Source organism: Eucyclogobius newberryi, unplaced genomic scaffold (assembly GCF_026437365.1).
Source record: "Eucyclogobius newberryi isolate DKJ021-1_F unplaced genomic scaffold, fEucNew1.0.hap1 SCAF_21, whole genome shotgun sequence".
NCBI classification, from domain to species: Eukaryota; Metazoa; Chordata; class Actinopteri; order Gobiiformes; family Gobiidae; genus Eucyclogobius; species Eucyclogobius newberryi.
The window spans coordinates 16778836-16914091 of NW_027315846.1; the positions used below are offsets into that span (position 1 = coordinate 16778836).

The following is a 135256-nucleotide window of genomic DNA, read 5'->3' on the forward strand; positions in this document are numbered from 1 at the left end:
GGCTCTGGAGAACCTTCAATTTGTCACAACTTCAATCTTTCTTAGTTTTCTCTATTCCTGTTACCAAAGTTATTTTATGGTTTTGGTTTGACTGTTTTTCAATGATTATTTTAGGATTGAATTGAGCATTTATGCCTTTTGAAAGAAATATCCAAATTAGAAATCCAGAATCTTTGAAACTTATCATTATTTGTTTGAGATTGGGTCCACAAACTTGTCATATTATTATTTGTCCTTAAAGTCAACTGACAACAGCCATGCCTTGTTCAATAGTTTGATAATAGCACCACTTTCTGAAACTAATGTGAATAAATGATTTCATTTTGCATATTTGTGCTGACAGAGCAGAAATCAAACGTTGTGCCAGTTTTTGTATCATACGTATCGGTAATTACAAGAGATATGAACTACAAACCAGGTCAACAGATCTACAACCTGACAGTTAAACAGTACAAACCCATTTTAGAGTGTTGGGATATCATGTGAACTCATTCTATTTGGTGTAACAGGAGTTACCGAATTATTTAAAGATATCATTTTAACATCTTGAATTATACTTTTTGATTTAAAAAACAATAATCCAATCAGGCTCCAATACTACAGTAAACTATTCAAATAAACAACAGAAAACCCGATTTAACATGTTTTAACACTTGTTTTAACATGTTCTAAGTCCATTACCACTTTAGGACTACGACAAAGTCTGAAGAATAAAGTCTGGCGGTAATGCAACACTCGGATGCCAACCGCCATAAAACAACAACAACAACAACAACTACAACAACAACTTTAAATTTAATTCTGCAGTGGGGGTCAGTTGCATGGTCATTTTGGGGGCCTGACCTGAAAAGTTTGTGAACCCCTGTCCTAAAATAATTATTGCTTAGAATTAAAATAATTTCCAATTGTTCTGTTCTGTGAAGGAAAGTTTCTTGAAATTATTACAGTTATCATCAAAAAGAACATTAATTAAAACATTTTTTTTCCTGTTCTTTGAAGCACTTTGAATTGCCTTCGAATTGCCTACGAATTGTGCTCTACAAATAAACTTGCCTAAATAAAATATACAGTACGAGTCACAAATTGCAAGAATTAAGTCATTCTCCTCAAATAGATTCTTATTATAAGAAGCACAAATCAAAATCTATACCAAGGTCAGAGATAGTGGCAGTCCCATTTAAAAGGCGGCAGTGACCCCTAAACATTCACCTGCAGAGATACGTCAAATATATTGCGTCTTTATTACTACCCCCCCACCCTCTGTCAGGTCCAGTCCACCCCATGCACTCCCATCATTCTCCCCTCATGAATATTTACCAGTCCACTGCTGATGATGTCATGCTTCTGCAACAGTGGACTAGTTTGGCTGAGTGCTTTGTTGGAGCGCTGGAACCGGCCTGCTGCTGTAGATCAAGAGCGAGGAGTGGCAGAAGCAGAGAGCTGCCCACAGAAGATCTCTCTCGATCAATGTGTTTCATCTCACAACAGTCGATACGCAGGCAGCAGGACTCCGGGCTGCGCTCATAAACACTTTGGAAAATGTGTGATTTCAGTGGGAAGAGTAGCTCAGGTCATCAGCACACAGTAGAGTGGGTGTGTGGTAGTAAGAGAGAGAAGAAGAGATGTAGAAGTTCAGAACTGTTGTGTTGTAGACATAAATGTACATTATTTAAAGCCATACAATCAATATTTTTCTCTCAACAGTAACAGAAATGCACAAAATAAGTTATATTTGGTATCTGTTATGTCATGTAGATCCCTATAACTGTCATGGCATTCTGTCTGTGTCCTTGGGCAAGATACTTCACCCACCTTGCATGTAAATGTGATGGAATAATTAAGCAGTGATTGGAAACCACACATGCAATAGAGCGGCTGTGGCGACTGATAAGTTAAACAGGACATTTTATGCTAAATCAATTTTAATGAGCTTTTAACCTTGTCAGAATCAGAATCAGAAAAGGTTTATTGTCATGGCAATGAACAAAATTCACAAACATAGGAACTTGCTTTGGTGATTCAGTGCAACATAAAACAATGAACAATAAGAAAACAACATATATAAAATCAAAAAGTGCATGTAAAGAAAAAACAATTTGAATTTACTATAAGATAAAAAAAATAAAAAATAGGCTTAAGTTACATCAGTGTTTCCTCATCATTAGTTTACTCAAAGTTGTATTTTGTATTTGATTCATGAATATTTGAGTAATCCTGTATTGTCCTGCAACTGAGGCTCGAGTGCTCTGAAAATTCATGTTTCACCTAATCCACATTCTTGAACTTTTATTTGAGCAATTTCTAAAAATAATTTGTAAAATGTCACATAGCCACTTGACTACTTCTATTGTTCAGTACTAAGTGAAAAAACATAAAATCTCTCCTTTAACACTGACATTGTAATTGATGAAAGTGAATAAACAATCAACTAAATGTCTATGATTATGTTAAAAATGGAAATGTATTGAAGAATTATTATTGTGTTGGAATCAGTAGGCAAGGCAAGGCAAGGCAAGTTTATTTGTAGAGCACATTTCATACACAAGGCAATTCAAAGTGCTTCACAGCAGGAAAAATGCTTTCAAATCACAAAGAAATTACAGAAATACAATAAAATTAACTAAATTAAAAATTATCAATCCAACTGATTTTCTAAACTAATAAAATCACAAACAAAAGAGAAGAGTGCAAAGAAAAAATCCTTTTAGTTAAATGCGCAGCTAAACAAAACAGTTTTTAGCTTAGATTTGAACATTGTCAGAGTAGAAGCCTGTCTCACATCTTCAGGAAGACTGTTCCAGATTTTAGCTGCATAAAACTGAAACGCAGATTCCCCATGTTTTGTCCTGACTCTGGCACCAGCAGGAGGCCGGTCCCTGAGGTCCTCAGAGTCCGAGATGGTTCATATGGCACTAACATATCCAAGATGTACTTTGGTGCTAGGCCATGGAGAGACTTGTACACAAGCAGAGCTGCTTTAAAGTCTATTCTCTGAGCCACAGGGAGCCAGTGCAGAGACCTGAGAACAGGACTAATGTGATCATACTTCCTGGTTCTAGTCAGGACCCGAGCAGCAGCGTTCTGGATGTACTGCAGCTGTTTTACAGCTCGTTTGGAGAGACCAGTGAGCAGGCCGTTACAGTAGTCTAATCTACTGGAGACAAACGCGTGGATAAGTCTCTCTAAATCTGGTTTTGACACTATATTTTTGATTTTGGCAATGTTTTTTAGATGGTAAAAAGCTGCTGATGTTATTGATTTGACGTGGCTATTAAAGTTCAAGTCTGAGTCCATTATTACCCCCAGATTTCTAATTTGGTTTGTAGGTTTTAGAGCGAGACTCTGGAGGTGACCGCTAACACTTTCTCTTTGTTTCTGTGGGCCAAAAACGATTATTTCAGTCTTGTCTGAGTTCAGCTGGAGAAAGTTGTTTTGCATCCACAAACTGATCTGTTGGATGCAGTGACAGAGTGAATCTACTGGTCCATATTCACCTGCCGATAGTGAAACATAGATCTGAGTGTCGTCTGCATAATTGTGATAGGACACATTTTCACTGCGTATCAACTGACCCAACGGCAGCATGTAGAGGTTGAACAGAAGGGGACCCAGGACTGACCCTTGGGGCACTCCACAGGTCAGGGTCATGTGGTCTGAGACACAGCTACCAATTTCAACAAAGTACTTCCTGTCTTCCAGATAGGACCTTAACCAGTTTAGGGCAGTGCCAGTGATGCCCACCCAGTCCTCTAGTCTCTGTAAGAGGATCCCATGATCGACAGTGTCAAAAGCAGCACTCAGATCTAACAGAATTAAGACTGAGGCTTTGCCCGTGTCAGTGTTCAGGCGGATGTCATTTGTCACCTTGACAAGAGCAGTCTCAGTGCTGTGATGAGGTCTAAAACCTGACTGAAAAACATCAAATGAGTTGTTTATTAAGAGGAAATCTGTGAGCTGTTGGTAAACAACCTTTTCAAGGACTTTGCCCCAAAATGGCAGATTAGAGATGGGCCGGTAATGACTCAGTACTGCGGCATCAAGACTGCTCTTCTTTAGGAGAGGCTTTATGACCGCAGTTTTCAAAGACATTGGGAATGTTCCAGATTGAAGCGACATGTTAACTATGTGAGTGAGTGGTGCTAACAAACTGTTCAGCACAGACTTTAGAAATTTGGTGGGTAACACATCAAGGCAGCATGTAGATGAACTCAGACTGGTGATGATCTCCTGGACAGTTTTGTCAGTTACTGGTGCAAAGTGAGTCAGCTCTAAGTGTCTTGGTGGTTTTAGGGTAATTTTTTGCATTGTGGGATTTATAGCATTTTTAATGCCCTGAACTTTGTCATTAAAGAATAATGCAAACTCATTACACTTGGATGTGGAAATGAGTTCTAACGGCAGCTGAGCTGGAGGGTTTGTTAATCTGTTTACTGTGGCAAACAGGACACGCGAGTTGTTACTGCAGCTTCCAATTATTTCAGAAAAATATCTTTCCCTAGTTCTACATAAGATTAGGTTGTACATATTCAGCTTTTCTTTGTAAATCTCTTTTTGAACCTGGAGCTTTGACTTGCGCCATTTCCGTTCGGCCCTGCGGCACTCCCTTTTCTGTGCCCTGACCGAATCATCATTTCTCCACGGCGCCTTCTGCTTATTTTTAACCATTTTAGCCTTTATAGGGGCGATGGTGTCCAGAACATTCAAAACACTAGATGTAACAGAGTTCAACAAATCATTTACATTAGAACATGAGACATTTTCGAAGTTTATCATTTCCATAAACAGTGCACCTGTGCCATCACTTATGTGTCTCCTCTGAACAACTGCAGGACCAACCAGAGGTTTGGGAGAAACAGACAGGTCAAAGAAGACACAGAAATGATCAGACAGAGCAACATCGATCACATTAACATTTGAAATATTTACCCCCTTTGTAATTATGAGATCTAGAGTGTGTCCTTTGCTGTGGGTGGGGCCTCTCACATGCTGAGTAAGACTGAAGGTTTCAAGGACAGTCATTCTCTGATTTTGCCTCTATAATCTGTCATAAATAGAGTCACTTTGTGGCTCTGACTGATAACAGTACAATGGCAAGCTTCAGCAGCAGCAGGCAGAGCATTTGCATTGTTTTTAAGTTCAAGAATTAATGTGGCATTTTAGTTCATCTAAAATTCCAAACCTGGATTATTGTTTGGTGTCAGCAGACAAGAGGCTGCAGCAGATGAAATAAAGGTGCACTATGCAACTTTTCACCATCACCAAGATTTTCTCTTCCATTTTTGTCTTAATCTACATATATTTGCACTTTCCCACTTCCTTTTAAAACCTGCACAGATGTGAACAGTCAAAAAATAAAATAAAAGATTATTCACAACATATGTATGTTGTATGTTGATGTAACTGTTTACATGACATTTCAATAATCTGATCAGAGTTTGCTATGTCTGTAAATATCCAGTGACAGGTCAAGTGCTGATGCAACATCACTTTAGAGCTATGGACCAAGCGTAACGTCAATAACTTTACACTATTGTTCCAATTGGAACCCCTTGAGAAATGATTACATCGAACATACCAATCCCATTCTATAGCCAAACAGGCTTTTACAGACAAACAATGTGCCCCTCCACTGGGCTGCATCTCAGGGGGAACAGAGCTAACGTCTACAAAGACATCAGATTTATCGCTACTTTTCCGCTTCATCTGTGTTTAATGTTGGAAAGTGTAGGGCAGATAGCAGCGGGCCAGTTCTCCACCGTTAAATTACCCGCATGGGCCGCTGTGTGTTTGTGCTGACTTCAAAGATCATTAACGCAGTGATGGTCCAGGGCATAGCAACGGCTACGAGGTCCCCTGTATCACAATGTTCTCACAACTGCTAACGCTATCGGACCATTTGTCACTGACACAAATTCACAATCGGCCATCTAGGTGTGGTCTATCATTTAGATGAAATACAATGATAAACATCCGTTGTTACATTGTAATAAAAATATATTAAGTTCAATATGAGTTTAATCTGGAGATCCACCCACAGGAATATTGTTCATGGCCATCATACCAGACAACTCCAGAGCAACCAATTATTAACATTTTGTGTATGTGACACTGAAACTGCTCTAGATTCAGTAGATTTGTATACAGTGCACTGCTAATGTTTTAAACAATTTAGAAGGCAGTGTAGACACTTTTTCTGCAGCACCATCTTTGCACTACAGTGTTTTGGCCCAAACAAAATATCACACTTTCTAACTCATGCCACTTTAACAATTATATAAAACAACAACTATTCTTTGCACTGCTCATTTTTTGCATTTTTCTCTGACCGACTGTAAATTTTGTAGTATTCTTATTTTATAAGGGAATTCTTAGCATGCCTTATTTCATAAATATTGCTATTTTATTATTACAGTTCAGTGACAATGGCAATACACATTTTTCTGATTCTGAAATGACCAGAGCCATAGACCCTCAGTGTTGGTAAGAAAAGCTCTTAACAATCCCATTGGTGCATTTGAAGAATCACACGAACAACCTCCTGCAAAAAATGTACTTTGTCATCTGGCTAAGACTTCTTTGTATGTTTCCAAAGCGTCACCTGCAGCAGCAGCTGCTACACTTGGTTTGGCTCATATTGACTCTGGACGGCACACTTCCACTGCCATGACAAATATGGTTATGATTCTGCTCCTGCAAGTAGAGCTACTTGCATATGCCACCAACCATTCTTCACTGTTCCCCTCATCAAGTTTAGCAGTGCTCACTGTGCATGAGACTATAAAGGCTGTTTGCACAGTGGGATATAAGTAGACTCGATTCATTTATTTTAGTGCAAGAGAATGCAGAATGCAGCCCAGCTATAGTGTTTTCTTTGAAAATGAGGTTTAGTGAAGGGTGTATAGGAAGTATGGGTGGTAAGGAAATGTTTTAAGTTAAGCTACTGGAAAAATTAAAGCCTATTTTGACATAGGCCTTGGGTGGCTAAAGACACAAAAAATACCAAAACGAAAGCATGACTATTATTATTTACATTTTTATTGAACTAAAAATGTATAAACACATGTTTTCTTGCGGTGAGCAGGGCTTGCATCTCCACAAGCCTGACTCAAACTAGGCCTGGATGAGCCTCCTGCTTGTATCCTTTAATGCCCAAAGTATGCAATTAAACTTATCCATCTCCAAAAGGAATGTTCCAAAGTATGGTTTTAACTTTACATTTCTATGGATACATGCAGGTGACTTTCCTCATCCAGAAAGTGGCACAGTGTCACTTTAATTACACTTGGCTATAATTATTAATAATGGGTAAATATGTATTATGTGTAATTTTACCAACCACAGGCTGTGCAGTTTTGCAGGCTGCTCCATGACTCCAAACACGCGGAGGGTGCAGGTTTGAGTGAGGGTGCAGGTTTGAGTGAGGGTGCAGGTTTGAGTGAGGGTGCAGGTTTGAGTAAGGGTGCAGTTTGGAGCGAGGGTGCAGGTTTGAGTAAGGGTGCAGGTTTGAGTGAGGGTGCAGGTTTGAGTAAGGGTGCAGTTTGGAGCGAGGGTGCAGGTTTGAGTAAGGGTGCAGGTTTGAGTGAGGGTGCAGGTTTGAGTAAGGGTGCAGTTTGGAGCGAGGGTGCAGGTTTGAGTAAGGGTGCAGGTTTGAGTGAGGGTGCAGGTTTGAGTAAGGGTGCAGGTTTGAGTGAGGGTGCAGGTTTGAGTAAGGGTGCAGTTTGGAGCGAGGGTGCAGGTTTGAGTAAGGGTGCAGGTTTGAGTGAGGGTGCAGGTTTGAGTAAGGGTGCAGTTTGGAGCGAGGGTGCAGTTTGGAGTGAGGGTGCAGGTTTGAGTAAGGGTGCAGTTTGGAGTGAGGGTGCAGTTTGGAGTGCAGTAGTTACTTTGCATCGTTCCGCTGAGCTCGTGGCGCGTCAGAGGCAGCGTGCCATGAATCGAGGTGCACTGTACAATCATTTCAACACTTCTTGGGGACACAGCCAGCGGGCTCCGCTCCGCTCTCCGGACCTCTGGAAACAGCGCCTGTTTTAGCGCGCGGAGACAACTTTACCTCTCCCAAGGTACTGTGCACACTTTAAAAGAAAATGTGCGGCTGCGGTCAAACTGTCACCACGTGGGTTACTGAAGTGGAAAACTCGAGTTAAGAGTGCTTTTATCTTTGCACAGGCTGGTACGGCGAGCGTGTGTGCAACTGGGGGCTATGCATATTTAACCGGCTGCAGGCTGCTGTCATTTAAAAGTACCGCTCCTTCAATATCCCATGCTGTATGGTTGCGTTTCATTTTTCATAAGCTTTGAGCATGCATATTGAGGACTAAATTATATAATTTCTGTGGATCGCGGTTCAGTCTCGAACTTGACTCTGGAGTCTGCAGCAGCATCAAGACAGCAAGCTGCAAGACGAGAAAGTGCTGCTCATGTTTGCATTCATCCCCACAAACAAAAGACATGACGACTGCCCGGGCTGCAGCTTAAACGAGTAGGTGCTGGTGCTGACAGAAAACCGCCCCCTCCAGACACGTCCGGGCTGCACATACAGTCGGCGGAGAAGAGGCAGACGACGCGGACGTGAATGCCGAGCCTCCGCGACGCGCCGTCACCACAGCGGCACCTGGACCACTGCGCGCCGGCGGAGAAGCGCCCACATCCCCCGGAGAGAGTAGATGGGACCGCACGGAGCGCCAGCATGGACAGAATTTTCCGCCTGCTCGTCCTCAGCTCCCTCGGCGTCCCCCCTGTCTCCGCGGGTGAGTCCCCAACAGCCGTGCGCAATGTTCGGCAGGAATTGCGCGGGGATCCGGTGGCGTCTTGGCGTGGATCGGTAGCAGCGCGGGGCAGAATAGTGCGTGAAATATGTAAAGGTTTTATAGAGTGTCATGGGAAGGCGGTGGAGCTGGACATCTTTTGGGGGATGTAGAGGTGGTGCTGAATTTGAAAAGGCTATTGTCTCCTTTCATTTTGTGGCAGGCTACATCAGTGGTTCAACATTTTTTGTTTTGTCTGGAGGATCCACTAAGCTTTGTCTCACACTCTGAGTACATAAATATGTTTACTCTTGCAGGATTTTGTCAAAAGCCTTCTGGTATTTTCTTGTTTTCATGACACGGATGTCCAAAATCCTCCAAAACGTTTGCACTGCAACTTTTTTTATGCCTTTATTTTTCATTTCATTTTAAAATATGAAAACATTACACGTGCATTTGCTTGGTTTGGAAACACTGAGCTACGTTATTGATCTCACTTTTTGGTTATTTTCTTATATGGATGAAAATGAATCTGAAATGTGACAACAGCTTGTGTCTGAAGATGCCGATGGGCAACAGTGGCCTTCACAATAGAAACACTGCTGATGAAGAGCGTGGAGGCCATAATAAGCCTATCTACCTATAAAAACATCCCGACTGCTTCCCAAATGTCATGTGCAGGACATAAACAGAGGAGCTGACATGTACATGCTCCCTCTGTGGAGACTCATCTCTGCTTCTCATCCTCCCACTCCTCTGGCTCTTGCTGCTGGAGATGGATCACTGCACACTGCACACACCAAGACCTGAAGCTCCACTTGCATTAGGGTCGGCACTGTATTGTTGCTTGTATTTGGATTTAAAATGCAGTTGTAGCCATCGATTGTGATGCTCAGTTTGAAAAGGAGATCCGAAGTGTTAAGGTGCATGACATGTAGCATATTAAAGACAGTGTGGTGTTAGACAGTCCAGTTCTTTAGCTCTCTAACAGTGTAATGGATCACAGCCATCTGGATACTGTAGCAAAGGGCCAAAAAAAAAAAGGTTTAGCTGTAGTTTGCACAGTAAAGAAGAGAACAAACAGTAACTTCTCCTGCATTTTGAAACACACTCCAAGTATAAGCATGTTTCCTCAAGTTAGCCTTTCATTATGAGAAGATGCTGCTTGGTTTTGCATCATCGTTTCAAGTCCAGTTTCTGATAGTTGGCAGAATGTTTCTTCTCTCTCTCTCCTCCATTTTACTGTATACAATAAAAAATGCAAACTAAATAAATGCATTAAAGCCTAGGTGTATTTAAAACAATGTATACTTTCTTTTGATTGCTTTATGTGTGGGTGCTACTTGTAGATTTAGATTTGCCTGTGTTTATTTAAAGATTCTTCCAGTCACCTTCACCAGAAAAACAAAACAAGTCAATTCCAACTGGATGGAGGAGAAGTGAACCACGAATTAGTGCTTCACCATTAGTGAAGCACTCTGCTGACATCTTTACTGTGGCTGTCCTCATAGCCACTCATAAACAGCTAAATGAGCAAAGTAAATTGTAATGTAAAACGATTTGGTCACACGTTTATCTAAATGAGGCCATAAATCCTGCAGGGCTTAGTCCGCTAGCTGCTGCCCCGAGTTTAATCGAACAGAAAATCAATGAATCAATCAACAAATAGTGCATTGATGCAGGCCCCGGGCGTTGTGCTTTGTTTGAAAAACGACTCACTTTAATGAATGCAGGAAGTTATTTTTATCAAATGAACCTAAAATATCGGATGTTGGCAGTCTCCGTCCAGTTAGAAATTGCCTGAGTAAATGGGTGGAGTGCCAAACCATTGAGTTATAGGTTCAGACTGTAGCCATCGCCTCTTAGAAAAATTGCCTTAAAAAATACCATCAGTATAAACCTGAGGCACATCAAACTTGAGTGAAAACAGTATGATATTTGTGTACAATTACCAATAAACAAAAGCAATTTACATTTGCAAATTGGGCTTAAATTGGGACATTTGTATCTGTATATCTATCAGTATATACAGTATAGCTACTTTTATTTTAAAACAGACTCAGGAGTTTTTATGGTCACAATCATTTCTTTCATTCCTGTGGCCGTTTGTCCTCTGGGGTTACCATAGCAATTAAATGCTGTCTGTGAGAAGGGATATATTGATGTTTAAAGCCAGCTTCCCTTATTATTTGTAGTTTCGCTGTAAAAATCACTGACCTTACATTTCCTTTTGTTGACTGATGTGTCCCATTGTGATACAGTAGTTTAGTTGTGTGTTCTTCTATAAAAGACAAAACTATACTACTAAAGAAGACGAGATGGATGTTCTTAAGTGATACAGTGGTTGCTGCTGCTATCAAATCAAACATTGCTAAAAAACCTTTAGCTCGTAATAATGATTTGATATAATGAAAATGATTTTAATCTGACATTGTTCTTCTTAATCTTGACACATGGTATCAGCCAACTTGAAAATATCTAAAGAGTACAAAGATATAACATGAAACAGGTTTATTTTACTCACAGTAATTCACCCTGGAGAACAGAAAGAAGCATTTAGCAAGCTTTATTTCATGAGTTATTTGGCGCTCAGACCCCAGCAGAAGACATTGCAATTATGGGCGTGTCATGGTAGAATTATATTCGAATTCTCCCCCCAGGGTCTGGAGACTAGTGGTGGTAGATATGAGGACGAGGGTAGAGAGGGTGATTAGGACGATGTGAGGGATGCAGAGGAGGGGCTGGGGAGGTGGTGGGTCATAGCACAGACTGAAAGTGGCCGAGCCAGCTGCATGAGGGTTAAAATGGGGCAGAATGTGCTGATTGGGAGCAGAGGAGGTGCACCGTGCCACAGGGAGGAGTAACTCGGGTGAGTCGATTGAGGCTGGAGAGCAGGTTAGCCCTGGTGTAGCGAGTTAGGTTTTCCTGGCTGAATTTACGCTAGCGTCATTTGTGTTCATTTTTATTTAAGTAACAGCAACAGCTGCTGCTGCTGCTGTTGCTGCTGCTGTGGATCTGAAGCAGCTTTTGTATTGAAAGCTGAATCATCTAGTTTCAGTGAACACTGCGTTCCTGTTATCATCTGTTCATTAGTTCTGGTTAATCATTCAGACACAATTAGCGGGTTATAATTATTCACACAAAGCTAGAATCAATAAGTGCATTTTTCTTAAAGCTGCAGCAGTATGTAGTAGAGGTGGGCAGATGATTGAAATATCAATAATAGTGCGGATGTTGTTTTGAAGAAGCTTTTGAATATTGAGCATATAAAGAAAAAATGCAGCAAACCTTGTATAATGTGATATTTTTGCAGTTTTGTGGGTCATTTTACAGTATTTTTTTATGTATCTGAGTTAAACCTAAAATACTATGACTGGCCACATTTCAATAAGCATGCTATGTAATTTGAGTGACAAGACGATGCCTTTTAGAAGAAAAGGTCGTTGCATGTTAAGCCTCTCAACCTCTCAATTTGGCTCCTAAATAAATGCAGTGGGCCCCTGTGGCAGGTTAGTCATTGATCACTAATGAACACTTCAATTCAAAAAAGGTGATAGCCATAAAGTATTTCATAAAAGGGTAAATTAAACCCTTTGATAGTGATTATCTTTGTCATTATTCACAACAAAAAACAAAAACTCTAAAACATATTGAATATTTGAATGTTGGAACCCTGAGAAACTCATTAAAAAGGCAAGTTAGGCTAAAATAATACCAAGGCTTTGAATGTCTTCAGACGTTCCACTATGTACTCTCACATCCGGGGTAAATCCTTGTTCAATTTGAGGTTGGATGAAGATAATTTGTACCAATTATAGAAACCACATAAAGATGGAATTGCTGTTAAAATCATACCTGCCTAAAGCTGTATTGGTGTCAGAGTAACATTCCATAAAAATAAGAACGACACAGGAGGCAATTATTTTACTCGCGCAAGGAGAGAATGCTGGAGGTCTCAGTCACAGGACGTCGCTAACATCTCTGAGCTCTCTCTGCATTTTCTCCTCAGTTTTATTGGTTCAGAGTTTAGCGGTCCAGGTTCAAAAGTTGACAAAACCGTCCACATGTGGTTAATGGTCCCAAGATAAACACACACACGATGTTAGTTTCCACAAATCCATGTTTAGACATTAACATCAGCTTCTTGTCTTGGCAAGGTTTAATATCTTCTGCCCAGACATGATTTAATGTCTAAAAAGATGAATCCGCTCTGACAATCTTTTACTGAAATGATTAATACAAAAACACTTATATGAGGTTATACTTTCATTATATATCGATACAAAAAAGACCTATGCTTTATTTACATATATTCCATCAATTAGACTTTGGACATTTTTATTTTGTACGTTTAGGATGCAGATTACCTACAGTGATATTGTTCTGGTCACTGCTGGTCTGTTTGGTGGTGTGGACCTGAACCCTCTCAGTGTCAGTGTGGATTCACAGCTCTTTCCTCCACTCCTCTCCTTCCTGGCTCCTTCAAACGTCTCTCAGAGTTCTGTGAGCGCATACAAAGTGTCCAAAGATACAGGTCGAGGAGGGTCGCTCACAACACAAGTGAATTTTATTGTAGTTTAGACTCTTTAGCATATACAGGAGCTGATTCCATAACTCAGGAGCTCGGCAGCTAAACACCTCCTACTGTGCCTGTAGTGACTCTTTGGACCACCAGAAGTCATTTATGCCTTTATATGTCAGAAGAAGGATTTTTAATTCAATTCTAAACTCAACAGGGAGCCAGTGAAGAGACTCGAGCAACGGCGTAATGCGCTCTTTTCTTTTAAGTTACCAGTTGCCTTGGACGCATGGGTTTGCCGAATGATGACAGGACAAGTGACGTAATGATTCATAATTTAAAACAAAAAATTCTGATCCTCAAAATGTTGCTTATAACAGGAAGCTGAAACTCATGAATACTAGATGGAGCCATTTGTGGAATGAATTGCCTCCACGTCTTCTGTACTTGTATTTAATGTAGGAATGTAATCCTTCAGTTGATTAATCAGTCGATGGTGTCTTAGTTGAGCAAATTCTTGTAGAAGTCTAAGTCAACTAATGATTTTATTGGGATTTTATTTTATTGGGAATAGCAAAAAAGATGGAGTTTAATCTGCCTTTTCACTTCTGAAGATACTGTTTACTACTTCTCTGTGTACATAGTTTTGAGAGCCAGAGTCAGGCAATGCTCCCGTTTTTGTCGATTAAGCGATGCACAGGTTATTTCTTAATCGACCAAGAATTTATTTTGTTTATTATAGAAAAAATAAATGAAAAATATTGAAAAATGTAAAACGTAGTAATTCCTTTTCAGATTAATTTTAGCAAAGTGATTTGAATTAAATGGCACAGAATGTCACTTTGCTTGAATCCAAAAGCATGTATACAGTTTCTCTCATATCAAACCCATTAATTAATTCTTCCGTCATTTATGCACTGATTGGTTGATGTTATATATATAAATACATTTCTCACAACTCTATCAATTGCGTTATGGACATTTACTGAAGAACCTTGATGTATTTTCAACAAGCCCTCACCTTTCCTCTCTTCTCCAACAGCAGTGCACCTTCTATTTTTATTTTGCGCTGTGAGGGATGCAGGTCCCAGATGGTGCGCTTTTACATCTGAACAGTTGGCAGTCGAAAGCCCCCGGGAGAGGACCTGCGCCTCTGTCCCCCTCCTGGTGGAAGTAATCCTCTAAGCTCAGTTTCAGCTTTACTGGGAGATAAAAGAAGTGTCCAAGAAATATCATGAAGCCCAGGTTATACTTTATAAACTGTATACTGGCTACATCATTCATGCAGAATACAGTTGTGGGGTAGTGGTAGGTGAAATTGCATCTGACGTCACTTATCTCGCCTATGGTAGCTTGACAGGGACAAGCTCAGACCAAATCAAGTGGAAACAGTTCAGATGACGAGGTTTCACTACTGTAGCAATACAAACAAGTGTTTTATCATGAAAGCACTTACCTTTTCGGTGCCTCATGTGTGTCTGTGCTTGGTCTGCTCAAGAATCAACATTACAGGGACAGTGGATTCTCCCCTGTCTTTCGCTCTGAATGAGTATTAAAACCTTTTGTTATACATCTGGTGTATAACTGCTAAAGGCTGGAAGTCTGATTGTAAGTATGTACTGTAAAAGATATGGTCATTACTGCCTCTTCTCATTCTGTATCCCCTTTCTTGTGTAAACTGGAGCCCATGCACCATTGCCTCACGTTAGCATGTTCCATTAATGACATTGAAGCAGTGCCACTTGTTCAGTGCAATGCAATTCCTGATAACAGTGCCATTAACATGCGTGTTGTTGTGCAATGCTATGTTACATTTCGATAATGCCGTTTGTAGACATTATAATGAACTTTTTGTCTGTGTCATTTGCGAAGACACCACTTACTACTGGCGTCTCCTTTCCTCTGTGGATGTGTGACTTTCCTCAGTGTCAGCTCTGGAGATGTTACTCCAGCAGCAGCTCTCTCTTTGTGAAGAGAGTGCGAGAGACAGAGTGAGAGAAAGAGATAGAGTGAAAGAGATGGATGGGAGAACTGTTCATCTTTAATCTCAGTATTTGCAGCTCCAGCTGTGAGTTCCTTTCATAATCAGCCACTCCCTGCTCTCTCTTCGCTCTGCTGCTGGAGAAAGCCTGCTCCTGATTTCAAACCAGATTTCTTTAACATCAGTTTTGGGAAATAATCAACCAGCATAGGCTCTTTTGGCTGACTGATGTAGCTGCTACCCAGTCTTTCTCATTGATGTTCATTCTGTGCCTTTTGACGTTTATTTATTTATTCATCATTTATTTGAACCAGGGTGAAAGTGGCTGTTTTTTATGGTCCCCTGTCCTTTCCAGTAGTGGAATTAATTTACTAATGCGTGAAGTAAAAAGCTCATTTCTGCAACACTAATACTCTCAGATGTTAGTGTGTTTGTGCCGGATGTGCTGGGCTGTAGCACGGATCAAAAAAGGATTACATTCACATTTGCACCTCCCTTTGTGTGAGAATTTAATTTGTTTGTTAAACAGATCAAACAATTAATTCACTTCTGTGTGCATTGCAATATAAAAACATGAATAGTATGATTAAACCAGTCATCCAAAATAATGCACTCTGACGTTCTAATTGATTGACCTGTTGATTTTATGTGCAATCAACGTAACAGTAATGGTTGTAGCAAACAGTCCTACTTATTGTTCTTATACAGGAGGGTCTGGAACCAGTCCATAGAGCACACTTACAAATATAACTCCATGTTTTGTAAATATATAACTTATTTTACCTCAGATTTAGTGCTTTGCTCTTTGTTTGTCAGTCCTCTCTTCATGTTGGGTTATGTTATTGTTCCACCTGTTGATTGGCGGAATCAGGGAGACAGGATACGCTTCCACAACATATGTCTTTGTAGAAGTATTGTAAAAGCACGTGGTCTCGGCTGACGAGGCATGCAAACTGGCAATCCCATGTTACAGCCTCTTGGAGCCTCACCAAACACACTCATGCACAAATACAACTGTGAGAATTGGAGAGCGCAGAATGCGACGCTCCGACATCGATGTGGTCTTGTCCGCTCATCATTTAAAACATGCACATTCAGCTAAACCAAATCTCATCACCCATTACCCTGTTATCACCTCAGATCAAACTGCTCATTAAAATTGCAGACTGCATTTACCGTGCTGCCCCAGTGGTACAAGAGGATAATTGAATAAATGCCCCTGAGAACATTCAATACTCGTTTCATAGGGTGTGGGTTGTTTATTTGAAGAGATAACTGTATATTTCCATATATGTATTTGTGTTTTTATCCTCCATTCTGTTACTTTATGTGAACATAGTTTTTACATCTACTGACCTAATATCAAAACTAACTTTATAAAACTTTAAAATGCAGATGATGTTAGACGCAGTGGATCTCTATAGTGATCGCGTAATATAAATAATTACCATTATTTGCAGCTATTGGTAACAGAAATGAGTCAGAATCCGCTTTTCTCTGTCTATTCTTTTATTTCTATCAAAGAGTCTAGACTGTGATAGTTCCATACTCTAAAAAACTCTACAAAAGGAACTGTTCAGAAAATGTCTGGATGAGCTGCAGATGAAAAGGAGAAGAGTGCCTGAGATGGAGAGACTGTAAAGGAGTGCTATTGTCACTGAATTGAGCAAAAAATTATGAAAATGTGAACTTTTGTTATGATGGTATAATCAGATATTTAATCAACAAGCAGATACAAGAAATGTGATTCCATGATGCTATTTGGCATGTCACAAAATCACATTTTAGTGTTTGGATTATTGTTACATCACGATTAAACAAATATTCATGTTTGTATCAATGAAATTTCCCCATGTGTGGACAATAAAGGATTATCTTATCTTATCTTATTATTGTGACTGTGACAAAACAACATCAAAATATAAAATTTTCTTTCATTCCTGTGGTCTAACATGTTACTATTCCTCGAGTTTGTGAGCAGCTTTAAGAAATCAAACTTTCTGAAAGGCAAAATAAAGTTAAATATGACAAGCAGCCAGATAAATAAAAGTTATTTACGTCCTTGTCCATTTATTAGAAAAAACAAGGACGATTAACAAGATCAGAAAAAAGAAAAGGCAACACAGGAAAATTTTAAATCTGCTAAATCTAACCACTGCAAAAGGGCAAACCACAATATGGACTGGGACAACACAAAGATAGTAGGAACAGAGGAACTGTACAAAGTACAACAGATGGATTTGAGAGGCTGTTGAAATCAGGACCATCAGTCGAGACAAAGGAGCGTTTAGTTTGGCTCACACATGGCACTCACTTCTCCAGAGACCGTGGGGTCAGTCTTATCGCTCTGTCAGACTGACCACACCTGCCAATAACATCTGATAAAACACACGTCACAACATCAGACGAAGGCGGAAGTCCTACTGCCAAAACATGTCATGTAAATGAGCTATCGCTTGTATACCACTGTCTTGTTGTTTTTCTTCATTGACAATGGCAATAAACTCTTTCTGATTCTGATTCTGTCTTTAAGAAGAAATGTGAGATTTATTTGAAAAAGAAGACTTAATTTTGCTTCTAAAATTGTCACAATTATTAATTTTGGTTTCTACGAATATATTGTGACCTGAATGATCACGATTATTGGTTAACCTATTAATCTTGACATCCCTAGATTATATTCCATCTAAGTTAAAGCCCTACTATGCAATATTCCAAAGCAACAAGAGCTCCATGGTGCCTATTACCAAACAGTGTAACGAGTCAGGTCCATGGAGAGGCAAACCCGCTCATAGGATACATGTTTTTTAAGGTGATGAAATAAATGCTTTTATTTTAGTCATCTTATCGGCTGAAATGTTACACAGTGAGGTTTTAACTATAAACTGGGTGATGGCCTGGTGTTGACCTATCAGCTGATGGGTTTACTTTAATGCCAGACTACTTAACCTGTTGCATTCACTTTGAGCCAATACTGAGCCTCCTGGACTCCTGTGTCCTTAGATCTTTACTATACTGTAAATTGCTTCGCTGGGGTAAAGGTTGGACACTACTCTGTGACTGATGCGTTCTCTCCTAAATGAGACACGTTAGCGCCTCGTGTTCATTTCACTGCCTTTGTCACACTGTCTCATCCCCGTGTGTCTACTTTTGTGTATCCGCTCCATCCACAGAAGGCGGAGTGTAATTCTGACGCATGCAAGGACAAATTCTGGATGCCTCTCAAATAGCAAATTAGGTATGAATGAGGACCTATGGATACAACCCCGAGGGGCGTGTGAATATGGCATATTTCAACACCCAAAATGAATCCTCACAGCGGTGCCGTCAGCATGTTCATAATGAAGTGCTAATTATTGGCGGCTAATTCCCTTTGTGGCCTCACACTCTTAAACCATAATGGCACTGGCAAATTTGATTAGTCAAACTCATTTTGATGCATGCCCACCTGAGGCTATAATGTCTTCTTCACAGTAACGCTTTACTTATCGTTATCTCTAATGAGCTAAGGAGGTCCTCAATGTAAATGTGGCAAAATAATTGTATGAATAATTAGAAGAGGAAGTAGTAACCCTCCTGGACTTTATTTAATGTACATAATAATAATATTATTCAAAGAGTTCAAATCCAGGACTCCCATGGAAAAAAATCTCAATGGGACTGTCCTGGTTAAATACTAAGGACAGTTTATCCCTAACACAGACATATCTCTTAAACCAGTTTTTATTTGCTCTTAGGCTTCCTGCTGAATTGTCCCAAATCATCAGACAATGTATGTTTTCTGTAATTTCATTGAATCTACCTTCACAAACCTAATATTAAACATTTTTGTATGCCCCATTGAGGTTTTAAGCCTGAAAATAGGTGGCTCAGTCTAACCTGAGCTACAGTAAATTAACATATTTAAATTATTCACTGTATTAAATTATTCACTGTACTCGCCTCCGACGGTCCCTCATTTGCCTGAAGAGTGGCTCCAGTTCGCCTCAGACGGTCCCTCATTTGCCTGAAGAGTGGGTCCAGTTCGCCTCAGTCGGTCCCTCATCTGCCTGAAGAGTGGCTCCAGCTCCAGTCTCCCTCGTGTCCGTCTGTCCATCTGTGAGAGTCGGATCTCTTCTTCACTGGAACTCCTCCAGGTTTCTACGCTTTTTTCCCAAAGAGGTTTTTTTTTGTAGTTTTTCCTGGCCGAGAAGGAGAGTCTAAGGACAGAGGACCCTGGGACATCGTCCCTCGCCACCACAGACATTGTCTGACTCCCTCGCCACCACAGACATTGTTGATTCATTTCTCCCTGTGGCCCTCAGAGGCAACTGTTGTTGTGATTTTGGGCCTTACAAAAATAAATTGATTTGATTTGATTTGATTTGATTGACCACATGGCTCTCTACCGGCCTTCTGGTTCGTCTGTGTTTCAATATGCAGCCCTTGATGAAAAAGGTTTGGCCCTAGCTCGAGCCTATTGAATCACCCCATTCTACTTTGCATTCGCAGTGTCATTCGGCTCCCAAGTGTCTGGATAACAATTTAGTTCCAAAATGTGGAAAACATTACATTTCTTCTTCTCTTCTCTTCTATTTTTGTATCATCCCAAGCAAACATCATAACTTCTCTCACATCTGATCTGCATCTTGTGCCTTAGTAGAGTCCTTATTATGATATTGTTTTTAAATGTTCTCACTTTCCCATGTAAGATGCCATTTAGTTTGATGCAGGATGGACCATGTTTCTTTCCTGACACCTTGTGTTTTGTATCTCTGAAATATAATTTTCTGTCATTCTGATCATTGTTAAACTCATTCACCTTACAATAACTCATGATGGCTCAAAGTCACCCCCGTCTCTCACAGAGCAGCTGTGTTCATTCACACTGAGCTGTGCTTTATGACGACAGCTGCCTGGTGTTTCATTAGAGCTCACACTGTCACTGTGACTGTCCACTCAGGAGGAAGCCAAAGTGATGTGGGGACATGGGGACACTCATTACTTTATGGCATTGGCAAACTAATGTGGCACGGTGGAGCGTCTCTGGTGTGATAAACTATTGTTCAATCACCCATCGACTGCACATCCGGAGCAAGAGACAGTTTCTTCTATTAATCTAATATTCTTTATACATATATATATATATATATATAGCCACTATCCAGGACGAAGCGTACACCAAGGGCAAGGCTCCTACAGATGACGTGCTCAGTGAATGTCTCAGACACTGGGGAACAGAGGATGATGAGGTGCTGGAGGGACCATCATGGGAGGACAATCCCTACATGGGATGTACCACCGGAACATAACTGAAGTGGCTGATATCACAAAATCCTACCAATGGCTAGAAAGAGCTGGTCTGAAGGACAGAGGCCCTGATCATGGCAGCACAGGAGCAGGCCCTGAACACCAGATCAATTAAGGCCCAGATCTACCACACCAGACAAGACCCAAGGTGTAGGCTGTGCAAAGGGGGCCCTGAGACAATCCCGCACATAACTGTAGGGTGCAAGAAGCTGGCAGGGACAGCATACATGGAGCACCATAACCAGGTGGCTGGCATAGTGTACAGAAACATCTGTGCAGAGTATGGCCTGGAGACCCCAAGGACAAAGTAGGAAACACCTCCAAAGGTGTTGGTGAACGACCGAGCCAAGGTCCTCTGGGACTTCCGGATACAAACAGACCGAACAGTAATGGCGAACCAACCGGACATAGTGGTGGTTGACAAGGGTCAGAGGAAAGCCGTGGTGGTGGACATTGCAGTACCATGGGATGGTAACATCCGGAAAAAGGAACATGAGAGGAGCTGGAGAAGGCCTAGAGCGTGAAGGTATCTGTGGTGCCCGTAGTGATCGGAGCACTGGACCGAGGACATCTCGGTCCAGAAAAGTGCAGTGCAGGAACAGCAAAGCTATTGCGCAGAACCCTCAAGCTCCCAGGCCTCTGGTGGAGGACCCGAGCTTGAAAAGGGATAAAAAGAGACCGCCTGCGGAGGGTGAGGAAGAGTTTAAAAAAAATATATATATATATATATATGTATATATTTGTATAATATACATACTTTATTCTTTTTCTTAACATATCTGCACCATAGCGGTGAGAGGAACCGGAACATCATTTTGATGCTAACACATGATTGCATCACAACATTTCTTGCCGAGAGCCTTTTCCTGACAAAATACAAATGTATGTTCCCAAAGTGCTATGTTCCCCCATAGCTACTTCCAAATCATAACACTTAAAATATGGGAACCTAAAGCTGTGTGAAATTAGAGAAAACCCTCCAAAATACTACATTAACTGGAGTAAAATCAATAAATCCAGCCACTAATTTTGTCAATCCCAAGCCTGCATTAAAAATGAGAATGATGGTTTGCAGTGTAAAGAAAACAACAATGATGAATCAATATGCTTTAAATAACCTTATCTTTTACGTGTACGCGTATACGTTTTTCTTAAATTTGTTCCATATTTTACTAGTCACGCATCACAGTTGGAACACCTTCCACACCACATGCATATTGAGTGAGTTTAAACTAATTTCACTTTTCTGCCCACAGCTCCTGCAGCGGGTGCTTTGATCTGATGTACAGGCCGACATATAGAGATTAAAGCTGGGCTGTTGTGTTTATGTATTCCCCCGGTACAATACATCGCCAGTAATTAAGTCTGCAGCCTTTAACTCAGACACGCACTACCAGAGTCACACTGCTAATTATATGGAAAACGTATCATTATTCTCCTTTATCTAACAACCTTTAGTGTAGGTGTGGTATGAAGATGGGGTGCATTTTCTTATAGCACAGGTCAAATCTGGCTTATTTCTCACATGAATTTAATTTGATCAGTAATTTTCTTCAACATTGGAGCTCAAAGGGGATTAATAAAATAATAATTACACTTAATGAGGGCGCTAGTAACAGTGCTTTCAATTAAAGGGCAAAGGGCGGCGCCTGTGCAGAGTAGCTGTGTGTCTGTGTGGAAAATGTTTTTTAGCTTCTAACCAGCTTTGATTGATTCAACCATGTTTAAGTAATCCTGCATTGTCCTGCATTCAGGGCTTGAGTGCACAGAAAATATGTTTTCCCTCCATCCCGCCCACTTTTCTGTACTTTTCACGGAATATTCAAAACATTTGAATTAGATGTAGGGTTTTTACATTCCTCGACAGCCATTAAAACAAATCTGCTGCTTGTTTTGGTGAAATGACTAATATATAACACTTTTTTGTTCTTGTCCTGTTTGCAGATAGCCTGTCTCCTCCTGTCAATGTGACCATCAGAGAGGTGCGAGCCCGGTTTGCTGTGGTGACATGGGACATCCCCGAAGGAGACAATGTGATCGGGTTTGCCATCACACAGCAGGTAAACAAACCCAAGGCCTCGTTAAAACAAAACAAATTGAATCAGGTTGCCAATCAGAGCTGGCTGTTGGCTGTCATGTCGGGTTTTCCGTACTGTGTCTCATAATCAGGACAGTTAAACAGTATTAAGGAAATTATCACAGAGCTTTTCCTCTTTTGAAGGCTGTTTTGAAACATCAAATCAAATCAAATCAAATTATTTTTGTAAGGCCCAAAATCACAACAACAGTTGCCTCTGAGGGCCACAGGGAGAAATGAATCAACAATGTCTGTGGTGGCGATGGAGTCAGACAATGTCTGTGGTGGCGAGGGACGATGTCCCAGGGTCCTCTGTCCTTAGACTCTCCTTCTCGGCCAGGAAAAACTACAAAAAAAACCTCTTTGGGAAAAAAGCGTAGAAACCTGGAGGAGTTCCAGTGAAGGAGAGATCCGACTCTCACAGACGGACAGACGGACACGAGGAGACTGGAGCTGGACCCACTCTTCAGGCAGATGAGGGACCGACTGAGGCGAACTGGACCCACTCTTCAGGCAGATGAGGGACCGTCTGAGTCGAGCTGGACCCACTCTTCAGGCAGATGAGGGACCGACTGAGGCGAACTGGACCCACTCTTCAGGCAGATGAGGGACCGTCGGAGTCGAGCTGGAACCACTCTTCAGGCAGATGAGGGACCGACTGAGGCGAGCTGGACCCACTCTTCAGGCAGAAGAGGGACCGTCTGAGGCGAGCTGGACCCACTCTTCAGGCAGAAGAGGGACCGTCTGAGGCGAGCTGGACCCACTCTTCAGGCAGATGAGGGACCGACTGAGGCGAGCTGGACCCACTCTTCAGGCAAAAGAGGGACCGTCTGAGTCGAGCTGGACCCACTCTTCAGGCAGAAGAGGGACCGTCTGAGGCGAGCTGGACCCACTCTTCAGGCAGATGAGGGACCGTCTGAGGCGAGCTGGACCCACTCTTCAGGCAGATGAGGGACCGTCTGAGTCGAGCTGGACCCACTCTTCAGGCAGATGAGGGACCGTCGGAGGCGAGCTGGACCCACTCTTCAGGCAGATGAGGGACCGACTGAGTCGAGCTGGACCCACTCTTCAGGCAGATGAGGGACCGTCTGAGTCGAGCTGGACCCACTCCTCAGGCAGATGAGGGACCGTCCACACAGGGCAGGGACCACTTCACCAGGGGAGGGGCATCTGGGTCCACAGGTCCTCAGGAGTGAGAGAAAGAAAAGAAGGCGGTGAACAATTTGCAAGTGGAATCAAAAAATAAATATTGTTTGATAGCATAAGTAGTCAGAAGAAGAAGAGGATAGTGCTCAAGCTGTCATACTTCCCCCAGCATAGTTACTCCTAGGGCAGCGTAGCTAAAGCTGTGGGTTTATGTTTCTGTTCCTAACTAGTCTGACCATAAGCGATTTCGAAGAGGAACGTTTTAAGCCTGGACTTAAATGAAGAGACTGTGTCAGCATATTTAACATGGGTCGGGAGCTGATTCCATAACACAGGAGCTTGGTAGTTAAACGCTCTACCTTCTACTGTACTTTTAGAGACTCTTGGGACCACCAGAAGGCCGGCATTCTGAGAGCGAAGAGCTCTGTTTGGATGATATGGTTCTATAGCATCTTTGAGGTAGGATGGGGCCATGTCATTTATGGCTTTGTAGGTCAAGAGTAGAATTTTGAATTTGATTCTAGACTCGACGGGGAGCCAGTGAAGAGACTTCAGCACTGGCGTAATGTGCTCTCTTCTTTTTGTTCCTGTTAGTAATCTTGCTGCTGCATTTTGAACCAGTTGAAAGCTTTTTATGGAGCTTTTAGGACACGCTGCAAGCAGGGAGTTACAGTAGTCTAATCTAGTCGTTACAAATGCATGGATAAGTTTTTCGGCATCACTTTTAGGCAGGATTCTTCTGATTTTGGCTATGTTGCGCAAATGGAAATAGGCTGTTTTACAAGCTTGATTTATATGAGCTTTAAATGAGAGCTCCTGGTCAAATAAGACTCCAAGGTTTCTTACAGTAGAACTGGAGGCTACACTGACATTGTCCAGTGTGACTATCTGCTCAGATAGAGCGTCTCGTAGATGCTTAGGGCCAAGCACAATGACCTCGGTTTTTTCAGGGTTAAGAAGCAGGTAGTTTAGTGTCATCCAGGTTTTTATCTCCTTCACACAAGTACTAAATCTGTATACTTGATCGCTCTGATCAGGTTTCATTGATAAATACAGCTGAGTGTCGTCTGCATAGCAGTGGAAGTTAATGTCATGCTTTCTGATAATGTTGCCTAATGGCAGCATATAAAGAGTAAACAGAATTGGACCGAGTACCGAACCCTGTGGCACACCGTAAATTACTTTAGAGCAAGGTGAGGAGCTCTGGTTTACATTAACAAATTGGAACCTATCAGATAGATAGGATTCAAACCAGCTGAGGGCTGTTCCTCCAACACCTACATCACATTCTAACCTCTGCAGTAGAATGTTGTGGTCGATGGTGTCAAACGCTGCGCTGAGGTCCAACAGAACCAGGATTGAGACCAGTCCATCGTCAGCGGCTAATAACAAATCATTTGTGACTTTAACTAGTGCAGTTTCAGTGCTGTGGTGGGCTCTGAACCCTGACTGGAAAACTTCAAATAAGTCATTGTCCTGCAGGTGGCGACAAAGCTGTTTTACTACAACTTTTTCAAGGATTTTAGAGACGAAGGGAAGATTTGAAATAGGTCTGTAGTTTACAGACCTTTAACGGCAGCTGCTGTGTCGGCTGTGTAATTGTAAGTAATTGACAGCCAAAAGTGTGAAGGTGTAACAATTGTGGCATTAGATAAAATTATCATACCACAGAGTTAATTTTGCTTTTTTTTTTTTAGCTTTTTAAATTTTTGTAATATTTTTTGGCCCTTGCGCTTTATTAGACAGGACAACTTTAGCGTAAAATTAGGATGAGAGAGAAGGGAGGACATGCAGTAAATTGTCGGAGCCGGGATTTGAGCTCACAACGCTGCATTTTCATCTTAATGATTATATGTAGTGCCATGTTAAATGTACAGTGTTTTTTTTTTTTTTTTTAACTTAACAGATACGCAATATCCCAACAAAGAAAAACTATTATAGAAAAACAGAATTATAGATATAAAACTAAGGAGGAAGTCTATAAAACAGAAGCTATCAAAATGTAAATAATTCAGCTTGATAAAATTCTCTTTTAAAAAGTTAATATTAAAAAATTAAAAATTCATTTAAATTTAGTTTTAGGGACATACATATAAAAGTCCTTTTAATTTATAATTTTATTTTAGGGTGTTTTTTTACTTATGGGTTTGGAGTACAAACTGACCCTGATGCTTCGCCTGTTATTTCCCTAAACCCTGGAAATAACAGGATTACAGCTTTATTTTTATGTACAACATATTAAGCAGCTTGAGAGTTCGCTTTTATAAAAGGCTGTGGCTGCAGAGCCGCGGCGCGGTCAAATAACCCAGCAGTTTCAGGAGCCGTGGCACGGCCATATAGCCTCATGGCTAACCCTAACCCTAACCCTGACCCTAACCCTAACCTTAACCTTAACCCTAACTCCAGCCAATTGAAGCCAATCGTAGATAGCAGTTATTTAACTTATTCCACCCCGCCCACTTTTGCCTATTCTTGCCACGGATCGGCAAAGGTCGAGCAGGAACTCCGTTCACCTAAATGTAAAACTAGGTAAAAGTCTCGCCGCTAAAATATGTAGATAGGTAGATAGATTTGTGTAAAATGTCCAATGTTCATGAGACCAACAAGTCAACAATGCATCGATTCCCTGGGCGGCCTGAAAACGACTTTTTAGTTTGTGTAGAACTTATTTTCTCCCGAGGTTGGTGGCCCTATGTTAACTAAAACACCTGAGAGGAGAGTTATGTCAAATGTGGAAGCAGATGTGGAGCAGATGTTTCAGTATAAAGTGAATGGGAGCCAAAATCCGGCTGTAATCCCTTCCTATTTGAACTCTGTTACATCTAGTGTTTTGAATATTCTCGACACCATGGAGAAATAAATCGGTCAGAGCACAGTGTGGCACCGGGCTGAGTGAAAATGGCGCAAGTCAAAACTCCAGGTTCAAAAAGAGATTTACAAAGAACCATTTTAAATGTACAACCTCATTTTATGTAGAACTAGGGAAGGATATCTGTTAGAAGAATTTGGAAGCACGTCTCCAGTTTGCCACAGTAACAGATCAATAAACCCTCCAGCTCAGCTGCCGTTTGAACTAAATTCCACATCTAATTGTAATGACTTTGCATTATACTTTGATGACAAAGTTCAGGGCATTAAACGTTCTATAAATTCCACAAATAAAAAACCCACAAATGATAACCCTAAAACCACCTTTAAAGCTAACTCACTTTGCACCTGTAACTGACAAAACTGTCCAGGAGATCATCATTCGTTCATCTACATGCTGCCTCCATGCGTTACCCACCAGATTTCTAAAGTTTGTGCTGAACAGTTTGTTAGCACCACTAACTCACATAGTTAACATGTCGCTTCAATCTGGAACATTCCCAAGGGCTTTGAAAACTGCGGTCATAAAGCCTCTCCTAAAGAAGAGCAGTCTTGATGAGTAATTACCGGCCCATTACTGCCATTTTGGTTTACCAACAGCTTTCAGACTTCCTCTTAATAAACAACTCATTCAATGTTTTTCCAGTCTATTTTAGACATCACAGCACTGAGACTGCGCTTGTCAAGGTTACAAACAACATCCACCTAAACACTGATGCGGGCAAAGCCTCAGTCTTAATTCTGTTAGATCTGAGCGCTGTCTTAACACTGTCGATCATGGGATCCTCTTACAGAGACTAGAGGACTGAGTGGGCGTCACTGGTTGAAGTCCTATCTGAAAAACAGGAAGTACTTTGTTGAAATTGGTAACTGTGTCTCAGACCACATGACCCTGCCCTGTGGGGTGCCCCAGGGGTCATTTCTGGGTCCCCTTCTGTTCAACCTCTACATGCTGCCGTTAAGTCAGTTGATATGCAGCAAAAATGTGTCCTATCACAATTATGCAGACGACACTCACGACAGAGTATTGTCCTCAACAGCCGTCATTTATGTTCTTCAAGTATATACAATTATTACATTAAAAAGGTATGGATGGCACCAATAACTTATGCTAACTTAGTTTGTTGTCCCTACAGAAGAAGGACGTGCGCATGCTCCGGTTCATTCAGGAAGTCAACACAACCACTCGCTCCTGTGCATTATGGGACTTGGAGGAGGAGACCGACTACATTGTGCATGTTCAGTCCATCAGCATGTCTGGTATGAGCCCGCACAGCGAACCCTTGCGCTTCAGGACGCCCAAAGACACGGACACTCAGGTCTCTAAGAACAAAGGTAACATGCTGAAAACATACCCTACAAATGTCAACTACTGAGTTAAAATAGCACACTTTTATTACCGAGTTCAATAGGGGGTTTGGGCTTTTTGACAATCTTAACTGTTTCCTGCCAAAGACCAATAAAAATCAATAGCGGCAGTAAGCGTGAAATGAATTCTTGCACTGGAGCACTCCTAAAGCTCACCCTTGCTGACCACAACTCAAGAATAAAAGAGCTGAGGTGGGTGTATACTTGACTATATTGATGTGTCTCTGTAGGCTTCACCTGCATGCAGCCCGTCCACAGTGAAGCAGAATGAGGAAAGCATTCATCAGACAGGAGCTGGTCCGAGCTGTAGGGGACAAACGATCAATAGATTCTGGCCCAAGTCTTCCTGCATCTATTTCTGTTCTCATTCACACTAATCTTTTATCCACGCTATTACCTCAACTACAACCGAGGCAGTGTAGAGCCACAGTGCACTGTGCACAGACAGGGACGCTAATGAGAAATTGTACTTAACCGTTCAAGTGTGAGCCACTATTTTGCAGTAAATGCTCAAGCAACAAATGTACCGGTATGTGGCTGAAAGAGACGAAAACGTAAACTCTAGTTTTCATTTATTTACTACATGTCAGGCGGACTAGTATATATAAATATAAGTATGTATGGACCCCTTGAGGCCAAACACACAATCCATACAACCTTTCGTTGCAGTAAAAAGTATAATGCACAGTAGTTATGTTCAGCTTCCTGTAGTGTCCCAAAGAGCAGAAAAAAGAACAATGCACCGTTTTGTTTTGTTGAACTAACTTGTGTACAGCGGATGTTTACAGTTTATTTTTTTTAATCATTGTGCATATGTAGTAATAAAGAAGTCCATGTTCTTTGTCTTTACTCTTTTCATACCACATTTTGTTGTTTCAGACGAAGTGACCATGGAAGAGGTGGGTCAGGCCACACAGCTCCGAGCGGGAGAGCTCATCATCATTGTGGTGGTCCTGATCATGTGGGCAGGTGAGGATCCACCCCCTGCTGAGCTGGATAATAATAGAATACTGTGGTCAAGTGGTGTAATCTGAAGGTGCTCAACACTGTCTCTGCTTCAGGTGTGATTGCTCTGTTCTGCCGCCAATATGATATCATAAAAGACAATGAGCCCAACAACAACAAGGACAAAGCCAAAAACTCCTCCGAGTGCAGTACTCCTGAACATCCAACAGGGGGGCTGCTGCGCAGTAAGGTATAACCCACCCCCCTTTCCCCGGGTGCTCCCTCCACGGCGCTGGGCAGGTGAATCGTCCTGGCCACTTCTATACTCAGAATACTTCCACTCCATGCACAGCCATAGTCATCTGAGCCTCTTCTGCAGAACAATATTGTTTAAAACTGCCCTCAGGATCAAGTCACAGTTTCTTTTTCATACTATCTATCTTCAATCAGCCCCAAACAACTTTTGATCTCTGTTACTTCAACATCCAGACGCTGTAGCATCCCTTTTGCTCATTGCATGATTGTAGTAGCTCCCTCTGAGCCTGCCTGTCCTCTCATATCCCTCTTCTGTTTCCCCCAACAGTTTGCCAAAAACAACAGGATGCCATCTGTCAACATCATCGAGGTGTGACTGCCACAGACTTCAGACTTCAACTTGTTGTGATAAGGCATGTGTTCTCTCTCCTCCAGCTCAGTGCAGGGATGTGCTACTGGATCAGACACACTATAGGTCCGACCGGAGCTCTCCACAGCTCCACAGATCTGTGTGCTACGGGACAGGCAGTGGGGACTGGTGACCCCAGGGACCAGAGCTGATACACAGAGCCTCCTTATGTCACTGTATGTTAGTGGTCTCAACACGGCACCTGTTTGTTCAATGTCAACAGTGCTCATCTTCAAGTGTTTTACCTGTAGTCATTAAAAAGGTGCCACCAGAACCAGTGTTGTGGTTCTTGTCTTCAGACATCCTTTTAGTTGAACTCCATCCAGTGGAATGTGGAGTTAAGTCCAGACTCTAAGACTGACTCTAAAAGTCATGAGAGTAGAAGAAGGTCCCTCAAAGAATGCCCTGTGCTGTTGATCGTGGAAAGACTCACTACAATATAACATTCCAAGTCCTGGATGAGCCCTTTATACTGCTGTGCATTTGTTTGAATATTTTGTGTTTATTGTGGAAAAACACACATGGAGTCATTATTTAGTGCTGAAAGTCCAAAGGGTTAGATCCCTCATATCAGCAATAACAGCCTTCAATGGAGTTCTTCAGACGCCTCCTCACAAGCATGCACTGTCCAGTGTCCTGTGAGAGCGCATGCATGAGTACGGACACTAGACACAAGCGCGGTTACCACTTCCTGCTCAAGAACAAGGACACACGTGCAGCCTTTGTGCCTGATTATGATGTCTTGAACAGATGAACGAAGGGCTTCTACTTTTCTCAGAACCACATTTGTGTAGCAACCACAACTACTGTAAAAGGGATCAACTTTTGCCATATAGTACTGTACACTGTAATGTGTAAAATACTTGTTTGACCTGGCTGGATCAGTCATTTAGCTGTTTGGGCATGACATGTTCATGTTTTAGGGCTGGTTTTATTTCTGTAGTAACTGCCTTAATGTGTTGTTCTTTTACTTAAGTAGATGAGCTCCATTGTGCTTAAAAAATGCAAAACTATGTAAATATTTTTCCATTATCTGTATATAGCAATTTACCATTTTGAGTGCCATGGAATGTGACCTGAAGCGCTAAGAACTGATATACAAATCCTAATTTGAATATTCAGATTCTAGCGCCACCTATTTTAAACTACATATTTGAAAGAAAGTTGACAACTATTTCTAATCATTTTTCATCTAAATCCTCAAGATTGGGTGATTGGTCTACATTCATGTCATGAAGCAGCAGGGGCAATTAAGAGAAACGCTCTGAAGGTTGCAAAATGACTTCCCCTCTCATTAAAAGTGGAAAAGGCTCCAGCTTGTGTCCCTTACTCATGTCCAACAACTTGGGGACTAAAACTGTAGAGAAGGAAGCAGATGGATAGACATGTTGCCCAGAATGACACTGATGTTACAACAAGAAAGTTTACAATTGGTTTGATTCATAAAATTCACCTCAAAATGTCCTTCAGAGAAAATGAAATGCTTAACACACATTTCACCGCAAGCAAAATGTCCTTAACCCATAAGAACCTGGACCCTTAAAATCCCTTTTTTTTATTAGAAATCTCCTAGTGTACAACATATGAAGTGCAACATTCATGCCACGTTAGGCAGTAAGGGCATATACATTATAACTATAATAATAGGATTTTTACATTTGATTTTTATTCCTCAAGAATTCTACCCAATAGAGAGCTGTAAATAGTGGGCTGGATGTTATTGCAAAGGAACTGGCCTTTCTGTAACCAACAATTTGTTTATAAAAATGCTTCAAAATTAGCACAATTCTTTATCAAGGTCACCGCTTACGACACTTTAAGAGTTCTCAAAATCTGTGTGAAATATTCTTACTTTTTTACTAAAAAATACATTTTTAAAGTACTTTAATACTTTTACTTAGGTAGATTTTTATGTGATTCGTTTACTCAAGTATTTGTTTTCAGGGTGTTCATCAGGAGGAGGGACTGTGTGAGGTCAGAATTGTGAATAAACCTGTGTGAAAAACCCTCCAGGGTTCTTAAGGGTTAAAGCAGCTTCATATTGGGCTGACTTATATGATACTGGTGTAATTTTGGAAGAAAGTATTTAGATGATCTATTATTTATTCAACCGTAAAAGTGTAGTCTTAGTCACATACGTGTGTATCGGATTATTTTTTTCATAATCATAGCATTGAAATACAACCAATAAATTTAGAAATTGTTAATACAAATTAATAAATTCCAAGCAAATATACCACTTTAACCACAGCCTGTAGCTTTGGGGTTTGAGTTACGTTAAGTACTGGATATCTTGTCTTACTAAACTTTCTCAAACAAAACATTTGTTACTGTTTATTCACAATGCAGCATGGAGTGAAAAAATAACAGTGAAATGTGTATTTTTATTGTGTGTACAGTGGTCACTGACTAATGAGGGCTAGCATGATTTTACTATTATGCACAAGGTTACACAGCTTCACTTCTGAAAAAGACAAGTGTATGCTTCCTTGTGCATGCTTCAATAAAATGATTTTACACATGAAATTTGGTTTCTTTAATTGCTTTTAATGGAGTTATAACATTGATTCAGATGTTTAAGGCAACATTATAATCCAGAGGCAAATACTTTGGGACACATGAAGTGCTATTGTCCAACTTCAAACAAAGTCTTAACAACATGCAAAGATAAATACAGTAGAACATGGTGGAAAATGTCATTTCAGTTAGACATGGACCTTGTATTCAGTACTCAGCGTTATCTTTAAAAACTTTTTCAACTGTTTAGTTTGGGAATTATTTAAAAAGGAACATTTAATTTAACTTACCGTAACATTTTAATTTACAAGTGGTCAGTGCTTTGTGCTCACTCAACTGAAATGAACATTAACACAATATTCTTATTGAAGTGTACTTGTACATGCAAACAAGCACAAAACAAAACAACAAATACAACACTCATAACACTTTCTATAAAACACTGAAAAATGAAACAAACAAATTCACAACATGCAGTCACGTGAATCTTTTGAAGATTTTTGGAACACTGGCAAATCGTTTGAAGGAGAAGTCCAAGCTTTTTTCATACTCTTCAAGTGTTACTGGGGTGGGTTTGAATCTTTTTTCATAATTTCTATTAAAACAATTTAAAATAAAATTGTGACCAATTGAAGGTAAAAATGGATCTTAAGATTAAAATAACGTACCTTCTGGTTAGATCCGAGGGATGTTGCCATTGAAGACCTCGGGACTCTCGGGCCACCTCAGACATGAGGCTTTGGAGCTCCCCCATCACATCTGTAAAGAACCAGAACAGACTGTAGCAGTTGAGGGACCACATAGGGTTTTTAATGCCTTTTAAATTATGGCAGAAAACATAAGGATTGCAACTAAAACTGCAAAGAAGAAAAACATGATTGCAATTTTAATAATACATTAGATTTACTTCAATACATGCTCAATTGTTTCTTATGTCAGTGTCTTATATCTTATGTCAGTGTCTTATATTTGTTCAAAGACTTCACCTTGAGTGGAGGGTCGCTCATTCATGTGCCTTGTCACAGCATTAATATATTTTCTCTTCTCTTCCTCTTCTCTTAAGAGACAAAATCAGAATCAAATTAACATAAACACCAAGTATTTAAATGAAAACTCAGGGAACAGTTGTAAGTAATCCTTACCTCTCTAAACATGGTCTAACAGCGCCCTCTGCTGGAGCAACAGGAGCTGCTGGCACCACAGGAACAACTACTGATTTAACCTGAGACAGGCAAGGCAAGTTTATTTGTAGAGCACATTTCATACACAAGGCTTCACACAGCAGGAAAAATGCATTAAAATCACAAAGAAATGACAGAAACAGAAATACAATAAAATTAACTAAATAAAAAATTAAATAAAAAACACCTAGCCACAGAGGGTAACGTGTTTTCGGAGTCCAACTCCTTTTTAAATCCTTTTTAAAATCAGTCCAATTGATTGTACATACTTTTACACGTCCAACGTGTTTCGGAGTCCAACTCCCTTTTAAATCAGTCCAACTGATAAAACAATCTGCTAAACAATCTGTTTTAGCTTAGATTTGAACATTGTCAGAGTACAAGCCTGTCTCACATCTTCAGGAAGACTGTTGCAGATTTTAGCTGCATAAAACTGAAATGCAGATTCCCCATGTTTAGTCCTGACTTTGGGCACCAGCAGGAGGCCGGTCCCTGAGGTCCTCAGAGTCCGAGATGGTTCATATGGCACTAACATATTCAAGATGTACTTTGGTGCTAGGCCATGGAGAGACTTGTGCACAAGCAGAGCTGCTTTAAAGTCTATTCTCTGAGCCACAGGAGCCAGTGCAGAGACCTGAGAACAGGACTAATGTGCTCATACTTCCTGGTTCTAGTCAGGACCCGAGCAGCAGCGTTCTGGATGTACTGCAGCTGTTTTACAGCTCGTTTGGAGAGACCAGTGAGCAGGCCGTTACAGTAGTCTAATCTACTGGAGACAAACGTATGGATAAGTCTCTCTAAATCTGGTTTTGACACTATATTTTTGATTTTGGCAATGTTTTTAGATGGTAAAAAGCTGCTGATGTTTTTGGGTTTGACATGGCTGTTAAAGTTCAAGTCCGAGTCCATTATTACCCCCAGATTTCTAACTTGGTTTGTAGAAAAGAGTCAATGAACTTTACAACTGCACAATATCAGGCATCATAATACTGCACACGGAAATATGATACTAAATGACAGGGTTGTCAAAGTAACATTTTGGATCTGCTACATTTCAGTAGATTTAAAAATAAGTAGATGTACTGAGAGGATGTGCAGATTGAATCATTGAAAATCAAGACCATACCACAAATGGTTTTACATGTTTAGAAGTTTAAAAAGCAATAATCACCAACTTGGACGACAGATAATGAGCAAAAGGGCTTTTCAGATATTTCATGTTTCGAAAACAATCCTCGAGGACCATATTTGCATCAAAGCAAGGGCGGACCCTTTATTTTATTAATACATTTCTGTTTGAATCTTTATTAAAAAAGGAATAGGGAAAGACAATAAGAAAGCGAAAGTGTATGTTATAATAATTGTTATCCGAAAACCTGCAGGGGCCACATTAAAACAGGCCAAGGTCTGATTTTGACCATGTCTTTCAATACTCAATATTTGCACCAGGCCAGAATAGATTGTAGGGGGGGTCATACCTGCACTTGTAGAGGTCATACCTGCACGTGTAGAGGTCATACCTGCACTTGTAGAGGTCATACCTGCACGTGTAGAGGTCATACCTGCACTTGTAGAGGTCATACCTGCACTTGCAGAGGTCATACCTGCACGTGTAGAGGTCATACCTGCACGTGTAGAGGTCATACCTGCACGTGTAGAGGTCATACCTGCACTTGTAGAGGTCATACCTGCACGTGTAGAGGTCATACCTGCACTTGTAGAGGTCATACCTGCACTTGCAGAGGTCATACCTGCACGTGTAGAGGTCATACCTGCACGTGTAGAGGTCATACCTGCACGTGTAGAGGTCATACCTGCACTTGTAGAGGTCATACCTGCACGTGTAGAGGTCATACCTGCACGTGTAGAGGTCATACCTGCACGTGTAGAGGTCATACCTGCACTTGTAGAGGTCATACCTGCACTTGTAGAGGTCATACCTGCACGTGTAGAGGTCATACCTGCACGTGTAGAGGTCATACCTGCACTTGTAGAGGTCATACCTGCACGTGTAGAGGTCATACCTGCACGTGTAGAGGTCATACCTGCACGTGTAGAGGTCATACCTGCACTTGTAGAGGTCATACCTGCACGTGTAGAGGTCATACCTGCACGTGTAGAGGTCATACCTGCACTTGTAGAGGTCATACCTGCACTTGTAGAGGTCATACCTGCACGTGTAGAGGTCATACCTGCACTTGTAGAGGTCATACCTGCACTTGTAGAGGTCATACCTGCACGTGTAGAGGTCATACCTGCACGTGTAGAGGTCATACCTGCACGTGTAGAGGTCATACCTGCACTTGTAGAGGTCATACCTGCACTTGTAGAGGTCATACCTGCACTTGTAGAGGTCATACCTGCACGTGTAGAGGTCATACCTGCACGTGTAGAGGTCATACCTGCACTTGTAGAGGTCATACCTGCACTTGTAGAGGTCATACCTGCACTTGTAGAGGTCATACCTGCACTTGTAGAGGTTATACCTGCACTTGTAGAGGTCATACCTGCACGTGTAGAGGTCATACCTGCACTTGCAGAGGTCATACCTGCACTTGTAGAGGTCATACCTGCACGTGTAGAGGTCATACCTGCACGTGTAGAGGTCATACCTGCACGTGTAGAGGTCATACCTGCACGTGTAGAGGTCATACCTGCACGTGTAGAGGTCATACCTGCACTTGTAGAGGTCATACCTGCACGTGTAGAGGTCATACCTGCACGTGTAGAGGTAGAGTAGACTCCCACTTGCTGTCGTTTAAAGATTCTTCTTCCACACAGAGCACAGAAGACTCAAATAGTGGTGGTCCAAGATTGAGGTCCTCTGCTCTTTCTTGAACAGCACTTTGTCTCTCAAAGGACAGGGAGAAGTAGCCCTCGTCTCCTCTGTCCTGCAGGCACAGGAGGTCGTCCACGTCCTGGTCAAAAAGCACCACTGTCCTCCTGCAGCTGTCCTCTCCAGTGGAGGTGAAACAGCCTTCATCTGGGGAAGTGCACTTGAGCTTCTTTGGGGCGGGCTCCGGAGTACACTCATCATTGATCTGTATCCTCGAATCAATGAATCTCCTTTTTGACATTATTTCCTCTGAAAGATGACACATGGATGACACAGGACATGCTTAGGCTCAACTGCAAATGTGAAGCAGTGTTGTTACCAGGTCAACTACTACTATGAATTATTTTGCAACAAAATCCACTAATATGCAGTCACCTGTCATCTGTATTTTTTATATAAATGTTCAAACATTAGCAAGAAACAAATCGCAGTTTCAGTGCTTTCATATATATATATATATATATATATATATATATATATATATATATATATATGAAGACAGACCCGGGTTTGTTTTAAGGTGATTTATTTGACTCGCGTTGTCGTATTGAGTTTTAACGTGAGGAAAACGATGGCCCCTTTATCAAAGTTAGTTGATCCATGTATAAAACCGCCGATTGTGGAACTAAGTCATTACAAATATAGAGAAAATCAAATGATTCATATATTTAATCAGACGTCCCTTACCTCGTGTGTCTGGGTCTGACAATGGCCGCACTTTCAACACACGGTTCCTCTTGAGATCCGGAGGCAAAATATATGTTTTTTGGTGCTAAAGAACTCAGAGAATCATTAGTTTTGTCTTACCTAATTTTGTTTTATGTCCATTTCAGGCAGATAATTCTGGATTGTGTTCATTGTGAATATGAGCAGTTTGGAAATGGAAAAGTAGCTCCAATCGTTAGGCCCAGTGCACTTCAGTGTGTTCCCAACTATCCAGTTTACAAGACATGTGCTTCAGATTTAGAATCAAAAATCAAAACAATAACTCTTTAAAGATTTAGCAACGTATTGTTTTTGTCAAAATGCATTTTCTTTCTTTCTGGAAAAGTGAGTAAACTGTATGAAATCTTATTCAAACTACTTATTAGCCTACATTCTCCCTTTAAGAAATCAACTCAGAAATAGAAGTAGAAATACAAAAAGTAGAGCTACCAACTTTTTAAAGCTACACTTTTCTTCTGTTATTCGGAGGATATAGTCAATGGTTTGTGCTTCCTAAACTTTGTACACTAGGCATATTTTTATCTTTTTACACTTTGACTCCAATCATATATATATATATATATATATATATATATACACACACACACACAATGCTTGGCCAGTATGCAGCGGCCTTGAACAAGAAACATAGGTAGTAACTTCAGGAAGGTTCCGCCCAATGGGCTGGTCTTACCACAGAATAGTACAAATATTGGAGTTCTCGACCAATATTTGTATATATATATATATATATATATATATATATATATATATATATATATATATACACATACATATATATATATATAAATATATATTTATGTATACCACCGATAGAGGGCAGTGAAGTGCTTTATATTCATACTCTTTAAATTTCTGATTTCATTATTGTATTTTACACTTTCTCTACGGTTTTAATTGAATAGACGCAGGGGAAAAAGACTCATCTCATTTCTACTAAAGTTTATGTAAATAAGGTTTAAATTAAATTCGTACATAAACAAACTGCAACATATATCCCTTGACCATGAACAAAGTGAATTAATTCAGCAACATGTAAATGAAATACACAGTGTTCAGACATAAACATAGGTTAACCACATTCTGTCCCTTTGGCTTATGGAAAATAGATAAACACAAACATACACTGAAATCTATAGTTTGGTAATGAGTAATAGGTTTGGTTTGCAGTTGAAAAACACAAAAGAAAACGTCTAAAAACAATTGGTATCAGTGACATCAATGCTTGTTAAGACTTAGATAAAACATGTGCTTTTATAAACCAATGGATGCAGAGTGCAGAAATAGAATTTGGATTAGAAAAAATAGGATTGTCATCTTTGTTTTCATGTACATAAGTCCCACAGTCTTTGACCCATAAAAACACACACATTTAAAGCTCACAATGCTTGGCCAGTACGCAGCGGCCTTGAACAAGAAACATAGGTAGTAACATTGTTTTTATTACAAGCACTGTGAATCAGACCATCCCTAAACTCGACAAGTTTCAGCAGCAGTTTTACCAAATGCAGTCCATTTTAGTCCTGTGTAACTATATAAAATACCCTCACTACAACAAGACAGAAACACAGACATACCACAAACATGAATATTAGGGCTGTAGGCGTTTAGTTGATTAAAAGTACAATGGTGTATAAAATATTTATCAGACTAAATATTTGATTGCGAATATTATGAACTATGTATGTGGACCACAGCTGAAACGAGAAGACAAAGAGTTATTAGACTGAATTGTGTAGTTTGCTCTCTTGTGAGCACATGTTGGATCAGGTCATAAGGATACTTGCACACCACGTTTTTTTTTAGTCAATTCATCGGTCCACAGGGCCAGTCTTTACTCGACTACAGCCCTAATGAATATGAAGCACAATAAAAGGAAGTGATACACTGAATGTAACAAACATGAAATAAACACAAGGATCATGAGTTTGTATTGCTTTGGCGAATTTTGTGAGAGCAGCCTCTTCATGTTTCCACCACTGGTTGTGTAACAGTAGAAAATATCAGAGTGTCATCAAGTGGTGCCCACTTAACGACCTGGCAGTAAGGCAAGGGGCTGAACCTTTACCAAGAGTCTTTTCTCTTTCCTCATCATCGTGTGTTTTCGGCTGTTATTTCAGTCCAATCCTCTCCTCATGAGGGCCTCACTGTAAAAGCCCAAAGTCTGTGTGTGCAGGGAAGTCTGGGTCCTCTTGGTCCCATTTGCCCGGGGACAAGCACTCTTCTGTGTTCAAGTCCTGAGGGTTCACCCCAATGTCCAGGACCTGGGGGTTAGTGCGAGACTCAGCGAGTCTGTGAAAAACAAAATTAAAATTAACCAGAAATATTGTAGTTAGTTTTAAATAAATAAAGCATAATACAACACTTGAAAAATACATGAATGGCTGGAATGTTTTTGTGATTTCAATCATCACACAAATCTACACTATATTATACGTCATGAGATGGCAAAGGTGCACTGAGCAGATGAAAGCAGCGACCACTGTATTAAAACATTGAACATGGAAATATATTAAAATAAAATCAGCTTTCTGTTATTACAAAGTGACTTTAAATCTTAGTGAAAAATGAAAATCCACAACAGATGAGCAGTGGTGGTGGTCACTACACTCAGATGATGTTACCTGAGTAGGACTCAAAGCTATCCAGACTGCGGCTGAGGGTGCAAAGGAAATGCCACAGGTCAGGGTAAATCAGTGTTCGCTCAAGTTCCTAATATGATTCCCTTTCATATAAAACTAAATCCTATTCTACAACATGATTCATTTAAAATGTCAAATTACGTTGTTGCCAGCAGATGGCAGTACATCAACATGTAGAAGAACAAGAAAAAATAATTTTCTTCATGCAAGATGACAGAAAATGTACAATAAATGTACTGTGATCAAGAGTAGTTTTGTATTAAGAAGGATAATCATATGCTTTACATGTGATTATCAACAGCAATTTGATCAAAGTTATCCCTTTGATACTGTGTGGCCAAGTAGCTTTTAGTTTTGAGGGTTAAGGGAATGCACCAAAAATGCACTAGGTTTGTAAGCAAACTGAATCGAATGTGCTTTGAAAATGCATGTGTCGTTTATCAAGAGATACACAACACATACTCACTTATCTCAGAGTGAGACAAATAACATTTGAATACCATTTTATAGTTTTATTTATCTATTTTTTAATTATTTTTTGTAAGATTATATACCATGTTGAAATATGTTTGTGAAATGTAAGTAAATAAAGTGCTAGGTAGTCTTGCCACAAAAGAAAGGCAGTATTTCTTGGCTTAAAGCTATGCGCTCTAAATGCGCTGCATTCTCCAAATGCAACACATTTTACAGTTATGGCACAGTCTATATCACTGCTGTGTCCCTGACCGCACAGGCGCAAGAGCCTGTATTAAATCAGTGTGCTGGTAAAGTGAGCCTACAAAAGCAGCATGACTCAGGCAGGGTGCCACCCACCAGGCCCAGTAAAAGAAGCCTCTGTGTTGAGTGTGGGACAGCAGCAAGCAGAGGCCAGGGAGCGGCTGTGTTTAGCACAAGAGCACAAAACCACAGGAGGCTGTTTCAGCACAACGCCCTGTGTCAGCGTGTACTTGGCACAGCTCTTTTAGGAAATACATCCAACTATTATCCTCACCTGGAGAAAGCTTCATCCAGCCCATCCTCCAGCTCCTGTTGAACAAAAGTGTGTGTGAGTAGTGAGTACCGGTACAAAAAAATGAAATGGTAAATCGAAGATATATTTTAAATTTAAACTTTAAATTTTAAATGATTCATATAAAAATGGCAGAAATAATCTATCTGATCTTTCTGCTCTATGCAAGTAAAGATAAGGTAACTTTGTTTGAGGAGTTAATCAGCAGCAAAGCAGAGCTCCAGGCCGTATAGAACCCACTGCGTTAAATACAACAGGTGCCGTACATCAGTCTGGTCAATTATTCAAAGCTTCCCTTTCTACAATAGGACATCATTAGTCTCCTAGTTTAATTAAGCTTCTCTTTACCCATACAGTATTGTTGTTCTCTGCAGAGTGATTATGCTCCATAAAGGGATCAGAGTCTGTCCGTTTTGTTCCTGAGTGGACCAGTGCCATGTTGGCCCCTTCTGCCAAATCCAGAAGTTTTCCCGTGGCTGCTTCTGTAACACAAAGTATACACATATAAGACTTTAACACATGCCAATATAGACAATGGTTGTGCACATTAGCAGCAGTTCTCCAGGGACTGAGTGCAATTATCAAGATAAACATTCCAAGCCCCTGCAGTGATCCCACTGACGGGACAACATCTGCAGGATCCACAGACAGAGGGGGAAAGCGTCCGATTGGTTTGTAATGACCCCAGCTGAAGATGAATGTGCAGCAATGTACTATATGACATTAATATATTGTCAAGGGGGCATTCATTACCACAATAGGTGTGTATATTCAGAGCAGACCATTTTTGAGTTAAGCAGAGGAGTGACCTTAACATCATTATGTGCCCAAAATTGCATAGAGATACTGCTTTACTGTAGTTTGATACAAAGTTCTGTTTTCATTTATCCTATATATTGTGTGATATAAAAAGATTTTCATAGTACGTCAGCTCTGCAACATGAAAGTAACAGGTTTACCCTGCCTAAAGAGCCTAGAGGCAAGGATAAACTCCAGAACAGTCTTTGCATTGGAGTCCAAGCAATGACAAAATGCTGTGTTTGCAGCACAGAAACATTAAACACTCAACAGACTCAAACACAGGAGATGTTGCAAGTTCATTAGGACACTCCCAGTGTCTCCATGTGCAGTCACAGCAGAGTATGGTGCCAGGGGAGAGCTGGAAATATCAGGTCTCGTCTCAAGAACACTGCTGACTCACCTCAGACGACGGCACAGCTCTTAAGAGTCCTTTAGACTCAGTGTCATGTAATCTGAGCTTCAAAGAGATGCACATGTTCATGGTCATGATAGTTTGCTTCATGAAACAAGTGTTCAGCCTCTAATTTAAATTGATTTATTGTGAAATGATGGCCACTGACTGACGACATAACATAGAAATGTATTTATTCCGGTCTCTGGGGAGGGATCATCCTTAAAAACCATATTGTCATAAAATCAAACACATAAAGGTCTTGCGTCACCAGCTTAAACGCAGTATCAGACAAGATTTAGGAAGATTGGGGCCTAAACACCAGAACACCAATCCAAACCCATATTTCTGTTTTGGACAGTTGTAGTTGAAAATTCTAGTATGCCATTCTGTTGCCATTCAAAAGGCATGTGTCTGCATTTACAAATGCTACAATGCAGCAGTAAAAAGGCTTACAGTACAGAATAATTGGTGTTCTGAACAAAAGACTTATCATATCATTTCATGCCACTCTGTCAACAATATACTGATCCTAAGGGTTTTCTACTTCAGTAAACAACAACAAGCTGGAGAAGTAGGCCTGACTTGCCTTGTAGGCCCTGGACTTAGAGAAGATACAATAAGCAATGAGGTCACATAACATATAAAGCCTAGTCACACTGTATACATTCTTGGAAATTACATGAATAACTTGCCATTACAAATAAAAAGATGGTAACGGCTACTCATCATTACAATTACTCAGAATAACCTAAATATGTCATTGTCTGTTCATTATTTTGGTCTAGACCCCTCGTAAAAGCAAAGAAATAAGCACAAAGCTGATATTGAATATAGGCCAACATTAACTGGACACTCCCTAAGGCTACTGATGTGACCACCTCACCTCCTCCCTTCAGGCTGGACAGGCTGGTCGAGCTCTCCGACTGAGAATGGCTGCCTCCTTCTCCATCTGAACCAGACTTGACACGCTTCTCTTTCTCTGTAACAAACAAAGATAACATTTAAAAACAGCACTGGAGTGAAGTTTGGTCGGACGTTGCTTTTAGGTGGTTTAATAAGTGATGTAGAAACTAAGCAGCAACACCAAATAGGAAATTAAAATTGAGGTAATTACTCAAGTCGTCTGTTCACTAAGACAGAGCAAGAGGAATGACAACGAATCACATTTTGAATTTAATTAGTTTAAGGTGGCTAGATGGACATAGTGTGGCTGGAGTGTCCATGTCCTTGGAAACAAACAACCCCAAAAACAGATGACTTAAACTTATGGGCATTGTCAGATTTCAACATATCAGTCAATGAAACTTTAACAATTTGCATCGTCTATCCATGAGTATTGGAATGATGAAACATTGGCAGTTACCAAAGCAAGTTTGAATGGTGTCAAATGTCATATTCTCCTGTTCTTGTATTTTGGTATATATATTCAGCCAAGTCTATCTGTATGTAATGACATATTCTTTGCATGCTTTTACATTATTATAGTTTATATTTTGTACTATTCTTATTCATTAATGCACGAATTAGTGAAGTAGTTTTTTAACCTAAGACCTATTCCTAAATACAATTCAAACAAACAAAACTGAGCAATTTTCTTCTGTAAACACACCTGCACCACAAGAGTTGAAATAAATGTCACCGTTGTATTACCAGCTTCAGTGAGGTTAAGTGCATTGGTAGTTTCAGATTGACCTTTCTTATCTTTAAAACATTAATTTCTCCTGAAGACAACTAAATGCACCTCATTTTCCCCTGAGCCCTGGTGCTGTTGTGTTGACAGAGTTACAAATATTTCCCTGGGGGCCGGCGTCTCCCCGTGGTCTTCCTTTGCAGCCTGCCGCGCTGCCAAACTCCTGCTTAACTCCAGTTAAAGATACAGCAGTTCAAAGCTGCCAATGCCTTTTACACAAAATCTGTTGTGGACTTCTTATGAATAGTAATAGGATCTACATCTTGCACAAGAATGCGGGTCAGGAATGTGTGGTTGGCTGTGGAGATCCACTGTGGGAGGTGGAAATGAATCTGGAAGATGCAGAGAGAAAAGTCTGAGCAGCAGAAGTACTGCAGCTTCTCTCCTCATTCCTCAAGGCCTGATATGTGCTGGCAACCATGTGTATATTTAAGTCAAACCAAAAACACAATATTCCCTTGGAGATAACAAGCCAATTGATTCAACATTTATTGATGGGATAAAGCTAACTGGAGGAACTGCTCTGTCTGAAGTTCTGTCTCTGCAAAACAATGTGACAAAAAGAAGTGACTTAGTTGGAACTATAGCAGGTGAGTTCAGGCTGTGCTTCCTAGCACAGTGGCATTATGTCACCATGGTAATGATGCAACTACCAGTATCCTCCATAGACATACACAGTAACACTACCCCTTCCAGCATGAGGTCACTGCAAAGTATCAATACAGTCCACTATATAGATGGTTGGTTATTGTGACAGTAAATGAACAATAAAGCTGCACATAAACATTTGTTTTGGTATTCTATAAGTCAGACAGACGTTCATGCATCACCCAAAAATCATGATTATTGTATTAAACACTTAAACACTAAAGTAAACACATATATTTTACACATTTTAACAGAGAAACACTCATTAAGATTTAACTCCAAAAAAATAAAATGAAAACTGCTTCGTAATAAATTAAAAAAAATCAGATATGACAAGCTGAGGATAAAAAAAATGGTGGAGGAATGTTTGTGCAGAGACTAAATTAATGTGCATTCAAGGAGACAAAATCAATGGCATCGACAGTGAGGCTCAATCGCAGTGTGACAGGCGGCACAATTCATATTCTCCATCTCCAGCTCCCGTTATGCTCCGCCTTTCCGTGTGTCTGTGTACCCTCTCAACAGCACCATCCCCCAAACCCCATCTCATCTGTGCACCCTTCAATAAAACTGGAGAGAGCTGAGGTTGGGGGTGAGGAACGAGGGAGGGGGGGAGAGGAAAGGTGCCAGGTGCAAAACAAAAACAAAAGAATAATGATTGCATCCAGTCGCCAATGACACAGAAGCAGCCAAGGTTTGTCGATGTGGACCCGTGTGGAGGAACTCCCCTTTCATGTGCCCCGCTATACTGATCAAGCATGCATTAAATTACAAGCATGTTCTGCTTAGGCTAATAAAAAGGATGAGACACTGCTCACAAAGCTGCATTTTGCTCTTACTCTTAAAAGGAGACATATTATGCTTATTTTCAAGTAATTGGTATTAAACTATGACATAAGTGGATCATCATTGTACGTTGTGTTCATTATAAAATCACAATATGTATCTAAAAACGGTTTAGTAATAGAAATAGGTCCAAACTGCAGAACTGATAAGCCCTGGGCCTCTTCATAGTTGCATTTCACCGTAACAATGTGTGAGTGGCAATCAGCGGACATCGTAGAACCTGACATGTACAATTTGGAGTCTTAAGTTTTCAAATAATCACAACTAAGTACAGAGATGCGGCCGGGAGCGTTACGGGACAATATAGGATTATACAAACATACGGAAATCAATCAAAATATAACTTTGAGTAAACTAATGATAAGGAAACACCATTGTTACAAGGTTAAATGCTCATTAAAGTTGATTTTGCGTAATATGTATATGTCAATAAAGTGTCTCACAATACTCATGCCATGTCAAACAAATGGGGAGAAATCCTAGCATCAAGGCACCAGAATCCTGCTCTCAATATACAGCGACTATAAAGAAAAGGTTTAGATTTACTGTGAGGCGCCCACCCCGGCCCCAGGCTAACCTTAACCCCTCCCTACAGCGCCTCAGTCGATACTTACACCAGTCTTTAACCATGACGGAGCCTCCTGTAATCACCAGGCCACACTCTTTGGACTCTTGATTTATGCACCACATGGGAATACGGTCAGTTCAATGGGTGGATGTTATGTTTCTTAGATTTCGCATGAGAATGGAAGCCAAGGTGGGAAGAAAATCAACACAAAGCGACATTTTCTTGTCGTCCTAGAAAAGCTATAAAGAAACCGTCTTGTCTTTTGACTCCAAACACAATGTCTGAAAAAGTACAGTAGGTCGAGAACATAGTGGGGGAGCCTTTCTGCTCATCCGTCACAGTGCTGTGGTAGTGAGGGGCGACCATGCGTACCTTCTTTGGCAGCCTGCCAGAATTCAAATGCCACTCTGAACGCCTGGGCCACAGTCAGGGTCACCGCCTGGGCCTGTGGGAGAGGACAGACAACTGTGAGTCAAGTGCTATAAAGGAATAACACATTATCTGCAGGAGAGGAAGTCCACCCAGCACAGAGAAGAAAACAGGAAGTGAAACCACCAAACAGAAGGAGACTAAACCGATGTTTTCCTCTTCTTCCTCTCTATGACTAAACCGATAGAGAGGAAGAAGAGGAACCTACGGCTTTAAGACAAGTTGTTTACGTATTTGGGAGGATAAATAGGACGACGGGTCAGAACTAAACTAGTGTCTGGAAGGAAGTGAAGGGAGCGGCCGTCTCAGTGAGCAGACCTTAGGGGATGAAGGGAATGCCACTGTGTAGTGAGCGACACCTCCTCCACCTCCACTCGGTGCCTGATATGTGTCCTGATGCATAGCTATTCCTTAAAACTGGTGTTGAACGTTTATTAAAATTAGGTTTTGATTATGTAGAATAAGAAATTGCATGTTCACAATGCTCTTAAGCCACACTACAGGCAAAAGTAATTGTTCTGAATACACAATTGTCCAATCTGCTCCTTACATTTATGCAAGTATTAAACTACAGAGGTTTCAAACTCTTTAAATTTAAGGTTTCTTCCTATTTCACCTCCAATGTCTCGCCTTACGATCAGATTACAATTGTCCTATGACTAAGTCTCCTGTTCAGCTCAGCAGATTCGCCTTAATGTTGCATTAAGTAAATTAATAAGTGTATAATTCTGCCATTTATAATTAATTTATATTGCTAAAAGTGTCACAAAGCAAATTTCTGTATCGATACCAATCGTAATGCCAAGAAATCTTCATAATATATTGCAGTATTTATATTTTAAATATAGCTCTATATTATAATGTTGAAAAAGTTTGTTTATTTTACTGCATTGTATAAGTTCAATCACATTTGTATGCATCTTATTATCTATTTAGTATCTGAAACGCATGATTAGCGTGTATAGTTACAATCATTTATTTATTTTAGTTGCCTGAACCTGTCGAAGTTTAGTCTATACAGACTGCGGGAGGCGAGGATCGTTCTCAAGTTCTTTATTTGATGAAAACATGGAAAAACAGGCAAAACAGTAGCATGTTGTTCGTCTTGCAGCTGAGATTCAACTCTTCACAAGATTTAGCTGTGTTTTATATTGCTGTTGCTTGGGTCTGATAAAAATGGCTTTAAGATTGTTTAGACTAGTCCACAGATAATCAGAAAATACACAGAATAGTTAAAATACACTGAATAGTTCATTGTGACCCATATGCAGCAAGATCGTCTTGACTCATGATAAATAGGACACAGACATGACAATAATTTGATCAATATCCACAAACCCAGCAGAGAAAATGCAATGTCATGTTTTCTTTTCTTTTTAAAGATTTTCTGGCCTGATGAGTTTAATGGACAGGACTGCTGTAGTGTGAAATGGGGAGAGAGAGGGTAGAGACATTAGGCAAACTGAACCTGCTAAACGAAGGTCGCAACAACCACGTAGGTGTAAGCCTTAAAACACTGCACCATCACCAAACTAATGCTTTCTCTTCTACTTTTTTCTTCGCTTACCATACCCGAGGGCAAGATTAGTAATTAGATGGATTCGGGTTAGTTTGAAAGTCACGTAACTACAAACTCACCATTTTTTTCTTGGTGCATAGGAAAGCGTGGCACTCTAGCGTCTCATTGTGTTGGCTCTGGACGATGTAGGCAAACACTTTGTCATGCATCTTATCTGCTGTGCAATAGGATATTCTGTGGAGGATGTGGATAAAAAAAACATTTAAAGTCACACATTCATGAAGTCATCTCTCACCAACAGAATTGTGTAACAGCCTTAAGCCGTTAAGCTTTCAATCTCAGTTTAATCGCTCAGTCGACGATTTCCCCAAAAGGTTACGGTTGGAAAAAACAAACAAATCCCAAGCTCTCCTCCTACGCCAGCCGAGTGGGCAGGTACAGAGTGTGTGACAATATTGTGATCCTGGGCTGAACGCGTGTGTCAGACGTCAGAGTGCTTTTACCAACACAGACGAGTGACTACCCCCCCTCTTCCGCCTCATCTCGCTCTTTAACAGCCCGACACACAGAGCTCTAAATTACAGCTGTTAGACTGTCCCGACCTCCTGATTGCACCCGCCAAACACTCGCACGGATCGGGGTGAGGTCTGTTGCGGCTCCAGACAGTGCTGACCTGTTGCGATTACATGTGTGGGAGCCGTTTGTCTTGATGGCGAGTCTCAGGCGCAGACGGAGACTTAAATCATATCCTTGCGCAGTTGAGGAGGGACACCAAAAAATGATGGAAGAAGTCGTAATGAGCATCAACCATCGATAACCTCTTTCAAGCTCTGTACACAACTGTAATTCATGTGCAAAGCCATAAATACTGTGAATAATTGGAGCCGTGTATTCAAGAAGCTCATTAAAAAGGACAATAAAACGAAGCTGTACGACAACAAGCTGTTTCATTTCTATTATAAGAACCTGACATCGCAGATGTCACGGCCTTTCAGCGTTGCAAAAGCAGACGCAATTATTTTCGATCATTAACATTTTTCAACTCAAGCTCTAATGTTTGTTTAAGTTGCTGTTAAAATGGCGAATATTCTTGAAGCTTGAAATTGCTCTAATTCGGAGGTTAAACTATGGCCATTACCATGAGTATTTCTCATTTCTTGTTCTGCCTCGTCTTAAATGGCACGATTTGAACAAATTGGCATAATCTCATCTTCCCTTGACAGAGCAGATCGTTAAATGTCTAATTTAGTCAGTGTCATTGAACCTCGTCTGAAGAATATTGGGCTTTCAGTGACGCAGCTGTATATCACACTTACTGAGATAATCAAGGAGTCAATGTTGTGTCGTGGCCTTAAAGAACCTCCCCACACTCTCAATTAATAATTCAAATGAGAACCTGTAAATGGAGATGTTTTCAATTAGCTGGCTGGAAGCACTGTCATAAAGGATGATTCCACGAGGCGAGACCGTCAACATCACCTTCTGGAGTTTCTTCCCACTGGCTTTAGCCTACGAGAAAGAGAAATGGATCTCATCAATCTACAGTATGCCTTTTATGAATTCTTTGTAAAACCACCACAATATAGTAAAAATAATTATTTAGTTTGCAATAATAATGAGCAATACTGGTGATTTTTATCTGATCTGATACCAGGTAATATAATGGCAAGTACAGATGTACAATGTACAGAAAATTAAAAGAGAGTGAAACATTTATATTGAAAACTGCATTTCAAATAACTTAAAATATAGATACTTTTCAATACTTCTGTCAGTATTGATATATTCATATTTGGTATTGATCTGCCCATCACTAGTTTGTAGAAGACATTCATACTGTCATTTTGATGCAATGGCAGGGAATATTTTTAACAAAGCAAAAGAAAAACTTATTCTGATTATGCCATTTAATTAATTTCTTGTTCAGGCTCCAGTCTGACCTCTGCCTGGAGAGACCCACGAGCAGGCAATAGATTATGCCCAATCAGAGCCTCTGTCAGTCAGGCAGACAGCACTGACACCGTCCTCTGGGACTTCATTATGCACCTCGCTCCCAGGTTCAGAAACAAAAACATTTCTGCTTCTTATCACAGCTTCAAAGACCATACACTGACCAACTTCTCAAAATACGAAAATGTCTAAACAAGGACTTTGTATTTGTTGCTTTGCGCCTCATCCTCTCACCGTGGCCACTATTCTCTTGACGGCGGCCGCAGACAGCTCCTCTCCTTTGGGCTGCTCCACCATGGTGACCCCCAGGTACTTGAGCTGGAACACCATGCCCTCCAGCAGCGTCTCCCTGGTGTCGGTCCAGTTCTCCGGCAGCTCTGAGGACGACAAACAGTGAGAGGAAGCCAGTTAGGAAGGTGTGCTGTCAACCCCGTGTCACTGAATCCTGCTTTACATTGCAGCAGTCAAACTGGTGTAATGAGCCAACCCCGAATGTCAGGGAGGGCACGGAGTGCACAACAGGGACACATGGGTGGAATGATGGAAACTGGAAAGAATATTTCTACAGCAAATCATAACTGTCATTCAAATGAGAAAAAAGTTTGAGACCGTTGAATAAAAAGGCCTCTAATCACAGCTAATCACAGAACATGACTTGAGATCATTAACAATCACATTCCATACAAATGTATACGGAGCAGTCTTGCCGGAACATAATTTCAATTAAGATGAAGTACCACTGAAATAATAAATACAGTAACCACGCAAACATCAACTAACCATAGTTTAAAACTGTCAGACAAGACAGAAAGTCATCCATTATAATAACATTTCTAACTGTAAATGAAAAGCCATTAATCTCGCACTAGTATTATTCAAATAACTTTGTGTATTTTTAAAATAGTAGAAAATTGCTGTGAAATTGTGGCTACATTGAGTTGATGAACCAATAAAGTAAAAGTAGTAAAATAAAAGAACAATGTCCAATTGTAGCTTTGACAAAACAAACATGAAACAAACAAGCTCAGGAGTTATTATTAAGAAAAGGCAGAAAAAAACTTAGAAGTTGAACAAGTGGACAGAAGCGTTTATGCTGGCAATAAAAATACATGTTGTTTTTAAAGCTCATAAAAGGGTTTTATGATGTAGCCACACTGCTGTGTGATGATGAGATGCAGGAGATAGATCCATTTGTCTTCTTTAGAGGCTTATCAGCAAACACTGTCCTCCCTGTCCCCTTCCTGCCTGTGCACTCCTCACAGCTCCTTTAGAATAGACAAATCTACATGTAGTTATTAGCTAAACACATTAATCCTCCTCAGTCAGAAGGGACATTCAAAATATGACTTAAAAAGGTTGTGATGCAAGTGTGATATACAATTAGGTTTTGTTTTTGGAGTCCCAGCTGATAAACATGAACACAATAATGTCTAACAAAAGAAAACATTGAGGATTTTTTATTACCACAGACAAATATCCCTTCACTAGACCTGGGCAATACAGTAATCCAAAGTATACAAATTCGTTTTGTACTCTGAGCAGCACTTTGGAGATTTTGTGTTAGTAAAATGTGCTATACACTAAAGCTGGATTGGATAATCTTAGTTTACAATCCACTCTCATATGGAATTTATTAAACCAGTTTGAGACTGTGACCAGTAACTCTTCCCTCTCCCACCAAACACAGCACTGTTTGTGGAAGCTGGGGCTTTTAACGCACCAAAAATAGCCCTAACCAACTTGCACTTAAGTAAAGGGCGAGTCCAGCAGTGGTTGCCGTGCTGAGGGTCAAGGTCTTTGAGCTCCTAAATGCAGGGGCCACTCCTCCCCTATGGTCCCACATTCACATTAGAGTGTAAGTAGTACCTTTGCTGTAATGGCATCTCTGGGGAGGGATCTCTGTGCTCTTCATGACATAAAGTGAGTTACCAAGAGGTCCAAGTGCTCAGTTAAAGTCCTTAATGAGGTGTAGCCACTAAGACTAATGATGAGGATAATGCAGGCCAGACCTTTAACCGCACTCATTGTAATCATACATTTAGATTTTATTATAATTTTGAGCTTGTATGTATAACTATTATCAGCAAAACAAACATACAAGCAGATGAATTATTCATGCTTCTGTGGTTCAACTTGAAATCCTCTCACAAACCTCTGGATGACTAAAGCTTCCATTGTGTCTGCAGAGCTCCATCATCTTCAGCCTTGAGCTACAAGAACGTTTCTAAAGTGCTTGTGGAGAACCAGCAACACATCAAATGCAAATAATACATTTTCTTCAAGAGGGATTCATAAACTTACTGCCGGCAATGCGAACACAGCTCCTGCTCCGGTCATACAGGGACCGGACAGCCCTGAGCAAAGGGCCCCGGACCCCGTACTCCCGGAGCACCCCCCAAAGGACACCCCGAGGGACACGGTCGAAAGCCTTCTCCAGATCCACAAAGCACAGGTGGACTGGTTGGGCAAACTCCCATGAGCCCTCGAGCACCCGATGGAGGGTATAGAGCTGGTCCAGTGTTCCACGACCGGGACGAAAACCACTCTGCTCCTCCTGAATCCGAAGTTCGACTATCGGTCGGATTCTCCTCTCCAGTACCTTGGAATAGACCTTACCCGGGAGGCTGAGGAGTGTGATCCCTCTGTAGTTGGAACACATCCTCCGGTCCCCCTTCTTGAACAGAGGGACCACCACCCCGGTCTGCCAGTCCAGAGGCACGGTCCCCGAACGCCACGCGATGTTGCAGAGACGTGTCACCTTTTGCAGCCGAGTGTGAAGCGGCTGGGATGAGAATCAGCACCTCCAAATCCGAGGCCATGGTTCTCGACCAGAAAAAGGTGGCTTGCCCTCTCCAGGTGGGTGGGGTGTCCTTGCCCCAAGTGGAGGAGTTCAAGTATCTCAGGGTCTTGTTCACGAGTGAGGATGGAGCGTGAGATTGACAGGCGGATCGGTGCAGCGTCTGCAGTGATGCAGTCGCTGCATCGGACCGTTGTGGTAAAGAGGGAGCTGAGCCGAAAGGCAAAGCTCTCTATTTACCGGTCGGTCTACGTTCCTACCCTCACCTATGATCATGAGCTTTGGGTAGTGACCGAAAGAACAAGATCGCGGATACAAGCGGTCGAAATGAGTTTCCTCCGCCGTGTGGCTGGGCGCTCCCTTAGAGATAAGGTGAGGAGCTCGGCCACACGGGGGGAGCTCGGAGTAGAGCCGCTGCTCCTCCACGTCGAGAGGAGCCAGCTGAGGTGGCTCGGGCATCTGTTCCGGATGCCTCCTGGGCGCCTCCCTCGGGAGGTGTTTCAGGCATGTCCCACCGGGAAGAGGCCCCGGGGAAGACTCAGGACACGCTGGAGAGACTATGTTTCTCAGCTGGCCTGGGAACGCCTCGGGATTCCCCCGGAGGAGTAAGAGGAAGTGTCTGGGGAGAAGGACGTCTGGGAGTCCCTGCTCAGACTGCTGCCCCCGCGACCCAGCCCCGGATAAAGCGGCAGAAGATGGATGGATGGATGGAGGGATTCATAAAAGTACAATTTCACCTTAACTGTAGGAAAGCTGGATGCTATATCAGATTAGATGGTATGAACATAGCAATTGGTTTTGCACTGGAGTTTTCCCCACCAGAACTAACACCCAAGCCACTGCCAGTAGGATGGCATTTCATTTGTTTGAAAAATGCTTCTCAGCATTCTGGCTGCGTGGCACAAAGCAGCAGAATTACGGGCACCACAACTAAAAAAAAAAAAAAAAAAAAAATGAATTTCTGCTTTTGTTTCACTCAAATGAACTTTGTATGGCAAAATGGAAAAGTAGTATAGTGCTCTGCTGTGCAAAGCTTAGGTAGCTGGTTTGTGAACAGCAGTTGGAGATTTAGGACACCATAAACGTGCTTCACTATTACTGGTATTCATTTCCTGAACACAATGACTCAGAAACAGCTTAATAAAGAAGAAAATGGTAATCGGTAATAAACCGTGTGTTATCCCAAAGCCTCAATGAGAAACTGTTGAATTTTCTTTTTTTGTCATTACTCACCTCACATGACTCTTGTGCATTTTTAAACTCACTGCTAAAATTAAGAATCCTGTGATTGCGGCTAAACTGTCACTAAACAGATTGTAACTAAACTGTTGTTAACCTTTATGGTTAATAGCTCTGTAATTACTGGAGCTATCCACATGAAGGTAAACTGGTTCAATGTCTTGTCTGTCAGCAAAGATAAACAAACGGAAAACGGCCATTATTCAACACCAAGTTTGTGAATGATAAGGTAGTAAATGGTGTAATCCTATGAGACTGGTAGTAAATGTTAGTAAGCAGTCTTTCCATATAAGAATTGACCTTGAATCATCCTCAATATCAGAGACCAGCGGTGCATCCCTCTGTGAAGGAGCCGAGCGTTTCCCACCCGAGACCACTCCTACACTTCTACTAATTACTAGTTCTACTTCTTTCTGCTGTAATTTTCAGTTGGGCAATAACCATTTTAGTCACAGTCACAACAGAAATAAAACTGGTGAAATGGACACCAATAAAAAAACTGCGTAAAAACTCCAGTTACTGTACCCGAGGTGACAATAATTCCTGTTCACACTGGCCACATTTGCATTCCCACGACCAACCCCCATCCAGGCAGCAGATCTGTGCAGCGCAGGGGCTCATCAGAGGAACTTCAAAGGCTCGCTGTGGACACTGCAATACACAACTGAGGGGCACTGCCAATAAAAATACAGCACTATAGAGAACCCAGGACTATGGTGTGGGATTTAGTATTCAAACACTGGAGGAATAGTGTTCTGATCATAAAAAGAGCACCTGGTAACATTTCTGGTGAGGGGATAAGCCTCCTGTTTGTCTCCATGGGAGATAGATTTAGTTTAATGCCATACTGTTGAACATTTCAGGCAAAGCGATAATATTCTCATGGAGCAGGTGGCAAACCCTCCACCGGAGAAGTTGTATTGCACCTTTAAGTCGTGCACTAACTTCAGCATTAGGGCTCTTGATGAACAAAAGGGAGACATTCAACTGGCTCCAAAAAGATTGAAGGGTTTAAAAATAAGCATGCGTCACACCCAACATCTGTTAACCCAGGTTTACCTTCCAAAATCTACACGCGGCATTTCTCGACCCTCCCTTTCCAAAATTTAAACCAAGTAGTAAACTAAACATGATATGGAAACTTCAAAAGAAACTATAATATCCAGAGATTTTGTTTATCAGTCATCGACCTTTAATCTCCGGTGTAGGCGATATTTTGCTTGGGACGACCAATTGTTTAAAGTAAAGACATAAAGCTTTATTTTAACACTTAAGTGCGAAGAAGGAACAGAACAAAATGTGATTACATTGCTTTTAAAAACTGTTGCAAATGTCTCTAAATGATTTGTATTGATATCATTTTCTGTTAATATACTTTTATTGTGCAAGAACGGTGCACTGTACACACAGTAACAGATTTTGAACTTTGTAGTCATTTCAAATCACATATTTTGGGGAAAAATGATCAAAACTGGCCTTATATAGACTCAAAAATAGTAGAGCTCATGGGCTGCTCTGGAAATCAGAACTGGACAGGATAAAACTCATTGATCTAGTAATATCTCAATCTCGTATAATGTTATAAAGGCACATTGTGACCATGGATCATCTGTAGTACAAGGGTAGGGACTAAAGACTCAATGTCCAAACAACTAAGTTACCAATCAATCAAGTATCTACATTGACAAAGCAGTGTAGTCAATGTTTCTCTCCTCTGCTGACGACATGTTTCAACAGCTCACACGCAAAAGGCTTGGCAGAAAGAGCGAGGAAAACGTTGCCAGCTTCTTTCACCTGAAGGGGAGAGGCTGAGTCAGTTTAATACGCAGGGGGACATCAAAGTGTACGCTCCAGTGTTTGACAGCAAAGATAAGCAACATGCTTCACAGGAAGAAAAATACTTCCCTAAACAAGAACGACTGAAAATGTGTCACTAAAATTACAGAAATGTGGATCTACTCTAAAACAAAAATAATTATTCAAGGCTTTAGTGTTTTGGCCATCACCTCCATAATACCTCAAAGCCAAGCCAAACTGCAGTTGCTGGAGCCGATAGGAATTTACAAAAAAGCCCCTTCTTTCCCTGTAGTTATTCGAGTCTGTATGATCCATCACTACACAATTTTACTGAAGCTAAAGCTACACATGCCCTATTCCGTTTGATCCAAGAGATGGGGTCAGAGAATTTTTAATCAAAGGGATTTTTCAATGGTTTGGTGGTGTACCATTACAGAAAAAGCAGAAAGAACTGGGAGCATTTGGGCAACACAAGCAACAAGAAAAATGCAATTTTAATATGGGAGAAGGTGAACTGGGTCTGCAGTCTTTCCAGCAGCAACAGAAAAGAGAGCCTTAAACTTGGATTATACTTCCCGCATGTAAATTCCGCACAGAAATGAGACGTGCGTAGGGCAGCAGAGAAGACTTTGGCAGTATTTTTAGCCTGTGCAGGGTTCATGCGGTGTCGACAGTAGAAATCTGAGCTAGCTCCTATGAAATCTCATTCATTTCCGCGTGGAACCGTCCGCATAGTTTTTTCCCTGATGCCGACGCGGAAATTCAGGTCCGCGCGGACTGGCCTGAAATAAATACTGCCAACGTCTTCCGCTCACTGAAGTATAATCCAAGCTTTTCTCGAACTGTAAGCACAAAAATAAAAGTGTTTTTAAGAGAAAGACTTAATGCAAAAGCACGCAGACAGTCAAACTCCATAGAAAGGCTATTTCTGGCATAGGTGTTAATGTGTTAATGACAAACCCAAACTAAAATAAAGTAAAATAAAGAGCTTTATATTCAGGAGTCAAGACTTGTTTCGTTTATAGTAGAGATATATGGACCCCCCCTGCACTGGGCCCTTGTATTTGGTCTGGTCCCGTGGAGCAGGTCTGAGGCTCACAAACAAAGGCTGTAAAGGTCGACAGTGAGAGCCCCACATTGCACTGCCTCAGCCGCAGCCACTGCAGCCACACTTGGTCTTTGTGAGCTGTAAGCGCACTCCGTGTGGCCCAGTGTCAGCAACAGCAAACAAAAACACGCGTCATGATGAGACAGGAGTACAAGGATGGGGCACAGAAAAGCACTCACATTTTCTAATGAAAGAGTTTGATTTCTGCTAAAAAATATTGTGTTCCTCTGGGATATGTCTGCCCCAGAGAAAGTAAAAGAATATAACATACAAACCAGAAAAATACTAATCCGTTCCAATCGTGGGGCAAGATCAATCACCTCCACACACAGGTAATCAAAACAGCTTGATGTGTGTAAGTGAATAGTGGTTTACTATAGTGGTATAACATGAAGATTCAGTCAGTTGAAGTTTAGTACCTGTTAAAGTGAGCCACATTATGACAAATTAGAACAAAAAGACAATCTCAACAATCACTTCATTCTTTCAGAGACAAAGAGTCTTTCTCAAAGAAAAGTGTGCCAAGCCAAAGACACGAGGGATGTTGCTGCCTTGAACAAGGACTGTCCACATGCGAGAGGGAGGTTGTTTGAAGTTGTTTGTCAATTAGCTTTGGTTCATTTTGATGTACTGTCAAAACTTAAATGCCACAGAACTTGAGCTGAGATTGAGTATGGGTTGAATTCACACACAAAAAACAGAAAGTGAGTTGTTATAGAAAAAGCAAAATGGGTCCAGGAGGATTACAGCCAATGCACAAGGCCACAATGTGCTGGCAGCACAAACAGCTCTGAAACTGATCTCAGAGCCCTCGCAGGAGCAGGCTGGCTTCAGTTGGGGGGTCCCGTTAGTCCATGGCGCATAGATGACATGTTGGGACAATATGCTACAAAAAGTTATGTCTGTTATGTAGGAACAGTAAATTAACAGTTTTAATGTGATTATTAATATAGGTATTATGTATGGATTAATGTAGCAAAACATTCAACTGATAACGGTCAACTACAGAGCTGCTGAACAGTTACAGTATTGTTCGGCTTAAATGTCCTCAAGTGGCCTGTGGCATATTTTTTCAATGTATTAACTCAAATTAAACACAAAATGACTCAAGTTCTCATTACATGTCTGGCATAACATTGCTGTACTGTGTACTATATGTATCTGAACAGCCAGTAGTTAAGCATTAAACTATGTTCAAACACAGAGAACATTATGTAGACAAGGGTACATTAATTATTTCTAAACAGCAGGGTGAACTTCGAGACTCCACACTTCCTGACCATTTCCCTACAGGCCTTAAACTGGTATAATGTTACAAACAGTGGGAACCAAAATTGTTCCAAGAGGACCAACCAGTGAATCTGATGCCTCTTGTGTACTTTGACAGAGGGAAGGCATTGTCAGCACTCTTCTGTGTCAGCTGAGAACAGATAAATTGCTTTGCTAGATTAAAAGGATTATTTAAGAGAAACAATGACATGGCATGAGTGTGCAGCCCAGTGCACGTGACACAAGTAGATTACAGAAATACAAGGCTTAAGCAGACTATAAATCAGAAGGGGCTTTACAACTCTGTAAAAAAAAAATCCAGCAGGAACCAATCTCCATTAAAGCTCAGGGACTGCTATGACTTTGTACCGAGGACACACGGGAACCATGGGCTCCTCTGTGGGGTGAGCAGGCATAGAATATCTTCTGAGGTTAGCCAGAATCTAAGATGAAACTTAAGACTCTTTGTGTTGCAGCTCAATTAGTGAGAAGGGCAGTGAGCACACATTTCACCACCGGAGACTGCTTGAGCTGTACAGGAAATTACATGACTTACATTCTTGGCTGTACAGGGGTAAAAGTGTGCAATAGCTTGTCAAACATACATTTTGTTTCTGTCACACCAAGACAATAGGGCATAGTTTCAGTTTAGCAACATGTTTCATGCAAGTCCTCATGGGGAGAGGAATGTGGTTAGACATAGACACTGTGACAAGCCCACAGAGGCAAACACTGGCAAAAATCTAAATTAATGAAGACGGTTCAAACTAATGTCATTGTTTGTTGAACATCTCTGCCCACAAATGATGAACATACAACGTAAACTGAGTCCTAGGTTTCTAAAAATACCCATTGATTTGTAGGTTGCACTCATGACTATTGCCAAGTCAGTAGTGGAAACTGGAAAGCATCAATCCACCATTACAGCTGTGTGTGCACTGAGAGACTGGACAAAACGTGTTCATCAGACTGTGTGACACGTGTGACATCTCTGAGCCTGTAAAGCACATGATCTGTGTTCAGACGTGACAATATGAGCACAACAACAACAATAATAACCCCGCATGGATCATGACAGATCAAACACACAAACTAGAAGAACACTTTCCCCCCCAAGAAAAAACATCCTTAGCCGACTCGAAAATGAAATCGTTTTACTGAGTATTGCCTAGCAACAGTGTGTTGCTAAGGTAGCCCTCCCAGCAGCACTGGATCCTCTGGTCTGGATCCCCTTCACCTTCTTTCCCTTCACATTGACCACGACAGTGACAACCCGCGCGTACGTCCGTGTGGCGCGTGTCTCTCGTGTAAATATCACACTTGTCCGCGCGGAGTGACGTGGCACACTCAAAGTTTAGTTCTCGTGTTTTGTTGCGGAGAAGAACCGTGTCAAGCAGCAGCAGGCGTGAGATCACCCGCTGCTCAACAAGAGTCCCATTGCGCGACAACACTCAGATGCCCAACCGTGCTAGCTAGAAGTTTGCGGTTAAAATATTGACAGTACAATGTAAACATAAGCTTCCTTCATGGGCGCAGGTTAATAAGTAACTTAACGTTAAGCTAATTAGTCATGTCAAGCTAAACTGTCCTAGCTGCCTGACATGGCTAGGCGTGTTTAACGTTAGCAGAATTAGCATCGCTCGAATTACTCGAGTACTTCCATGTCAGCAGCAAATGTCAGAATAAACAAATACTTACTTTTATGTCTTCCAGAAGCCCATGACTGTTTAGCAATACTAGGACTTCGTATTATTGCCCTCCCGGCAGATTTCAAAGCGTCCATATCCAAAAAGTCTGGCGAAAAACCCGACAACTGCGCATAAGACACGGCGGAAACAGTTCACCGTGTGTTTAACAATCCAGTGTACTCTTGAAACTTTCTTCTGCGCCCTTTGCGAGGATAGTTTTCAATCGACAGCAGATCATCCTGTTCGTCCCTCTGGGCGGTGTTATGTATGTAAATGTGACTCCGGCGGAAGAACACGTCTAACAGCGGCGCGCTCATCAGCCTGTAACCCACCGTTACTGTAGTAACTGGCACCAATATATCAGGTTGTAACACTACAATCTATGTTACGCCTCATGTTTAATTCAATTATTCATATTTTTGCTAATAAAATTGAGTGGACACTGACCAAGAAGTCAAGTTGATTGTATCCTTACTGGGATTTGTTATTATGGAGGCAGCTTGATAACACTTGGCGGCTGAATTGACCCTGACCATGAGGCATGGCGTGTCTGATGGGGACAACCATGGATGGGGCACACTGCTGTATCAAGGGGCCACATAGCAGTTGGATGCGGCAAATATGGTATAACCACCTTATATAATGTTGAGTTGGCAAATACAATCCTAGGCCTAATGGCACTAATAGTCTAAAACCACATGCAATTTCCAGTTTTTATAATTTCTTGTATAATTATATGGTTCGTTGCGCATTCATTTTATTCTAATAGAGCCATAATTAATATACATTTGATTTTATTGCCCAGTTGAGGGTTAGTCATTATCGTTTCACTATATTGAACACTGCCCCCTAGTGGAAATGTTAGTTATGTACAATCCACAGGAAATGCACAAATCTGAGACACATAAATTGAATAAATAGTACAACAAATAGAAACAAGTTGGATATCAGTTGCGAAAAAAAAAAGTTTATTCTTTGTAAACCTCACAGAGCGAGAGCGCAGCCAAGGTCAAACCTGGGGAGAAACAGAGCAGCGACTGTGGCAAAGAAAATAAAACTCTTGCAGTTGGATAAAACTGACTAAACTGCACTCTCAATACGGTTTTGGGATAGCCAATGACAGCGATCTGAGCAATAAAGCTTCTCAATATACAGAATGTGAATACCACACATACACACGCACACACAATATCCATTTTAGACGATGGTGAAACCACATCAGACTCAAGGATCTCTCCCCAAAGCGATTAACAATACCAGGTTTAAGGAAAACTGCCCAACAGTTGCAAATACTCTAACATTCACAAAATAAATTAGATTTTCTAAACCCTTACTTTTTCAACTAGTCTACTACAAACAGGTGACCATTTTATCTACCTGTTTAACACAAACTTCTATTAAAGTGATATCAAGAGGACATTTGACTGTCAGTCAATGTATTTGCAGTACATTCTGGAACATATGGCTAACATACAAGGAATCCTTGGCACACAAACTAAGTGGAATATTAAATATAACAATTTTAATTAAGTTGACTTTTCCAAAGCTTTGTTTGGTTGAAATTGCACCTTCCATCTATACAGTTTTCCCTTTTGTTTGTTGGCAGTGCCAGTTTAATGTAACAAAGGGCAGCAGCCAGTCAGTCATTTGGCGTGGTCTTGGGAAGCTGAAAATGTTAAAAAGCTTGGTTAATCATTGTAACTGAATTTATGTAGCTTTCCTCATGTTCACTTAACACATCTGAGTGCCACTATAGAAAAATGGCCAAAAAAAAACCAACAATTCCAAAGGCAACTTTATCCCACTTTTGGAGGCAGTTCATGTTGGAAGTGTCATCTTTAACTCACACATTATGTCTTCAATCAAGGCACATTGATCGTGACAACTGAAATGGTTTAGAGAAATAATATTACTGCGGATATTGTGAACATGCTCTAAGCTAATCAATTAATCCACATTTCCAATCTCGTTTCGGGAGCCGTTTGTATCACACTCATTACATCAATCACAAAGGTACAAAACACCACGCTTTTTCTCATTAATTTGACTTCTGATTTGGAATAACATATGAACAGATGTTTGTGCTAACTTTGCACTACATTCCTCAATTTGAACCAATGTTTTTGCTTTTTCAAAAATAAGTGTGTGTTGGAGAAATTATATTTTCACAAAATGAAGCAGCTCTTCCCCAGGACCAAACAGCGGGTAACCGTTAGCAGGTGGTTGCACTGACAGTGGAAAATGCAGAGCAACACCGTAGTAATAGTTACATACCCGATTCTGTGAGGTTTCACTAGACATTTAAGAGAAAAAGAATCCTGGGGCATCCCATTTGAGAACTGATGTCCATTTAAGTTTTTTGTCTTTTGTTTTAACTACAACAAATACAGTCACACAATACAACATCCTTCTGACCTGGCATGGTAAAAACATAACCAAAGAGAAACATTCTCAGCCGCAGAAATGCCGAGCAGATTGTGTGGTGGGCCTGTTTCAAAATAAAGAGAATGGATGGGTCAAAGTGTTCACTTTTTCAATGGCTGGTAAACTGAGGCGTTGGGGTCCAGGCCGGAGGAGTTGGTGTCCATAAACTTGGAGGAGTAGTGGGGGGCCACAGGGCTCATGCTGCTGGTGTCGGCTGCGTAGGAAATGCTGGGCATCACAGCCATGACTTCGGCTATCTTTTGCTTTAAATCTTTAATCTCCTGGTCCTTTTGTAGAATTTGGCCTAAAACACAAAATACCTTTTAGTTGAACTTGTGCCACAGATTGACCCAAACAAAACAAGCAGTAGATTTTGGTGTGCAGACCTTGTGCGATCTCAAGCTGTCTCTTGGCATCTCCAAGTGCAGAGAAGAGGTCGAGTTTGATCCTGGTCTCTGCACTCAGGCTGTTTTCTAAGTGCTGCGTTTTGTCCTGCATGGCTGACAGTGCCGACATAAGTACCTCTGTATCCTTTTCATTCTCTTTGTATTTATGAAGTTCCTACAAGACAAAAACATGTCACTGAAGCAGATGAATTGTTTACAGTGCCAAAATGAATTTCTATCCATGATTAAGACATTGCTCAAGATATTTTTTTTGCCCAATTGCCCAATAATTTGTTATTTTAATTCCAAACAGGAAAGCTGCATCGTAAGGTAAAGAGTATTTACCTTTACTTAGTAAGAGTATTATTGCTTTGCTGCTTTTCATTGAAGATGTGAATGTGAAATGGGCTACAAATTCAAGCCCTTTGAAACGTTCATTCTCTTTTTTCTTTTTTCATCATCTTTTTGTATAACCAGTTAAGATTGAAGCCACATATTATACTATTTTTAAGAAAGTATGCAAACTTACTTGTACTTTTAACTCTTGCTCTCGGATCTGATCCTCTTTAACCTTTATATCCATAGTGAGCTTCTTACACTCAGTTTCTAATTCAGTGACTCTTCTTCGCAATGTGTCTGTGCACTCTCCTCTGAAAACAAAGAGTTATATACTTAAACTATGGACAATGTTAAGTGTACACACCCTGAGCAATTCAAAATGTAACAAGAGAATGATTAACAGGACAAAGCAAACACCTGGACACAGCCGCTAGTGCTACTGCTCTCGCCGCCGTGGCCTCTTCCATTTTTTTGCGCTTCTTTTCTTCTGCGAGTTGCTTCTCAGCAGCGGCCCGGGCCTCCTGTTCTGCTTTAAGTCTCTTCTCCAGTTGGCCCACTGTCTGCTTGTCCTTTTGCTTTGCCTGCACAGCATTATGAAGCCTGGAAAGACAAATGCATGTGCCAATGAGGAGACAATAGGTGCAGAAAGGAACAGTTTATCGTTTTAAATCGATCCAGGCGAAGTTATGGCGTTATGTTTATTTGGTGTTGGTAAAAGGATAATGAAAACTGTTTTGAACTAATGTGTCAAGAATGTAAACTGTACATTTTAAATATAATTTTGTTATAGTTAACTACAGACAATTTCTGTATATAAAAGCTCTTGGCCATTAGGCATCGTCCCAAACTGCACCTACTACCTACTAAATACAGGTTCACAGGGAGTTTATGCAGTATAGTACAGTGTCTTCATATGTAAAAAGAGAGATTAGAATCAGATACTCTATCTAAAATAGGGGTGTCCGAACTTTTTGAAACATATGCAGAGCGGAGGGCCACAAACTACAGGACAACAAAGTTACACTTGAAAAGGTTACATTTGATAAGCATATAAATAGACTAATTTGTTTTGGCCCTCTGGCTTTCCTGAAGGTATGCATTTGGCCCCTGGGGCATAGTTCTGATATCCCTGTAATTTAGATCTTGTCGAACATGTTCTGAAATGCAAGTAACTTGTTTATCAGTTCAGTCTTCTGTCAAATGTTAAAATGTGCAGAGAACATGCCAACATCGTGCTGCCCTTTTACTTTCCAAAATGTCTAAACTTTATATTTGGCTGATGTTAATGTCAAGCCTTTAGTTTATAGAGTGGATTGGGCCAGTTGCAGATCAGTCACATTTGAGGAGAAGCCGACAGATCAGATACATGTTTAATAGAGCTGGAATCACAGGGTTCTTCACTCAGCTCATGAGACAATAACATCAGGAGCTTGATGATTGCACAATGCACAGGATATTAGGCGATATATCACCTTTTTAAACCAAATACATTTTATAGTAAATATTTGTGTTGAACATGCACAAACTCAACAATGATGTCAAATATATCACAAATAATATTGATTTTATATAACCAAATTAAGTATCACTATTTTATCGCAGCCCAAATGTTTAACAATGTGTAAAACAGCAAATTTCTCTGCCTTTTTAAACAATGAGACAGTTGTAAAAAAAAAATGTGCTCATCCACTCAACACCATAATCACACAGTCAATTTTATATTTTTGTTCATTGTAAATTAGAATATTGGCTTAATAATAGTTCAAAACTGCAGAAGTGAGAGAACGTGCCTCGTCATAGTGGCTTTTAACTGTAGCCAGCAGAAGCTTTAAATGTATATGTATTCAATGTTGAAAAATTGCTCAGGGATATTTTTTAACTGACATGTATGACCCAGAGTTGGACTTCTATTATTAGTTGCAAGGAAGAAAGTGGCCTCAAATGCAGGTTAATACCGGAAAAGCTCTTTGAAGTCAATTTTACATAATGTACCCCCTTTAACACACCATGAGTGCACCAGATGAGGCAGTCTGACTTTGATCTAAACGAGCATCCCACCTTGAGTATGAGACACACGCGTATATGGTTACATCACTTTCGCAATAGTGAGGGAGAACTTTGCCAGCTTTACTACATTGTTTTTCAAGCCAAAATGGCTATGAGACGCTGCTGAATCCTAGAATTATCATGATTTATGAAGCAAACGAAAGAACAAAGTAAGCCCAAATCTCTTACAAAACGATTTCGTCTTTTATCACCTAGATGAAACAGATTTTTAAAAAGATGACATTTGAGACATAGCTGTTGCCCATCCTTTTCAATTAGTTCAATTTGTAATAGGAGTTGTTGAAACTATGTTATTTTAGGAATTATTCATTTCCAATTTTCAAACTCGATTGTAAATATATATTTTTATTTGTATGATATTTTTATGCTTTAAGTAATGAGTACTGATAAGTGTATGGTTGAAAGACTGGACCAATAAGCAGTATCAATAACAGTAGCAAAACCAATCAAACTTAGGCCAAGAAGAAAAAATTGTGTGTTTCCGGTAACCCGCCCGAGCTGGATTTCAAAATAAAGAAAACTCGACCTTAAACATTTTATAGCATTTTTACTGGCCCTACGTTTCGAGAATGTCAAATTGTGAGAGAGAATCCAAAAGCTGCGGGGGGAAAGAAATCACCCGGGATCGTAAGATATGAAAATCGCTGCACTTTTGATAAGTTTCATTTTATCCAAGCGTGCAGACCGGCTGGATCAGCACTAGATCATACACTCCCAACTCACGGAAGTCAGAATCAGTTAGGAGTGTATGATCTGGTGCCTGTGCAGTGGCGACAGGCACGCCCGGGGCATTAGCGGTGAAGATATTTTTTTGCGTGACGGTCGAAAAGTGCTTACATCACGTAGTGAGAATAAGAAAAATAGTGCGACACTGGCAGCCTGTCACGGGTTCGTTCGCCACTTTCAAAGTTCTGCACGGCGCGGAGGCACCGCTGCTCTGTTGTCGTCTGCTACAGGCTCTTTTCCTGTGGTTGGACTAGTAGATGTAGAGAACTATTTTATTCAATATCTGCATACCAATAACGCCACTTCAATGCAAACGCTCACTTATGAGAAAAGAACACTATCTGCAAAACCTGTGCGAGGATTTTAAAATATATTTAAAAAAGAATAATAATCCGACCTACCAACCTGGATTTTTTTTTGTGTATAATTATAATTACAATAATTCATAAAAACTTCTGGATTATTATAATTACAATAATTCATAAAAACTTCTGGATTCTCTCTGGCTGACATGTTTTGTTGCTAAACCGTTTTACTGCTACAAAACAAATCTGCATCCAGTACAATTAAATTCAACTGAACTCAACTAATCTGGCTGTACAAAGACTTTTATGTGGCCAGAGTTTTTGGCTGGCCTGAAGACCAAACATACCCAAATAATGCCCAGTTGTTGACAATTCATTCACGGGTCATTTCCACTTGAAAGAGCACTGAAATGTTCTAATTTGCCATTGATCTGCTGTGCCCAACTGTATTACTCACTTGTTCTGCAGCAGCTCATTCTCCTGGCGCAGTTGGCTTAGCTCAGTGCGCACTGACCGCTCTGCACTGCCCAAAGAGCCTATTTGACTGCGGAGGTCTTGCTCCACTTGGCGACTGGCTTGCAAGTCTGCCTTTAACTTCTTAACGTCCTGCTCCAATCTAAGGAACAGAACACACAAATAGTTATGTCGAAATGTCAAATTGTAGTGTCAGCTACAGCGAGAATAACATCCTATCACGCTACAGTCGTTGCAAGCGTTCATAATCATCATCTTCAGTGCTATCAGCACATGACCAGTTTTATGACGTAAAACTTAAATGGCAAAGTAACAACATCACACAAGAGGCACTTCACATTCACAAATGAGCAAAGCGCTCTTTACTGTTCACCAGGAATACATCATAAGAACTAGTCAACAACCAGCATCGGACATAAAACACATGGATCGGCTTGCCTGGATGTCAGAGTTCTGGACTTACCTGACAAGTGCTTCTGGTTTGCTCAGCTGGTTGTTAGGGATACAGTTATCTGTGGGGTCCCTGTGGGAGCCTCCTGCAGCAGCCTTTCCAACGGTCAGCTTATGCTTCTTCTCGTTCTTTCCCGCAGATGACGTGGATGACGGCGTACAGGTGTGTACACTGCCATTGGTGGCACTATGGCTGCGGGGCGAGGAGTTAGCTGCATTGCTGCTAGCATTTTTTAAGTTTTTAGAGGAGGAGGAAGAGGACGAAGAGCATGAGGAGTTGTTATCCTCTTTAAGCAGCAGGTTTTCAGTGCTGCCCAGGTCTGTAGTCAGTCTCTTGTTGTTCATATGGTTCTCCATATATTCCATTTCTTGGAGTTTAGAGTCCACAGATGACGGGAGGATGCTGTTGTGTTGCTTTTTATTGTCTCCAGCACCCTTTCCTTCTTTCCCTTTTTCTCTATATTCTAGCTCTGGCAGTGATGCTGCTGTCTTTTTATTGGCAGGGGTGCCATTCTGAGACACTGGAGCAGTATCTACCTCAGATAGTCCTTTAACAGCTGCTGCAGAAGTGAAATGTCATAATCAGAAAGATTTTCAAAAATAACATACCAATACCAAATCTTTAATAAAAAGGAGCATCCTATAGTTTTACCTTCCTCTGCTTCTCGCTCTAGCCTCTGGTGCATTTGTTGCTCTGGAGGTAGAGCTTGTTGTAATAACTGCATGTAAAATTCATTCTCCTTTTGAACCTCCTTTTGTTTCCGAAGGCGCATCTTATAACTTACGTAGCTCTTGAAGCCAAAACCCAGGGTTACAACAGGATAGCCAATGCTACAGAACAAAGCACAAGAAATGCACTGAATGAAAGCCATCACAATTCAATGTCAACCTTTCAGACAAAAGTACAAGGTGAAACAGCCAGTTAAAATCTTTTTTTAGACTGCATTTAAACATTCTTATATTTTGTTTAGACCACAAACAATTGGCTCACCAGTGTGCGGCAAAAGGACGACACAAATCCACATGGAAGTTTTTCAAGTCTTTGAATCTTATGGCTGCCTCTATGTACACAAATAGTATCCATAGAGACACCGTTGGCAGACAGACACCTCTCTCTATGAAGAGAAGAGGACAATATGTTGAATAGGCAGAAGTTTAGTAATACAATGAACATAAATGGTATTTCATGGCTTTCTTTAGTTTATAATCTCTTTTAGGACATCCCGGCTGTTAAGAGTCATATGTCATATTTCCTCCAACATACCATTGTGGCTGGTGACTGCACTGTTGGGTGGATAATGGAAAGTCTGAATTTGTAATTCGTCCCTGACCTGAACTTTTAGAAGCACATTACACAGTGCAGCTACATTTCTTTCAAGCAGTGGATACAAATTTGATATCTTCCAAATGGCATGAGGATTATAATCTGACACCTGGATTTTGGTCAACACAGGGGGCTAGCCAATAAATCAGACTGACAACCAAAAGCTCAGATCAGAGTTAATTTACAGGAGTCATTGCAAAACACAGAGTAGCCATGTCATCTCAGTAGAAGAATAAAAGTAATAATAATTCATGTTCATTAGTCTCACTAAAATGTCATCAAAACAAAACCTTTGCCAAAAACCCTGTATAAACAGAATAGGTGGTATTCAATACATGTGTAAGGATGTCCTTGGCTAAATCATAGCTACTCAGATTAAAACGTTTTGGTGAACAGGATCACAGAGGCATTCATTTCAAATAAGGGAGCTCAAGGTGTTGCAAAACATCTACATTTTTGTAGATGTTTGGTGTAGGTGCCATTAAGCCATTATTTTGTTTATTATATGTCACAACATCAAATTTAACCATATTGTATCCATAATGGCATCCAATAACAGATTAATTTCAGTTCATACATTGTGCAAGGGTGACTGACTCACCTGTATGCCAGACATACTGGACCCAAACGTAGGTACTGGCAGCAAAGAACAGCCATTGCACTGGTATGAAGAGGAGGCAAATGATGTCTGAGGTAAATGCCACACAAACAAAGAATACTGAAAATGCCTGTTTGAAAAAAGAGCAACAAAAATGTAAGGTGGTCAGATAAAGCAGATGGATTAGTTCTTTTAATTACCATAATGTATAGTTTTGTTAAAAATTACTCACCAGGCCCTGGTATCTGAAAGAATCATATACACTGCGGATGAAGAGCCAAAAAGGCCAGAGATACTCAAATCTAAACTCCAATACAAAGTCTGCCAGGAGTACTAGTGCCCACACCAACAGAAACTTCAAGTACAGGAAGGTACTAAAAGGACAGAAGGAATTTTGGGAAAAGTTTTAAGAAAATCTCAATATTGCAACAATTACAATTGATTGTTTACACATTTATCAATGTACAAATGTATCTCACATTTATTATTTAAATAAATAAAAAAGACACGTAATATTTAGCATTTGACTGGTGTGGGTTGAGGGCAATCAGACATACACTGTTCAGTGGCAGCTGACAGTTTTGTGTTAGACACTGACACTGAAAGGAACTGCATGGGTGCTTCTGAGCACTGGCATCCAAAGCAAATCGTTTAGTGATGAAGGCATCTGTTCAATAATTCAAAGACCCTTTCACATCTCGATGCCACACGTGTGAAGTGGCCTTTCACATTTAGGGTACCAACTAAGAAGTGTCTGGTTGGACATTTAAAGGTTTAAGAGTTATGGGTAAAAGTCATCTACGATACAACAGGATAGAGAAAAAAACACTTTTATTTACGAATTAAGTATTGTGCGGTGTTACGTGACAGATAGTAATATAGCCAATTAAATACATTTAAATGGAGGCTAGCGCCAAATTACCTTATGCTAGTCAGGACGGTGCTAAAGCTAGCGTAAGCCAGATCATGGCATTTGACATATCGATGCCACATAAACAAGTCGACTTGGTAATCAAGTATGTGATGTACCACTGTCTGCTTTGAGATTGTATTGGTGTGTTAAGTTGGGTTTCCCATGTTCCAATTAGCTTCGGGGATCTTTGCTTACAGTTAGCCCCAAAGCTAACGACACCTTATAATGCTAACAAAAACATACGGGGTTAGCATACACAGCTGTGAATCTAGCAGCTAACACCGCTAACTTCACAAGCTCGATAGCTGCCGTTGTTCACTGACATGCATTCTTTGCAAGAGGTGATATAGTACTTGTATCACACCTTTGGCAGCAGGTTTGCTGCTGTGACATTCAAGTTTATTTTTTTAAGTCGGAGGCCATTCTTCGCTGCATGCGTTTGCTAAAGATACGTTACCTGCCGTAAATGCCCTCGGTGATTCGGTTCCGTTTTATCGGCCGCCGGAGTTTGCTGCAGTCCGCATTGCGCCGCTTCATCCTCCTCCTCTTGGCTTTGGCCTTCGAGCACTCGCTGTAATCTTATCCAGTTTTCTTGTGTGTACGGGCAGAGATTATAAATGAAGTTCTGTGGTATACCGTTGTTGTTATTTCTTCACTGAAAACAAAGAAATAAATAAAGGGAGTCTCTTCGGGAACCTCCTCTTTTAGTGTTAGCGCAGGCTCACAGCCGCGCTCTGTTTCACGTAGGTTCGGTTGTCAGACGTCTGCTATAGCCAATCAATCGATTCGCTGAGGCCTTTCAGGTTGACTGATTTCCAGAAGAACCATTTACGTCACATTGTAGTTGGTCGTTGAGCCTCCCCTAACCAAAGACATGACGGGAGAAAGCGTGAAGGGCCGCCCCCCAACTACAGTCCCTCCGTTACACCAATGACATTGTTTGTGGACAAATCGGGCACCACAGACGGGCCAATGCAGTGAAGGCAGGGGAGGGACGGACTTGTATTTTTTATATATATATATATATATATATATATATATATATATATATATATATATATATATATAATACAAGTCCGTCCCTCCCCTGCTATATCTTTATCTATATATATCTATATATATATATATATATATATAGACATCTACATTTATTTATTTTTTTAATCCTACTTGAAACATAATAATACACTATATATGTATAATACTAAATAAAAATTATATTATTTCAAAGTGCAAAACACTAAACTAGCTATACTGGCCTATTACTATGCTGTTAACGTTGTACAGATTATCTATGATCTGCTCATCAGGGGTTGAGTAATAGCCTGTATGGTTTGAGCGCCCGGCAGGCTGCATCATCATTTCCATGGCTCCACAATACGCACCAAGTCTGCGCTCACGTCTGGCGCCAATATTACTTTTAATTCAAATAGCTTTTATAGTTATATATGCCTTTTACTTCGAGATTGACAATCACATAAAAGAACGAGATGGAACTGCCTTCACCACCTTTTATTCAGGTGAGTAGTCTCACGTTGGGAAAGCGTCTATTGCACCCAAAGTTTTTATAAGTTATGCATCTTTAGATTATATATACGTTCAAGCAAATATTGGTGAGGCATGTACCTAACCTAAAATCCTTAAAGCTTGGGAGGGGTAACTGCCATTAGCCTACTGTTGGGTACAGATAAGGGTCACAGTTACTTGCCAACATGAGAACATGGATGTCCAAAACTATGGCTGGGCCCAAAAGCAGCCTCAGACCAATTTTTGTTGGCACTCAGGGATCCTGCTGAATTTGCCCAAATGATAATAAGCACTGTTTACAGCAAATTGAAGGATTGCTACCACTACAACCACCCAAATATGAAATTGCAGTCTGATAAAATGTGTGGTCCAAGCCTTATTAGAAGACTCTGTCACGCAGTGTAAAATGCACCCATTGAAATACTGACCACTGGTCTGTGGCCTACCGTTTTGATTATGTTTGGATACCCCTGCTCTAGAGCGTTAGCGGCACTTAAATGCGATAAAGCAAACCGTGTTTCTACTTGTTTTCTTGCAGAGTTCCAGGATGTGAATACTATGGTGATGCTGGGCTTTGGCTTCTTAAGTACATTTCTTGTGAGATATGGATACAGCAGCTCAGGGTTCAACCTCCTTGTTGCAGTAATGGCAGTCCAATGGGCTCTGATACTCAATGGGGTCGAGTCCTGGTATTACAGAGGGAAGATCAAGATTAATTTAAAAAGGTTAGCCCCAGGCAATGCCTAAAACATTGATAATAATCAAATGGTAATAAATCACTCAAATGAGCATGCATGTTAAAGAGTTCCTGGCCTTTGTCAGCTTGGTATACGCAGAGATGTGCACAGTTCCAGCTCTCATCTCGATTGGGACGGTCCTGGGAAAGACAAACCCTGTCCACCTCATCTTAATTGCTCTTATTGAAGTGTCAGGATTTGTTCTCAACGAGTGGCTGGTCCATATCATTGTGAAGGTACATACTTGTATTGTGTTATTAAAAACTGAATCAAGATTACTATAATTTCTTACCACCAGTATAGTTTACATGTACTTTTTCTCTCAGACCCGACCCTTGAACAGCATCATGCAGTTGCATATATACGGAACATTTTTTGGACTCATGCTGACCTGGTTTCTGTATAGGAAAGGATCAGAGCAGCCATTTGAAAAAGAGAAACTCTCTCGTAACTCAGGACTTTTCTCTATGCTGGGTTTGTATTTACTTGACACGTTGCATGTGGATTAAATAATATCCTATTCATCAAACATAGGTTAAGCTTCCTCAATAAACACCATTGTACATTTGTTTGGTTTGTTCTCCAGGAACGCTGTTTCTGTGGATGTTTTGGCCCAGTTTTAATTCCATTCTAGAGGACAATTATTCACTCGAGAGAAGGCTTGGGGCAGTGAGCAGTACCTACCTGTCTTTGGCAGTCAGCGTTGCAACTGCTGCTTCTGTGTCCATAGTGACAAGTCCTAAAGGGAAATTAAATCTAGTATGACACAAAATTGCAACAGTCACTTGAAATATACTGCATTACTAAATACATAAATAACACGCAATTCCTTTTAAGGTACATATCCAGTCCAGTATACTCGCAGGTGGTGTTGCAGTAGGAGTTGCTATGCCCGTTGTTCACAAACCGTGGGAAGCCATGACTTTAGGATTTGTTGCGGCACTTTTATCAACCATTGGGAACAAATATCTGAAGGTATTTTAAAAAAACAACAACTTTAGATCCTAATTGGCCTGATTGCTCCACTCACATCTGCCTGTATGCTCTAGAGCCATATGGCTCTTGTATTCCAGTGCCATGATACCTGCTCCATCCTAAGCACTCACGGTCTTCCTGGTCTCCTGGGGTGGCTGGCACAGTTCCTGCTACTGAAGGACTTTGATGATCACACAACGTAAATATAAGACATATGATACATACAAAAGGTGACAGCACCCTATTGTAAAGCTTACCCTTTTATTTTCTATTCAGAGCAATTCGCTTTGCAGTTTTTCACATAACTAGTCTCTTCATCACCTTGAGTCTTAGCCTGTCCACAGGAATAATAACAGGTACGTAAACAATATAAATATTTTGTATTGAATCATCCAATGGGATAAGAGTCAACTTCTGATGTTAACCTCTTACTGCATGTACAATGCGGTTTTTGAAGGGATACTACTCAAATGGAAGTTCTGGAGACCACCACAGGATCGAAAATGTTTTGATGATCAAGCATTTTGGGAGGTACGTGATATTTCGTCTTAAAAAATAAAAATAAAATAAAATTAATATAAGATAATAGAAATGGGTAACATCTTTTTTCTCAATTTCATTGCAGTTTCCCCACCTTGCAGTGCAAAAGTAAACTGGACATGGGAGGTATTGGCCATATTGCTTAACCTAGAGCTACATTTGTGTTTCAAGTGGTTGCAAAATTAAATAAACTACTAATTGCATTTCGTTGCAAGTATTTTATGGTTGTAAAAAAGACAAACAGGGATAGATATTGAAATCAAAAGTAGACAAATTATCTTCTTTATCTTTACATTTTTGTAACTTCCTGTTGCCCAAGTCTGACTTTGTTACTTTAGGAGAGATACAATATTTTAGCATGGAAAATATTCAAAAATAATGATTCAAAATGCATACCCCAATACCCCCTAAATACACACAAGTATTCTAAATAATCAGAACATTTTATGTATTAATAACGATACATGCATTGTCAGTCTGATAACACAACTATATTTTAAAACATGATAAACTGAAAAAAGATAAATAATACACAGCAGGAAAGTGGAATAGGTGAGAATTAGATGTAAAGCATGTTGTTTCACACTGCAAATTGAGAACAATAAAATTTTCTATGCTACTGCCACAGGTCTTCCGTGCGTCCAAATTTGAAGACCAAACCCCTGCAAAATAATGAAACAATTGACCGTTTTATAGACTAAATTTGTGATAAGAGATGTGATGCATTTCTTCACTTACCCAAAGAAAATGAAAGCATTTTGGAAGAAAATGGCAATGCCAGGATAGACGGAGGGCTTTTCTGCAAAGAGAAAATGTACTATAATAACACAATTCCAAAATACAAAACAATCCAGGTTATGTTCATGCCAACCCAATATGAATGAAACTACTGTAAATACTGCTGCAAAGAATTACAGGTACAATTTTTAATAGTTCAAGCCAGAAAAATCACAGGGACTAATACGCACTATCACCACCTGGATTTAACTAAACAAATAGGTACAAGCCTCCTATTGGATAATCACTGCATGGGTGATGATCTTTCAGCTTTATTCAAACCCAACTGATGCAGTGAGTGGCTTCTCATTTCTGAAACAACCATGTGCAAAGACAAATCCCATGGTCATGGAAAGGATGTCAGTGTGTTTGAGAAGGGTCAAAACATCTAAGGAGAAGCAGAACCTAATCTATAACAGATGTGAACCCCAGTGAGAGTGTTTGGGACGAGCTGGAGAGGCTTTGTGCAGTGGTCTTTCTCTGACATTATTAATACAAGATCAACTGGTGAAAAATAATGCAAGACTGGATGATAAATATTTTAATATTGCAGAAGTTTACAGAAACTATGCCACAGCAAATGTGTGCTGTAATCAAAGCTAGGGTTAGGCGGTCCTACAAAAATATTGTGTGTGACCTTTTTTTTCCTCGGTGTCAACTATTTTTTTTGTCAGGCAGTGTAATTTGAGATGCAGTTCTGCCGCAGTGATCACTTTGGGATCTATTCAATCTCAAACAATAAGGCATCCTTTGTTTTGTATTTTAAGTAAATGGTCACATTTATATAGCGCTTTTCTACCGTCAAGGTACTCAAAGCGCTTTACATCAAGGAACCAGTCACCCATTCACACTCCAGATGTACGCAGACACTGGTAGTAGTAGTAATAGTATGTTATAATTGATCAGCTACCATGAGAGCAGCAAGACAGAACAATGAAATAATGATGAATGAATGGTGAAGGACTGACATGAGACAAATGGAAAAAATTACGTTCAGACTTAATTTGGAAATGGACAAATTCCTTAGATTTTGGACTAATTCAATTACGTTGTATTTGTGTTTACCGATATTTGATGTAATTGTCTGCTTGTGTGTGTTTTTTTGTGTTTATTATACTCTCTGGTTGATTTGTTATGTTTATTTGTTTATAGAAATTGATGAAAAGAAAAGAAAAGGTGATTTAATAAAAAACATAATGGAAAGGGACTCACGGGGCACTACAAATCCTCCAAACAGAATCCACATTGAGGCAATGAGTGAACCAAAAGCCAACATGAAGCCAATGAAGAGCCACACGCGAGCACCTGTAGACAAAATAAGTCAGGGCTTGTATGTAAGGCAATATATTGAAACCTACCACAACCACAAAGTATTATACAAATGCAATGGAAAAGTGTACACACCTGTCTGTCCGATGCATCCATCACTGTAGCTGTCACCCCTCACTTGGCCATTTGAAACAGCATTGATCCTGCAAAGAAAGCATCAACATCAAGTAATTATTCTTCCTAATAAAGTACTGGCTCCTCCTAAAACTTAGTAGCAGTACCCCATTAGATCACACAGAGAAGAAACTAGGGAATGGCCCACAATTTGAGGACGTTTTTAGCTCTTGTTCAGGGCCAGGAACGCTGCCTCTTCGGACATAGACAAACTTTATTGATCCACAAGATAAATTGTTTGGACGCTGTAGCTACAATACCATTTTTGATTAGTAAGAAATGATTACAATTCTAAATATCGTGGTAATTAAAATGTACTTGTTCATGTTTAAGATTGTTAGTGCATCGCTGTTTTATGGGTATGGATTACAGTGTTTACGACGATTGTTATCCTTCTCCCACCTGAATAGATATTTTAAATGTTCCATATGCTAATTTTAAATCCAGGTAGACCCACTGACAAGACTGTTCTTCTGATCAGATCTGGACTCACATGAGAAAGGCCACCGTAGCTATGACTCCACATGTGTGATAAGCGTGGTGAAATTCTCCCTCGTCTGGATACTTCACAGCTGCATCAATTATGATCCACCAACCTGTGAAAAACTGCAAACAGGAGGAATGTGGGTTTTGGTAGCATTTAAATGACATGTTTTACGTTGCATATGATTGAGGCATACGTCTCTAAAGGCACGTTCACAATAGCATCCTTACCAAGACGCCAGCAGCTACTGATGCGATGGTGTTTCGTCTTTCCCCCCAGTCCACATTGCATTCACAGTCCCCGCAGCGGATCCCATCCAAGAATCCGGACATGATTCTATTGACATAAATCACATAGGCTTCTACTCTGACAATGTTCAAATCTAAGCTAAAAACAGTTTTGTTTAGCTGCGCATTTAACTGAAGGGATTTTTTCTTTGCACTCTTCTCTTTTGTTTGTGATTTTATTAGTTTAGAAAATCAGTTGGATTGATAATTTTTAATTTAGTTAATTTTATTGTAGTTAATTTTTATCGTTGCACTCTTCTCTTTTGTTTGTGATTTTATTAGTTTAGAAAATCAGTTGGATTGATAATTTTTAATTTAGTTAATTTTATTGTATTTCTGTTTCTGTAATTTCTTTGTGATTTGAATGCATTTTTCCTGCTGTGTGAAGCACTTTGAATTGCCTTGTGTATGAAGTGTGCTCTACAAATAAACTTGCCTTGCCTTGCCTAGATTGCATGTTAAAACGAACAACAAATAAGGCTAATCAAGGCTAACAAGGACAAGTCTTTTCTCAAACAAAGCAACCGTTTATGGCACTTATTGTGTGTTCGCAAATCAAGAAAGGTGTAAACGGGTAATAATATTATATCTACTATTTTACGAGTCAAGTGTTTTTATACAGGACTGTCACCAATTCTGTCTCTGATTTCGCTTTGTTCTTTTGCGTTGGCACTAGCAAACATTTCCTCTGCTTCCTTCTTGGTAATGGCGTATACTTGACTAAAACGGCAGTGAAACTAGCGCGGAGACACACACTTCAGAGACTATGAACCTTCGAGTTGTGATGTTAACAGGCAAATAGGCTACATACCTGTTATGATTATTATCCCTTTAATCTGGACTGGACCTCTGGTAAATACCGATTTTCCTTCCGAAAAGAGCTCAGTTGTGCGCATGCGCAGTGCACCAGAAACCAAGCCTGCAAACAAACCTGTTGCGACTGGGTGAGTCCGATTTGTATCCACTTGACACAACAAAGCTTCAATTTATAAACTGTGAATCAAGTCCACTGAAAAGTTATAACAAAAGTAAACAACTTGGGTCTCTTCTTTGTTGTCCTTTCACCTCAGTATATGATGTTGACAACTAAGAAATCGAAACCTTGAGGAGCCGATGCGTTTTAGGGGCATCGGACATTAGAAGATTATCAAACTGCGCATAACCTTTATTTTGTGTTTTTATAACGAATTATTTTGTACATCGAATTTTTTTTGACATTGAAAAAAGAAAAATATTTTTTTAGATCGTTTATTTGTTTTTGTTTTACATCGAATTAAGAAAAATATGTAATCGTATTTACGTACAATAAATATTTTCAATAGATTCAATGTCAATGTTTTTGTTTCGTTTTTTGTTTTAACTAAATCCATGGAGTAAATCATGCCCAGAATTCATTGGCCCAAAGTTGTTTTTAAGACTCGCCTTGTAAAATTAGTAAAATAACAAATTAGCAATCCATGGGTTTCAGAAAAATAAGAAATTAGGACTGATGCCATAGTAATTAAAAAAAACCTAAATATAATATTTTCAATGGTAAACTTTACTTTTGGGTCTTTTTATTTTCAGCTTATCCACAAATATAATCTTCTGTGGTGTTTTATGGCAGTTGGTATCCAAGTGTTACATTACCACCACCTACTGCAGTTGTATGTACTTTATAATTTATTATATTTGGAGAAGATAATCAATATAAACCAGATATAAAACTGAAGCCTTATTGAATGCACCCTTCTGTGAACTTTGAGTAGAAATTTGATAATTGGTTTCTTTCAGACATTTGCTTTGTTAACAAAGTAATCGGTGTTCAGATCTCGAGTGTTAGTCACATGATCAAACCTCATGCCTGACGTTAAGTCTTTAGTTTTCCAAGCCACTGCTCACTCTTTTTTTGGTTAATATAATTTTTATTGGTAATTCATGCTTTTACAAGAAATGTATCCATCTACTTTTTCAGTCAAAGATATTCTAAATATGGTCAAAAACATGAATGCATGAATACAGCTAGTGATGGGGAAAGTGAAGCTATTCACATCACAAAGCCTCAATGAAGCCTCAAAATACAACCTATTACAAATTACACATGGTTTACTTTGAGGCTTCATTTTGACTCGCCCACCTTAGCTCGAACCAGGTTTCGAAGTCTTGCTTGATTTTTTCCATCACTATGTACAGCGAGTAACAAACAAAAAAACAAACATGTACAATTGTATAAATCAAAAATACATTGGTAGACAATTTAGTCAAACACAATACAACTGCCTAAACAATTCCAACCAATTGCAAACCAATATATATTGAAAGAATGATAACGCCAAGGTATCCAATGTATCCATATGCTCCATTCATTCTCTTTGACGGATCTGAAATCAAAGTAAACATTGGTATATTACATTCATAATTGCATATGCAGTCAAATGAGGAACAGCCACAGTTTGACAGGCACTCATACCTCCAGTGTAGTAACCCCAGGCATAGGAAAATCTGCTGGTCACCCAAATGGCTCCAAGAACTGCAGCTGCAAGCTGGAATTATACAAAGACAAATATACAAAAGTAAAAGGATCGCATGGTTTCATAAAATGACCCATACACACACAGTGACTCAGCATTTGACTTTAACCTACTTATGAGCCAATAATCAAGCCCCTCCCACTTTCTGGTGAACATGAACTAGTTAGACAAGTCTACTTTTCTTTCTTTAAAACAAAATAACATACCACATACAGAACAAGATTATATACCAACTATAACGGTCTCCAAGCCTACACAATATAGTATATGTAACTTAAGGGCCACAGGTGTACTTATACTAATATATGAAGCTGGATACAGAATGAGTTGGGATCAGGGTTCCAAAACCCTTAATGATCCATACCGGGTAGACAAGCGCTGCAAGTGTCTGGAAGACAAGCCACTGAGGATACACCTCCAGTGTGTTTTGATGTGCTCTTTGAATGCAGTTGAACACCTTCTCCTTTTCACTGTACATGGTGGGATACTGCAAGGAGAAAACAAACAAGATGGTTGAATAGCAGTGCATTTACAAGCTTGGAGAAACAAACGCAGTCTGCATCGAATACTGCACAGTAAACTTGCCTGTACGTCGTACTTCTTTCGGGCAGCCCCAACCTTTATTCCTAAATAGGTCAGCATTATCCAGCTGTAGAGGTAAGTAAAAATGACATATCCAAAGCTGGATGGCAAAGCAGTCAACATGTCCATGTTTGCAGTACTGCAGGTGAATAGCCCTGTGCGGAGTGCAAGAGCAACTTTCAGAGAGTCACTATTATTTAACCGGAAGGGAGGGAAAATGGACCCGCGGTCACGTTATCAACATGTCGCGAGAATGATCAGATCACGCAGTTTATCGTCTGTTCAACATTATCAATTATTATGACAAATGAATGTGATGCTTGAGCTATTGACAAGTTTAATCGGAGCCGCCTGTCCTTTTCCCATTTATTATTTTACAGATTTCCGAACAGAACCATAGAAACGTGTGGAACCTTCCATGAGTCACGTGACTGAGTGGAATGTTCCAGAGCCTATAAATACGCCGCCCCTCCTCCTTCTCTTCAGTTGCGTAAGGACTACAGTTAGCTACAGTTAGCTCACCTTTGTGCGTCTTAGCACGCAAACAAAAACTACAAATACTACCGCAGGCTTACGTACAGTCTTTATCAGACTTTCTTCGTCAGTAAGTCTTTGACAGTCATTTGTCATCTTCAACAGATCGACAGAACTAATCATTGGTCAAGGGACATTGTTGAGGTAAGAACAATAAGAACTGGACGGTAGCATTGTAACTAGCGTGAAGCAAGCTAAGCTAACGTTATTGGTGTTGTTGTTCTGTGAAATATGTATCACCGAGCGTATTTCATGGTGATTTTTACTATAATAACAAGTTCAGCCAAGCACCAGCAAGGCTGTGCTATAGGTTAATCATGAGTCTTTAAAAAGGTCTGGAAATTTCCAGTAACTGCACGTCATCTGTTTATGTAGCAGTTTCTGCCGCTAGGGGCAGCACTGAGTCAGGTACGCAACCGGACATCTGCGTAATAGTCAGCGGTCTGACACTTTTAAGACGGAACTGAATAACAGAACATGCATAATTTACCTTACTTAAACAAGCTGACAAGCCAGAGTTAACAAATGAAGCTTTTGTGTGTGAACAGATTTTTGATACTTTTTTTGTGTGTTTTGTATCGTGTTTTTTTCCTCATGGGTGTCTTATCTCTTATTTCCATTTAGTGAACAAAGATTATGGCTCAGGAAGTCAGCCCCCACTCTGAGATGGCCCAGGCTCGACAAAGTGATGGCATCAACGTGATTTTTGACCAAAGGAGCCCTACATCCTCCAGATCAAAATCGCAAACACAGCCAGGCTCCAGAAGCAGCAGTTGCAGTAGTTGCTCCTCTCGTGGGCGTAGTGCCCACAGGGGGCGCTACAGGTCTTCATCATCCTCCTCCTCTTCTTCCTCCAGCAGCAGGTCCACATCGCGCAGCAGCCGGTCCCGCTCTCGACCTCGATGCCACAGACACTCGTCCCGGTGCCGCTGCAGGGACCACCACAGATACAGGAGGGTGGACTACCGCCGCTCTCCCCCGCGACACTACAGGGCACGCGCTCGCTCCTACAGCCGCTCTCGCTCTCCCTCTGTGGACCGCTACTACCACCGCAGGCACTATCGATCCCGATCCAGGTCGCCCAGTTACAGGAGCAGGTACAGCTACAGCAGAGGGGGAAAATACAGATGCCAATTTTCCCGATCCCCTCCACGATCTTTCAGAGGCCGCTCAAGATCCAGGTCTTCAGAACGCTCGGTTTCTCTGAGCTTAGAAGGTATGATGTTCATTTATTAAAGCCATCACTTTCATTGATTCAGAAATTTGATTTTTTTTTGTTATTTCCATAACAGAAAAACGACAACTTCTGGACGCTGCGAGAGAAAATGCTATGAAGATTCTTGGAGTGCAGAGACTGGAGCTTCCTGAAAGCGTCAAGCCCATCCTGACCGCTCAGTCCAATCACGGTGTGACACGACCTGAAGCATATGTTAGGAGAGATTCAGAAAATTCACAGGTGAGTTTCCATGCCAGAGTTACTGAGTGCAGTGAACGAGAGCCAAGCTACTGTATAGTAATGGCAGTGGATTAGAGTTGGATTAATCTAAAGCATAGTACGTTATTACATTAGGAGTTGTTTTGTGTGCCTTGTTAACCTTTGGACCCTGAGGGAATGCACATACTCTATTTATTCCTGTCTTCATAGATAACATGAAAGTGGTCTCCTCCACACGGCCTGGGATTACAGTCATTGACTTGGGTGACGACATGTGTGTTTGCGTAAAAGGTTCCCTCTTGAAATATTCATTGCGTAGTAAAAAACGACAACACATTCTAGATTTTATCCTCATCCAAATTAAACCTGCACTCATACACATAAGTTAATACTTTTTACACATAGGAACAAGTGTTTTGACAAATGTATTGTTGATGATTATTGTTAGCAGAATCTTCCACTTGCTGCAGGAGCAAAGCCGTGTGGACTACATTGTAGTGACTATTCCTGTCCAGAGTCCTTAAGGACATGAAGATCTCCAGTCTTTATGCCAAAGATAAGTTTGTTCAAAGACGTGCGCTGAGGTTTGGGAGCAACTTTGCCTGTTAATCCCCCGGTCTTATTAAACCTAAACGTGCGCATGAAAGTTTGGAAAATGACCACATCCAGCTACATGACCTCAATGTTACAAATGCTGTATTATAAATCACTTCTAATTTACCATGTTTTCTTTGTTGAAACAGCAGTCTGAAGTTCAACAAGATGCTTCCAGTCCAAGGCTGTCTCCAAAAATTGGAACGATCTCTTTCAGTGTCAATGCAAGTACTTTTTTTTTTTTTTTTAAATATATTTAAGAATATAAATGCTGAATCATGTTTTCTTATCTTTTCAATAGACTTCGGTGGCAAAGCCTACAGCGTCCATTCAGTCTAGTGTCAAGGTAACTTCTCTTGTGGACAGCGTTGAAAGCAAGAAGCCCTATGGCCACTGGATCCCAGTGAAACCTGCACATTGATTTGCAAATGCCTCCTGTAACCGCCATGTGGCATTTGCACTTGGACTTCAATCCTGTAAATACTTTTGTACATAATGTGTTCTTTTCATGGACATTTGTCTTTCAGATGTGAAGGAAGTAAAGCATACCATTCAGGTGGGATTTTTGCCCTATTTGTGTATTCATAAAATATGTGAAATTCAATAAAGTTGAAACAAACTTGCATACGAGTAACGTTCTTGCATATGAAGTGTATTTCCTCAACCCACCTTAAATGTTTCATGCATAAGTGTAATATTGGATAAGTTAATAAGACTAGTCTTGAACTAAATCTTTCCTGGTTAATGTGAGGCTCATGTTTGAATATTCAGCTTAAACAAACACCAGATGGTTGAACCTAACCCTGGGTTTAATGACTTATCCTACTCTGAAAACTTGTTAACTGGGAAGCTCAGAAAAAATTCACCGCAGAGTCAAACTACAGGCTGCTACTTTACTTTCAGGTCAAAAAATTAAGACTATAAATTAACGTTCTGATTGGAAAGTTTATTGATTTTATGAACTTAAATCCTCAATCCTTTAACTCTAATATTTGTGAAGGAGAGTTCACTGTACAATCAACTCTTCCCAGAAAAGATGGGTTAAACTCAGGAATAAAACCTGCTCTGGACTTAAGTTCACGAAGTATTAAAGATTTGGACTAATTGCAGTTTTTAAAAAAAGAACTAACCAACAGTGCAACTGAAACTTGCAAATTAATGTTAGATTGGATTTGAACAGGATCACTTCATATCTGGACAGTTTAAATATTTAATAGTCAAGGCTACTGTCTACTTAATATAAAATGAACATTGTGTAATTACACATGTGTTAGGGTTCAAAGCCTTACCTTTATGTAAAGTGATTTGATTGATTCGTGCTGCAAGTTCTAAGGCCACAAGATGGCGCACTTATACTATCAGTTGAGAGCCTACTGTGGTCACAAGGCTTTGCTTGGGGCTATCCTGTTATGAGGAAATGTGCTTGATTAAAATACAATTGAATTACACAACTGTTAAATCTGCATGAACAAGTTGTTTAATTAAACTATGGTACAATGATTTAAATCAATTTCCATACAAAGGTACATCACAAAAACAAGCAATAAGATTCATTTAAAATGTAGCCACTATACAGCTGTGCCTCTTTCCAGATTCTGTTTGATTTCGGCTGTGTATTTGCCATAAAAGCGTTCGGCCTTCTTGTTGAACTTGGCGTTCCTCTCATTAATGTAGTCGATGTCAGCGTCATCATTATGGGCTCTGCGTCGACTGTACTTGGCTCTTTTCTCAATCCTGTAACAAATGAGAGCTCCTTGTGAGCAGTGTGACATCGGAGGCATCATACTTGGTGTTAATGCTTAGCTTGTTACGTAAAAGCACCTGCCCTGATATCAAAACATACTGATTTTTTAAAACTTGTGTCCATAGAAACAGCCAATATATTAGAAATGACTTCAATTGCTTCAGTCAGAGCATCTTTTTTAGTTACATACTGAATTAAATCTGGAGTATACATGAAAGGCTGAGGAAAAGCCTACAAATAAAGAGATGTATGAACTGGCAACCTAAACCCCATAAACCTAATTCTTATACTTACTGTTTTTCAACATCCTCCACCATGCGATCAATGCCTTCTTTGGTGGGAACATGAGTGCCATGGATCAAGCTGTTGGATGTGGGGTGAAAGTCCTCACCACTGCAGAGGGAAAGTAAAGTAGTAAGAAATACTGAACCATTGCAAATCAACATTTTAACTAACTCATAGTTGTTCTTTTATTCCATTATGGAAACTAATTAGGATGACATGCCCTGGGGCCAAATGTGTGGGCTCATCCTCCACGGTATTGCATGTGGCTACTTTTCATGGGGTTGGAAACATTAAACTATTCTTCTTTGACCTTAAAGTACTTGTATCTATGCATTCAAATCTTTAAATTAGATGAGAAGAACCCCAAGGCCAAACACAGGGCACGTCAGTTAATATATAGAAACGTCTTTGTGCTCATGTGATTGGAAAATTCTTAGATGATAGGGCAAAGTAAATTTAAGTTGATGAGAGATTTCACAGTTACAACCACTACTGCATCATGTTAATATAAGCTGTTGGTGTTGTTTAGGATAAAATACGACTACAAACTCACCATTCCTCCCTTTGTCTCTCATAGTTGTTCATGTCTGGTTTGATCTGCTTGGTAAGCCTCTGATACTGTCGTAACTGTGCCTCGGCATATCCTACACAAAACACAAGGAAAATTTATAGACAAACACAATCTGGCAGCATGAATTATTACAGATCAAATTAGACCATTTACAGCAACTAAAATGTGAACAAAATATCCACTGCAATGTAGTAATAAATAACTATAACAATGAACAAAGAAATATATATTTTTTAGCATCCGTGTACTGACCCGCAAATCCTGTGTCTGGATTTTTCCTCTTTTTTTTCCTTTCCCAGCGTTCTGCGTCATCAGCTGTGACGTCCAGAAGTTTGACTCTGTCATAATCTTCTCCTTTGGCAGCACATTCCTGCAAGATGTGTGTGAAATATACCATTATCTACACACAAAACCCTTCAGGAAATGGGGAGAAAAGCTAGTCGGGTTGAGTTTAGGGTTGGGCATTTTATCGAAATAAACAGGGAATTAACACTTCTGGAAGTTGTCTCTGAACCAAGAGGTATGTACAGACTCCCAACCCTGAATGCATGCAAATACTTAAATTATGTGCTTCCACAGTCACATGCAACGTCTCGGGCATCAATGTCAACAATTAAGCAATTTAAGGGGATAAACTTGTTATACCAAGAGTCTATGTCACATGGCGTTATATCTGTCTCATGTGCAGTCGAAAACATCCTCAAACTGATGAAGATCAGTTGTGTCCAAGCACAAATGAGTTTGCTGACGCATACGTCCGAGTGAATGACAACAGAACCAAGGAAACCTGTGACCTTAAAGACCTCATCTGTGGGAGGGGGCACGAACTGTATTAATTGTATGAGTGGCGTCAGATGTTATACAATCAAAAACATATTTATGTGTTTGACATTTTTTAAGCTTTTTACACCGCTTTGCAACCGTAGTTAGGATGGCGTCTGTATTGTATGCAGTGGGACAACAAACAACAATAGCAATAGTTACAAACCTTTTTCTTTTGGCCCTCCGCCAGCTCCCACTCCAGCCTGGCTTTCTTTGCCTCCCAGTTGGAAGGCAGTTTGAGCCTCTTGTCTTCTTCAACTACCTCCTGATGATTTTGTTTACGGGCTTCATTCTAGACACATGAAAACATTATGAAAACACACTTAGCGAAACCAAAGTTCCCCATTTGTTAAAAAAAAGATCCTGAATCTTACTCGTTTGAAGTGCAATTCCCTAAACTTGCGTAGTCTTTCTTCTCTTTTCTGAGACGATATAATTTCATTGGATCCAACTTGCGCCCCTGGACAAGAAGTCTAGCACAAAAAGTAGAAATTAAAAGGTGAACTTGTATCTTTTTTGCCGTTGTTCAATCATCGTTACAACAAAAAACACTTGCTAACACACGTTAGCTTAGCACAAGCGTCTTGTTTTGCGACACAAATTGTATGACAAAATAGATGATCTATAACAGCACTATGAAACCTGATAAAACACCGTTCGTTTTTAAGAATAACTAGTAATAATAAAGCAAGCTGAAACATTATTAAAAGACGACAGAAATACACTTACCTCAACGTTCGTCGCCATTGTTGTGATACTTTACTAGAGACCGGAAGTAGAATAGTTATTTTTCTTCTTCTTCCGTTTGTTCTTGTCGTTGCTTATAATGGCGTCTGGCACCAAACTCGTGGATCTACTTTATTAGACCTAACTGCAAAGGTGCATTTACCGCCATCAGAGTTTGCATATGCTCTATCTGTCAAAGGGGAAAGGAATCAAATGCACACGCATTGTTTTCGCATATGCTTTAACCCGTCACATAGCGGTCAGTTGTGTGCGCGGCAGTTGTGTCTCCTGTTTTTTACGGTATAGCGTAAAACACATACTGTGAAGATGTACAACTCATGGATCTATTATATTGTCATATCATAGTCTAGGTACAACTACAGTAGGTGGCTCTAAATGCACCTTTCCAGTTGGCTGCCAACCGCTATTAAAAGTAACACAACAATTACTGTAGTTTCTCAAAGTATCTGTTGTACGGAAAATTAAAAAAATGAGAGCAAGTTCACAAGTCAGCGAAACCTTATAAAAAGGAGAGGAAGGATAGAGGCTAAACTGTGTGAGGGGCACAGAGGCTCTCTGCTGCTCTCTGTATTTAGAGATGAACCACATGTATGTAATGCCTAATGTTTGCACATTTCTCCAAATACCCCTTGTCACGGATCTGCATAGTGCTGCTGCTATGTAGAGGATATAAACATATATTTTAGTCCCTTCTTCTCATATTCACTCAGCATGTAGCCTCTTCTCCCATGACAGTGTTCCCTAGTGATGTCATGCACATCCAAAAACTTGTTTTCAGCGTCACGGATCACATTGATTTGTTCCTGGTTCTTCCCTGAAGGCCCACTGCACTTGGGATTGGACCCGGTTGTTGCGGGTTAAACTATATAAAAAAAAACATATTTTACTGCTTTATTTTAATACAACTAAAATAATATACAGTGGGCAATTGTTGTTACTCACCTTTTAGCTAATAAAAAAGTAAGACAAAGCATATTTTATATAATACTACCAACCCTTGACATTTAGTAATAAAATAGACTCATGGAAATTAATGTATTAAGGCATGAAATGTCATCTATAATGATTGTTTTTTTCATGAAGATAAATTCAGCTGTAAATTTGCCCCACATAACTGAGCAAAAAAAAAAAAGCTGAGCTTCTATGATGTGATCAGAAGACATAAACACATTTAGCATATTTCAACATGTCTGATTGCCTAAATGAATGCCCCCTGTCTTTGATTGCATGATACTAATCAAGCTTGTGGAGGATGTAATTAAGTAGAGTTTATAGTCTTAGATTAAAGCATCCTCTAGATCACAGGCATTGTTAATGAAGTGATGCATTTTCACATGAAACCAGATGGGGAAGACATCAAAACAACACGATACATCACTAACTACAGTATTTGGTATACTATGATGACTACTATGATAGTAAGAAAAAGCCAAGACGAATACTTCTCAAGTACAAATTTAACTACCATGCATGGTCAACAAATGTAAAGAATATATCAAACGTTAACTATATGAATAAAAATGTTCATGCAATTATCATACTTAGTTGAAAAGTATAATATGATTTTGCTGCCTGTACATTTGTTTTTCTATAAGGGCCATTTCCCACATACCATCTGTTTGCTTTTCGAGACATATAGGTACATTTTGTAACAGTATTCCATGTTTGGTTAGAGCACAGTGAATGGTTAGTTGAATTCTTTGCCAGAGCTTTCCTGGGATTGACGGCACTTGCACATGATATTGCGAAGATTTGTTGATGTGCCCTGGATTCCAAATTTGCTCCGTGACACCAAGCCCTCACTGTCAGGGTGCTGTCACTGCTGTTTAAAGGCAACAAAGCTTTGGTCGAGTATGACATGGATCTCACAGTCAGTATGTTGAGGCCACCCAGGAATGCTGAACAACCATTCAATATTAACTTTTCCAGTCAGGCAAATCGGCATGAAACTTTATATCTCCAAATAAATTGCACCGGAGGGACACATTCATTCTACAATTTGAGTGGGATAAGTATATCTTAAGAATCAAAGTGGACATTTGCATTTTTCATTAATACATTATTTTTACTGATACACTGACCCTTATCTCACTCGAACAAGGGGTCTATTAGCTAAAATATGAGGGGGTTGAAACTCATACAGTGTGAGCAGCTGCTTCACATCTGGATATTTATATAAACATCATGGCCAATAAAATCATTCCATTTCCTTAATTACTATTCCTGTCATTTCCGCAGTAAATGAAAAGTTCTTAATTCAGGGCCAACACAAACATGGCTCTCCAATCTGAGGAGTTGGTGCTGAAGCGTCGCCACCCTGACTAGAGGCCGCTGTCACTCGAGTGAAACCACAGCTCCTGCCTGTGCTTAATGTGTGCATGTTGTGAACAGGAGCCAAGAGGTGCACACAAATGGAACACAAGATGGCATCTTGTTTCCATCTCCTTCAGATTGTACCAGTACCAGGACAGACAGACAGGAGCCATCTTGTTTCATCTAAAACTTTCCTCTTTCCTCCCTCCCCTTCATGTCCCTCTCTGTATTGTTTGCTTTTTAGTGCAACCAGCCAGGCCACAAATTCCCATTTACAATGCTCTTCTCTCTGTCATCTCATTTGGGTTTGCATGAGATGGCTTGAGATATAGTGTTGATAAAATATAGTGGTTTTCTGTGCAAAACAAAAGAGGAGTACACACTGTCTAAAAGCTTTAAGCTGGAATTACACATTTCTTCCAGGGTCATATGTCATCAAGCTAATTTTCAGCTACAAGTGCTCACATTGATGCCAGAATGACTGCAGAGAATACTGAGTTTTAATGAGGCCAGAGGTCCGTGCAAAGAACTCTCTATGTCGGATTGCCATTTCATGTGTGCCCTTATTGAAACTGATTTACCAATGAGGATCTCCCTGAAGGCAAAATAAGTTTGAGGAGCATTAGACAAGGTCACAGCCATTTTATTTTGCATTGGAAAACTTTATCGGCCACAGGAGGAAGAGGATTTCTCAGAGATATATATTTACACAAAATATGCATGTATGCACTCCAATACCACCAGTTTTGTAGTCAATGCTTTTCCTCCACCACACACAATTAATGTCCCAATTAAAGCCCATTATGGCTTTCCACCAGCAGAAACCACACTCTACATTGTGGGCACACACATGTCTCCAGTGTTGTCATCCAAAAGAACTTAGTCTCATCCAGAAACATTATGATCACAATTACTGATATCAAAATTAAAGTTTAGCAAACAAATCAAACTGCAATAAAAAAAAAAGTTTAGAGTATTTCAATTAAGGCGGATCTGTGTTGAGAGAAAAGGTACTAATATTAATCACATTTCTCCACAAGAGGGAGACATTCCCCAAAGGATCTTCTCAATGAGACGCTTCTATTCAATCTTATAAAATAATATTTCAAAAATCCATCTCATGCTCATTCTATTTGTGCAATTGTGTCTGTTTCCCATAGCCACAATCACCAATGGATTTGAGTTCTCACCACAGATTAAAGTACTGGCTTCTATATCAAGTGAAGCATCAGTTCACCACCATACCCACAGACAAGTTCAACCCCAGTGTGTTCCCTTGAGCGAGGCCCAAAAGTGTCATGGGTTTCCGCTCCCCGTTCCCATCTTTTATCCACTGACCTTAATGAGATAGTAAACTTCTCACTTGACCAAACAATAGTCTGTTGTATGGAGCTGCGATAAGAAGTGGCCAGTCTACTGCCTCTGGACATGCAGCTGTGTAGTTTACCCTATCTCTACTTAGCCAGACACGCAAAAATGTGCTGCCAAACCAAATCACTTCACACAGGCACACAAATCAAAACGCTCGCAAACATAAAAAGTGAATCCATTCTCACCCAATTTTTGGATTCTGAGAACGACCAATCCATTTAGTGCTGAGGAGCAGTGGGCGCTTTCATCTCAGGTTCAAGGCGCCAATGATCTAATTCCCTATCTGATCATGATCAAACTAGCACCAAATCTGTTAAAACAAGTGTCGTCGTCAACAACAACACCACCACTGTTAGGGCCTGAGTGATAAATGAGCCCTTTCACTATGCTCAGAACTATTTAGGACTTTAAAGACTCTTTTATATTCATGAACAAACTTATTTTGAGGCGGAACATTTTCAATTACTTATTTTGAAGGTGGAGTGTAGTTTCCCTTGGGAACACTGTCAGTAAAATTTGTGATGTGGGAAATGTATGAGGTTACCAAAGAAAAATGGCTTATAATTTAATTCCGTTGATTTTGTGTGCTACTAAATCGTTGCTTTATACAGTAGGCCTATAAGGGCATTTGAAAGTTGAATCATTAACAACCTCAATTTGAAGGAAATAGGAAAATATATTTTTTTTTATTAAAATTCTAATTTGATTAAAAATAATTGTATGTTCTATAAAGTAATAAACATAGACTTATTTAAATTGTTATTTTGAGCTTGAAAATCATTATCTTCTATAAGTATCCATAGAGAATATGACAAGTCAAACATGGCAACTAACTACAAATGTCCAAAGCGTTCAATGTTAAAATGACTGTGTCTGTTTATGGCACAGGGCAAAAGTGTGTTATTCAAGAAGGGGTGAACTGGCCAGTACATAATATCCTTTTGGGTTATGTTTGAATTAATGAGGTGTTCCCCAAATGTGGCCTACGATGTGACAGTGTGGAAACTATTCCACACCAATTCAGATTGAAGCTCCTTTTTTAAAGCAACTTGCGAGGAGAAGTGGAACTGCTACCCAGCAAGAACACAGAAACATAGGAATGTAGACAAAGGGCAAATGACGTGTTGAGAAAAGAATAGACGCCAGTGAACAAGCGGGAAGCATGTGTAAACAGCCCATGTCGAAACCAGATATGGGTCAATTCTAAAGGTAATATAGAGAGAAAATGTGTTTAGCAGAGTCCATTAAAACCAAAAGCCTCAGAGGGAATGCTTTTGAGCCAGACGCAGGGCTCTGATGGAGGCAGTGTAGACAGTGTGAGCCCAGGTTGTCCTCGTGACTGATGGAGTGGGCTGGTCTCAGACTCCCATGGCCCCACACAAGTCTCTGTGTGATGAAGTTAGAGAGGCAGCACTTCGGCATAGACACAGCAGAGAGGAGCTGCACCCATCTCCTGTTGCTGTTCAATGTAATTTGGGATCGTGTTGCAGCGGAAGCACAACTGACAGAGCAGGAATCTATTGGATTCAGCTCAGACATCACAATAATATTGAGTCTTGTTTAAAAACACACATTCAGGAGGCTACGGAAGTATCATTGCTTTATAGCTCCGGAGCTTCGACAGTGTCCAGGGGAAACTAGTGTTCAATATGAATATGAGTTTTGAAGTATGGGGAGACGAGTTGAGTTCACCTGACAAAAAGACAAATCCCTACTTTCCTTTTTAGTTCTTCCCGGTGCCCCTATGACTTTTCCTTTGTGGTTAAGCGGCTCTTGGCTTGTTCCACTGGTGCAACGCCATCTCTATTATAATGCCATCATTGCCGCCTGCCAAGCCAGAGCACATGATGTCACTTCCACCCCTGGTCATGGTGGTTTGGGTCTCACCACTGGTGCATGTGACAATGTGTGCCCTGCTAGTGAGCCCCGAGGCTTGCAGTTAGCCATGAGATCTACACCCTTACTGAGTTTCAGCACAGTTCACTCACTAATGTAGACATTATGGGTGTTTTGATACCCCTTTTCATACTTACTTTGAATCTACCCTTCGGTCTTACAGTCACACTGTGTATTCAATCTACTGTCATTTTGCTGATTGCTTTGTAGTCATGTTGTGAGGCGGAAAGACGCGGCTCGGGAGCAGCAGTGGCTGATGTATAGCTTCTGGAGAGGAAACAGAGCACAGGCGCTGAGAGAAAGTGGAAATGTTGCGATGGCACCGTGCCCACTGCGCATGGCCCACTCTCCACTGTATTTAGAGGCAGCTTTCTTCTGCTGCCAGGTGGGTGGGAGATGAGAGAGAGCCGAGTGGGCGCCTGGGCCGACACACTGCTCAGATCAAACACAGTCAAGGCAGGGGATTACAGATGGGCAGAGAACATGAAGCAGTTGTTAAATAACTAGACAGATTTAATTAATCTCTGCTATTTATTTAACAAATTGTCGTCTACTTTGTACAACGATGCAGTTATTCTATGAACAGGGCAAGAATGTCTTTCAGCTGCTCCTTTCAAGGTTCACTGTTACAAATCATTTCCATTAGTCCAGGTTTGGGAATGTCATATTATGTACTTGGGAAATTTCACATTCTCCAGTAGTTATTTATCCGAGGGACAAATGATTATTCAGTAAATCAGTAATCATGATTATTTAGATCATTATATCATTTTGAACTAATTATCATGGGAAATACATGTGAGAAGCAAAAATTAAACACATTCAATTCAATCTAAACCTCAAAAAAATAAAGCTATATTGAAAGAAATTTCTTTTTCTTCAGGCTATGTCAAATTTACTTTGGTTAATTTGGGGTATTGCATGGATTCTTCACTAAAATTGTGACACTAATATTTTATATTATGGCTTAAAATCATCTTTTTTTAATGTATGCAGATACTTTGAGTAAGCCAGGTGAGGTTTAAAATGTTTCAAAAGTAGTTCAGCTCACTTATCAACGCTGTACCTCAAACATATACATCACCTTGGGTGAGACATCTTCTACTGCTCGTCCAGAAGATTACGTTTGAAACCTTTTAATACAATGTTTTTATGTTGTTGTTTACGTTTATGACTTTTATTGATTAAATGGCTCATTCAATGACAGCATATTTTAGCAGTTATTTTGACCATCATCTGTAATTTCCCAGTCGGCAATATCATTGTACACACATTGATTCAGTGATTTTCACATACACACTGTGCTTTGCAAAGCCTTTGTTATCAATATAGCATCTTATTATCCAAGGCCTTCCAGCTTAAGCGTGTGGTGAAGATGGGACAAACCAAGCGGTGCTCACAGGCTCTAGCCGGATGGAGAGGGAGGAAGACGACACTCATCATGTGGAGGTTTGGGGTCTGACTGCTTCCCGTTGCGAAGGACCTAAACCATCTCTGTTTGGAATGTGGTCCAATTTCCACCCACGTCTTAAGACACAAACAGAGGAAGAGGTGTAAAATTGGAAGACAGTAACTACAAAAATACAGAGAAAAGAATGAAGCTAAATAAGGACAAGTGAGTCAGAAAAAAGAAAGAAGATATAATATGCATGAATACATAAATAGGGATGTACAGTGAAATATGGGAAAATGTCTTTGCCGAGACTAAGTGCTTATTATGGTGAGGTAGCTTTTAGGGCTTTACTTTTATGACTCATTGTAGTCAACAAGATGCTGTACATAGTATAATCAATGATTTTATGTTTACCTTTCAGTCCAACCATGAACAAATGTGTTCAATCCTACATAATGCCCATTTAATTGTTTGTAGTTATTGTATGTATTGTGTCATGTAGCATATAGATGCTGATGGGATCTTTACGCAGCCTCCATCCATATAAATTAATCTCATTGACAGTTGAGAGTTATTAGGGCTCAAGACCTGGGCCTTAGATCTCTGTCCCCTGCAAATCACTGAGGTAAAGAGGAGCCAGTGCCAGTGGATGGGAGGTTTGGGAAAGATTTACAACAGATGACTTTCCAAACTGATAGAAGCTTTAAGTGGCTTGATCTTTCTCAGTCTAGTGCATTCACAGTTGACAAAAACAATGTAAACTTGGCCCAGAAACATCTGGATGGTTGTGATCACTGACCTGTCTGGCACTGGCAGCCTCAACCTACTGAAGACTTGTGGCCTTTGTCTGCCACATTAATTAACAACCCTTCAGACAGGAAACTAGAGCCAGAGCTGCAGCCCACTTTCATGTCTCATATCATTTGCGCAGAGAAACCTAATTTTTCATTATTTACTGTATCACTTCCAGACAGATGATCATCAATATTGTGAATGGGCTGAACTAGGCTTGATGTTTCGAATTGTTTGCTGTTGAAATATTGGACTGTGGTGCATGGGACAGGTGAGAGTGAGGCCTTAGAGCGCTGTCATAGTGCGACATTAAAGAGTTGGTCTCGTACAGCCACACGTCCAGGCGTAATAATATTGAGCCCTTGGGAGTTTGAGAGCGGGAGAAACCTTGATACAAGTGTTTTATGATCTGGCTGTGCTGTGGACAAAGCAAATAATCACCAGACACAGACAAGCAGGTAGTTTCACTTAACCTCTGCACAGGGCCCAGAGTCACTTTAACTAGAAGCACATGGCTGCCTACTGCAGTATAAGAAGGAGGCAGAGAGAGAGGGAGATTTTTTTAATTAGACATTGTTCATTACACTAAAGTGACACCCTTTATTCAACAGTAGCAAACTTTCCCCGGTGTGGAGAGTTCCTCAGCTTTCTGATGCCCCACATACTACTTGAGCAAGTCACAACTGTGGGTGTACCTGCTGGGCAAATGGACCAGGAGAATACTTCTCATGGACTGTGGTCTGCTGTTTACTGGATGTCTGTGGTCTGTGGCTTTGTCTTCAAACCATTAGAGTGTTTGGTGTTGTTTGAGGCCGATAGGTCCTACGGTAAATCTTGCATATCAGGCGGCCACTCCTGAGGGCAGAGCAGCCACAGAAACCCCTGAGAGGCTGTGGGAGAGAGGAGCAATGGAAGAGGAAGTGTGGGCTGCTCAGGCGCGCCTTCAGGGTACATGTACAGAACATATCACAAGCGTATGATAGCCGCATTTGTGCTGGGGGTCACTGACCATCCATCTCGTCAGCGCAGTCTGCCGCACTGCCCAGATAACTTCTCCTTTGGCCAAGCGCTGCTATCAGGTTCCCCCATGTGGTTCTGCTTAGACCACTGGGGCTCCGGCTGCAGTCTGCAGACAGCGTCAAGCCACAAAGTTACATGGTGTATGTGCACTGAAAGTACAACACACTGTGATCTCTGCAGGACGTTCATTACTCTAACCGATGCAAAGATCTTTGTTTGAATCCTGATTCCTTCGGATATATAAAAGGTCCACAGGTTTAATTGAAAACTGTATCCCATTAAATTGAGGTTTTAAAGAAAGCAATAAGTCTGTGTTGCTTTTCCATCCCACTAGTCATTCACCACTTACACTCAATCGTTGTATATCTTTATTGATGAGGCCTGACAGCACCCGATTCCAATAAAGTTGTGGATATCTGATCCGCACACTCCACCCTAAAACCAGAAGGGAAGAAAAATTTACTGCCTCTGTCCTGAGACGCCACTCTATAACAGCAAGCCCTAATTTCTTCTTCCAGTCATGGAATATGATAATTTTCTTATTTGCAAGAAATATCAATTGCTCAAGGCAGACACATAATCATTGGGGAGGAAAGAAGAAGCTACCTGTGTAATGTGCTTAACAGGCTAACCCGTTTAGCCACAGGCGCTGTTTGAAAATGAGAAAGTGCTAATGGTCAAAATCAATTTTCTCTGTGTCCAAATTACTCCCAGACCGGCTTAGGATTTCACCTAAATGGCTAAACCTTAAAACACTGATACTAATTCTATCATATTAGAGCTGGTCATATAGTTGCAGTTATTTCTAATGCTATTTTCTCATATTTATTGATGTAGGAAGATGACTCGAAGGCAAGGGAACACAGAGTCCTCTTACTGCCAATATGTCTGTGATGAAAAACATGGCCTGCAGCTGCTGTCGCTAACAGAGTCATGCATTTGCAATTATACTTACACAAAAAGTCACGTAATTCATTTTAAAATAAAGTTGCAGTAACATTTACTTGGATAGAAAAAAGTTTTAAAAAACCTCAAAATTCGAAACAACAAACACATTTTTTCCCCCCCAAGAACTTTCATGAAATCCTATCACAATTAAATGCAAGAGTGAAATAACAGTATTATTGATGTGTTTATATACAAATAGTTAACAAAAAAGTTAACTCTAATAGGTTGTTTTCTTTAAACACAGGGACTTTGTGAGTTGGAAATGAAGCAGTTCCAGCTCTGGTCAGGACTATAGATCTGTGGATTTGGGCTGGGGTTGGCTTGTGGCCATGCACCGTCCACCTGGGCTAGCCACATCATAAACAACAGCTGTGTGTCAGCTTTGCTTCTGTATCAACATGGCCGCACTGGCCACTGGCTGGAGCCACACGTAGGTATTATATCCACGAGACTTCCTGTGGCGAAGCAGTCCCAACAGAGAGGCCACAGTCCAGGAAGCTAGACTCCTGCTTCAGTCAGAGCTACAGCATAGGGAAGCTTAGAATGGACATTTGGGATAATAGAGACTTGAGTATGAGTTATTTTAGTAACACCAAGGTAATATTGTTTAGTAACTGGCAAAAGTCTGGTTGTTATTGGTCAAAGGGAGAAAGAAAAAGAAAACAGGAGAGCATCCAGGATTGAGTAAATATAGACTATATCCGACTGTCATTCAGGTCAAGTTTATCTCTAAGCATTGGTTTAAAATAAGCGTTTGGCACATGATCTAATGCAACAATGCACTTGGGGCCATGGTTATTTGATATTAAATCCAAGTGGGAGAAACATCTTATTGAATTGAAACCATTTACCATCCATATACATGCCATTATTAAAATAATATCTTTTGGGTTAAGATATGCTATCATAATATTAAGATTAACTGAATTGGTGGTATATCAGAAGGTTATACACAAAACATCTATGGTAAAATTTCATTCAGAAATCTTCCCAGCCAGAACTCAACATTGTATCTGTATTAAGCTGGGTTATCTCCTTCATCTGGTCCCATGGCCATGATAATGTCAGGTCAGCCTAATAGCCTTTGTCAGCTCTTCAGGCGTGAATAAGGTATATTGTAACCATTTGGGCAGAAACGGGCTGGCTTTCCCGATATTGACTCGAACTCGGCGCAGTAGAAGAAGGGGAGGCGTGGAATAAAGTGACACTAATGGAGCACTGATGACAAAACAAGGCGCGCACAGGGACCACTTTCCAGCGTTTTTAATTCTTAATGTTGTCGCCTCGGGTTTCAATACGTCCTGGGTCCGAGGCAGCTGCCTGTGCCCGGACGGATCAGGCGTGAGGATTAGGATTTCTTGGTGAGGAAATGGTCACGTGATTTACTGTTGCTGGAGAGGCGCTACAGGTGGGCGAGCGTGCGGCGGGGGGGGGATAGGATGACCCAGAGGAACCGCACTACACTCGCCGTCCCGTTATGGAATCAGTGCTGTCGTGACCAGGCCCAGAGACAAGAGCGTCACCCTATACTTTGAAAACACACTTTGATGGCAATTAAATATTAATATGGAGAATCATAGCCAGAGAGCTGTATCCACATTACACGGAGCATGCAAATCGCTCCAATCAGTGTGCCAACTGAAATAGCATCTGCTGTGTTGTATAAATAAGCCAGGGTTATCTTTAATATTATTAAGATGGATTAAACTAACTGAAGAAGGAAAAGATAACACAGGATTCAATTACTGTCATTATTCTGTTTAGATCTACATACAACACAGCTCTTATTTTCTTCTGCCAATTTTGCCGCATGCAATAAATTCACATCCAAAAACAATCATCTGCCTTTTCTTTCGGTTTGCCCCATAATCATGCGAGTTTCCTCCCAATAGGAAAACATCCTTCGCTCCTCCGCGCCTCCTCCTTGTCTGTCAGCAATTCTGTGTGGGCCTGGACTCAGTCTGCGGCCAAAAATATCCCCCGATGGCTCCTCTCGGATGGGACTGGCCGCACCGACCACAGGCACACAGCCCTAAAAATACAGCAGCCCAGCCCCATTTCTGTCCTCATTTACTCATTAGCACTACAGAGACAGTCAAACAGTTCAGAATATATGGCTAAAACAATACTATTCTTCCAACTTCAAAATTTACAGCAGAAAATGAGAGCTTAAATACCCAGACATGGGCCTGGAGACAAAAGACTTTTCTGGCACAGAGTGAATATCCAGTTGGTACTGTGGCGTGGGAGAAAGATATTAAAGGCCGTAAAACTGTCAGGGCGCAGTGATTGATGGCAGTGTGGCTGGCGCAGGCTGATAACTATCGCCACGTCACTCATTCCCTGCCATTATCTGCAGCATCTAATGAGAGAGCAAGTGGTGCAAATTAAGAAAGAACGTGTTTAATTGCAGCATATTGTTTAATGAAGATGTGTTATTAGACTGCATTCCCCTCCGGTGGCTCACTCCCGACGAATGGGTGCCATGCCAGCTCTAGCGTTGGGCGGCTGCTCGATGTGTGGGCACAGTTCCTAACACATTCCTGCCAACAGCCACAACAAGCCTGGGCCAAATCGCATGATATGTTTTTGTGTATGCAATAAGCTTGTTGTGCAAATATGTTGTTCTTATTATGTGTTTTGTGTGTAATTCTTCAAACTAAATTTAAGAGTGTGCATGTGTCAACAGTTGGCAAGCCGGCCTGTGGCGCTGTGTACACAAGTGAAGGTATTCTGGCTGAGGTTACGAGGTGGGTGGGGGGCTATAGCTGCGCTGAATGAGGCATTTAGTGCTGACAGTTAAAAATACCCCTAGTGGACCCTGTGCAGGAGTAGTGGCGCTGCTGTTCTGGTGGAGCCGCCGTAAGCTACTTTCGCCTTGTACACTTCACTCTGGCCCTTATTCCAGGCCCAATCCAGGCTGTGGCTGAGCCACTCCCGATATAAGATAATGGTTAACCAAAGCTATGAGTGCAAGCCTGGAGTGCTCCCACACATGAAGACATGTTGCTCATTATGGGCACGCACCAAGTCGTTTGATATTCAAAAGTAAACAAGCCTTATCTCTGTGTGCTGCTGAGTGACATTATGTTTTATCTACACTAAATGATATTAGAGGTAGTCAACAGATTTATAGATGTACGGATGGGTGCAGATAAGACACACAAGTCTCATCTTGCAGAAGTAGAACAGAAGAAGTAAATATTCCAAGAAATAATGCAGCAAGAGGATCACAAACCTGTGCACTAAGTGCAAGCCTGGATGAAAAGACCAGGATTCAGGAGTGTCCATTCATCACTGCATTACTGAAGTTCAGACCATCGGCTGATATCCTGAAGGCTGCAAAAGTAGATCAGACAACAAACACCATATATATGTTATTATTTAACCTATGTTAACCCAGCTGAGTTATTAAAATTATAAGATTCATCACTTATTTAATAACTGGTGAAATTAAACCAATACCTGGAGTTCAGAAAGGCTCATGTACATTGGGAATGTAACAACTTAATTTCAGCAATGGAACGAGTCCATTAAATCATTTTAGTCAGAAGCAAATGGAGAGCTGTTTGCTGTTTATGGTACTTGAAAGGCTTCCTCTCATTTATTGATAGCATTGCAGTAGTATAGGTGTTTACGATAGGTGTGGGGCTTATTCAGAGTTAATAAAACATTCTCTCTCCTAATGTAATGAAGGATGCAGTTGGACATAAGTGCTTTTTGTTTGTTCTGTTTGGTCTCCTGTGTGTGAGAGCACCATTAACTTGAGAAACATTTTTACCAGTGGTTTGTGAAAGCATTGTCTGAAATGCAAGTGGAAATGTGTGCAGTATAGTTTCTGTCAACAAGTCAACAAGAGCCCGACAAGTTGCTTGTAGTCCATTTCAAGGGCTTTTCTGTATGAGAAAAGCAGGGAATAAAGTAAGCTCAATGAGAGTAAAATACCAACTTTGGTTCGACATTTATTATTCTTAGTGGATGATGCGGAGGCGGCAGAAAGTGGGAACTAATGTCTCCTGATTAAGGATGGTGTAGTAGAAGGGACATGGTTAATAAAATATAAAACAAAGTATGTTTTTGTGATGAATTTGATAATGTTTCCCTTGGGCTTCCAGGAGCCATGCAGAGTGTGGAGTGAATGACAGAGCTTTAAAAGCGCCTATTTAAAAAGTCTCAGTTAACGGGACCCTCCAAACAGCCAAACCGCTTCAAACGCCTTCCAAACAAGATCCACATTGTTCAATGGCATGCCCCAAGCGGCCATAACCCAAGCATGGGCCCATAAACAACTTCTAATTGGTGTAATTATCATATAATTTAAAAAATATGTTTTAATATAGGGTCTATCCCTTCCTTTACCCAGAGTGAGGTGGAAATGGGAGTTGTACTCAGTAATCCATTTCACCATTATATAAACATCTAAAAAAGCCAGGACTTTAACATTTAAAGCCATGCCTCATATACTTTGTAAGATAATTGAAACAGAAAAATGGAAAAAAAATGCTATGTGTCCAGAAACCATTTTTGTTGCTGCTACATTTTTTTTTGGCTGACAACTGATGCAGGAAACTGGTGAAGTCCATCCATCCATCCATCCATTTTCTACCGCTTGTTCCCTTTCGGGGTCGCGGATGACTGGAGCCTATCCCAGTGACTTCGGGCCTTGGGCGGGGTACATCCTGGACAGTGGCCAACTTGTCGCAGGGCCAACACAGAGACATGGACATTACAGACAGTTCACTCTCACATTCAATCACTAGGGCCAATTTTAGAGTCACCAATTTTGCCTAACACATGCATGTCTTTGGATGGTGGGAGGAGCCGGAGAGAACCCACGGTAACACGGAGAGAACATGCAGAGATCATGTGATGTTGGTCTGGTCCGGGAATCGAACCCACGATCTCCTTCTTGGGAGGCAAGAGCGCTAACCGCCTTTGCCACGGTGCACCCCGAAACTGGTGAAGTGTTTCGCAAAAACAGCTTCCTTCCTGGACTAAGGTACGAGCGTCGTTGAGGTGTGAGAGAGGAGGAGAGGTCACGGCCAACAAAGAACCTCTTCAGCAGCATGTGTCAGCCCCTCCCTTCAATTTGTGAGCGCCACAGGAGTGCAAATAAACTATCCTCAGACTTCTGACTCCTGATCAATACTGCCACTCTGGGCCCTTCGTACACTGCTGTTGCCAATGTAGAGGAGGACACCCTTTACCACGGTCACAACAAATAGGAATGCTGGGTATGCTTGCTTTTAAAGCCAACTTATTGGAAGGCTTATGTGGATGGCCACATATGTCTGTTTGGCACAACATCAATACAAACATACAAATGAGACAATAACACTGCGCCCTGGTCATGTCAGCTCATGCCTTAGAGGTGGGAGCTGTGGTTACGATCCCAAACACCTATTACACAAATACTACATAGACCAGTGTGTGGGGAGTGTAATGAAGAGCTCCAGGGGACAATCACTCACACTAAAGACAGTTTGTTGTTGTGAGGAAAATTGTTTTTATTTTATTTCTAAGGATATTACATGTTTATTTGAGATAATCTTTTGTCTAAATATGACGGTAATTAATATTTGAAGAAATCCTATGAGACTACAGGTTTCTCCGGATTTCTCTGTATGTTTACACCTTTGGGTGTAAGCCCTCCTTTCTATTCTTTAGTCAGTTTGGATTATTCTAGATTTGTGAATTTTTGTGGCAGTGATATGAGAGGCAGAACTAAATGTGCAGAGAATGTTTTGTCTCTACAGTTATTCTATAAATGCAGACTGACACAAGCTACATGAACTGTCTTTTTGGCCCAAACTAGATTTTTGACTAGAAGATTTTTGTTCTTGTAATCTTGTGGGCTGTTGATGTGGGATAACGGCATGATCACATGGTGAACGCAGTTTGTGGCCATTTTATTTAGAAAGAGCAAACATAAACATTCTGCTCTGCTTAGTCTTGTTCAACTGTGTTCCTCCTGCCACTGTGACCCCGGGATCACGTCACCATTCTCCAAACGGGTTCACTCCTCATTAGAAGTGAGAGCAGTGATGGAGTGAGAGGAACAGGAGGAGGGGAAACTGAGAAATCAAGATAAATGGCATAAAGCAGTCCCAGAGAGAGCAAAAAGGCAGGAATGAAAGTGTGTTTGGCTGATGTGGGCCAAATGACAGGCACCAGGACACCAATGTAAAAACTTAATGGCTCCTGCCTCTGAAGCTCAAATGAAAAGCTTGTGGAGCTGGCGCTAGTGATGGATGAAGCGCGTTGCTCGCTGGGCCCTGACACTTTCTGGGAACAGGGCGGCCCGTCTCCGTGGCTGATAAAGAAATAAAAGAGAGAGCCCAGATAGTTAAGTGCGCCTTTACTCAGGGGTAACGAAGGAGCAAACCAATACCAGACTATGTCAATCTACAAAGAACTACAATTATTCAACTGATTTTGAGGGTTAATATTATGCAAGAGGTCTGACTCTGTCTTGGCTTGTGTAAACAATTTTTTAATTCGAAGCACAAATTCACAAATTGTATACCTCCATTGTGTCCTTGGGCAAAGGATATTGAAAGTAATGTTTGTGTGTGACAGATGGTGGACTATATTACACTGAAGTATATTCTTGATAACATAATTAGACTGATCAGGACCCCAAAAGAGATTGTCTTCTTTGTGAACTCTGACCAGGATAACTGACAAAACATAACCCTCTTGACAAAAGTCCTCATTGCATACTGTGTTTCAAGAGGAGATGCAATAATTTGAGTCACAGTAAAGGTGATGGCGACCACATGGCATCATGACTAACCCAACTCCTCATCTTTGTCATTTTCTCTGCACAGCTTGTCTGACTTCAACGTGTTGGTCTTGCTGTTGCTACTAAATTTATTGCTTTAGGTTTGAGATCAATCAGCATGAGCTGAATCAATGTCCCTCACAAAGAGCTGTGAGTAAATGCACTGGATCAGTTGTCGTTCACACCAGGCACACATTGACTTCAGAGGATTGTACTGTGAGTTTAGTCAAGTGGCTTGTGGTGGCTGACTCCATATGCACAACTCGTGACCTCTAATTAACACCCCTCCCCTTGAACCCGCTCTATCATTTCCCAAAAGTGAAGCAATAATAGGACTAGCGCCACTGTCCCGGCTTAGGTCGAAGTTGCCTACACTGCTATTACACTAGAAACACATTGATCCGTTCAGCCGGTGTTTATTTCAAATTCCTGTTAGGATCTATGTACCTCATTGATTTCAACATCTCCTCTGATTAAGCAATTGAGAGGAACACACCAGCATCCAATATGTTTGATAAAGAACACCGATCCCAGAGGAGGCTAAGGTAAGGATGTACAGAAGGCCTATATGTTGTTGGAGCAACAGACTAAACAAGTGGAAAAAGGTTGAAGTTATAGTTAATGTTATTAACAGAAGAAAGAGAATTCTAAACAGCCGTTGGCAGCAACATATAACCAATAATACCAATAAAACACTAATTGGAAAGAATGAAATTAGTGATGAGGTTAAATGAGGAGATGGACATGGCTAGGACACGTGTTATGCAGAGAAGGAGAAAGTGACCGTGGAACAACATTAGGATGGGCACCTGAGGGAAAACAAGCAAGAGGAAGACCCCTAACAACATGGAGAAGGACAGTGGAGACAGAGAGAAATAATGTTGGATGGCACAGCTGCGGGTGGCAAATGCAGCAGCAGCAGCAGCAGCACATTGAGAAGCCTGGAATATAAATGTGACAGCCTTATGCGACTTCTGAAGCACAGGGCTTTAAGGTAAGGTATTAGGAGCTGCCTTGTGAATGTCTCCACTGTCAAATGAATTACAAATCTTATCAGGGGTCTCATTTATAAACTGTATGTACGAACAAAAAAGATACGTACGTGACTTTCCGTGCTATGTTTGTGATCTATAAAAAGAAAACCTGGCATGCAATGAACGTTCCGGTCTGTAAACTCCACATTTTGCTGGTGGCTTTGATAATCGAGACAGTGGAGATCTGTGCTCAGCGAGACGAGAAAAGAGGAAGTTTGTGTAAATTTGTCTTTTGTTTGTACGTACACTTCTTGTAAGAATTCCATGCAAAGATTGATAAATCAAACACCCTGATCTTTTTGGCCCTATCAAGATAGACAGCTTGTTTGTTTTTCTTTTCTTGAGTAGCACATCTACAGAAATGGTTTTCTCTTTGTATTGTGCAAAATGCTACACAGACATTCCTATAAGAGAACAGGCCAGGAGAAAAGGCCCTAAGTAAATAACAGGGTAAGTACAGTTCTGGCTGGGTGGATTTAAAGCATATACACAGCAGTAGAAAGTGCTGTCCTCAATGATTCTCAGGTTAGAGGACAGAGAGCAGACTCTAGTCTTGGCCGTCCACAGCACACAGTCTCAATGCTACAACCTGGAAGCGCTTGTGAACATGCTGCCCAGACTACAGCCGCGGATCAGACTCAGCAACAAAGGAAAACTGTCCAGACATTCTTCTAGTCTGTGTCAACAATGACACACCTCTGCTCCACCGTGTCCCCCGCCTCCTCTCGCCTTTACACAGCAGAGAGATAAAACAGGCCTTTGTCACAGAGAAAGGCTCTGATGCACACTGCTTTCATTTGGCCCTTTACTGTCCCTAATCCTCACATTACGTGTGCTGCTTCCCGCTCTATCTTTCCCTTGTCCTCTCACGTTCGCTCTTTTGAGGAATAAAACATCAGTTGAAGAAGTAGCCCACCCTAGGGGTTGAAAGCTTGCATCCCATCCAACCCTGAAAGCTGTTTTCACTCCAAACATTGTCAATGTGCCCAAACATGTCAGAGGAAGTTATTTGTAACAAGAGGGATAGAGAACCATCCTTTAGATCTGTCATCAGACCCTGAAGAGGAAGTTTGTGAACTGTTAGCCACACACCTCTGTTAGCCAATCACAGGGCAGAGGAATATGAATGGAGGTGCAGCTCACAATGGTAGTTTCATCATCTTTCTGGAACAGTATGTGCTCTTGAAACTGAGTTACTTTTAGACTTCACATACAACCAGAGGAAATTGTCCACTAACATTATTAATCATTATGATATAATTGATTATTAAGACATTCTCTTTTTGTTGCTTTTTACATTTAACTATACATTTATTTTTGTATTCTTACAGTAGCAATTGTGCATGTTAAAACCTTGTGCAGTCAGTCTAACTAGCTTTTTGAACTGACAAAAAAGCATTATTAAAAGATCATAGGCACCAGGATCAGTCATCAATCAAAGCTGGAGCGGCGTCATGACAGATCATGGTTGGTCAGGTTGTAGGCCCCATTGGAAGCTTTTCACAGAACATGACTCACTTTTGTATGGATGGTGAATTTCCCTCACCTATCCTCTTTCATCAGAAATGACACAGCGACTCCGTTTGATAGCTGATAAAAACAAATAATGGCATAAATGCACTAAGAGGCTGTGCCCAATAAATTGTTTGTACTATTGTCCAACACATGTGAGCACTTTGTCCTTGGTAATTTCCATCATGGTTGGGTGATGGTCTACAGAGAGTGATAGAACAAAGCTGAAACGCCCCAATGACAAGCTCCTACCAAACCATCAGAGCCACAAAGACATGATAAATGTCAGCACATTTACCAGAGAGCCTCTATTCTCATCTCTCTACACACAGGCCATGTTTAATAGGAAATATGAAGCCTTGGGTGTTGTGCTAGATGTTAAATGCAATTAAATGTTCTGAAGCTTGTGATGTTAAAAAGAGGAGACACCCATTTACACATTGATCAATTAGTGTGGATAAGCTGAGATGTACTTGCACGCCCTCAGAGCCTGCCTCTCTCAGGAATTGTGGTTGCATGGGTGTTAGAGGGGCGCCACCGTGGTTCCACTGGGCTGTCTATGAGCATGAAACAGCCCACTCATGGTTCCCTTTTGCCTGGGTGGTCTGATGCCCCGGACAGAGGCTCATCCTGCAGGTGAGATGAATGTGTGTGGTGGTACAGAGGTGTAGCACGGCCCTGGCCATGCCCGCACATGGAGGGCCAAAAAAGCCACTGACCATCCCATTAAGTACACACACATCCACAGCCAATTTCTTCAGCAACAAATATTTTGACAGAGACGGGCAGACGACAGGGCGTCTCCTCACTTTCTAAATGGGATACGATGGCCTGCTATCCCAAACAGAACCTGAGGAAACCTCATCTACTTATAGAGTTAAAAAGCTTCCCCCTCCAAAGTCAGCCCTGCCTCCAGCCCTGACTGCAGCTCACACAGATGCTCCTGAGGCTTGCACTGCTGCATCAGAGCACAGACTGTGCAGAACAGCGGATTCCGGGGGTTTCTAAGTTGTGGCCAGATGAAAAAACAAACATATCCTCATTCCAATGAGATTTCAACAGGCAGATATACTTTCCAGCTTGAAAAAAAAGTGTCATTCTCTCTAACTCTCCTCTTCAAGGCTATTTTCGTTTTCCAAAATATTTTCTAAGACCTGAAGAGCGTCTTTTATACATTTGTCGCCAAGCTGTTTAAGAGTGCCAACTGAAAAGAACCATTGACTGGCCAGAAGTGTTATGGTTAAATAGTTTCTATTGAAATTGATTCCACCTCAGATGTGTCACTCTACAGTGCGTGTCACTGAAATGAATTAAGATGCTATTTATATAGAATTATTACTTGCTCCGAATTATTCAATTTGTACCTTGACATTTTAGACATCGGAGACTGCAGAGCGATAAGTTTTGGAATTCTTTCCAAACTAAAACAAGGGTCATATTTAAGTATTGGTTTAAAACAAATCCAAAACTGTACTTGACTTGATTGTCTCATTCACATTAGTTGCAAAATCAGTGTTTGTTTTCATTGTGCCTGTTAGAACAAATAAATAGGACATAATACCCTCTTGTTTACATTTTTCACTACCTTCTTGAACAACACAGTCTGTGAGTTAAGGAAAGGACCATTCATTATTGATCAAGTCATTTCCAAATGTTCTGAGTGAGTAATAAAGCATCATTCAAACACATAAGCATTATTATAGTGCAGACAGCAGAAGTCTATCAGTCACCATCAGCCCAGACATGATGAGATGCTTATAGGCTCCTGTTAGTTCTATTGATTAGTGCCTGAGGGAGCAGTGGAAAAGAACTTCTAGTAAACAGGGAGTAACTTTTATAGCTCCCATAACTACTATCACATACAATGCACTGGACAACTGTACACATGCTTAAAGGTACACTACAATTAGCTATTTGTCATTCCTCACACCTGTCCCCATTTCACACTGCACTGTCCTGTCAAATAAAGCCCACGGACCAGAAAATAAATAAACATTTGCTAATATAAATTGTGAAAAATAATAAAATGTCAAGTTCCGCCCCTGGACAAAATGCCAAACTTTTAGAGATGAGGTAGACCCCACGAGATGAGGTAGACCCCCCTATGACCGATCCATTCCATAGTGAACAATGGAAAAAAGCCTTAAGGTTCGCTACCTGCTTGCCTCCAAAGAGATATTAGGCCTATAAAGGTCCACAGTATGGCATTTATTGGATCGTTGTCCTGTCTATTAAATGAAGAGAGAGAGGGTATAGACCTCAGATTTGACTGAGGGGTGAAGCCTCAGGTGATATGAGGTGGTAACAACTACATAGCATAAGTCCTTGAACCACCAGCGAGCACAATCTGACATTAACCAAATCTATCTCTATGAAACCAAGAGTGCCACCAGGCTGGGTTACAGGTTAAATCTGTGGCGAGAAAGTCCGCTCACAGTAAGAATGAATATTTTTCAATGTAATTGAATAAATTAAAGATAGAATGCCATTTAATCTCCAAAGCTTTTCCATGAAGACAAACCCCTGCAAACCCCTCACCAGAAAAGTTACATGGTGCACCTTTATTTATACATTAACGCACAATGGCGCAACACATTCCACCAGTGGTTTTTGGCATTTATTCTCATTTTAGATACACTTTTGTAGCGGTGCAAAAACCACCCCAAACACAACACTTTTGGGGGTGGTTACATTGCCATGCGGTCAAATTCTTCCTTGTACCATTTTATTCACACATGCAGGAACATATTCTCTGCTCCAAGCTAATCATTAGACCCATCTTGGCCACATCAGAGTAGTCTTCAGGTCCACAGAACATACTTAGCTGTGGTTGAAGAAGCACTTAGATCCACTCAGCACTGCGCCGTACCCAGCCCAAGACGATGTCTTTCTGGCGGGGGTGAACTTGTTTTACGAACTTCCTGGGTTCATCTATCAGCCTGCTAAAAAGAAGTGGGTGGGAATGATGGCCACATTTCTGACCTCAAGTGAAGTCTAATGCATGAAGCCTTTTTGGGCAGGCATTTCACCAGCCAATATTGCATAAGGAATAATGGCATTAATTATTCATGAGCCAATGGGTTTAATATTTAATGGTAAAACATGTAATTTACACTTACCGACCAATTGGATTTAGTTTGATCAAATTTGTACAGAATAGCTAAAATTTGGAATGTATAAGATTTTAATCTATCTATCAAAGAATACATAGTAGCAATACACATTATTGATGAGTATAACACACATCGAAACAATTTAAATATACTTTATAAAGATAAGTACTAAATCAAAGACCAAATGTCTAGTTTTAGATATGATCTTAATCCCTGACAATATTTTCTTTTTTATGTACATTCACACAACAACAAACATTCAAAGCCTGCTTCACACATTCATTACTAAGAGATTAGATTATTTTAATAGCTTTTTGACTGGTCTTTCTCAAAATTCTATTGTTGAAGTTAATCCAAAATCCCAAAATTATTCCCATTTCACATCAATTCTAAAAATCCCCCAATGGCTTCCTTTTCAAATTAACTATACAATATTTCCTGTTTATAAAGGACTAAATGATTATGCTGTGAGAGCATCATAATACATTTATTTTAGTTTTTTTGTATTCATCATTTTCCTATAACTTACATTTCTGCTTCTTCAAACAATGCGTGCATATCAATGAGGATAGATTTGGAATGTGTCTGGGTAGCGATCTGTGCTCTCAAATGGTGTTGTTTGAAGAGAGAGAGAGTAATCAGTTTATCAGTTGTAAACAGGGGCTAATAGAGGGTGGTGAACTTGGAGCAAACCTCTTCTCTTTAGAAGGTGTAAACATGTGTCTTACATTTGCCCCAGAGCAGCAGAATGACCCCTGACAAGTAACACCCCCTAATTTGAACAGAGGAAAAGTTAACAGGGCTGTTGAGTCAGTCATTAAGAGACTGCAGACAAACAGGATCCTATGTCTGTATGATGAGTTTATGAAAGCTGTGGACATTCATGCATTGGTCAAGATTATATATATTATTTGTAATTTTGGTTATTAACAGTGTTCAAATCAAATCACAAATTACATGATCTGATTCAAAGTTGTTGAAGGAGGAAAGTATATTGTACTGTAAAACAAAATGTGTTAATAATGTGGCCCAAACGGTTTCTGACCAACAGCTGAGATTGTGGGTGTCAAAGTGTCATCTACAAATGATTGTAATCAAACCAGGTATGGTCTGAAGGGTACATGCTTTGGGATCTGTTCCCTTAAATTATGTACCAATAGTTGGACTTCAAATTATGAACTGTTATGCTAACCTAAATATTCATGGTGTAGTTATCCATATCTCCATGTGCAGCTAATTATTTATGTTGTAGCTTTTGCACTGCTTTGTTTAGTCAAGTAACTCAAATATAAAATTTGGCTTTTTTGTGGTGTTGATTCCTGAATGATCATAGGACTACTAAGGTTCACCTCTCATGCACCCAAAGCAGTAAAACCACACCATATGTGTCCAGGGCACTGCGCTCACCACTGATAAACATTCCACAGACTGTGGTGGAAAGAGACTTTTTTAAGAGCTGCTGTGTGTGCCTTTGTCAGCCTGTCCGTGACTACAGCCAAAAGGGATTTATGTACAGGACCCATAGGAAGGGTGCTACACCACTGGAGGGCACTGCTTTTGTTTTGTATCTGGACCAGACTTAGATGAGGAGACTGTATTACATTTTATCAGCTGCAGCGTTGATGCAGTGACCTGGTAGTTTAACTCATTGTGGGCTCATTCAGTGTAAACAGGTAATGATACATTGCTTTCACTATGTTTTCCCTTCATTGCTGATACTGTATAAATGTGGTGTGAAATGAACCACACAAATGCCACACAAGATGAGGCCCATAGTGTACACGAGTGGTTCCTAAAGTGGGGATCGAGATCCCAGAGGCAAAGCCCAAGAAATAATGTTGAAATTATTACACGGTATTTATCTCTTTTTTAATTGAAAATAGTCAGTTCTGACAAAAAAAAAAGAAGAAAAGAAAATAGTAACCCAATACAAGACTCGAATTAATATAACAAAGCCAAATTAGCCAAATAGACATCGCTTTAATTTAGCTGTGTGGATCCCGAGTCGGTTTCATGGTTATTTTGGGGGTCCCAGCCTGAAAGATTTGAGAAGCCTCGGTGTACACTACACTGCTTTTTAAACAAACTTCACAAGGCCCCCTACATTGGAATGCAGTTTTTTTCAAATGAAATAGTTTGGCCTCAACACCTCCACCCCTCTCGCCACAATGTCACAAACACTTATATCCTCCATAGAGAAGAAATGCACTGTATGCAGCGACCTTTGGCTACTTAAAGCGCAGAAATAAAGCACAATGTGTATGCTGAGTCAGGATTTAGCATGAATGCTACATGTGCTATAGCTTGCCATGCTAGCTGGAAAAGGAACTGTCATTGGGTTTTATTTAAGGATGCTAGTGGTTAATAATTACAGAAAATTAAAGAGTATATCTGGAAATACAGTTTCAGGTTTTCTGAAATAAATTGAAAGGCAATGTTAAACCAGAAAAAAGTTGGCATGCACAGTTGAGATGACAGAGGGAGTGAAAAAGAAGTTCCAATAGAGATGCAGGAGGACTGAAGAGACTGATAGCCCTTAATGGGAGGATGAAGCTCCAAACCACTGACAGCAGTGTGCCTGGCCCTGTGCAGCCTGGAGCTCACGCTTGCAGAAGCTCAGCTCTATTGGAGGTGGGCACACATTCAAGTCTCTGACACTCCACCCTGCACGCCGCTTTTATGATCCTGTTTACTAGCAGGAGCTTCCAGAGATCTTTATCCAGCGGGCCTTTGATTTGCCAGAACTCTCATCCCACATCCCATATGCAGCGACAGAGACAGGCCTTTCAAGACACACAAATCCAAATCTGGCAGTCATTTCACAGTCAGAAACTTTATGTCCAGCCCCCTCTGTATTTTATTCCTCTACGCACCCGCTTTGTCTTACCCAACATCTTCAGATATAATTACGGAGGCTCTTTGCAGATGTTCCTGCTCTTCCCTCGTCTCATCCTCTTCCAGATCTGAAGGGATCTGGGGAAATTTGATGTTGCACAAACAAAGAGAGAGCATAACCCATTATTAAAGTGTAAATTAAAGTGAAAATATAATATCCATTTCCAAGACATATGTGCAACAACACTTATCTAATATAATACACTTGTTTTAAAAGTGCCCTATGTAGGACTTTTCTGATGGTGTGCTCAAAATAATAATTTCTTCATAAAATGTGTTGTTTTGCATGGAATGTGCCAACATTTGCCATTAAAACAATCTCTATGGAGACAAGCAGGTGACGCCATTAGGCGTTTTAGCTTAAAATCACATGTAATTGAGCTAAATACCATACTGTGAAACGTTCCAGACATCTCCATGGAGACAAGCAGGTGGTGGACCCTCCACCAGAAAACTTCAGCAAATTCAGTCTCTGTAATAACACCATTACCAAATATACCATGTAGCGTAGACAAGATATATCATTTGGTTTCTATGACAAAGGCATGTGTTAGGCCCCATTTAGCCACAGCTTCTGTGTGCAGTCAGGAGTCAGCAGTGCAGCACACATGTGAGACAAAGCAGACAAGGTCAGAGCAGCTGGCCACAAGCGGCTCTGTCGCATGACCAAAGTCAACAGGAAGTTGTAGAAGGGGTAAAAAACACAGAATTTGTCAGGTTTGAGACAGCAGTGAGTGAGTTTTCCTCTCCTATTCCCTCTCTTATTTCATTAGCCATTCATCAAAGTGCCAGAAGCAGCAGCTATGACCAAACATGTCAGACAAGAATCTCCCAGGTGTGCCTACTCAGCCAGTTTGTGACAGCCAAACTAAACCGTGCCCTCTTCATGATGAGCCAACACGGACACAGAAAATAGCGACCGAAGACCCCAAGCTGTGTGCCTAGAGCAATGGTTCCACCCTCGTCATGAAGTCCAGAGGTGTGATTTGGCACGAGGAGCGCATGAACCACTGCAGGAAGAAAGGGTCAGCAAGTCTATGACGGTTTCTGAACAAGAGAGGGAAAAGTTTAACTGAAACGCATATAGTCTCTGGCTCATAATACTTGTGCGGTTTCCTTCCTCCGCTCCACAGCCCCAAACCCCGCGCCCTCCCTTTCACTGCAACCTTCTGAAGCCTCACAGCCTTTCTTTTGTTTTTGTGGTGGGGAGAAGATGATGCTTATTTGGGTCTGGCCGGGGCCCTGACTCCGCTGCATGGGAGGAGATGTGGTTTCTCCAGCTGCAGTGAGTCCAGAAGTGAGGGCCTTCACATACAGTCATGCTTCATTTGAGCGGCTATCATAAACCCCCACCATGCGACACCCATAGTATGTGTGTTTATAGGAGCAGCATAAACCTCATAATGTATTGTAACTTTAATTTCAGACATACAGTACAAAAGATAGGTGTAATAGATGTAACAAGGCTGGATGATTTGGGCCTGGTAACTCCGATTCAAGATTTTAGGTTGGACAAAACGAAGATGCTTGTCTTCAAAAGTAACTAATGCCGTGGTACCTAACTAACAGTGGTACCACGGCTGTCTTACTGCAAGGATATTGCATGAAAGTGTATAATAAGTGTAATAACAACTGCAACCTTGTGGCAATCTCTCAAATCTGTGCACTTTCTTATGATGACAAAGAAATAAAATGAAATCCACCAAGACTCAGGTTCCACTCCATTTTCCTGTTTCCAAAACAATAAAAATCCAACCAGCGCTTTTCAGTAATTCAAAACACAACCTCATTGGCAGCGAGGTGTGCTTGTGTGGCGCAGGCAACATACTCTCTTTTTATTCCACACTGAAACCACATCTAAGGCCTATTTACGTTTTTCACCCTAACACTGACTACTGTGCAAATCAAAACATTACATAATGCTGATGGTGGGTTAGGGAGCCTGGCTGGGATCCAGGGTCTTTTTGGGGCCCTGGCTTCTCTCTGTGCATTAGCCAGGATATTAAAGGAAATGAAGGCCGCCACAGACTCCACTGCTGTGGTTTTGCCATCAGCCAGAGCAAACGTGTGTGTTCGAATGGCACTCTCTCTGCCCAGGACTTGACATGAGCACTGCGAGTGTTGTGGCAGGAGTGAGGAAAGCCGTTACTGCAACTGCTTGACCGCTCTCCTCCACGTTTTATGGTGTGCCCGTGGCCATTTGCAACAGGAATACTTATTACACATAATAGTCATGAGACAAAGGGACAGGCGTGTGTACATTAGTGGCTCCTGCACATTCAAGGTCCATTAGCTGTACAAATATACAAGTACAATTTAAAAAGCACCTATAAAGCAAGTTACTTTTATATATTTAAATCAGGTTTTAGCACATTGTTGAATATTGTGCAATAGGAATAATATATATTAAATAATAAAAAGGAAAAAACAAATTATTAGTCTGAATAAAGATACATTATACAAAGCAAGGAGGCTTTCTATTTGGGGTCTTGAAAGTAGAACTGGACAGACACTGAAGAATTTTGGGTAATAAAAGTAAACCATAATAAATTCTGAGAAATGTGCTACAAGACAAAGCTTTCTTTTCCATTGCTTCAAATCAGAATCTCTTATATAAGAGCTGTTTTACGTCAATATTTCAATGAATGCCACCCAGTTTGTTCATGCACTTCCAATACACAACATCTTGTAAATGTGCTCTTAGAATCAAATACTTGAATGTGCATGTTGTAACAATGTGTGTGTCTATGGGTGTGTTGGGGATTGTCTTTTAATATAGTTAAGCTGTAAAAAACCTCAAAGTTCTGGCAAGATCCCAGACACACTTCTCCCCCATCCTCCTTCTCAACAGAGCAATTTATCAGAGCTGAACGGGGGCAGCTTGCGTGTCGTAAGCCCCTTTTGGAGCCACAAACAAATCAAGCAGGGCTCTCCATCAAACCGACTTCCCACTCCACTAGTGGTTACATAAAGGTTTACTCAGTCGTTGTGAAGGAGCATGTTTAAGAGGAAAAGGCGTCTGATTGAACACATCCATATGAACTGGCTCTGGGAGAAGAAAAATGCCAGAGACTCATACAAGTCAAACTTTTCGGGCTTGACCATATATCACAGCATGGAGAGGTTTAGAAACTTTGATGGATTGTCTTAGAGTTCAGCACCAGAAGGAACCTAGCGGGGTGAAGAACTGACTTGTGTCTTAATTCAGTGCAATGGTGTGGATTTGGTTTTATAACTATAACAAAATATTTGAGTGTATCCAGATGACTACAACTGAATCTTTTTCTACAACTAAAGCGTACATTAAAAAACAAAAACAGTAATAACCAATTCACAAAAATACATTTAGTAATTTGAAGTTTGTGGCACTGTGAGCACGGCTAAAGCTAGAGTGAACAAGAAACTACTTCCGCTGTATGTATTTATCTTTTCTGCGCCACACCGATTTGTAAGCAGGTAAGATAAGATAAGATATGCCTTTAATAATAATAATAATAATAATACCTTTTATTTATATAGCACTTTTCAGGGACCCAAAGACGCTTTGACATATACTAAAAGGGGGGGTATTAACAGACAGGGGGGAACAGCACGTACAATACACAACAATGTCCACAAATGGGGAAATGTACTGCTCAGGGTTCAGATAGTATTGCCTTAAACATGCCTTAAACAAGCCTTAAACAAGCCTTAAACAAGCCTTAAACATGCCTTAAACATGCCTTAAACAAGCCTTAAACATGCCTTAAACATGCCTTAAACAAGCCTTAAACAAGCCTTAAACATGCCTTAAACAAGCCTTAAACAAGCCTTAAACATGCCTTAAACAAGCCTTAAACATGCCTTAAACATGCCTTAAACAAGCCTTAAACATGCCTTAAACAAGCCTTAAACAAGCCTTAAACATGCCTTAAACAAGCCTTAAACAAGCCTTAAACATGCCTTAAACAAGCCTTAAACATGCCTTAAACAAGCCTTAAACAAGCCTTAAACATGCCTTAAACAAGCCTTAAACATGCCTTAAACAAGCCTTAAACAAGCCTTAAACAAGCCTTAAACAAGCCTTGAACAAGCCTTAAACTGCCTTAAAAAGTCTTGATCTGCTAGAGTGAACCAGCTGAAATGTGGATAGTTTGTTGTTTTGCAGCCTGTCTGTCCGTGCGAGTGGGGTCTCTAATTCACTGTGGTTTTCTTAGAGTTTTTGTCATTTTTCCTCACCGTAAAGGAGGGTCTAAGGACAGGGGATGCTGGGACATTTATCCAGCTGCTGCTTCTCTTTGTCATTACCACCCCTTGAGGCAACTGCGGTTGTAATTTTGGGTGTTACAAAAATAAATTGAATAGAAATTGAATTGTATCAGAAGCACGCTGAATACATAGAGGGAACTACATTAACCATGATCCTTTGCTCGATTTAACTACAGCCGACATGAAGAAATTACTGTTGTCTAAATCCTAATCTTTCTGGATGAAAGTTCATAAATTGGCACTATTTACAACCTGAGCCCTGACTATACCACAAAAGCCCAGGTCAATTTAAAAACAGCACAAACAGACGGAGCATGACATGAGGCCTTCTGCTCGGGGTCGGCACAGCTGGGACAGTCCCACAGAACTTGACCTTCACCTTTGACCTGACCGTGGCTTAGGGGGAAGTGACATAGGATTCTGTCAGTGATCACTGCTTAGACACACAGATTTGCATCCATTTGTAATATGATTGGGGGAAAGATGGAAAAAAAAACTTAGCCAAAACATTGAATAGTTTACTTTAGATGATTCATGGTGAAGATGAAGACAATGTTATATTGTAAAGATTAATAGGAGCCCACATTTGACAACTTCCCCTCAGTCCATCCCTTGTGGAGTACAAAGGAACTTTGAGGGTCCTGATAAATTGAGTGGTGATGGGTAGTTCTGCTTCATCTCAATTAGTCATTAGTGCTGAAAAATGGAAGGGTGCAGGTCAGAGAGCAGCAGAACTACTCTAGATGCACTAAATCATTGCACAAGTACAGTAGGTTTGGTGACTATGATGAATATTCAGGTCACAATATAATTGTAAGATCCAAAACATACTGATATTTTTAAATAGACCTAAATGTAAAGTGCTGTTTTTATCTGGCTGTTTTGTCACATTAACTTAATTTTGTAATTCAGAAAATTTGATCTCATAAAGCTAATCACAAATTGAGAAATAGTAATGTAATTGTAATGAAAATATCGGTTGTTTGGTCAAGGTTTCTGTAATCGTGAATAATCGTTTTTTTCACTATAATCGCAACACTAACATTTTTTATCATGACATTCCTATTGGTGACATGTACTTTATTTCAAATGATTGACATAAACAGATATGAGAATAAAATTAATTATTTAGACAAGAATCTGAAATAAATTGGGTTTTTAATGGCTGTCAATGCACTTTCATGGTATTATAATAACTTGATTTTGGATTGTATTTATAATGCCTCTTACATTTTATGTCTTGTTTTTTATTTATTTAAATAATTATAGGAAATTTAATGCATTTTTATATGTGTAATATTATGTATGATAAATTAAGCACAAAGCATTGAACTGAAGTTGCAACTATATAGTTGTTTTTGCACACTTTGTCCTGCCAATAAAACAAAGACTATTTGACGACAGGCTGTAATTTAAGGGGTTTGGTCTCACAGGGCCACTAGTGTGCATTTAGACAGGCTTGCAACTCACAGTGCACATGAATATTTAAGGACACACTGGGACTCTTCCATTTGACATCCCCGAGGAGGTGAATCAGTGCTGCTTTTCTGCTCTCTTACTGACCTCTTCCTGCTTCCTACTTTTGGAAGCTTTAAGGTCATACTCTACTTGCCCAGTGTTGTATTTTGCCTTTTTGTATCTCTATTCAAAGTATATTCTATGACTGGTTAGATTGAATCATATGTTGAATACAATGTATCTTAATTTATTAGTCTCCTGATGTTGCAACACTGGAATATCCCCATCGTGGGATAGATAGAAGAAGTGCAGAATCTACCATTCTGCACTTGTATGTATGTGTTAGTGTGTATATGTATTCTTTTTCAAATTTAAAATGTTTATTTTTAGTTGTCTTGACACAAAAACTGAATGATCTGTAATGCCGACACAGAAAAGCAGAGCTATCCCCAATGTTCAGGTTTTCGTTCATTTAATTAACTCTTTGAGACTTTTAGAGGTTTCTCGAAAAAGTTCTCCATATCCTGAAATAATAATAAAAATAAAAAAAATCTAAATATCCTGTAATTTGAATCTGACCCTTCTCTGAACACTTGTCTTTCTTCTCTTCCTCTCGTCGGTCCAGCGAGTCGCCAGTGTGTTGGGGAGACTGAGATGCTCCAGCTGGTTCTTCTTTGTCGTTAATCACTCCCAGAGACTTGAGCACGGTTTGATTTGCTTTTTTACAGCCCGTCCTTATTTTTCACATCAGCGACGTGAATGCCCCCCTGAAATCCCTCCTCCTCCTCACAGTACTTTTGATCAAATTTGCACCATATGCCTTTGATGGGAAATGAACTGAGTGGCGGGCGTGCTTCTCCTTAACTCCTATTGCCTGTGCGAGAGAGGGGTTTGATCAGACCCCAGTTCGAGACAGTATTAAGTTCCACAAAATTGCCTGACTCTAGATAATGAAGGGCTATGATTTTTGCATCCAGAAAGAGCAGACAGCGACTTGCTCAGTCGACCGTTATTCCCAAATCAGAGGTAGAAACAGCCTGATACGGGCATCAAAGCAAAGGCCGTGTACATCTGATTGTGTCTAGCTTCATGTCTGCTCTCCTACACGTCTGTCTTCCTCTCCTCCTTCAGTGGCCATTGGGATTAGAAGAGTTTTATTTCACCTTGAATTACCACTAGACCTCGGCGCTGTGTAATCCATATTGAAAGACTTCTGGGAAGAGTTTGACCAAATAGGGAAATAAAAGTAGAAGACAGGATAAAGACTGATTGCTGAAATGAATGCTTCGCTCCATATCTTGGTCTGAATGAAATCCTTCCCGGCTCCGTCAGAAACACAGCCGCAGATCCAATCAATGCCCTTATCAACTGTCCCATCAGGCTGACGGGCCTAATTAACCTCTGGCTATTCACACACCAGTGACGCACAGTTTTGTGTAATCAAGGAATAATGAGCTTCTGAGAAACTTAACTAGCACTAAGGAGTAGCCTCGCAGTCGAAATGCACAAAGACAGATAGATGCATTAGATAAACAGGTTTAAAAAATCACTGGAGTAAAACAACATTGGGTATAAAGACTAAAATGACAACAATTTTCATAAAAATACATATCAACTAATTTTACAACAAGTAAAAAGACAACAACAAAAAAGGAAACAAAACAAAACACAAATAATCTGCTTGCCTAGTTAGTACATAGATGGGTGTTCACAGCTAAACATATTTTTTCAGAGAAACACTATGATTTTATTCTCAAAGATATATTTTTGTGTTATCAATTCATGGAAATCATTTGAAAGTTCAACTGCAATGTCATGTCTTTCTCCTGCCTTTCAGTGGCACCAAAATCTGGTTCTGCTTCTCCACTCTCTGTCACAAAGATTTCCAAACAGCTGTGGAGGTTTAAGAACTTGAAAACAATGGCTCGTGTCAATTCTTCAGCTCGTTTGGATCCGTGCTGAGGCAGTAAGTGAGGAGGACAGCGGCTCTTAAACACTCCGCTCTCTGATCAGCAATTATGGGCGTTTCCTATTTATGATGAGTTTAAGTGTGTTTGTTTACAATGCATTTAATTTTCTGTGAAGTGTAGTTAAACATTTGCTAACTTGCTAGCAGGATCTACTGACTACGGCAGGGCTGGGAATCATTAATGAACAGTAATGAAGAGCACAGAGACAGTCGGACGGAGGAGCGCACACAGCATCTTCGACAGGCTGCATGCGGCATGCCTATCAGCAGGCCATCACTATTGATTTATTAATGCTAGAGAATGCTGCTGCGCTAATTGAATTGAGATCCAGGAAGTCAGTTAATGTAGCTGACAGCGATACAGGAATTTAATCTCCCCAGTGCACAGAATTATGACTCTTCCGTATCTGCGCTGTCAGAGGGATAAATAGTAAATCAATCTTTTCTACAATAGCCCTCACTCAGCCTGAGCAGAGAGGATCGTAACAACCTTTAACAATCACTAATCACTAATCACACTGTTCAACCGTTCTGTTGTCTGATCTCTTTGCAGATAAATCAAAGTTGTGGATAAGCTTGGAGCCGGTGGCAGATGCACAGCTCAAATCCCATAATCATAAAACCTGTCATTATAAAAAGACAATGTGCGCACTACAGCCAAATCACTTGTAAAACTTTATAGCCACTTACACTGTCCAAATTCAGGCAATCATTTCTGGAGCTACACGTTTCAGAATTCACTTCCTGAAGTTCAGCCCAGTCCAACAGCCCCATGTCTCCCGACCAGCCTTAAAAGACCCAAACCACCGGAGCGTTTTCACTCTAAAGACCACCACTACTCTGACGACCACTGTAACCTCTCGGAATATCAAGACGACCGCCACAGAAAACCACTCCAAGTCATTAATATGAGCTAATGTATGAGTTTGGGCAGCTGCTGTTTAGCTGCTGTGTGAAGGTACCTCACTTTTGTCCATTTGAATGTCCAGAAAAGTAAGGTCCATATACAGGCAGTTTGGGCCAGAAAAGGACCTGGGCCAAACCACAACAGTGTTCTCTCCGGCAGCACCACCCAGCCGGTCCAAGTGTGTGGCCCGCGGGCTGGATCGAATGACCCTGACAGTCAAAGTGTGGACATGCAAAGGACACGTTCCAGTCATACTGATCATATATACAAGCAGCACAAATGTCATAACCACAGGAGACACATATAGCATTTCCAAATAAGAAGGTAACTATAATACAAGGAAGATTCAAACAAAGAGTTAAAAGGCATAAGCAGAAATACTATATATGATACAGACTCACTGGTCAGAAAATGTAGGTAGGGGAAAAAAAAACATTTTTTGTGTTTCTCTTTTGGTGGTTAATGGAGACATGAGTTATATACAGTCCTTATTTTAGACTCTTTAATCATGAGCTTTTATCACAACTTCTGCCAAGACCTTCCACCACTCAGAGACAGCAGCTGCCAAGAGAAATGAATGAAAATGTAGAGAAACCAAATATTGCAGAACCACTGCTCTAAAGTCAAAGCTCATCTTTTTTTCTTTTCTTTGAAGCTATAAGATACTTACAATCTGGAACCAGGTAGAGAATAATGCATTCAAGTTTTAAAGACTATGGAAAACATTTAACTCTGGAGTGAAATGTTAAGAACCTGTGTGGTTAATAATAGAAGTAAATACAAGGGCGTAACTTAAGCTCATAAAATTGCTCAAAGACAAACAAACACGTCAGAATCAGTTGTGTGGTTTAAAAATATCATTAATCATTTCGCAACTGGCCCAGATCTGAATGAGAACATTCGTACATGTTAGCGCTGGCCTGGAGCTGGCTGTTAATGGAAGCAGAGTGCATGAGAGGCTCAGGTTTGGGCCGCTGCATTAGGCGAGGCCAGGGCTCAGGCCACTGCGGCTCTCAGACATGGAGAAGAGTACTTAATGCTGGAGGGGAGTGGAGGACCTTCTTCCCACAATGTCCTACCCCGTGCCCCTTGAAAACCACAGCTGACCGCGGGGCACAGGGAAATGAAACTAAACAAACCACGGGGCAGGCCAGAGCCAACTCCAGGCGGAAAAACAGAGAGCGGCATTTCGTCGGCTTGGCGGTCGGCACTGATGGAGGTATTAAGATATTAATTGCTTTTTGACATGATTTTGTTAAGGGAGGAGGGCAGGCCTGTGGCTTTTCACAATGCAGCAGTGTAATGGTCTGACCAGGCTAAAAGGTTTACTTTACACAAATGGGGCCTGCTTTTATGAATGAAGGCAATTATTGCAAATGTTTCTTTCAATTTCATACAAAAGGAGTGGGAGAAACAAGATTTTAAGGTGAAAATTATCATTTACAATTGAAGTTGCATTTTACTCCCAAAAATGTGCAAACAAGCACGGGACGCTCATACAAAAGCTTTAGCCAGGTGAAGTTAAGTAGCTGTGTTGTACCAATGCCTTCAAAGACAATTTGATTTTTCCGATCATTTATCTAAACACAGTGGCTGTGCATGTTGCATATGTTATGTTCTTCTGCTGATTCATGTTTTAAATGTGCTGTTGCCATGAGACAAAATGAACACACTGACATTTCCATTTACCACTGTTTATTTTCATAGCCTAAAGCTAAACAGCCAAATATCTGCAGGTTTCACAGCAGATGAATTTTAGTGAGCTAAATGCTAATGTTGAGTGTTGAAAGTTAAGCCCAGTGAGGTTGGTGAGTGTCAGCTGAGGTGCAATGTGCGTACATACGAGGAGACATAAACAGTGTTGCAGCAGGCCTGACGCAGGGCCGTGGCCGCACACACACTTACAGTCTACAGAGAAGTGAATCACTAGGACCATAACCTGTACTTATGGTGCTGAGTGCGTGTGTGTGGGAGGGGCTTGTATGATGTATATGTCTATAACAACAGCAGCTGCCAGAGGATGGGCCTCTGCATTACCATCAGCATCTCTGTGGATCAAGTGGAAGCCCTCACTAATCCTGGCCTCTCTCCCGCTCCCACACACCGCAATTAGGATTAATCCTTTCCTCCTCCCTTCCACCAGAACAACACACTGTGGCCCTACATAATATTTGTGTGTTGTGTGGTATTGGGGGGCAATTAGCCAACTTTGTACTTGGGTAAAGGGACCCCCCTCCTTCTCCCTCAAAACCACTAGACGACCATTGGGCTATGGGACTGTGGGATGGGGCATAAACACTTATGCATTTGAAATATGGGGGCAAGATAACAAATTGACCAAAGTGGTGGTGTTATAACCAACTGTTGGACCAGTGACCACATAATTGACTGTAGAAGAGTGTTGTCACATTCTGTGGTGAGATTTCAATTGTGGCCTCGCTGTCTCAGGGCACAAAACTCATTTGAGTTTAAGTAGTTCCCTAATAAATATTTTCAGTTGCTGACAAACCTAATGGCTATGAACCATCTACTGACGTCATGACATGCCGCCTCGGCGCATAATTATGACTTTCACTGTGGGGCAGATTACCACTGAGGTTGAGCGGCTGGGTGTAAATTAGAGATTAGAAGTGCAAATGAAAGCCACAGCTCACACCTCAGCAGAGTAACTGAATATACACTAACATCTGAACTTGCCTTGGACACTTGTAGTTCTTTCAATCTAACACTGGCAAATAATCTTAAGTACTTTCTTTTCTTTTTTCAGCAAATGAAAACATTTTCAACTGTAATTGTTGAAAATAGCTTTCATTAAACATGAGATGTGTAATGTTTTATTTAATTGTAATTTTAAATAGAAAAAAACAGAAGAAATTTCACAAATTTAATCGCGCTCAAAATACATGTGATATATGTGTTGCTGAATTCTACCAGTTTTAGTACTTGAAGATGACAATCAGGGTGTGGAGAGGTGTCAGGGTGGAGGGCCCCTGCAAAACGAAACCGCCTTAACACATTTTACACAACACACAATTCCGATGTCCAACAACTGTTTTCACCAGTACTATTATTATTCAAGAAGTAAAGTGATCTTCCGACAACACTGTCTAGAAAATATTTCCTCATTGGTGTTTAATTCCCCTCACAACCTACCAAATTATTTCCCTTGTAATAAAAAGTCAAGGAGTGCAAAATGTCCCCTACAGGCAGCAGGCACGCTACAACTAAAGCGTCAAAATCATTTCCAGACCGGCTCGCTTTGGATCAAGGGGATATAGAGGCACAGTCAGACGTAACCCAGGCAAAATAAATTAATTGCAAATGTATCATGCAAGCAGGGGGTGAAAGGGGAGTGAAAGGAGGGTAAAGGGAGCAAACAGGCCTATTCATCTGCACTGTCGGACCCGGGACACAACCAGCCAGACTATTGGGAACAGTGTGGGGCAACTGCAAAGCAAAGGTGATGAGGTGCACAGATCAGGCAGCAGTGAAAGATGTGCAGGCAGTGGGGTGATGTGTAGGCTGCCATGTCTGAGTGCGTCTGAAATACCAGGTGGATCTGTTAATCTTTAAGAAAGCCGCCTGCAATGGTATAGTTGGATTTGAGCTATGCCGCTGACAGTGATAAACGGCAAGAGGAAACAGGCTCTACAGATCAGCCACACCTGCCCTGCCTGAGCTCCTGAGCTCCACTCAACTCAAACAAGATGCAGGAGCAAGGGGTTCATGCCAGCCCAGCGAATACAAGGACTACCTGAGCCGGAATAAAATAAATAAATACACACACACACACACACACACACACAAACACACACACACACACACACACACAAACACACACACACAAAGATTAAAGGCGTGAAGGTTGATAATTTATCATCCGTTCATTGTATTGTGAGGATTTGTAGTAGCCATACCACAAGGCTCAAATGATTAATTATAATCTAATCTTGCTCAAGGGGTTGATGTTTCCCTAAGTGAGACAATCTATTCAACAGTCACAGCAAAGTTGAAACCTTAACATGTTAAGTACAGTGTTTGTTTGTACCGGTAACCTTTAATGGTTTTGTGAAACTAAATGTGAGATTTTACTCAACATTGCTAAAGGTGTTTTGTAATGAAATAACATCTGTTCTCAGCTGACATCCTCTGCAGCAGACAGGCCCAGCAGACCTGCTAAAGTCAATTTATCTGCAAAAGTGAATTACAGGGTGATAAACGATACTTTGGCAGCACCACCATAAACTGCTGAGAGCAGCTAAATACTAATGCGATTTGCAAAGAGTTTATAGCAGTAAGTGCTGGGATGAAATGACTAGCCCCATTGGAGAAGATAAATGGAAGAGGAGTGTCTTTGTTTAGTGGAGGAATTGTCCACTCATGGGGCAGTGGAGAGGAACAGGTTAACCTAGTGACAACATCTTAGTCACAGGTTAAAGACGTGAAGCACTATGAACACGTAATGGGTTTATCTTGATTCCAATATGGGAGCGCCTCATCCAGCCCTGTTCTGTCTGCTGCAGTCTGCTCTTGGCAACACAGTGGAACAACCTAAGCCCTAAACCCTAACACGCTATCCATCAGCAGGGGTTCATTGTTCTGCAATCTACAAGGGGAGTCTGAAGTGGCCTGTGGCTGAGCAGAAAGAGTGTCTCTACTCTGGCAGGGCCTCAGAAGACTGGGCACAGGCTGCCAGGCGGCTCCCTGAAGCCCTGCCAAGCTGCTGACGCCACCCTGGGTGGTCCCGCTTCATGCGGCTGTCCCGGCCCCCTCCTCCTGCAGTGGCTCCATAGCAGCCGCTAACAGCCACACTGTTTCCAGTGTGTTTCCATGTGCAGCACTACTGAGAATCACTTAGTGTGGCAAATTATATTTTTATCATCAGGGAGGATGCAAATGTGCAGTGTTTTAGAGACTTTTGAAGACCGGCATGTTTGGCCAGGGCATTTGTCATTGTACGTGCATACTTTAGGATTCCAAGAGTCTGGTCTATGGGATAAATTTTTTCCCGTCCCTGACTAACAACTGAAGGTTAAAATCATCAAGAAATAAATAATCAGCCAAGTGGCCAGTTAAAGGAAATTACATTAATGAGTTGGTCCAATCGTAAAGAAGATTCTCTTGTTTCAGATATCACAGCATTCAGACATTAAATCAAGCTTGATACTCTTATGCAGTATATGTCCATTCCTACATTTTTAATTAACTTATTTAAAAGAAGACAAGATACAAAAAATAAAAACAATAACTAATTGTTAATTAAGTATTGCTTGTCCAAAGTTTCTGTTTTTATCTCTCAATATTTTCAGCAGTATGCGGACAATTGAACCTTTTACTGCAATGCTCTTGAAGGTCAGGCAAAGATATGGAAAAAAGGAAATGCGCATAACTCTAATTCTGGACCTAAATTACAGCATTATGGACTGCCAGACCTCAAAAACAGCCAAACAATAACAAATATGCCATGCTTCCGTCCACCACCACCAGTCGGACATAAAAGCCCCATGTACCAGAACCACCCATGCTGCTAGTGATAGCATCAGACTCAGTCTCCAAAGAAAAGCACCAATGTGTATTAGCAGTACGTATAATCACAGGGCCTTTGGGGACACTAATGGATTAGTACACTAACATACTGTCAGCTCTGGGCCAAGCAGGGCCACTCTCTCACACAGAACCGTTGTCAAATTACACCATTGCGGAGCAGAAATCTCCTAATTGCCCCTGTTAGGCATCGACACTGAACTTCATAATACTCAAATGACTCATTTTGAGAACAGTGTTCAGAATCAAACATGAGAAAAAGCCAACAAAACAACAGCAGGATATCCTCACTTTTATCAGAAAGTATTTCTTCATGTCTGTGTACAAGTAACAGATGCCTCACAGATGTGTTTACCTCAGTATAAGTTCACAAACAATAGCTCCACTCGGTTAAAGCAGCCATATATTAACTTGGATGTACTTCAAAACACGTTTCTGTTGGGCCATCCAGATTATAAGCGGAGTGGCTGGACAGCTGTTGTAGCCGATGTGTACAGAGTGGATCAGAGCTGTAAGACATGAATAATAGATGCTGTTTATGAGTGTATGTTTTCCATCTGACCCCTGGGTCTACAGTAAAAACTGCAGCAGGCCCCTAAAGGCTAAGGCAAAGCCCAGCAGAGTGAGCAACAACAGATGAAGGAGGTCCAGAGAGGCTCTGGGTCATTTAGAGCCAGGGGACCCCCCATCAGCCATCACTGACATATTCAATCAGGCCTTTAGTGTTATATACAGAAAACCACACATTTGCCTGATGATGCTAATAACCAGTTGGTAATGCATTTACACAGGCGCTACTGTACGGAGACAATACAACACTTATTACAGTCAAAGCAGCCTTTATAGAAAACATACGCAATCAAGACTTTTTATGTACAAAGATGATCACTACTGACTGTTTTTATGTTTGAAAGATGTTCATGGGTGAGACACATGAGTCTATTTGAAACACAATATTTTCATGTTTGCAATTCTTATTATTTTTAAGGATTTTTGGCCCGTAGGCCTTATTAGACAGGGCAGCTTAGTGCGAAATGGGGATGAGAAGGGAGGACATGCAGTAAATTGTCAAAATCTTCAACTATAACTGTTAACACTGCTGCCGGCTGCACATGGAGCCTGGCATGTGTGCTGCCGCCTTAACCATTCGACCACCGGGCAGCACTATTTTGCATTTTTACTACCTCACAAGGTGCAGTGTTATATGAAGTCACTCTGCACTCCTCTTACGACACAGAGCTCATGAAGACAGTGGAACACGGTATTTGTGTCTAAACAAAAAAGCACATTCTCATTATGTTTCAAAACATAAATCTAGAAGATTAAGAATCAGTAATACATATTTTAGAGATAGTCTGGTATAGTGTGCCTATAGCTCTAGGTAAGGACCACTAGATGGCATGGTCACTGTTAGCACACACTTCATATAGTGAGTGAAAGACTACAGATGTGTGAGAACAAGGCTGTGATATGTCATCAAGTTCTTATTATGATGATTAAGGTGTTTTGTCGAGTGGAAGACTGATCTAACAGATGCTGATGAAGGCGATAGAGGCAAAAATAACACCTAGATAAGCATTTTTGCTGACTTTGGCTTTGGTGCAAGCTACTCAATGTAGCTATTTAAGGATGTTTTGTCTTCAAACATTGCTCACTGTGCAATTACAAACTGCGTTTTAAGCAAAGTGACGCTCTACACTTCTTAGATAAACTGTACAGATGTTCCTATGAGTGATCACAGTTTTAGCCTGCTGAATAATTCAGCATGCCCCTGTGAAGACTAACACCATTAAGGACATCATTACTGCGGCTCTTGGCCCAGATTGGTTGCTCCACTCCGCTTCCCTGGAGTGACTGCTCTGCTTGCCTCTGACCCCACAACATGAGCTCACTGCTACATGGGCTGAGGTCAGAGGTTAGCCAAGCAAAGGCGTGACCCGTGGTGCTAATGCACTCGTAACACTTTAAAACACTTCGGCCGGCGCTAAACAACAACACTGTTGAGGAGGACCACACACAACTAAACGCTTTCCATTTTTACACTCACTTTCCCACCTTTGGATGGGCCCACGAAAATAATCCCACTACCAGTAGAATATAGACACAGTATATGAGGTTTACAAGCAAGTGTTTTTTATCTAACAAATATCGTTATATTTTAAAAATCTATCACAAGCAGATAGGAGCAAACACTATTTATGGTGATAAAAAAATACAATGAAATTTAAAATACAAGTAATTTTTGTAGCATAACCTTTTGTCAAAAAAGGAATTATGGTGATATCTATGTGGCAACCTGAAATTGAGCCACTTTTTGGCAATTTACCTGGGACAATAATTTTGAGTAACGTTTGGAATTGAATTATTAGGTACTAAGAACTGCTACATATATTCTGGGATGAAATTGAGAAAATAAAAATGCTATGCGTTTGAAAATTTAGCTGGCAAGTATTTGGCAAAATAGTTGTGTTTAGATAAAATAAGCAACACTTCAGCTAAAGAAAATACTATCTTTAAGAGATTTTTAGGAAATCTTATGTTCAAAAATGTAAAATATGGCCAGCACTCTCAGCACAGATTTTTCTAATTGCACATATTATAGGGTAATGTAGGGTAAAATAAGAGGTTTGGATGTATTTTAATTCTATTTGTTAACCTGCCTGGGGACTACAGATGGAAATTAGCTTTTGCGAAATCTGCTGTGAAGCATCTCTTCTTTAACTATATTAATGTGTTTACACAAAAACTAAACCAAACTGAAACTAAACCACACCCAGTACTCTGAGCTTTTACACATACATGGTGAAATGATGTGTGATGGTGGCTCATTTTAGCTAAAAGGCATGGTCCAATTTACCTGAAGAATTCAAGGTAAATTGAGCCAATATAAAAATATTTATTTTTTCAAATTATAGGTTATCTACACAAATAAGGACATGGTTGAGTATACACTTGTCATGGAATTAGACATACACCGATGCTATTCCTTAACACATAGAGAACACAATTCAACTTAGAATATGAAACGACACAGAAATATCAGACTTTTGTGTGGCAAGCTTGGGAGAAAACGCCGGGACGGATCACGCAGGCTGTGGTACGCAGCCTGCGTGATCCTCCTGCGTCTCACACGTTTTTTCTCATGCTGGTTAGTTTTATTAGATATTCTGGAATAGGCGGGTCACATTTCTCATTGGTCAGCTTCACATCAAGGCACTTGTCTTTACAACAGTTGGTATTTTTCCGTAGAGAAAAAGCATGCAAGGGGGGTGCAACTCCCCCCTGGGGTGTTACACCCCCTAGGGTAAACATCCTTTGCTCCATCTTTACGACCCCTTCACAAATGCAGTTTGTCACACACCCGTTTTTCTCTAATGATGCAGATAAAATATCACTATTATGCAGATAAAATACATCACAGAAATATAATCATATATTCCCATTTTATCACAAAACTGCCACATGTATTACATATCATTTCGGCAGCAGTATATCAATTTTCTATTGCATTGTTAATCTCAGTCTTTAAATATGAATTGTCAGCACTTTTGTCATTGTTTTGCTTTGTCATTTGTTTTTTTGTCAAATACAGAAGAGGGAACAAATTGAGACCCTTTGCATAAACAGGGAGTGAATATAAAAGAGCAAGGTGGCTCACAACTGCTGTGGCTCATTTAACTGATGGCGACATTTACCCGACTTCCCCCTTTAAAATAACTAAATGTGCATTTCTGTCCCAAAGAAGCCCCGGATCACTGGACTTAATGACTACAGACCTGTGGAGCTGACGTCTGTAGTCATGAAGTCATTTGAATGCCTGGTTTTGCCCCACCACAAGTCCTTCACCTCCCCCCTGCTGGACCCCCTGCTGTTCACCTACAGAGCCAACAGGTCTGTGGACGACACCATCAACCTGGCACTCCATTTGATCTTGCAGCATCTGGACTCCCCGGGAACCTATGCCAGGAATCTGGACTCCCCGGGAACCTATGCCAGGATTCTGTTTGTGGACTTCAGCTCTGCATTCAACACCATCCTCCCCACTCTGCTCCAGGACAAGCTCTCCCAGCTCAACGTGCCTGACTCCACCTGCAGGTGGATCACTGACTTCCTGACGGATCGGAGTCAGTGCGTGCGGCTGGGGAAGAATGTCTCAGACACTCGGACGGGCTCATCTCGGACGGGGATGAGTCTGTCTTCAGGAGGGAGGTGGACCGGCTGGTGTCCTGGTGCGTCGGTAACAACCTGGACTTTAATGCCCAGAAGACAGTGGAGATGATCGTGGACTTCAGGAAAGTCACAGCCCCCCAGCCCCCCCTCACCATGACAGACTCCCCCATCACAACCGTGGACTCCTTCCACTTCCTTGACACCACCATCACCAAGGACCTCAAGTGGGAGCTCACCATCAGCTCCCTCATCAAGAAGGCCCAGCAGAGGATGTACTTCCTGCGGCAGCTGAGGAAAGCCAAGCTGCCAGCGGAGATGATGGTGCCATTTTACACGGCCATCCTCACCTCCTCCATCACTGTGTGGTACACTGGAGCCACAGCTAGGGACAATCAGAGACTACAGCGCATTGTGCGTTCTGATGGGAAGGTTATCGGCAGCAGACTTCCATTTCTACAGGACCTGTACATCTCCAGGGCTCTGGGACGAGCTTCTCACCCTGGACACAGACAATTTGAGCCACTCCCCTCAGGCAGGAGGCTACGGTCCATCTGGACCAGAACCTCCGCCACAAGAACAGTTTTTTTTACCTCTGCCTTTGGACTCACGAACACTTATAAACACTGTTACTTTAAATACAATTTAATCAACTACTAACTGCACTGTTCACTTTCTGCACTACACCTGTAAATTTCCTTTTAAATTTTGTGTACATAGTATATAGTATATGTATATATGTTTTTTCTTTAAAGCAGGACCTTTTTGATTCTATATATGTTGTTTTTATTATTGTTCATCGTTTTATGTTGCACCAAATCACCAAAGCAAGTTCCTATGTTTGTGAATTTTGTTCATTGATAATGCCAATAAACCTTTTCTGATTCTGATCTGATTCTGATTTTTTTTCACTCTCTTTGTCTGTTCAAATCTAACAAAATTGTGATTGTGATTGTGATCAAAAGGACAGAAATCATGATACATTTTGACATATTAACCAGCCCTATGTGATATGGTCTATACAATTACTAAACGTGATAATAAAGATGTGAAGATGTAAAGAAATAGGCGCTACGGGGCCATTTGTTTCAAGGGCAGTGCAGGTCAAAGGGCATCAAATCAACAAGGGTGTGTCTTATCTATGGTCACTAGCCTCCTCAGAACCTCAACTCCTCAGCTGTCAATCACTTCAACTGAGGAGCGAGAGTCAAATGGAGACAAACTACCCATCTCCTTTGACTGTCTCTCCCTGTGGGTGTGTTTGACAGCTGAAATCTAGAAATTGAGGAGGTAAGTGAACATACTAAATGGAAAGTGCCCTACAATGGCACTTGTTCTTAGGCAATATGAGGAGTCTCTTACCCAACAGGAAGTGGAGGTGTGTTGGAGGCTGGGAGAGTGTGGTCAGCGGGCAAGTCAGTGGTAGGCCTGGAGTGGTCTGTCTCAGACCATCATGCTTTCAAACTGCAGTGGAGCTCAGAGCACTGAAATATAGTCGGCATGATCATTTGTTAAGTGCCCCTTCACCTCTAGCCAGGAACACTTAACACTGCCTGTGGTTACTAAATGATGCTGGACTGCCGGTAGCAAGGTAAAATATTCATTGTCACGAAGTGGTGGTTTTCCTTTGCACCAACCTTAAAAGCCATGCCTGGTTTTATGTTTTTAACCAGGGCCCTAAAACCAGGCCTCGTAAGTGTGGCATTTTACTGGACAATGTAATGGACTTCAGTAGCATCTGCTTGTTTTACCACAAAGCACTGGAATTGGAAGTCCAGCCACAATCTTGTCTTAAAAGAGTTTCAGGAGGTCTCTTTTCAGTTTGCCCAAATCAAGCTTTTCAGACCTTTCAGGGGATTTTTCAAAGTAAAAGTTAACTGGGTCAGCAAATTTTTTCCAACTCTGGTGGTACAGTTTGTTGATTTAAGTAACCTTCAAAAATGCCTGAGTTCAGTAACGTTTTTGAAAGTGGGGACTTCCCAGAAGACCCTGCAGCCTTCCCCCAAACCACATAGCAGTTACAAAGGTGTCGGTGTTTTTGTCTTTTGCAGCCAGGGCCTGTTGCATTGCAATATATTCAGAGTCAAAGTGGTCCGAACCTGCCTTTTACAGAATTGAATCAGGTTAATAAAAGGAGCTCCCACCTGTGGTGAGTCTGGCATTTCACAGCCCATAAACTTCTCTAGCTCACTCTCCTCTCGCAGACAGAATACACTCATGTATCAGGTGCTTGAAAACATGTGCTCCTCCACAGTGTGTTTTGCACTCCAGAAACAGGTTAGAGTAGATGAGGTTGGTTTCTCCATCACCTCAGACCAGTAGCTCTTAGTCAGAGGGTTGTCGGGCTTGGCCTGAGGGAAGCCCTGTCCCAGTGGGTGCTTGGTGGCATACCAAGATACAGAGAAAAGGAGGTCAAGCACAAGCTTGACTGTGGCAGGTGTGGCTGTGTGAAATGAAGAGAAACAGCCACATGCATCACCACAGTCTGCTGCTGCTGCTGCTACTGACAAAGCTCATATAATTTACATTGAAGAACCAAAGAAGCAGGCACCTTCATTAGGACTGTCACTGTATGAACTGCGGGAATTGCAGTGGAGGGAATCTTCTTAATCATTTACTTTTACGCCTTTAGTAATGTTGTATTAAAACTGTATTAAAATGGTATCTTCATGTTAATTACTTGTATAATAATTTCTTGATGACACATTACATGAGCAGGCAGACGACCACACGCGCGCGCCACAACCACAGTCACAACAACAGTGTATTTGATCAATAAAGATCCAAATCCTGGTCTGCTTGGAAACTAAGAGCTGCACTTTATGAGACACTAACTGCACAGTCAGGCTGTGAAAGCTGATAACTGGATGTTAATTTCTTTGTTCACATTAATAATTCTGCAGAATGTGCATGGTTGTAAATGAGAACTACAAAGGAGGTTGAGATGCTGTGTTTTTGTATGAATGGAAAAGACCTAAGGCAGCATATTCATTTTCTAAAGAAAATATACAATGCAGAAGATCAAAGGTGAATCCTTATGTTTTTTGTGTCTTACTGATTTGCACAAGAAATTAAATAAAGTTTCAGATTCTTGGTCACACATGACAGCAGGTGATTTCACAGACAGTGCTGTACGTCATTAACATGCTCTCTGTGATCTACATCACGTTCCCACCACAGCTGACCGTCTACGCAGCACAAGGGCCGAGTCACAGAGTTTCTCATGAAACTACGGCGATGGCCATCAAAAGACCAATGACTTCCTCAACGCGTCAGATCACTTCCGCATTCTGCATGTGAGGACCGGCGTTGCTATAGTTCCTGGGACGAAATTCGCGTGCGACAGTCGTCTGGTTTTTCGCGTATACATAACAGGAAGATGCTGTCGTACTTCTCAACCGTTTCTCACTTCTGCCTTCTTGATTTAAGGAAGACGCTGGAGACGCAATACACATTAAACAGTAGACTTGAAAAAAGCTTTTAGACTTCTCTCAGCAGAAACAAACCAAGTAATGCTGGAGCAGACACTGAGATGGGCAATTACAAAAATATTTCAAACATCTTTCTTCAAAAAGAAGTAGCTAAGCTAAGCAAGAAGCTAAGTGAGAACCAGAATAAATGGACAAGCTTTATCAAGTATATAATTCAGCTGACAATTTTTTCTCACTGACAAAAAAATGTGTAAGATCTAAACCTAAATGCATGCATGTATGCATTACAACTGTGTGTACCTTGACCTTTATGGGTATAGGTTGCAACAACGGAGCCAGACAACCACATCACCAAATGTTGGTAAAAGCCTCCAATGTTTTGTCGTATAATGAGGAAGGAAAAACACAAAGTTATTGCACTATAAGGGTGCCAAGAAGGTCGGAAAAGACAGATGTTAATGTGAATAAGCTTGGTGGGAAAATCTATAGCATGTTGGTCACATGGTTAAAACAAAAGTTTTCAAACCAGAGAGTTGTCAAAGACAGAGAGGCAGATAAACTGTAAAATCATTCTTGAACCTGTCTGTGGCCGAGCTCTGCCAAGATTCACACCACTGCAGCTACACAAATGGCCTCAACATTCAAACACAAATACTAAGGCTTAAATTAATTCCAAGACAAAATACTGTATGGGTTTCAGTTGCATGAATATTCTCTGTCATAGAAACGTTTGACCATTTCAATCAAGGGATAGATTTTTTTATATTGTTAATTGCTGTGGCTTCTTATTCATCACTGTGATACAAGTGATGGATAACTGCTGGTGTGGTGATTATGCATTGATAGAATTAAGTCAGTTTACAACTATGTGCATGTGAACATTTCTATCATTTATCATTTTCTATCACATAAATTACACATTATTATATTAATAAATTCTTAATTTATACATGCCTTATTTGATTTGATAGACTTTGCTATTATTATTATTATTATTATTATTATTATTAATTGTTTTATGTTGCACATTAACGCCGAAACAAAACCTTAATTTGCAAAAGTAGTTCAATGAGTGGCAATGATACTTTTTCTGCTTCTGATTCTGAAACTGATTTGATAAGAACTGAAACACCATTTTTATTCAATCATATGCCTCTGACATAGAGTTTGCAACGGGTTGATACAACAGTGGAAAATAGAGTCGGTGGTAAAACATTTGACACAGATGAAACAATAGACCACTACAATGTCCACAAGGTGAAATCAAGGCATTGCAATAGGTTCATGAATCTGTGCTCTCTTCATGTTATGTGGATGCTCTCTGACTCAGATACTACCGTGGTTTGTGTGTGGGTGAACTCAAAGCTTAAAGCTTTCTTAAGATGACTCAACTTAACTGAACCTAGCCAAGATTCTGGGTAGAGAGGTTTGGCTAACCAACACTGTGAGAATGTGGCAATTCATGTGTCCTGTTCTGTGGCAATGACAGTCTCATTCCTTCTCTGTTGAAAAAAACCCCTCCTTGACATCCTCGACATGACAGGATTTTCACTTAGACTACAATAGAATAAAAAGAAAGAATAAAGATAACTTTTCTGTGCAACTAAGCCACACTAAGTGGTAAGTTAATTAGAGGCTGGGTCACTACTGTCATTTTATTTGTCTAGTATTCCTACTGAGATAGAAAGATATTCTCATAAGACACAATATAAAAGCAGATATTAAATATAACACAGCTTCTACATTGTCATTGTATACTGCGAGTGGTTGAAATCACCCTTCAGAGCATATCCGAATTTGATCAAATGTGTTGAAGCACCGTTACCTTAACAGAAAAGCAACAATTCACAATATGACAATCCCCACAAATTAACAAGACCAGTTATTTGTTTTTATGTTATTACCCTCCTCCCCAATGACACAATCACTCACTCCAACATAATCTAAATATTGCCACAGAATAGCAACGACGTACTCATTGTACTCCAGCCTACAACAAAGCTCCTTATGTTGGTTGGAGCTGTGCCAAATAAGAACAATTAAGTATATTCTCTCTGTGTTAGAAAGTATTAGTGCCCACAAAACCTACCAAAAATGCTAAGTTACCAGTCTATACATTCATGTTAGTAGAAGAATAAAAGAAAACATCAACAGACTAAATCAAGCATGCCCTAAAGTAGTCCTCTGACGAAATCCAATTCCTCTTTGTCTAGTCGTCAAACAAATGTCTGCAAACAGAGTAACGTAAAAATGATAACTATGTATTCACACGCACATATGTTCACAAAAAAAGAGACAGTTCCTTCTTCGTTGTCTGCACAACGAGCAAGCCACCAACCACAACCACAAAGACCCAGCATGTCAGCAGGCACCTGTGCCAGGCACAGTGTCACAATTTGCAGAAATACAGCAAAAGTGCAACTTTTATGGAGCTTCCAAACAAGGACACAGTCTGCACCTGTTAAAACAGACAATTATGATCCATGATGTAAAGTGTGTAATTATGTATACAGTAGTGATAAATGCTGGGAGCATAGAGAGAAAGGAGCGCAACATTTTCTGCAGATGAACCCACCTGCTCTAGACCTATTTACAGCGCAGAGCGTGGG

At 40.7% G+C, this 135256-nt stretch overlaps 8 protein-coding genes and 1 long non-coding RNA gene across 15 annotated transcripts; 3 read left to right on the forward strand and 6 right to left on the reverse strand.

Annotated features, from left to right (window-relative positions):
* Positions 1-8490: 8490 nt before the first annotated feature.
* fndc5a (fibronectin type III domain containing 5a) lies at positions 8491-29872 on the forward strand. 3 transcript variants are annotated; one of them, XM_072457917.1, is made up of 6 exons: positions 8491-8744; positions 22475-22590; positions 27758-27956; positions 28869-28958; positions 29051-29234; positions 29518-29872. In XM_072457917.1, the coding sequence occupies exons 1-5, from the start codon at positions 8570-8572 to the stop codon at positions 29188-29190; spliced, it is 720 nt and encodes a 239-aa protein (XP_072314018.1). In that variant the 5' UTR covers positions 8491-8569; the 3' UTR covers positions 29191-29234; positions 29518-29872. The 3 variants fall into 3 exon arrangements, with proteins under 3 accessions (XP_072314018.1, XP_072314017.1, XP_072314016.1); XM_072457916.1 differs by having other exon boundaries at positions 29051-29184; XM_072457915.1 differs by having other exon boundaries at positions 29051-29184; positions 29625-29872.
* A 2538-nt stretch (positions 29873-32410) lies between these two features.
* LOC140370797 (uncharacterized) lies at positions 32411-34799 on the reverse strand. Its single transcript, XR_011928396.1, has 5 exons — positions 34775-34799; positions 33258-33337; positions 33102-33172; positions 32784-32874; positions 32411-32710 (listed from the first exon to the last, which is right to left on the reverse strand). It is a non-coding gene; the product is annotated as an uncharacterized lncRNA (long non-coding RNA).
* A 2989-nt stretch (positions 34800-37788) lies between these two features.
* Positions 37789-59518, reverse strand: ldlrap1b (low density lipoprotein receptor adaptor protein 1b). Of its 2 annotated transcripts, XM_072457637.1 has the most exons (10): positions 59263-59518; positions 49589-49731; positions 48801-48913; positions 47524-47638; positions 45829-45901; positions 42588-42683; positions 40858-40991; positions 40492-40526; positions 39483-39514; positions 37789-39150 (listed from the first exon to the last, which is right to left on the reverse strand). In XM_072457637.1, exons 1-10 carry the CDS (start codon positions 59345-59347, stop codon positions 39104-39106), a joined length of 873 nt encoding a protein of 290 aa, XP_072313738.1. In that variant the 5' UTR covers positions 59348-59518; the 3' UTR covers positions 37789-39103. The 2 variants fall into 2 exon arrangements, with proteins under 2 accessions (XP_072313738.1, XP_072313737.1); XM_072457636.1 differs by lacking the exon at positions 39483-39514 and having other exon boundaries at positions 59263-59517.
* A 681-nt stretch (positions 59519-60199) lies between these two features.
* On the reverse strand, positions 60200-70167 carry maco1b (macoilin 1b). 2 transcript variants are annotated; one of them, XM_072457195.1, is made up of 11 exons: positions 69716-70167; positions 68578-68719; positions 68349-68475; positions 67415-67538; positions 67076-67254; positions 66437-66980; positions 65957-66115; positions 62819-63001; positions 62592-62712; positions 62063-62237; positions 60200-61980 (listed from the first exon to the last, which is right to left on the reverse strand). In XM_072457195.1, the coding sequence occupies exons 1-11, from the start codon at positions 69793-69795 to the stop codon at positions 61778-61780; spliced, it is 2037 nt and encodes a 678-aa protein (XP_072313296.1). In that variant the 5' UTR covers positions 69796-70167; the 3' UTR covers positions 60200-61777. The 2 variants fall into 2 exon arrangements, with proteins under 2 accessions (XP_072313296.1, XP_072313295.1); XM_072457194.1 differs by having other exon boundaries at positions 66437-66983; positions 69716-70166.
* A 416-nt stretch (positions 70168-70583) lies between these two features.
* On the forward strand, positions 70584-73244 carry rhd (Rh blood group, D antigen). Its single transcript, XM_072457759.1, has 10 exons — positions 70584-70778; positions 71324-71510; positions 71608-71758; positions 71849-71996; positions 72109-72281; positions 72360-72497; positions 72572-72696; positions 72774-72853; positions 72955-73028; positions 73123-73244. Exons 1-10 carry the CDS (start codon positions 70625-70627, stop codon positions 73147-73149), a joined length of 1257 nt encoding a protein of 418 aa, XP_072313860.1. The 5' UTR covers positions 70584-70624; the 3' UTR covers positions 73150-73244.
* A 79-nt stretch (positions 73245-73323) lies between these two features.
* tmem50a (transmembrane protein 50A) lies at positions 73324-76969 on the reverse strand. Of its 2 annotated transcripts, XM_072457761.1 has the most exons (7): positions 76840-76969; positions 75972-76077; positions 75751-75863; positions 75219-75286; positions 75027-75119; positions 73776-73836; positions 73324-73699 (listed from the first exon to the last, which is right to left on the reverse strand). In XM_072457761.1, the coding sequence occupies exons 2-7, from the start codon at positions 76071-76073 to the stop codon at positions 73654-73656; spliced, it is 483 nt and encodes a 160-aa protein (XP_072313862.1). In that variant the 5' UTR covers positions 76074-76077; positions 76840-76969; the 3' UTR covers positions 73324-73653. The 2 variants fall into 2 exon arrangements, with proteins under 2 accessions (XP_072313862.1, XP_072313861.1); XM_072457760.1 differs by lacking the exon at positions 76840-76969 and having other exon boundaries at positions 75972-76105.
* A 1137-nt stretch (positions 76970-78106) lies between these two features.
* On the reverse strand, positions 78107-79323 carry mgst3b (microsomal glutathione S-transferase 3b). The gene is made up of 4 exons (XM_072457576.1): positions 79124-79323; positions 78903-79025; positions 78478-78550; positions 78107-78388 (listed from the first exon to the last, which is right to left on the reverse strand). The coding sequence occupies exons 1-4, from the start codon at positions 79247-79249 to the stop codon at positions 78288-78290; spliced, it is 423 nt and encodes a 140-aa protein (XP_072313677.1). The 5' UTR covers positions 79250-79323; the 3' UTR covers positions 78107-78287.
* A 300-nt stretch (positions 79324-79623) lies between these two features.
* On the forward strand, positions 79624-82302 carry rsrp1 (arginine/serine-rich protein 1). Of its 2 annotated transcripts, XM_072457402.1 has the most exons (5): positions 79624-79798; positions 80279-80870; positions 80947-81110; positions 81833-81907; positions 81985-82302. In XM_072457402.1, exons 2-5 carry the CDS (start codon positions 80291-80293, stop codon positions 82102-82104), a joined length of 939 nt encoding a protein of 312 aa, XP_072313503.1. In that variant the 5' UTR covers positions 79624-79798; positions 80279-80290; the 3' UTR covers positions 82105-82302. The 2 variants fall into 2 exon arrangements, with proteins under 2 accessions (XP_072313503.1, XP_072313502.1); XM_072457401.1 differs by lacking the exon at positions 81985-82302 and having other exon boundaries at positions 79626-79798; positions 81541-81866.
* An 825-nt stretch (positions 82303-83127) lies between these two features.
* Positions 83128-85902, reverse strand: syf2 (SYF2 pre-mRNA-splicing factor). Its single transcript, XM_072457993.1, has 7 exons — positions 85835-85902; positions 85480-85578; positions 85272-85397; positions 84536-84653; positions 84266-84356; positions 83722-83820; positions 83128-83417 (listed from the first exon to the last, which is right to left on the reverse strand). Exons 1-7 carry the CDS (start codon positions 85850-85852, stop codon positions 83252-83254), a joined length of 717 nt encoding a protein of 238 aa, XP_072314094.1. The 5' UTR covers positions 85853-85902; the 3' UTR covers positions 83128-83251.
* Between the last annotated feature and the right edge of the window lie 49354 nt (positions 85903-135256).

Coding starts and splice junctions, on each gene's coding strand:
- maco1b (XM_072457194.1), bottom strand. CDS start 69,795: ATGAAGCGGCGCAATGCGGACTGCAGCAAACTCCGGCGGCCGATAAAA. Junction 68,476..68,577: donor CTTTCAGATACCAGGGCCTG/GTGAGTAATTTT, acceptor TTTTTCAAACAG/GCATTTTCAGTATTCTTTGT. Junction 63,002..65,956: donor AATGAGCTGCTGCAGAACAA/GTGAGTAATACA, acceptor TTGTCTTTCCAG/GCTTCATAATGCTGTGCAGG.
- ldlrap1b (XM_072457636.1), bottom strand. CDS start 59,347: ATGGACGCTTTGAAATCTGCCGGGAGGGCAATAATACGAAGTCCTAGT. Junction 49,732..59,262: donor GGCTTCTGGAAGACATAAAA/GTAAGTATTTGT, acceptor TGTCGTCCTCAG/AGCTGCCGGAGAACTGGACC. Junction 47,639..48,800: donor GAAAACATCTCCATTTACAG/GTTCTCATTTGA, acceptor CATCCTCCACAG/AATATCCTATTGCACAGCAG.
- mgst3b (XM_072457576.1), bottom strand. CDS start 79,249: ATGGACATGTTGACTGCTTTGCCATCCAGCTTTGGATATGTCATTTTT. Junction 78,551..78,902: donor TTGCAGCGCTTGTCTACCCG/GTATGGATCATT, acceptor GTATAATTCCAG/CTTGCAGCTGCAGTTCTTGG. Junction 78,389..78,477: donor CTGGGGTTACTACACTGGAG/GTATGAGTGCCT, acceptor CTTTGATTTCAG/ATCCGTCAAAGAGAATGAAT.
- syf2 (XM_072457993.1), bottom strand. Junction 84,357..84,535: donor TCCAGACACAGGATTTGCGG/GTCAGTACACGG, acceptor TGTTTTGTGTAG/GATATGCCGAGGCACAGTTA. Junction 83,821..84,265: donor GAGAGACAAAGGGAGGAATG/GTGAGTTTGTAG, acceptor TTCCCTCTGCAG/TGGTGAGGACTTTCACCCCA.
- tmem50a (XM_072457761.1), bottom strand. CDS start 76,073: ATGTCCGGATTCTTGGATGGGATCCGCTGCGGGGACTGTGAATGCAAT. Junction 75,120..75,218: donor TGGATGCATCGGACAGACAG/GTGTGTACACTT, acceptor TTTTGTCTACAG/GTGCTCGCGTGTGGCTCTTC. Junction 73,700..73,775: donor AATGCTTTCATTTTCTTTGG/GTAAGTGAAGAA, acceptor ATTATTTTGCAG/GGGTTTGGTCTTCAAATTTG.
- rsrp1 (XM_072457402.1), top strand. CDS start 80,291: ATGGCTCAGGAAGTCAGCCCCCACTCTGAGATGGCCCAGGCTCGACAA. Junction 80,871..80,946: donor GGTTTCTCTGAGCTTAGAAG/GTATGATGTTCA, acceptor TTTCCATAACAG/AAAAACGACAACTTCTGGAC. Junction 81,111..81,832: donor GAGATTCAGAAAATTCACAG/GTGAGTTTCCAT, acceptor TTGTTGAAACAG/CAGTCTGAAGTTCAACAAGA.
- fndc5a (XM_072457915.1), top strand. CDS start 8,570: ATGCCGAGCCTCCGCGACGCGCCGTCACCACAGCGGCACCTGGACCAC. Junction 8,745..22,474: donor CGTCCCCCCTGTCTCCGCGG/GTGAGTCCCCAA, acceptor TCCTGTTTGCAG/ATAGCCTGTCTCCTCCTGTC. Junction 28,959..29,050: donor GGTCCTGATCATGTGGGCAG/GTGAGGATCCAC, acceptor TCTCTGCTTCAG/GTGTGATTGCTCTGTTCTGC.
- rhd (XM_072457759.1), top strand. CDS start 70,625: ATGGCTCCACAATACGCACCAAGTCTGCGCTCACGTCTGGCGCCAATA. Junction 72,854..72,954: donor GTCCACAGGAATAATAACAG/GTACGTAAACAA, acceptor CGGTTTTTGAAG/GGATACTACTCAAATGGAAG. Junction 73,029..73,122: donor ATGATCAAGCATTTTGGGAG/GTACGTGATATT, acceptor ATTTCATTGCAG/TTTCCCCACCTTGCAGTGCA.